Genomic DNA, 121,974 nt, shown 5'->3' with positions numbered 1-121,974 from the left:
GTGTGTTATGGTCAAAAAAATTTTGAAAACCACTGCACTAGACAATGGGATTATTTTAGGAGGCTTTGATTAGAAAGGTTTGAAAAGTCATCTAATTTATTCCTCTATACTTAGATGGTATTTTATTTAAAGAATAGGCCAGAATTAATTATCCTTCTTGCTTATCATCTTCCCATCTCAACATATGCTATTAATGGTTTGTGAGTAATTTGTTTCTTGAAAGCTATTATTTCAGTAAAGAAAGCTATAGCTTAAAATATGAAGGCATGGGGCCTCCCTGGTGGCGCAGTGGTTGAGAGTCCGCCTGCCGATGCAGGGGATACGGGTTCGTGCCCCGGTCTGGGAGGATCCCATATGCCGCGGAGCGGCTGGGCCCGTGAGCCATGGCCGCTGAGCCTGCGCATCCGGAGCCTGTGCTCCGCAACGGGAGAGGCCACAACAGTGAGAGGCCCGCGTACGGAAAAAAAAAAAAAAAAAAAAAAAAAAAAAAAAATGAAGGCAATTCTGCCAAGCTCCTCTTTTCTCTATGGCTCCTCTATTACCCTGTGACCCCAGGGCCATGGACACATTCCACATGTGTCTGAAAGCACTGTCTGCAGTGCAGTCCTGGAAGCTTGGGTTGCTGGAATATCATGTACTCAAGCACTCCTGTGGATCTATTTTACTTTTATTTATGTTTACTTTATAATAAACATTTTTCTCTTTTCTCTAATTGTTTATTAAAAATTTTTTATCATCCTATTTAGATCATATGAAAGCCTGAAGTGATTGAATTTGACTTTGTCCCTTCTCAGTAGGGTAAGCTCTCTTTTGTGCTAATCAGGGCTGTGGTCTGTGACTGAATTTTCTATCTTTGCCTGCATTACACACACTCACTTCATTCCTGCCATTTTCATTTGGATCAGAAGGCCCACGTGAATATGCAGGTGAAGGTGCTGATGGTAGGGAAACACTTTTCATTGTCAATAGTGGGCCACTGGCCCAGTAATAACAACAATAAAATAATAATAAAAATTATTATTAACACTTATATTTATCAACATTTATTTATCAACACTTTTCTGTGCTAAGCAAATTACATGCATTAGGTCAGTGAATTCTCCTAATAACCCTATCTCATAGTTGAAGAAACTGAGCTTAGACAAGGGTATGTAATGTGCTAGTTAGTGCCTGGCAGGACTCTTTACCCGCTGCCCCTCTCTCCTTTCATTTTGTTTCACTGACTCCCTGAATATTGGATCTGAGTGTTTTCCTCCAAAGACCTCTTGCCTAAAAGGCGATTGTGATATCAGTGAGATAGTTTATGTTCCTTGAAGTCATGCCTTGTTAACTGGCATCTGAAGTGCACCAGACACACTCCACAGATCTTGTTTACCAGGCAAGGGGGGGTCATTGCAAACGTGGATGGAGGAAGGGGAGCCCCTGGGTAAATTGTTTACAAAGCTGTGCACAGATATGCTTTGGGAGAGAAGAAGAACAAACACTGCTAACTTACTTAACTGGTTGTTATTTCCTCTACATCTTCATCATGGGTCAGGGTTGCTATTCAGCTAGTTGTTCAACATTCTGAGTATCAACCCTGGCAGTAAATCTTGGCGTTTGACCTGTTGGGGTCATGGGGCAGTTGTTGGAGCTCTATGAAGGAGAGGAACAGGGGATGGGAAGAATTTTAGTGCAATTAGAAAAGTAATCTTTTGAAAAATAGCATGCTTTCCTTTTTCCCTTTCTGAGAAAATGACTTTATCCTTAGTTGGTCCTTGGCATCCATCCTCCCCGGGGAAATAAGGATTTGTTACAGAAGGAATGGGGGAAAAAATACTGAGATATTTGGCTTCTGACATTCAACATAGGATTTTATAGCAAGACAAGAACTTTCTAAGCCAGGTTAGTGGCTTGAAAGAGGATTTCCTAAATTCCCTTTAAAAAAAAAAAATCCTGTACCTCCTTGAAGAGCCCAGATTGGGGAACTTAACCCAGGGAGTTCACCCAAAAGGTATGACTGCCAGGTCATGTTGCCTGTGCTCAGTGGTAGAAGGACATGAAGAAGAGGAAGGCAGGCAAGCCTGTATTTTGGGCCCTGGGGGGATACTGGGAAGAAGAAGGGGAATCGAGAAATAGGGGCAAGGGGAAAACTGTCAGATGTGTGTCCCAATTCCTCCTCTCCAGGCTTCTGTGTAGAGATGACAGAGGTGCATCATAGAATTGGAGGAAATAACAGGGACTGGTCCTATTTGGGCCCCTGTGAGGAGGCCCAGAACGCTCTATTCTCCTCTGTCACACCAGGTAAAGGTGTAGTCAGGCAGGAGGCCTTGAGGTGTAGCTTTCCTGGGAAAGCCACAGTGAGAGCCATAGTGGCTGAATGTCTGACTGAGGAGCTGGCTGGAGGGGTGACCTTAAGGGCCAAGGTGACGCTGCAGTGAAGACTGCAAAGGGAACACCCCCCTCTGCCACCCTGGGGCCACGGCCAGATGGGCCTCATAGACAAATGGGAGAAGGACCCGTAGAGTCAGAGAGCTGAGGGGGAGTAGAGGGAGAGCCACGAGGCCTGAGCACCCTAAGGGAGGCCAGGTCCCTTATATACACATGGTCTTGAACCACAAATTTCAGCTGCAAACACCAGCAGGGCAAGCAGTGGCCAGGTGGAGAGGGATATTGCCCCAAAGGCCAGAGGAGTCAAAGAACAGTTGGGGGATCTCTAGATTCTCTCCTTTGTCATGTGGTTGCATAAGCTATGCTGTCCCCTGATATACTTGGAGAAAAGCTGGGGAAGAGGGTGAAAGTCTGAGAATGCTGAGAAAACTGAGTGTTATCTTCATCAAGAGAATGAGTGTTACCTAAAGGAGTCGTTTAAATTATTTGATGAGGGCTTCCCTGGTGGCGCAGTGGTTGGGAGCCCGCCTGCTGATGCGGGGGATGCGGGTTCGTGCCCCTGTCTGGGGGGATCCCACGTGCCGCGGAGCGGCTGGGTCCGTGAGCTGTAGCCACTGAGCCTGCGCGTCCAGAGCCTGTGCTCCGCGATGGGAGAGGCCACAACAGTGAGAGGCCCGCGTACCGCAAAAAAAAAAAAATTAAAAAAAAAAATTATTTGATGAGGCTTTACTTTCTTTTTTGCTTTTCATTAAATTATTTTAATAATTGTGAAATACTTAAGAACCACAAGAAGTAAGAAGTCATATAAGGAACCTATGTACCTACCACTCAGGACAAAAAAGAAAACATTACAAATACAGTTAAAATTTCCAGTGTATCACTCCACAAATGCCACTTTTATTAGGTTGAACAATATGAAATTGCCAATATTTGATTGTTTTTTACCTACAAAAAAAACCCCAGTAATGTTATATGATTCAACCTGATATTTATCCTTTATGGGTTTGATCAGTACCTTGATCATTCTGTTGCCCACTTAGAATGTTTTTCTTCCTTTCTCTTACTTGTCCACATCCTACCTGTGCTTCAAAACAAGATCTGAGCCCTACTCCTTTCAAGAAGTTTTCACTGAAGACTTGAGCCTGCACAGAGCTTTCCTTTTTCTTTCCAGAAAGTACTGTCTCACACAGCATAATTTTATATGTCATATTCTTTCATTGTCTGGATCACATGAATTAGCACTTGGCGATATTATGTTACCTGTTATGCTGTTTTCTTAATTAATGTGTGGAAGAAATAAAAGGATTTGACTCAATGTTGGTGGATTAAAGACAATATACAGCTTATTTCTTGGAAGTTATTAGTTCCAGTAATTTTATAAAAGATGCTTGAGCCCAACACCCAAACTATTTAGGAGAGATACCTTAAGGGGAGAATCTGGAAAAGAATCAGAATAGGTAGGGATCCTATCATCCATGAGTGTAGTCCAGTTTTATCATGTCCCATAAAATACTTATAGTATACTATAGGATATCTTAAGAACTAATAATAGGGACGTCCTTGGTGGTCCAGTGGCTAAGACTTCACGTTCCCAATGCAGGGGGCCCGGGTTCAATCCCTGGTCAGGGAACTAGATCCCGCATGCTGCAACTAAGAGTTTGCATGCCACAACTGGGACCCGGCGCAGCCAAATAAACAAATAAAATAAATATTTTTTAAAAAGAACTAATAATAAAAGCCACTATTTATGGGGTAACTAATATAAGCCAGGTTCCATCCTAGGTATTTTATATACTATCATATCTATTATACAATAACCCTGCAATGTAGGTAATATCAAGCTCTCTCCAGTTAACCGTAATGATTCCCATTCTTAGCCATAAAAGTGTTCTGGGGGGGTCTTCCCTGTGGTGGCGCAGTGGTTGAGAGTCCGCCTGCTGATACAGGGGACATGGGTTCGTGCCCCGGTCCGGGAAGATCCCATATGCCACGGAGGGGCTGGGCCCGTGAGCCATGGCTGCCGAGCCTGCGCGTCCGGAGCCTGTGCTCCGCAACGGGAGAGGCCACAACAGTGAGAGGTTCACGTACCGGGAAAAAAAAAGTGTTCTGGGGTAATTTCTTTCTTTTTTTTAAATCCAATCTTTATACTAATGTATTTGTCAGTATAGTTAGACCATGCTGAATTAACAAATTAATCCTGGAATCTCAATGACTTAGCACAATAAAGGTTTTTTGTTGTTGTTCTGGTTAAGTCCAATGTATTTTGGGAAACTCACTAGTTCAGCTCTCCTCCCTGGGGTGACTCAGGGATCTAGGCTGTTTCCATCTTGTGGTCCTACCGTTTCTCTAAATGGGAAGAGAAGAGCCACACCAACCTTTAAGCGCTTTAAGTGGGCTGGGAGTCACCAATCACACTCATATTCCCATTTGTCAGGACTCAATCTTGAAGCCCTACCTCAAGGCTGGGAAATACAGAGAGTACATGAATATTCAATGAATCACAGCCAATGAATCAGGTAAATGGGGCCAGGCATCCCATGAGGGTCACTATATTTGCAGAGTTGGAGAATCAGAGATAACTTCCTCAATTCCAAAGGTATCAATTCAACTGGCTGAGGTAGCTAGACTATCTGATCATCTTTCAGGTCTTAGAGGTTAGAGGACTTTCACAGATATTGAATAACATTTTGGGCAAAGGTAAAGGAAGAAATAAGATTATAATAGTAACAATAGTAATTAATAATAATAAGCCACTTGTCAGAATGAGAAGAATCTTTAGTTCCTTAGGCACACATGTTCATATGATTATTGAGAGCCTATCATTTCTTTGGGAACACAGAGAGTGAAGCATCTTGTCCAATGAGCCCAGGCCTGAGGTTCCTTCCCTGGGGTTCATGCACAGGCACATGAATGGGCTGTAAGCCTGAAAGTGTTTGCAAAATTTTGTGTATATGCACAAATGTGCATCTTTCTGAGGCAGATTATCCATAGCTTTCATAGAGATTTTCAAGGGGTTCATAATGTGGAAAAGGTTAAAATTCACTTCTCTAGACTAGGAATAAGATCTCTGAATAGGAGAAGCAGAGATCCCAGGCTGCCAGGAAGCAGGTGCATAGGAAAGAGGAAACTCATATTCGCACTTGACGCATAGTACTTACACACCAATGCATTTACACACAAACCTAGAAGCGAGAATTATTTCCTGGATGAATGAAGGTTAAATCATTTTCCTCCTATAAAATGATTTTAAATTGGTTAATCTTGGCACTCTCACATTTTTCAGATTTTATTACCTTTATGTTTCAGGCAATAGAAACAGCATTACAAAATGAATCCTTGGCTATCACAGGAGATGGTCTCCTTGCTACCTCTAACTCTTACTGTACATACTCAACAATAAGAAGAGACCCAAAAGGATCTGACCACTTATCTACACCAGAAATTTTTTTAATTTAAGTCTGGAGGATACCTCAGTCTCCTCATCTGTAAAACAATGATATTAATCCTCACGTCCTTCAAAAGAATGACTCAAGTTGTTTAATGTCCACAGTTGTGTTCTGGAAATTATTTATGACTACAAACACCGCTAAATTAGAAAAGAATGTATCCTAGACAAAAAAAATTTTTAATTTTACTTTGCAATCTCTTATAATGAACAAGCCACATAAACAAGTGTGTCCATAAAGTAATCCAATTCATTTTTCCGTGAAGTTTTATGGAATCAGTTTAATTACTTGATAATCATACCTGCTCAACTCCAGAGCAACAACCTAGATGAAACAAGTATAGGTTTGCTTCTGAGTATCTCTTAAATAATATTAATTTAATTCAAAGTTTAACTAAATTATTATCTTCCATGAAATCATATAGCAACTCACTGAGAAGTCTTGATGACGGATGAGATTGCTGCTCATGCATTTCTTGAAAACTATATTTTGAAGACAGAGACCTTCAATTGCTTCTTGCTGAAAGCTAATGAGGAATTCTTCTTTGAGAAACCCAGGCTGAAAACTTCCTCCAGCTATTTCTCACCTCCTTAGAATTTTCTGAGCCCCTAGGAGAGTCCTCAGCTCCTCTAAACATAAGGAGTTAGCAAACAATATTCTTAAATACAATCTACAACAGCCTCCAAGTTCCCCATTTTTTATTTGACACTGGTCAAACATAGATCTTCACTTGTCCTTTATTTCACGATGATTTCCCTGCAAGCTAGGCATTTCCATGTCTCCTTCCCACTCCACATGTTGACTTCTTTAGACTCCTGGGCTCAGTGCAATCAGTTGTCAATCTTTTTGAGCTGGGAGATGCTCAGGTGGTGAAAATGTTTCCACTGTTTTTCTAGCTTTTCCAAAATGAGTAGCTCCCTTTGAGCTCTTGGTTTTGACGACCCTAAGTGTGTTCTGTAAGAGCGGGATGCTCATTTTTAAGGAAACCTGGCATTGGCCCCCAAGAAGCTGCTTTCTGCCTGGACTGACCTTACAATCCTCTTCAATCCCCACCCTGACACATACCGTTCAGCCTCACACTGAACCTGAGGAGTCAGGGATTGGGTCTGTACATTAACACAGTGACAGCAGAGGAGCACCCATGGCTCACTACTTCAGAAGACATGTTGAAATCATTTGTGTCTCTGCCTTGACACTCTCCAAGTTACAGGTGGTTCCAATTTTCAGCTCGTGGCAGAAACCATAAGCCAAGGAAGCAAATAAGTGTCTCTATAAACTGTTGAAAAGAAACACTCTCCTGCTACCTAACTGTGAAATGCCCAACTTGGGACTTCCATTAACTTTTGACCTTCTTTCTTAGAAACCCATATGGAGAGGATTCAGTTTTTCTAAGTTGGCTACCGAAGACTTGGGTAGCTTTTTAGCAGCAGTATTAGGGTCCCAATTTCTTCAATATACCAAACTGGATTGGCTTTCAGACCCCACCCCAATATGTTATAGAGGTACATGTGGATTGATTTCTAGGGATTTAATCCAGGTTATTTGTTCTGCTGCTTTGGTTCCCCCATCATCATCAAGATGGTTCAAATACAGGAGACCACAAGTATCAGTTCTATTATTTCACTCTAGAAACTTGTGTGTTAGCAGATGACAACAAAATGTTCCAAGACTGTCCAAATGAATACAGGCTCTCCCTCTTCAGCTAGGAGAATACGTTTCTGGAAATGGGAACGCTAACTATAAAGTCTTTTTTGAGATGTGGCTCTGGTGTTGCAAGGTGGTAGAGTTTTCTTCAAATACTCTGAACTTATAGACGTCTCTGCCCCCGATTTCTTCCAGCTATCAGTCATTCAACTGTTGATCAATCCTCCCAGGCTGTGGCATAGTTAGGATACCTTTTACAGTGTCAAAGAGCTTATTCCATTCCCTGATTATCTGTTGATCTTTACCCTTGTTTCCTGAATTCTTTCCTGAAAGATGCCTCCAATCCCTGCAAAACTCCCATTTTAACATTCAGCAGGATATCCTTCATTTTTTTTGTGGCAGGCATAGCACCATCACTCACACAAATTTTTTAGCCATTATGGGTCAAAACTGTCTCCCAGGGAACAAGCTAAACTACAGAAAAATAGTTCACAGAAAAGTAAACAACATACTGCAGAACTCACTCAGCAGCTCCACAGCTCCCACCGTGGTCCAGGCCACCATCATCTCTCACCTGAAAATTGCAATAGCTTGCTAACCTTGCCCCTACCAGTTATTCTCTCCAAGTGGCCAGAGTGTTCCTTTAAAGTTATTTCTCATGTCATGTCACTCCTTGGCTCAAAATCCTCCAGTGACTTCTAAGAGTAAAACCTGAACTTGGCTTCACCTTCTTCAGGTCTGTGCTCAAATATCACCTTAATGACAAAGCCTTCTCCAACCACCCTCTACCCCTTTGGGAGTACCACACTCCCAATTCCCTGTCCTGCCCTTTTCCCCACCATAGTACCTATCACCATATCACATATTATATATTCATTTATTTGTGTGGCAGATTGTATTCTCCAAGATGACCACAACAAGATTTCACATTCCACATACTTTTCTTACAATGTGATGTTTCTACTACTCCCTTTGAGAGATGTTTCCCATCCCTCTTGAATCGAAGTGGGCCTGTAACTGTGGTGGAAGTGATGCTATGTGACATCTGAGGCTAGGTCACAAAAAGCCAGACAACTTCTGCCTGGTCCTCTTGGGGCACTAAATCTTGGAACTCAGTCACTATAATATGAGGAAGCCTAGGCCACATGGAGAGGCCAACAGCTCATTGTTTTGACCTACAGCCCCAGCTTCAGTCCAAGCCAACAGTCATCAACTTCTAGACTTTTGAGGAAGCTTTTGAGATGACTTCAGCCTCAGCCACTGAATGAGACTCCAAGTGAGAACTGTTTAGCTTAGTCTAATCACCTCCCAGAACTGTGAGAGATAATAATAAAATTGTTGTGCCAACCCACCAAGTTTTGGGACCATTTGTTATTCTGTAATAGATATTGGAACAATTTATGTGTATATTGTATGTCTCTCCCCACTAGAGTATAAGTTTCATGAATTCAGGGACTTTGTTTTCTTTGTCGTTGCATTCCCAGCATCTAGAACAGTGCCTGGCATATAGAAAGTACTCAATAAATATTTGTTGAATAAATGAATACATGCATGATGCATTTTCAGTATGGTATGCTAATGGTGGTTGGTCAGTGGTAGATGGTACAATCTGCTGGGCTAGACCTCATTGGCAGAGAGCATAAGCTGGCACTTAGAGCATGGCAAAATATTTTTCACCAAGAATATTTCAGAGGCAAATGACATTATAATGAATTGAATTATTGCAGGAAAGCATAAAATAGGATTAGAACTTCATGCAGAATGTCTTTTGATGATTGATTCCATAATCCCAGCATGGGCTTTTCCAGATCAGGTCTGGAACGGTTTCAGAAGAATTTTCAGAAGGCTCAGTGATTCTTCCAATTCAAGTAATAAAGTTCTTCCTAAGAATGACTAGTTGAAATCCTTCACGTGTTTTTGAGATGTATGAAATGGGATGATGAAAATGGGTGGTGGTGCGTGCATGCCCATGGGTGCACAATTTGGAATGCTTACCTCCACTGCCTATTTTCATCGTCTGGTGGTTTGGAGTGTGTACCTAGAGAAGGAATAAATGTGGTTGTGCATCTCCCCAGTCTTGTGCCAAGTACTTTGATTTAGCATTTGGTTTGGAGCAAATATTTGCGTATTGCTTAAAGAGCAACAATATCCTCAAATATCCAAGGAAAATACTAAAATTTTATCATCACTTCAGGAGGTAATAAAGAAAAAAATTTCTTAGTTACTTGGAAAAGAGGTTAGTTTTTGTTTGAGGAAAAATAACAGGAGGATAGTCTTGAATGGACAAAGCAATTTCTTTGGGCCAGTCCATCTCAGCCTTGATTGGAGCAAAAAGCACAATTGTGAAGGCTACGGTTTCTTTGAATTGAAGATCTCTGCTGAATCTATTCATCTCAAAATAGTTTCCATACATGAACTACCTTAATAAGCAATCATGTGTGACTTCCTTCCAGAATCCAGAAGGGTTCAGGGTAAAAATGGCTTTTAAAAGTTCTTCACTTAAAGCTACCTGACCGAATGTCTCTTGAAGAAGAACGAGTGCCATTTTGATGCCTTTGTTCCAATATCAGTCGTTGGTGCCATTGGGCCTCACCATCTGGCCTGTGGCATGAGGTTCCCCTTTTGATTAGGTATAAGCCTTGAGTGGAAAGTGTGGAGATTCCCAAAATTTCCTTGGAAAGTCCAGGGAAGTATTTTCTTTGGAAATCCCATCTTTCTCACCAAAATTTAGATATTGCTTCTGGGCTAATTATTTTTAATTTCATTTTTTTAAAAATTTTATTTATTTATTTATTTATTTGCAGGCCCAGACAAACTTGACTAGAAAAGAAGCCCGGGCAGGGGTTAGGATGAGCACATGACGTGCCACGCGCTCCAACCAATTGAAAAACCACGAAAGGGGGAGGGCGGAAGTGACGAGCCGTATCCCTCCGCGGGGCGAGAGGGTCGGTGGGGGGAGTCGGCGTCTCTCTCCCCCGCGCCAGCTCCCGTACACGGAGCCGCATTCCTTGGCCCCCCCGCCCCCCTCCCTCGGGGCCCCCCCCGCCCCCCTCGGGAAAAAAATCCACCCCAAATCACTCGAACCCGAGGGAGGTTTCCTTTCACCCTCGGGGAGACGAGCTTTCAACGGTTCCCTCTTCTCCGTCTCCCCCCAAGCCCCCGTCCCCTCCCCTGCTCCCACCCCCTTCTCCCGGCGCCGGGTGCAAGGTCCCTTTAAGGCGACGGCGCCTTCCTCGGGTCAGACTACCGGCGGCGACGACCACGGGAGGTGAGTGAGCGAGCGAGCTTTCTCTCTCCCCACCCCCCTTCTCCCGGGGGTTCCGTTATCTTTTCGCTGGGCGAGGCGTTCCGAGGCGAGACAATGAGAGGGGGATGGGGCGGGAGCGCGAGGGGTGGGGGCGGGGGCCCGGTGGCGCGCGCCCCCGCCCCCCTCGAGTGGCGGCGCGGCCCGCGGCGGCGGCGGGCGTGGGGTGCGGCGCGCGAGCGCGTGTGTGAGTGCGTGCGCCCCGGGAGTCGCGCGGCGGGCCGGGCAGGCCCTTGTCTGCCTGCCGGCCGCCCCCGGCGCCTGCAGCGGCGCGCGCGCGCGCACTCGCGGTCCACGGCCCCGCACACACCCGACGTCCACACGCACACCCGGCGCGAGGCGTCTCGGAGGAGTGGGCGGGCGCGGGCGCGGGCGGCGGCCCGCTGGGGAAGAGGCGGGGGCGGGGGCGCAGGCGGTGGCGAGACGGCGGGGCGCGGCGGGAGGGGAGGGCGAGGCCGCGCTGGGGAGGCGGGCGGGAGGGGCGGTGGGCCGACGTCCCCCGGGGGTGGGGATGGTGCTCGGCCGTCCCCGCGCCACCCCCGCCGGGGAACGAGTGGGGCGCTCTTTTTGAGCGCGAGGAGGGAAATGAGTGATTGCTTAGTCTCTTCCTTGTGTTATGTAATCCCCGCTCGGTCGTATAGTACACCCGAAGCCTTAGTTCACCGCGGTTTACAAAGTCTCCTCCCCCGGCTCTAAAATTTTGGGGTGGCGCCGTGATTTATAAAATGGGATGTGGCGGAAAAAGCTTTATTTTCGTATGGTTATATCCTGCCGCGGTGGGCGCCATGTTTATCCCAGGGACTATTTTCTCTAGATTCTTAGCACTTTCTGAAAAGGAGTGATGTTGATCCACCTGCTTTCTCTCCATTCTGCGAGTTTTCCTGATTCCCTCTTCTGTCAGACACGGGATTCCCTCAAATTGTTAATAATACTGGACGTTTCTCTCAATGTCTTGGATATTTTCAGCTCAGAAAAAGGTAGAGCTGGAAAGAGTAAGTCGTTTAGCCCAGATCTCTTTTTCGAGATGGAAATTGAGATACAGGTGTCCTATCGGAACAGCCGTCGTTCTGTTGCAGACTGTGGCCCAGCCCTCTACACTCTTTTAGAGACCTCCCACCGCAGCTCAAAACCCCACAGAAGTACAATTTAACTTTCAAAGGAATTTTCCCATCTAGATGAAGGGAAACGGCGGGGCCGGGGTGGGGGGCTGCTTCTTGGCGAACGACGTTGAATTTTGAGACCCCTTGCTTTTGGAACTGGGAATTGGACTTTGAACTACTTAGCACAATCGTTCTTAACTTCGGGGTGCATAAAAAGTACCTTGCAGATCGCTAAAAGTGCGGTTTGGGGGGGCCTCATCCCCAAGCTTTTTTGGATGGGATGGGGAGAGGAGTATCATCTTTACATTTTTAATCTGCAGTCCTTCAGCTGAGACTGATTAGGGTAACCACCATATTGAGTTATTGATCCAGCATAAAGGTGCTCAGACTATAATCTTCGAACAATTAAGTGGCAATCTATGCCCTTGATTTCCTTCCCCTTTCGTATATTATGGTTATAACGTACCAGCTACACTGATGTATCTCAAACTAAAGGAACTAACAGAATGAAAACTCTTGGAATGAACAGGATTTTGTTAGTTTCCACCCCCACCTTGAACCAGTGGTATAATCTAGAAAAGCAGTTCCCAAAATGTGGTCTGCTGACCCCTGGGAATCCCCTCAGGCCCATTCAGGAGAGTTTCGAGGTCATAACTGTTTTCAAAATAATACTGAGATACTGTTTATCTTTTTCACTGACATTTGCACTTATGATCCAAAGGCAACACTTGATAAAACTACTGCAGGAAACTCTATACTTACTTGAGAATGTCCTTGATGAAGCAATAAAAATAATTTTATTAAATTTCAACCCTTTAGTACATGTCTTTTTAATTTATAAGAATCTATGACCAAATGGGAAGTGTGCCTGAAGCACTTAACACCGCCTGCTGAGGTAGATCTTTGTCATAAGGAAAGGCACTTGAGAGATTTAGTTGTGAGTTGCTTGTTTCCTGGAACAGCATTTTTACTTGAAAGAATGACTGATAAACTACAGTTTTTAACACTTGAGTGTTTGTGGATGTTTTCTTGAAAAAGTGTGAGCTTGTCACTTCAAGGAAAACGATAGTATTTGTTCCCAGTGATAAAAATTTGAGAGTGAAAATTAGAATTTTTAAAAAGTTGATACCTCAAGCTTAACAACTTCTTGGTACTTGACTTTTCTTATAACGTCAGTTTTAATGACTATGATTTTTTTCTATATTGTGTGATGAAATGTGTCAATAGTTGGAAGATAGGCATAATTCAGTAAATCTGTATTTTCCAAATGACCATTGCATGATGTTTGAAAGTCACCATGAGTAAGAAATCATTTCAAAATCTAAGGTACATCAATGGATTTTAAGATAACATTCATTGATAGGGTTTCAGATTCCAAGATGCAGTTATCCTTTAAGAAACTATCATTTGTCTAGCTTTAGTACTATATCAATATACAAACTATCTGAAAAGGTTTTTAGAATACTTTTCCCTTTTTCTATCTGTGTGACAGCAGATCCTTGTTATATACTTAACCAAAACAACATAGAACCACAGACTGAATGCAGAAGCAGTTATGAGAATCAAACCCTTCTATTAACCTAGACATGAAATATTTGCAAAAATGTAAAACAACGTTATTTCACTCTTTGGGGGAAAAGTAGTAATTTTTAATTGAAAATGTTATTTAGGTTAACATGTAATAGGTGTGTTTTTGAATATACTGATAAGTATTTACATTTTTTACGTTTTAATTTCTAATGTAAGTATCAAAAGGTAAAGTCCACATAAAAAAAGCTCTTTGGGATCCTTAATAATTTTAAGAATGTAAAGGGGTCCCGAGACCAAAAACTGGGTCTCTCCTATCCTTCTGCTCCTGAGATCATCCAAATCTGTCTCCGTATAGAAACTTCCGGAGAATTCAGAAATGTTGGAGTTAATAATGGAAGAGGCAATGACTTGGGGAAGAATTCCAGAGCAAAAAAAGCTTAGTAAATATCCCAGCCAGGATTCAAACCAACTGTAACCTAGGGCAAGTTACTTAAACTCTCTAAACCTCGTTTTGACCTTATCTGTAAAATGTATTACTTAGGGTATATAGTGAGAATTGTGATAATGAATGTAAAGTGCATAATAATGCCTGTTATTATATCATAGTAAAATAAAATGTATTCCAGATAATGTGTCAGTCTTTATTCTCCATATATGTCTTTTTGTTGAAAGTGGAGATTTCTTTTTTTTTTTTTTTTTTTTTTTTTTTGCGTTACGCGGGCCTCTCACTGTTGTGGCCTCTCTCCCTGCGGAGCACAGGCTCCGGACGCACAGGCTCAGTGGCCATGGCTCACGGGCCCAGCCGCTCCACGGCATGTGGGATCTTCCCGGACCGGGGCATGAACCCGTGTCCCCTGCATCGGCAGGCGGACTCTCAACCACTGCGCCACCAGGGAAGCCCGAGATTTCTGATTTAAATTACAAACCCTAGAGCTGGTGGTGTCTTTGTCATAATATCAGTATGGTAAGACTTTGGATAGATTCTTTGGCAATCTGGTTTGTGATGATAAGCCATATCCACAAAAACGTATTTTTACATGTAACTCCAGAGGAGAGGAGAAAGGACTAATGTTTTGCTAGTATTTGGCAGAGTTAAATGAAATTGAGTAGAAATGGAATTTAGACAACATACAACTGTCAGTGAAGAAGAACTTTTCTTGGGAGAAGAACTGAATATTGTACCCTTTAAAAATAGGAAACTTAACTGCTCACTTTAGTTGTCGTTTTAGTAAAGAGCCCATAATGAATATATTTGGGTTCTTCTTGATAGGAGATTTGCTGCCAGATAAGTGGAAAGTATTTTATGTTTGAGAATATTAGGCAGATTATTAAGACTATTTAAGGGCTTCCCTGGTGGCGCAGTGGTTGAGAGTCCGCCTGCCGATGCAGGGGACGCGGGTTCGTGCCCCGGTCTGGGAAGATCCCACATGCTGCGGAGCGGCTGGGCCCGTGAGCCATGGCCGCTGAGCCTGCACATCCGGAGCCTGTGCTCCGTAACGGGAGAGGCCACAGCAGTGAGAGGCCCACATACCGCAAAAAAAAATAAATAAATAAAGACTATTTAAGAACCCATTGTGAATATTATATGTGAGGTTCTACAGCAGTTACTGTGAGGGACAAAATGGGCCATACGGAAGACTGGGTAAATAAATGCTTCTTATTACAAGTTTAACAATAATTAGTTTTATAGCCATACTAAGTATTCAGCCCTGTAGGTTTTCTGGAATGAATCCCTTTTAAAGTCAAAAATTGAAGTAACTTGAATACAGATTGTTTTGAGGATTATTATTGTTTATTTCTCACTCAGGAGCAAGAGAGTGGTATTCTTAAATTTTTTGTTTAAGACATTTTTTCTGTTCCAGATGTTCTTTTTATCTTGATTTATGTATGGGTGGGTATGCACTAGCAGTGAATTGAAATTGTTAGATACTGAATTCTTCATTCCTGGAGTTTACTTGAGAGCTATAAAAGAACCAGACAAATTAAAGGAATTCAACGCTTCAAGAGCCAAATCTGTCTGGAGAGTTTTGGTAGAAAACATGTTTTCCTAATCTTATTTGAGGTGAAGATAGGTAGATATTTCTGCCCGTTAAATACTTCAGAGGTAGACTGACAGTTGTAACTGAGGGATTCTTTTTGCTGCTTTTAAATAAGATTGTATAAAGAGTCTCTTTGTATCTTGCTTTTCAGTTATGTAGGCTTTTACTGACTAGCTGATTTTATAGGACCTGAGTATAAGGTAGACTACCATATTTGCCAGCGTTTAAGATACAACTCAGTCCTCCCTAGAAAGGTATGTATCTGGTGCACCCATATTATGGATGGAAAGATGAATGCCAGACTTAAAGACTGTGGGAATCACTAATAGTCCCGTGTGAGTTGCAGTGTTGAGTAAAACCTACTGAGTGCACGAAAATCAGGCTAGCAGTGTAATTACTGCTACAGAATACAGAAACCAGATAGGTTACCAAGATGTCAGATAATCATGATGCGTTGATCAACGGAAGACGGCAGTGTTCATCTCATCTTACAGTACCTCCTTGGTAACCTGTATAACTCAACTTCGATTTATTTTTTCTAACATTTAATTATTGTGCAACATCTTTAGAAATGTGTATATATAATCTATGTGAAAATTGCTCCTAGAAATGAGAACAAGTTAACAGAAAATTCAACCCATGAGGCTACCAGTTTGATTTAGTAAATGGCAAAAAGAAAATGGCAGAATATAGTAGAACAAAATATCACAACCAAGATATGAGTAGGTAGTTATTCCCCGTTCCTTTTTTTCTTTTTTTTTTAAATTTCAGCTTTATTGAGGTGTAATTGACGTATAAAATTGTAGGATGTTAAACTGTACATCATGGTGATTTCATATACATAAATATTGTGAAAGGATTCCCCCCATTCAGTTAATTAACACATCCATCACCTCACATATTTATCTTGTGTGTATGTGAACATTCTACTCTTTTAGCAAATATCAATTATAGTGTTATCAACTATAGCCACCATATTTTATGTTAGATTCTCAGACCTTGCTCATCTGATCCCCCCAACTTTTAAGGCTCGAACCCACATCCCCTGGATTGGCAGGCGGATTCTTAACCACAGTGCCACCAGGGCAGTCCCGACACAACCATTTTTAATGTTGGCATATTTGATGTCTGTAAGAAAATGCCAAAATATATATTTGCTGAACCACCTGAAAGTCACAGTCATGATACTTGCACTGAACATTTCATGCATTTGCTAAGAATAAATACGTTCTCCTGCATAACTCTAATACCACTATTCTTTCTAAGAAAATTAAAAATAATTTCCAAATATCGTCTTGTATCTAGTCTATATTCAAATGTTCCAGTTCTCCCCAATATGTCGTTTATAGCTTTTTTATGAACCAGAATCCAGTAAAGGTTTACGTGTTGCATTTTGTTACATCGCTTTAGTTTCTTTCAGTCGTCTGGTTTAGTCTTCTCACTCTGTGTGTAGGCATGCATGTATACATGTGTGTGTGTGATTGACATTTTTAAACTGTGTTAGTAGTTTTATAAAATATTCCATATTCTGCACTTGTCTGATTATTTCTTTTTAAAATGTCCCACTTTTTGGATTTATCTCTATTTCCTTGAGGTGATACTTAACTTATTCCTCTACTGCTGTATTTCCTAAAAACTGGAAGTTAAATTTAAGTGCTTGGTTTGATTCAGGTTAAACATTATTGTCAATAGCTTTTGTTTGTTTGTTTACAAAAGAACAAGCCACAGACCAAACAGCTGATGACAGGTAGAGTTTGTATTATTGGCTAACATTTTTCTATTTAAACTTATTACTGTCATAACTTTTGGCTTTGAGACATAGAGCTACTTCCGTAATTTTAAGTTTAAGCATAACAATAGGACTTTGAGAAGGACCACAGAACTAAGTTTGCATCGTGTCATTTTGGTTCACTGCCCTCTGAGAAAATGATTGGAAAGTTGAAGAGGCAATAAGAGCTGATATATTTAGCAAAAGCAACCCACAGAGGAATAGTAAAGGGGTGAAAACCAGAAATTTTAGAAATTGAGATTTTGGGACTTTGGGAAATTATTTTCACCAAGATTATTTACCAGTTAATACTGATAGTAACCATAAATTTACAGAACTAACATCATAATGCTAAAGTTTTATAAGGAGAAATTACGTACTTAGGCAGGAACAAGTTTCACAGGTAGATCATTATAGGGTGAAACAAACTAGATGTATATGAGTTTTATAAAAATGTTTTTACTGTGTTAAGATGTAACCATTTGAACAATTCATAGGGATCTTGTTCTCATCTTTTCTGTTGCAGAGAGGATAAATTATTTTAAAAAGAAATGAGAAAATTAACATAACATTGTAAGTCAACTATACTTCAATTTAAAAAAAAAAGAAATGAGAGTTCTTTATGCATAGAACATGGGATGATTTTTTAAAAAAATTTTCCCCTTCAGAACATGGATTCAGTTTGATCAGGGTTTCTCAATCTCGGCACTATTAACATTTTGTGCCACATAAGTCCCCGTCTGTCTCGTGCATTGTAGGATGTTTAGTAGCACCCCTGGCCGCTTGCCACTAGATAGATGCCAGTAGCACCCTTCCCCAACCCCACCCCTAGTTATGACTACCAGAAATGTCTCCAGACATTGCCGTATGTCTTCTGGGGGCAGATTATCCCTGTTTGAGTATTACTGAGTTGGATAAAAGCCACTGGCATACGTGGATTCCTTAATGATCTAGGTTTCCCTTTATATAACCTATGTACAGACGTTGAACACAGTTCCCTTCTGCAGGTATGCTGCACGGCTTGGACTGTGCTTAGTGTATGTTGGAGAACACTGGAATATGATGACATCTTTTAGCTCTATTAGAAATTTTATTGAAACTAGAAATGGGCTCTTCATTTGTAAGGTGTAGGTCTTTTGCTTTATCTCATCCCCCTCCCACCTCCCAGTTTGCTTGGAAAATAACCTTATTAGCTATGTGTTATGGGTAAAGTTTTTGTTAGGAGTAGTTGAGAAATTTGATATCTTTGAGGTGATCTGTTTATATCTTGGCATTCAAGAAAAGACAGTCTTTAAAAAAATAGTTACTGGGGACTATATTCAATATTTTGTAATAACCAGTAAGGGAAAAGAATCTGAAAAAGAATATATATATATTATACATATGTATATTACATACATATATATTTAATACATATGTTTGTACAACTGAATCACTTTACTGACCCAACATTGTAAATCAATTGTACTTCAATTTAATAAATAAATAAGAAAGACATGGTTCCTGCCCTCTCAAATATTACAGTCCAGTAGTTAAGGGAAGAATGTTAAATTGAGTATCTTATATGTTAGTTAAATATGAATGTTCCTGTTGTTTCAGAGTATCAGCTGAGGGCCCCAAACTAAGAGTCATAGGAGCTAAGCAACCCCACATTATAAAGTACGTTACGGGGACTTCCCTGGCAGTCCAGTGGTTAAGACTCCATGCTTCCAATGCAGGGGGCGTGGGTTCGATCCCTGGTCAGGGAACTAAGATCTTGCATGCCCTGTGGCGTGGCAATAAATAGATAGATAGTAAGTTACAAGACCATCTCTGCAGGACTTGTAAATTGGGTAATTCAGAAGCTACTTAGGCTAGTGTTTGGAAAATTCACCATTTCTTTGGAAGTTAAATATACACTTACCCTATGGCCCAGAAATTCCTCTCCTAGTTATTTATCCAAAATAATGAAAATATGCACATACAAAGACTTGTGCCCAAATGTTCATAGCAGGTTTATTCATAATAGCCTGAAAAATTGAAAAGAACTGTCTGTCAACATGTGGATGGATAGTTTATCCATAAATGGAACGCTACTCAGTAATAAAAAATGAACAGACTACTGAAAAATGCAACAAAACATAGATGATTATGTTAAGGTAATGAAGGCAGCCTCAAAAAAAGTTACTTGCTAAAGGACTTGGTTAAACTGCATGCTGTGTCCACTTTATTAATCTTTGATTGTTCTTAAAAAAATTTTTTTTAACTATATGTAAATTCTGCCAGTGAGGAAAATGATGTGGGCAACTTGTTAGGGAAAGGGAAAGGTTGGAAAAAGAGTGGAAGTAATGAGAATTAGTTAATAAAGTTTAAAAGATTGAAACATCTCAAGTAAGAATCTCAGGAGAAAATAGAAGTTTGTTTTAAGTTTCTAAGACAAGTCTTATTTGTAGATTTGGAATTTTTCTGCCGAATGACATAGAAGCGAAATTGAAGGTAGCTGACTAATAGTTGGGGGTTGATATGGAGATAATTTTATGTTTAAAATGAGCAGAGGGGTATCCCTGGTGGTCCAGTGGTTAAGAGTCCGCCTTCCAATGCATGGGACGTGGGTTCAATCCCTGGTCCGGGAACTAAGATCCCACATGCTGCAGAGCAGCTAAGCCTGTGCACTCTAGAGCCTGCACGCATCACAGCTAGAGAGCCCGTGTGCCGCAACTACTGAGCCCACACACTCTAGAGCCCACGCGCCACAACTAGAGAGGAGCCCACGCGCCGCAACGAAAGATCCCGCATGCTGCAACTAAGACCCGATGCAGCCAAATAAATTTTTTTTTTTTTTTTTTTTTAATGAGCAGAGAAGTCACTAGCATCTAGACTGCGATCTTGGAACATCATTCCACACCAAAAGGAATCAGGGCTCCTTAGAGAAATGGCTGATTCTAGGTCTGGGGCAAGAATGTATGAGATGAGCCTGAAACTTACAACCAGGATTTTATCAAACACAAGAGTTGTGTCAGAAGGACTCAGGAGCTAACTGAGAAGTTCCCAGTAGCCAAAATAGGACACTTTGAGTATCAATAAGGATAACTGCAGTGGATCAAAACATATCAAATATATTTAAATTGATGTGTCATATGATGTGATATAATGATGGTTTAAGAACAAGCTTGGGCTTCCCTGGTGGCGCGGTGTTTGGGAGTCCGCCTGCTGATGCAGGGGACACGGGTTCGTGCCCCGATCCGGGAAGATCCCACATGCCGTGGAGTGTCTGGGCCCGTGAGCCGTGGCCGCTGGGCCTGCGCACCCGGAGCCTGTGCTCCACAGCGGGAGAGAGGCCACAGCAGTGAGAGGCCCGCGTACTGCCAAAAAAAAAAAAAAAAAAGAACAAGCTTATTGGACTTCCCTGGTGGTGCAGTGGTTAAGAATCCACCTGCCAGGGCCTCCCTGGTGGCGCAGTGGTTGAGAGTCCGCCTGCCGATGCAGGGGATACGGGTTCGTGCCCCGGTCTGGGAGGATCCCATATGCCGCGGAGCGGCTGGGCCCGTGAGCCATGGCCGCTGGGCCTGCGCGTCCGGAGCCTGTGCTCCGCAACGGGGGAGGCCACAGCAGTGAGAGGCCCGCATACCGCAAAAAGAAAAAAAAAAAAAAAAAAAGAAAAAAAAAGAATCCACCTGCCAATGCAGGGGACATGGGTTCGAGCCCTGGTCCGGGAGGATCCCACATGGCACGGAGCAACTAAGCCCATCTGCCACAACTGCTGAGCCTGCGTGCCACAGCTACTGAAGCCTGTGTGCCTAGAGCCCGTGCTCTGCAACAAGAGAAGCCACCGCAAAAAGTCCGTGCACCGCAACGAAGAGTAGCCCCGGCTCACCGCAACTAGAGAAAACCTGCGTGCAGCAACGAAGACCCAACATAGCCAAAAATAAATTTAATTAATTAATTTTTTAAAAAAAGAATAAGCTCATTGGTCACTTTGAGGAAATGCTAGTGAAACATCATTATTTTGAAAACTGGTAAATAAAGAGAAAGAAGCAAGATGGAAAGAGTCGAGACTTTTACTATATGAACTGCACCACTGGGTAACCAAATAGTAGATATGGTTTTTTTTTTTTTTTTTTTTTTTTTTTTTTAATTTAATTTTATTTTATTTTTTTGCTTTATAACAAATTTAATCAGTTATACATATACATATGTTTCCATATCCCCTCCCTTTTGCGTCTCCCTCCCACCCTCCCTATCCCACCCCTCCAGGCAGTCACAAAGTATCGAGCTGATCTCCCTGTGCTATGCGGCTGCTTCCCACTAGCTATCTACCTCACGTTTGGTAGTGTATATATGTCCATGCCGCTCTTTCACTTTGTCACAGCTTACCCTTCCCCCTCCCCATATCCTCAAGTCCATTCTCTAGTAGGTCTGTGTCTTTATTCCTGTCTTACCCCTATGTTCTTCATGACATTTTTTTTTCTTAAATTCCATATATATGTGTTAGCATACAGTATTTGTCTTTCTCTTTCTGACTTACTTCACTCTGTATGACAGACTCTAGGTCTATCCACCTCATTACAAATAGCTCAATTTCATTTCTTTTTATGGCTGAGTAATATTCCATTGTATATATGTGCCACATCTTCTTTATCCATTCATCCGATGATGGACACTTAGGTTGTTTCCATCTCCGGGCTATTGTAAATAGGGCTGCTATGAACATTTTGGTACATGTCTCTTTTTGAATTATGGTTTCCTCAGGGTATATGCCCAGTAGTGGGATTGCTGGGTCATATGGTAGTTCTATTTGTAGTTTTTTAAGGAACCTCCATACCGTTCTCCATAGCGGCTGTACCAATTCACATTCCCACCAGCAGTGCAAGAGTGTTCCGTTTTTTCCACACCCTCTCCAGCATTTATTGTTTCTAGATTTTTTGATGATGGCCATTCTGACTGGTGTGAGATGATATCTCATGGTAGTTTTGATTTGCATTTCTCTAATGAGTAAAGATGTTGAGCATCCTTTCATGTGTTTGTTGGCAGTCTGTATAGATATGTTTTTTTGTTTGTTTGTTTTTTTGTGGTACGCGGGCCTCTCACTGTTGTGGCCTCTCCTGTTGCGGAGCACAGGCTCCGGACGCACAGGCTCAGCGGCCATGGCTCACGGGCCCAGCCACTCTGTGGCATGTGGGATCTTCCCGGACCGGGGCACGAACCCGTGTCCCCTGCATCGGCAGGCGGATTCTCAACCACTGCACCACCAGGGAAGCCCGTTTTGTTTTTTTTTTAAATCAAGGTGTTTCAGTTAATAAATGAAAAGGGAATGATAGATTCAGAATGACTAGATCTAGGCATTGAGCCTGGATGGAAGGATTCCTGATGGAAGAAAATCCTGCCCTTGTGAGTAGTCTTGGGGGAAAAAAATGTTAAACCTGTATCTAATCATGTCTCTAGATCCAGCTATCAATTTCAGGATATACAGAGGCCAGAGACATATATTAAATGCCATGTGTATGTAATCAACAATATCCAGACTGTAGAAACTGCAAGAGGTGACTTGGTTCTTCAACAAATAAATTACATGGTGTGGGGGGGAAGATGAAGGAAGATCTATAAATTAAAAGAGACTTGGGCTTCCCTGGTGGCGCAGTGGTTGAGAGTCCACATGCCAATGCAGGGGACACAGGTTCGTGCCCCAGTCCGGGAAGATCCCACATGCCACGGAGCGGCTAGGCCCGTGAGCCATGGCCACTGAGCCTGCGCATCCAGAGCCTGTGTTCCGCAATGGGAGAGGCCACAACAATGAGAGGCCTGCGTACTGGAAAAAAAAAAAAGGGAGAGACCTAAGAAACTTATCAAATAATCATAATATGTGGTGGACCTTATTTGAACCTGAACCAAACAAACTTTAAGAAATATGGTATTTAGTTAAGACATCGAAGCAACCTAAATGTCTATCAACAGAGGAATGGGTAAAGAAGATGTGGTGCATACATACAATGGAATATTACTCAGCCATAAAAAAAGAATGAAATAATGCCATTTGCAGCAACATGCATGGACCTAGAGATTATCATACTAAGTGAAGTAAGTCAGACAGAGAAAGACAAATATGTGATATCACTTATTTGTGGAATCTAAAAAATGATACAAATGAACTTACTTACAAAACAGAAGCAGACTTACAGGCTTCAAGAACAAATTTATGGTTACCAAAGGGGAAAGATGGGGGGAGGGATAAATTAGGAGTTTGGGATTAACATATACACACTACTATATATAAAACAGATAATCAGCAAAGACCTACTATATAGCACAGGAAATTCTACTCAGTATTCTGTAATAACATATATGGGAAAAGAATCTGAAAAAAAAGGGATATATGAATATGTATAACTGAACCACTGCTGTACACCTGAAACTAACACAGTATTGTAAATTAGCTATATTCCATATAAAATAAATTTAAAAAGAAATATGACATTTGAGAGAATTTGAGATTTCAGTGTTGACTAGATATTTGATATTAAGAGACTATAAATCTTTTAGGCATATTAATGGTACTATGATTTATTTATTTATTTATTTTAAAATTTGGCCATGCAGTTTGTGGGATCTCAGTTCCCCAACCAGGGATCAGACCCGGCCCCAGCAGTGAAAGCACCGTGTCCTAACCACTGGATGACCAAGGAATTCTCTATGACTTTTTTTTTTTTTTTTTGGTACATGATCTTTTCAAGTCCTTATCTTTTAGAGCTACATAATAAAATATTTATAAATATGGTATTAGAGATTAGTTTCAAAATAATATGAAGGAGAGAGGGCATAGATGAAACAAGATTGGTTGATGATTTTTGAAGCTGGGTGATGGATACATGTCTATTTTTTTTTTTTTTTGCGGTACGCGGGCCTCTCACTGTTGTGGCCTCTCCCGTTGCGGAGCACAGGCTCCGGACGCGCAGGCTCAGCGGCCATGGCTCACGGGCCCAGCCGCTCCGCGGCATGCGGGATCTTCCCGGACTGGGGCACGAACCCGTGTCCCCTGCATCGGCAAGCGGACTCTCAACCACTGCGCCACCAGGGAAGCCCCATGTCTACTCTTGTATATAATTTTTTTTTTGGCCCTAATCAAGGCTCAAACCCAGGCCCCCTGAAGTGGAAGCATGGAGTCCTAACCACTGGACTGCCAGGGAATTCCCTACTCTTGTATATAATTAAAATTGATATCTCATTTTAGGAATAGCAGAAAAAGAATCACTACAGTCTTGATTCAGAGATTCATAGTTGTAATATGATGAAAGTTTGCCCCTTTACTTGGTTATAGTATATGATTCTCAAATTTACTACCTGTGCAAGTTTTCCTCTTGATGTAGCATGGTGTTCCCTATGTGCTGGCTTTTAATTTCTGAAATTCAGGTTTTTACCTGGCACTTTTTCAGAAGAAATGAAAATGTCCTAAAATTGAGTAAGGATTGAAGCTCAATGTAAGTTTTTTGGTTTTGTTATTAATTTGACTGCGTCTGGTCTTAGTTGTGGTACGTGGGATCTTTCCTTGTGGCCTGTAAGTTTCTCTCTAGTTGTGGTGCGTGGGCTCTAGAGTGTGCAGCCTCAGTAGTCGTGGCGCACGGGCTCTAGAGCATGCGGGCTTAGTAGTTGTAGCTGCGGGCTTAGTTGCCTTGTGGCATGTGGGATCTTAGTACCCTGACCAGGAATTGAACCCGCGTCCCCTGCATTGGAACACGGATTTTTTTTTATATAAATTTATTTTATTCATTTTATTTTTGGCTGTGTTGGGTCTTCGTTGCCGCGTGCAGGCTTCCTCTAGTTGCTGTGAGCAGGGGCTACTCTTTGTTGCGGTGCATGGGCTTCTCATTGTGGTGGCTTCTCTTGTTGCAGAGTACGGGCTTTAGGTATGCGGGCTTCAGTAGTTGTGGCACGCGGGCTCAGTAGTTGTGGCTCATGGGTTCTAGAGCGCAGGCTCAGTAGTTGAGGCGCACAGGCTTAGTTGCTCTGCGGCATGTGGGATCTTCCTGGACCAGGGCTCGAACCCATGTCCCCTGCATTGCCAGGCGGACTCTTAACCTCTGGACCACCAGGGAAGTCACTGTTTGTTTTTGCATGTGAGATGTATTCCAAGCCTATGAGTACATTTATCTTTTATAGCAAAATAATAGGGAAGAGAAGGGAAAATTCCAGATTTTTCTTGTGAGAAATTAAGTTGAAGGTTTGGTGTAGAAAGAAGTTAAACACGAGTAGACTGATAGTTTGGGAAGATATTATATATTTTAGTTCTACATATTTAGTAATTCCTGTCTTCTTTGATCAAAAATAGTTGAAAGGTGGTTATAGGCCATGCATCACTTGGAATACTGCAGAGAAAGATGGTGTTCCTTGAGCATCTTGGTAGAGATATTAAGTATAGCATTTCATTATATTAATGAAGATTCCTTTTTGATAGCTGGAAAACTACTGAAGGGTGCTAAATTTGCAGTTTTCTTTCTTTTTTTTTTTTTGCATTTTTCATTTTTAAAGTTTACAAGGAATTTAATTCAGGTTGATACCTCTATTGTGGCATGGCCCATCTTTTCAACAGAGTTAATTTTTTGACCCTGAGCTATAGGTGGTGAAATGAAAGGAATGATCACATTCTGAGATAGAAGAGTCTAGATCAGAAATAAGGACTGTTTGGAAAACTTGGTTTCAGTGTCTTTCAGAGATGTTTTGGTGTGGGTCATAAAATATGCTCAGTCAGCAGATTTATTATTTTCTGAGTTGTCAGACCTTGTTGGTTAACTGTCTTCTCCATTGTAAAAACCTTGAAAAATATTTTCTAAGTGTAATTTTCTTTCCATTTTGAATCTTTTAATTTACATTGGTTGTCTTGGCAGAGCTTATATCTGAGGAGTTATTTGTCTTTCTCACTTGGTAAAAAGTAGTTAGGACATAAACATTCTTCTTTGCCATTGTTTCACATCTGCCTTTTCCACTCTGTTTCTTAGAATATCTTGTTCATGGTAGGAATAACATAATTTGACTCCCGTCAGATGGAAGAATCTTTCATTATTTTTATTAATCTTCATTGTTTGACAGGATAAAACATGAACTCAGTCTTTTATGATACTATAAATAGTTGAGGTAAAAGACCAGCCTTTGGATGTGCTATTAAAATATCCAGAAGCATGACATTGAAAACCACAATTTGCATTCAGATAGCTCTGCTTATTCCCAAGGAAAGTTTTCTACAAATTGCTCAGCGTATGTATAGAGAGTTTGCTTGTAGCTGGTCACAGCTGAAAGAAGGTCCTTGAAAACCATTTGTAGAAGTTATCCACAGTTTATATTCATTCTGCTGCATGTTTGATAGTATGCATTAATTGTCTGGTGGCTGTGGGCTCTAAGAAAGTTACACAGCAAAGAACAATAGTATAAAATTAAGCAGTTAGAAAAGAGTTGTTTAGAATGTTACCTCTTTCAGTGGAAGTAGACTGGAAAATACAAAAGTGTGTTGTATATTCTTGACTCAGAATGCCTTTGATATGGATTTGGCTTCTTTTAAATTCGGTTTCTGGCTAGCATTGTCTTTTGTATATGTACATTAAATACGAAACTAAGAAAATTTTAAGTTGACACTTTAGAGCTTTTTCTTACCCTGCTCATACCTTCTTTCCTATGTGGTTTTGGTTTGGGAGCACAGAAATAATTAAAATAGAATATTAGAGACCAGTTAGAATCAAATGAAGCACTTTACCCATTAAAACTGTGGGCACTTGACTAGCCAACTTACTGCGGCATTGCTGGAATATTTTAAATTTTCAAGGGGACAATGCCATCTGTTGGGCATCTTGCAAGCTAATACTATCAAATTGTAGGGACCTAACTATTTAAACACAAAGGTTAGGTTGGTTGTTTTGTTTTGGTTTTGCTTTCGGGGTGTGGTGAAAAAATTTCTGAGATGCTAAGGGCACCGAGAGTCCTTGCCTTAAAAGTTTTGTTTGAACATTGAGCAGTAATGCTACTCCCCATTCCAAGACAAAGAAATTGACTTTTAGTCAACTAATACTGGAGAGCAGCATAGTAATAATAACTCTTTGTTTGCATTGCAAATATGAATGTAATTTAAGCAGTGTTTAAGCAGTCAAATTAAAGGCTGACTCCCAAAATCATGGTGGAGTTTAAGGTAGTAGTAGGGTTGGAATTAGATTGTGACAAGTGAGGTTCTCACTTAAGTGCAAAAAGGCTCAGTAATCAAGATAAAATACTATTTTAATGTATCATTTTGATGCTATTATTTTCATTTTATTTACATTTAAATTTCACCAAACAGAGCTCAAGTATATCCTGGCCCATTGTTCAGATTTTTGAAATAAAGATAAATGGACAGACAGCTTTAAGGATGCAGTGTATTTAACATTGCACAATATATTAAATGATTGGAGAAAATTTAGAGGATGGTATAACTATATACCTTTATACATTTAGTAGCACAAATATAGGGACAAGCCACGCAATTGAGGGAAAACCCGTTAAGGACTGAACAGAGAGGTCTTGGTTGCTGACAGAATCTCCCCTTGACTTCAGACTTGAGACAAACCAAGGAGTCTATCAGTATACAAAAACCACTGAGTTCAGAACAGTAACAACAGGATAGATATTAAGGAACTGGCTCTTGCCAATTAGGATTGTGGGGGCCAGTCTGAAGCAAGCAGGGTTGGCTGGAGGCTGGAAATGTTGCAGCTCAAGTCCAGAATCAGTAGAAGAGCAGTCTAGAGACAGAATGGTTAGCGCTTTCTTCAGAAATTCCCAGTTTTCCAAACAAGTTTCTAGAGTGCTTTCCTCAAACAGCAAATATATCATTTTTTAAAGCTCAATATTAATGCAAAAAATTTCATAATGAGCAAAATATCAATTTTGAATAAAGCAGGATCTGACCTTCCACTTGTATGATTCGCCTCATCCGAATCCCAGCCCTGGATATTATAGATTAAATTTTCATAACCCTAATTATTAAATAATTTGCTGTGGACTTTTCCACATTAATTTTTTTTTTTCAAGAATAAAAGTTATACTTCTGGAACCTTGGAAGTGGGGGGAGGTTAGGGGAAATGGTAGAGGGAGCACAAGGGAATAGGTTACCAATAGATTCAGGAATCTGATTCCATATTTTGTATAAAACTTTCTCCCATTCTGAGGTCAATATCTTATTCAATCTTTTTTTTCTTGTAGCATGGCGGACACCGACCTCTTTATGGAATGTGAGGAGGAGGAGTTGGAGCCATGGCAGAAAATCAGTGATGTCATTGAGGATTCTGTAGTTGAGGATTATAATTCAGTGGATAAAACTACTACAGGTAACAAAAATTCTTTTGCTCTTAGATCATTGTTATATTGACTGAATTGAATGACATTTTTGTTAAGAAAGTGTGAGGTGGAAGAAGACTTCAAGAACCCAGGTTTGCTTCACTGTGGCACTGGTGCTACCTTTTCCCCCCATGCTGTGGTCTGTAAGTGCTTTGGTTTCCTTGTACATAAAGCGAGAAACACTGTATTTAATAAATTGAAAACATTGAGAATTGGATTAACCAATGTTTATCAAACACATAAGCAATCCTCTTACCAAATGATGTATGAACAAGAATGCAAAGATGTGTGTCAGTGCTCATTTATATACCCAGTCAAAAACAGGTTCCCATAGTCTTGGGGGATTTTTTGTTTGTTTTACTTGAACTTGGTTTCCTTTGTGAGCTGAGCCGAATTTCCTTCGTGTCTGCCTCCATGGACAGTTTACAAACTTAGGCTTGTTAGCTTCTCTTTCAAAAAGGTGATGTTGCAGGGTCAAATTCTAGATTGCCCTGAATTCAGAAATTGAGTGGTAGTTCTTTTCCCCTCTAAATTGTATCTGTTGCTCTTTTAATTTTTTTATCTTTCCTGCCTTGAGAACTGAAGATGGCATTGGTTTGGGCTGAAACAGGACAGTTCAGGGTCTTGTGGACGGCTTACTAATGCATGGTTATGAATACCAGTAGTGGAGATAATAAGCCTTTGAGTTCTAGAGGTTTGCTTGTGCTATATAAGCAAAACAGTAAAATCCGGGTTCAGTGAGCTCGTAATCTAACTTAATTTACCAGGAAATGTGAGGCAAAGAAGAAGGCATTGTGTCTAATTTGTGGTGTGAGGGACACATAGGAGAAATCAGATGAACAGTTGGATATATGAATAAAGCAGGAAAGTTTTTGGCTATAGAGACCCACAGTAAAGTGAAAAGGGAAGATTAGAACAGTATCCTTTAGTGTCATCTGTCCCTGTCTCCAAGTGACTGTGCCTCCCCTTCCCCACAGTTTCTGTGAGCCAGCAGCCTGTCTCGGCTCCAGTGCCCATCGCTGCCCATGCTTCTGTTGCTGGGCACCTCTCTACATCCACCACCGTTAGTAGCAGCGGGGCACAGAACAGCGACAGTACAAAGAAGACTCTTGTCACACTAATTGCCAACAACAATGGTAAGTGGGATTATTGGGAAATTCTTCCTGGGCTAGAGGGGTGAGAGACTAAAAAAGGTCTTAGGAACAGCTGTACCTGTTCAGTTTTAGGTACTGATGTGGTTCTGCTGGTGTTGGAGTGAGTTTAGTACTGATTCTCTGTTACGGAAGTAAGTGGTGCTGTTCCTTCTGAGTTAGTGCTGAATCGATGCTAGTGTTTCAAGTCAGAGGGCAGCTGAGTCTTTTTGCTGATAATTTCTAGGAAAGAAAATGTAAACCCCAAATTCCTAACTATTAAAGAGATGTGTGGGGGGGTTGTTTGATTGTTTATGTTTTTTAATTAGAAGAGCCCACTGGTCTGCTAAGAATTCTCCGAGGGCAGCTTTGTTCCATATTTTCTTTGGCAGATTCATTTGGTTATTGGTTCCTGGGTATGAAAAATAGGATAGGGTTGTTGTCCGCCTGAAGGAATGGTGAAAGAGAAGTGTTTTTTAGTGAGTGTATTGACTAGAGAAGTTATATAGTATTGGTTGTTTCTGTTTCATTTCTGATGACTGTTTCTACATTCTGAAAGTGAGTTACTGGCAAGTTATGTCTCAAGATTCATGTGTAGAATAAGCACCTTCATAGAATCGTTGCATTGCTATAAAGGACTTATTTTTACTTATTTTATTTCCTTTAGCTTTATTAATACAAGAATAATATGTGCATTGTAGAAAAAGTGGACAGTAAAAAAAAAAAAAGAACAATTTTTAACTGTAATCCCACTACCTGGAGATAACTATTTGTAACTTACTCTGTACATATATGTACTTTTATGTACATTTATATGCTATGTGCAGTGATTCACTTTTTATAAAAATAGATCCATACAGATTGTACTTGCTTTTTTTCCTCAATATGTAGTGAATATCTTCTCATTTTAATAAATCTTTTTGTAACATTTTGATGACTGTTTCCCGTTGTTTGGTTAACTGTTATTAGCAATAGGTTGTAAAGGGGTGTACTACTACTTTAAAGGGCTATTGTGAACATCTCTGTCTCTCTTGTCTCTCTTGTCTTTTCTCACATCCATAGTTCTGAGAATACATTTCTAAATGTCAAATTGTTGGATCAAAGGTTATCACAATTTTTAAGGATTTTGATCAATATTTTTCCTGGATTGGCCATCTAGAAATGTTGTATCCATTTACATTTCCATTAGAGGTGCACCTGGTGTTCTTAGTGTTGGATATAACCATTTACCTCCCTTATTGTTGGACATTTACTACAATCCCATTTTTTTGTGATTACAAACAGTGCTGCAGTGAACATTCTCAGGCATTGTATCTGTGTATCTGTGTAAGCATATCTGTAATATAAAGTGAGATTGCTGGGTCAGGCATTTAAAATTTGTTAGCGTCAAATTGCCATGATAGATTGCTCTACATAAGTGGATACTGAAAAAATAAAAATTTTTAAATTTATTTATTTATTTATTTTGGCTGTGCTGCGTCTTTGTTGCGGCTCACGGGCTCTTCGGTGCAGCGTTTGGGCTTTGTTGCGGTATGTGGGAAGTTGTGGTGCTCGGGCTCCCTAGTTGCAACATGCAGGCTCTAGAGCACGTGGGCTCAATAGTTGCATTGTGCAGGCCTAGTTGCAGTATGTGGGATCTTAGTTCCCCAACCAGGGACTGAACCCAGGCCCCCTGCATTGGGAGCTCAGAGTCTTAACCACTGGACTACCAGGGAAGTCCCTGAAAAAATAATTTTTATCACATGGAAAATCCTTAGAATTTTTTTAAACTTATAGTGACCCTCATATATATAAAGATGAGGAACCTCTATCTAGAAATTTTCTCATTTTTACAGATGCAGAAACCAAGGCGTGGAGAGTCTAAATAATGTACTTAAGGTCAAATAGTAAGCAACTAAACTGGATTTGAATTATTTAGACTGCAAAACTTGTGCCTTTCCCACTGTATTATACTACTTTCCTATGTTTCTCTTAAAATAAGCTGTCAAAGTGCTATTAGCCACCAGTTTAGCTGAATTTTTCTTTGATCCCAGCATTCCAAGGCGCATGATGAGCATCTCATGACACAATGTGACCTACTCTCGTTGAATGGACCTTGATTCCTGTGGCCTGTGTACAAAAATTTTCTGAAATATGAAAATGGATTTTATTTACTTTAGAGAGCTCTATATTCAAATTAAAATGTTAACCCGTGTTCATGGTTTAAAAGGGGGGAGGGGCTTCGCTGGTGGCGCAGTGGTTGAGAGTCCGCCTGCTGATGCGGGGGACACGAGTTCATGCCCTGGTCCAGGAAGATTCCACATGCCGCGGAGCGGCTAGGCCTGTGAGCCGTGGCCACTGAGCCTGCGCGTCCAGAGCCTGTGCTCCGCAATGGGAGAGGCCACAACAGTGAGAGGCCCGCACACCGCAAAAAAAAAAAAAAAAAAAAGGATATAGACTGGTAACCACAGTTACATATGTCTTGTGTGTTCATCCAAAAATTCTTTCATGCTGGGAGTTCCCCGGTGGTCCAGTGGTTAGGACTCTGCTTTCACTGCCGAGGGCCCAGGTTCAATCCCTGGTTGGGGAACTAAGATCCTATAGGCCATGCAGTGCTGCCAAAAAAAGGGGGGGGGGCTCAAAACTTCTTTTATGCGTCGATAAGCACACAATTGTGTGACTTTCTAAAATCAGATACTCTTGAAGTGCCAGCGTTATTCATTATAGCCTAGAATTGGAAACAACCTAAGATGTTGAATGAATAAGCAAAATGTGGGACTTCCCTGGTGACGCAGTAGTTAAGAATCTGCCTGCCAATGCAGGGGACATGGGTTCGATCCCTGGTCCAGGAAGATCCCACATGCCGTGGAGCAACTAAGCCCGTTCGCCACAACTAGTGAGCCTGCGCTTTAGAGCCCAAGAACCACAACTACTGAGCCCGAGTACCAGAACTACTGAAGCCCGCGCACCCAGAGCCCGTGCTCCGCAACAAGAGAAGCCACCGCAATGAGAAACCTGCGCACTGCAACGAAGAGTAACCCCCACTCGCCGCAACTAAAGAAAGCCCGCGCGCAGCAACAAAGACCCAACGCAGCCAAAAATAGATAGATAGGTAGATAGATAGATATCAAAAAGGCTACATATATGACCCCATTTTTATGAAATGCCCATAATAGACATATCTGTAGAGACAGAAAGTTCTATTGTTGGTTGCCAGGGCGGTGGGGAGGGGATTGGGGAATAACTGCTAATGGGTGTAAGGTTTCTTTTTGAGGTGATGAAAATGTTCTGGAATTAAATAGTGGTGATGATTGCACAAACCTTGTGAATATACTAAAAGCCTCTAAATTGTACACTTTAGATGGGTGATAAAATATGTATGGTATGTGAATTATATCTCAATAAGGCTTTTTTCTTTAACAAAGTGTTAGGAATAAAATTTTAGAACATTTTTACTATTATTTTCGCTATTCTTCAGAATCCACCACTCAGCATTTAGAAATTATTCCTATAGTTCTGACTGATCATATGTTTGCATTGGAAAGGAACATTATGCAATGAAATGAGCCACTGCTTAATTCTGAGCTGTGAATGATATGAATTTAATGTTATAAATTTTTTACTGTAATTATGATTTTCAATTCCTGTTTGACCCATTTCAACTCCATTTAGCCCTCTTACCTCTGGGGTTTAAGGCTGTGTAAGTGAACTTAAAAGAATGAAGAAAAAAAAAATCAAGAGCTTCAGATTTGTAAAACAAACAGAACATGTTTTGAGAGAAGCTGCTGAATCTCCTATTATTTAATCAGTTTATGGCTGTGGTACCTAGTTTATTTGAGAGCAAACTTACAGGTAGGGGATTGGTCAGATAATTCTTTTAAAGGCTTTTTTTTTTTTTTTTTTTTTTTTTGCGGTAGGCGGGCCTCTCACTGTTGTGGCCTCTCCCGTTGCGGAGCGCAGGCTCAGCGGCCGTGGCTCACGGGCCCAGCCGTACGGCCCCAGCCGTTCCGCGGCATGTGGGATCTTCCCGGACCGGGACACGAACCCGTGTCCCCTGCATCGGCAGGCGGACTCTCAACCGCTGCGCCACCAGGGAAGCCCGTTTTTAAAGGCTGTTTTAAGTCTCAGGGTTCTAACTGCCTCTTTCATTCTCTGGAAATAGAACTTCATAAGACCTTTGAATTGTCAGAATTTCTTTCAGGAAAGACTTAATAAGAATGCAGAAATCATTAAAAACAACTCATTTTTTAGAATTGGAATTATTACAATTCATTAGAATTATTAGAATGAATTTATAGAATACATTAAATAAATATTTACGTAGTGTGACTTTAATTTACCCAGTGTGACTTGCCATATGCTGGTTTTTGCTTTCAATTGAATTGTAAACCTAGTCTAGACTTAGAAACCTACTTTTTTTTTTTTTTTTTTTGGCTGTGTTGGGTCTTCATATCTGTGCGAGGGCTTTGTCTAGTTGTGGCGAGCGGCAGCCACTCTTCATCGCAGTGCGCGGGCCTCTCACTGTCGCGGCCTCTCTTGTTGCGGAGCACAAGCTCCAGACGCGCAGGCTCAGTAGTTGTGGCGCACGGGCCCAGTTGCTCTGCGGCATGTGGGATCTTCCCAGACCAGGGCTCGAACCCGTGTCCCCTGCATTGGCAGGCAGATTCTCAACCACTGTGCCACCAGGGAAGCCAGAAACCTACTTTTTTGTTTGTACTTTATTTTTAGAAAGGTCCTAACAATCCACCAAAATTCAAACATGACCCTGATGTCAGAGAGAATATTTGCAGAAAATGCTTGTGTTAACATTCTTTAGAGTAGTAGAGTATGTGTAGATTTCATGGGAACAAGGCCTTTCTTTTGAGACTTGCTAATGCTGGTTGATGTCACATAAATGCAAAAAATTTTCCATCCTTCCCTTCCTGTATTTAGTTGAGATGTTGAGTCAGTGATTATCTTAAGAATTCTTAGGCTTAGATAAATAACATAATTTATTTTTCTTTTACCCTAGTAGTTAAAATAGTGAATAGAAAATACATGTTTTTGCTTAGTCAATATTTTCAACGGTAAATTGCAAAGGAGTAAAAAAGAGATGGATGGGGAACCTATAGATTAAAAGAGATTGAAGAGGTATGTCATCAGTTATACTTCATGAACCCTTTTGTTACATAATTCAAACAAAAAAATGTAATTGTCAATTTGAATTCTAACTGGGTATTTGATATTAAAGAATTGTTCATTCATTCATTCATTCATTTATTGCCACACAGTGCAGCGTGTGGGATCTTAGTTCCCCCACCAGGGATGGAACCCGTGCCCCCTGCAGTGAAAGTGCAAAGTCCTAACCACTGGACTTGCCAAGGAAGCTCCCAAGAATTGTTGTATATATTTAACTTTATTGAGGTATAATTGACAAAATTGTAAGATATTTAATGTGACATTGTGGTGATTTGGTATATGTATGCATTGTGCAAGGATTCCCACTATCTAGTTAATTAACACATGCATCACCTCACATATTTATCCTCTTTTGGGGGTAGGGATAGGGGATAGTGAGAACATTTAAGTTCTGTTCTCAGCAAACTTATACAGTATTATCCACTATAGTTACAGAATTATTAAAATATTTTTTAAGAGTGATAATGGTGTTGATTTTTCCTTTTTTAAAGTCCTTGTCTTTTAGAGATATATGCTGAAATATTTATAGATGAAATGATATGATCTGAAGCTTGTATCAACATAATATGGGAGCTGGTAAGAGAATGGGAAGTATAGATGAAACAAGATTGACCTTAAGTTGATAATTATTGAAGCTGGTATAGGTACATAGAGATTTATTATAGTGTTCTATTTTTATATGTATTTGAACATCTCCATAATAAAATATTTAAGTTAAAAATGTATATATATAGAGAGAGTCAATAAATTGCCAGTATAATTAGCATAGCTAGAATTTGGAATTTTTTATCTGTCAACATCTATAATTAGTAGTCTGCTGGCCCAGTAACTATGAGGGTCTAGTCCACTGATGGACTCTCAGTTTCTGGGAGAACATGGGACAATCCAAGGTTGGCCCATTAATAGCCACCTGTATACCCACTTTGGTGGTCTAGCTCTGTAGCTAACTGTAGTGACACCGTGTGTCAAGTGGAACTTAAATCTTCAGGGAGTCCATCCATTCTGGTGATTTGAGGTAAAAAGTTGCAGTATTTTGCTTGAATCTTTGATTTAGGTATTGGGTTGGCCAAAAAGTTCCTTTGGTTTTAAAATAAAAATAAAAGACACATTTTTCATTTTCACCAAGAACTTTATTGAAAAACGTATTCACCGTTTTGTTCCACTACCTTCTGCCATTTTTCAGGCAACTTCATAATTCCATCTTCCCAAAACTTTTTATCTTTTTGAGCAAAGAACTGTTCCAGGTGCCTTTTACAGTCTTCCAGGGAATTGAAATTTTTTCCATTAAAAGAATTTTGTAAGGACTGAAATAAATGGAAATCCGAAGGTGCAATGTCTGGTGAATACAGTGGATGAATCACAACTCCCCAGCCAAGCTGTAACAGTTTTTGCCTGGTCATCAAAGAAACATGCCGTCTTGTGTTATCCTGATGGAAGATTATGCATTTTCTGTTGACTAATTCCGGACACTTTTTGTCAAGTGCTGCTTTCATTTGGTCTAATTGGGAGCAGTACTTGTTGGAATTAATCGTTTGGATTTCCAGAAGGAGCTCATAACAGAAGACTCCCTTCCAATCCCACCATATACACAACATCACCTTCTTGGGATGAAGACCGGCCTTTGCTGTGGTTGGTGCTGGTTCATTTTGCTTGCCCCACGATCTCTTCTGTTCCACATTATTGTACAATATCGACTTTTCATCGCCCATCACAATTTTTCCGTTTTAAAAACGGAATATTTTTGTTGCATTTAAGTAGAGAATCGCATGCAGAAATAAGGTCAAGAATGTTTTTTTCGCCTAACTTATGTGGAACCCAAACATCAAAGCGATTAACATAACCAAGCTGGTGCAAGTGATTTTCAATGCTTGATTTAGATATTTTGAGTATGTCGGCTATCTCCTGCATGGTATAACAGTGATTGTTCTCAGCTAATGTCTGGATTTGATCGCCATCAACTTCAACTGGGCTACCCAGCCATGGAGCATTGTCCAGCGAGAAATCTCCAGCATGAAACTTCGCGAACCACTTTTGACACGTTTGATCAGTCACGACACCTCCATACACTGCACAGATCTTTTTTTGCATATCAGCGTTTTTACCTTTCTTGAAATAATAAAGCATAATATTGCCAGAAATGTAAATTTTTTTCTTCCATCTTCAGTATTAAAATGGCTACACAAAAAGTCAACAATCTTGATAAGTTTTTTTTAAATGCACGCTATGACAGCGGTCACAATACAATCTAACAAAATTGTTTTGAATGAAGTTAAAGACAACTGAGTGCTACTAGAGCCATCTTACAGAAAAAAAGAACATGCTTTTTGGCAAACCCAATGTTTTGGCTCTCTGAAATAGAATTTCTGTTTTGGAGTATTCTTTGTAAATCAGGAAACTTAGTATAAATGATTTTTTAGCCAATTGTAGCAAATACAGGACTTAAAAACTAGAAAATTACTTTTAACACACATGAAAAAGAATTTAAAATATTTCAAAAAAAGTAGCCAATTTTTTAATATTTATGGTATTTGTTACTATTTATTAATGAATGAATCTTCTTAAGTCATAACAGTTTTACTTGGTGTTGATTAGTTTTGGCCAGGTCTTTTTTTTATCAGTTCTGATGACATAAAGAAGGTAGCTTGTCAGTCTCTGTGTTCCCATACCTATAAAAGACAATGGATGTTTAGAGAATCTGTTGCATTTCTGAGATTTGACGTGCTAGGAAGAGATCCCAATTTTTAGATTCTGTGTACTTGCTGAATTAATGTTTGTAGATGAATATTCCTCTTTTTAAAAGATAAGGTGGATTAGCTAACAACAAATTACATTCTGATAAAATAGGTTTTTACCTAGTTAAAATGTGGAGAAGGAACTTATATGTTACTTTGTTTTGCTGATTTGGTATGGGGAGATTATTTATGGTCACTTAAATCATCAGAGTCAAAGTGATAGCCATGTAGAAGTCTTACTGTGTGTGTTAAGACATCCCTAGTTAAGATATATGGGGGAGATTTTAGTGAACTTTCCCTTCCTGTGTATTTTTCTGTTAGTTGTAGCTTTGGGTGAAGCTTAATTATTTGGTGAGTTTGGTGACATTAAACCTGAGGTGAGTGACAGTCTTGGATATCTTGATATATGGGGACACCATTTCTTATCTAAGACCATTGTGTTGCTTATAATGGTGGGTTTGTTTTCTCTTACATTGTTTTTTTTTTTTTTTTTCCTCTTCCCTTTAGCTGGCAATTCTTTGGTCCAACAAGGTGGACAGCCGCTCATCCTAACCCAGAATCCAACCCCGGGTTTGGGTACAATGGTTACTCAACCAGTGTTGAGGCCTGTCCAGGTCATGCAGAATGCCAATCACGTGACTAGTTCCCCTGTGGCCTCACAACCAATATTCATCACTACACAGGTAAGTAGGACTCTGAATTCTACTGAATTCAGACATGGTAGAGGAGAGAAAGACTATGGGAACCTTTGAAGGCTCTGACTTAAGAGTCTTCAGCATCATTAGAAATGGTTCTAAGCCCTAAGTCCTGTCTTTTGATTTGGCTTTCTCATTTGCTAGTTTTTAATTTGATGCTGACTTTAGTAGAAAGCCCAACGTAGTGTACAGCTGGGTAATCTCCTCTTTATACCCCTGGAGGGCTATTAAGTAATTTGATTGAGGTCTAGGCAGGAAAGAGTGGGAAGCTTGCATTAGGAAGCCTTAACACTTGGTCATTAAGGGTTCTCACCCTTTGCTTGGGCTGTTTTTCTTAAAATGGGGTGAGTTAGTTGACTTACGGAAATATACATGCAAGATTGGTGAAGTGCCAGGACATCTTTGGAAGAGAATGAAGATGACTTATTTGATATAAATGTGAATTGGAGTTGAAAGCCTAATGCTGGTATGGAATGTAAAGGCAAATGCTTTTTTCTGCCTTGTCTAACAAATTTCCCAGAGGTGTATGGCCTTTGAAGTGGACTTTGGAAACAGTTTCTTACAATTGTTTGTATGTTGAATCACTCCAGTGAATACTGTTAGTGTCATTTTTTTGCATTCTATGCCTTTAGCAATTGAGGGGCCAGTTTGTGGATGAGTCTTTTTTCTTTTTTTGGCGGTACCCGGGCCTCTCACTGTTGTGGCCTCTCCCGTTGGGGAGCACAGGCTCCGGACGCACAGGCTCATTGGCCATGGCTCACGGGCCCAGCCGCTCCGCGGCATGTGGGATCTTCCCAGACCGGGGCACGAACCCGTGTCCCCTGCATTGGCAGGTGGACTCTCAACCACTGCGCTACCAGGGAAGCCCCTGTGGATGAGTTTTTTTAAGCTGAGGTTCTCTTAAGACAAGAAGTAGGTTTTCATTTTTGTTCATATGTACCAAAGCTCATTCTCCAGTTTTAATATTTGCCACTCAAAAGTTTGCCAGAAGTCCAAAATTTCTCCATCTCAGTCATTTAAAAGCTCTCGTTCTAGAGAGAGAATCATTAGGTAAGGGTGTGGGCATTTTTTTGGATATAGGTCTTAATGCAGTCTCTGCTAGTGTTAGCTGATCTCCATGTTAAAGATCATTTTGCTTTTTAATGCAGGGATTTCCTGTAAGAAATGTCCGGCCTGTACAAAATGCAATGAATCAGGTTGGGATTGTGCTGAACGTACAGCAAGGCCAAACAGTTAGACCAATTACACTAGTCCCAGGTAAGGAAAAATGTCTACCCATTTGGAATAAACCAGCATCCAGAAGACTTGTTTTTGTTGTCTCAAAATACTCAAGGTCATTTAAAAAGTGTATTTAAGGGAAATATAAAACTACAGAAATCATATTGATTTAAGCCCCATTTTTAAAAAACTCTCTAACCTTTGGCCAGCGTGGTGGTTTTATTTTTCTTTTTAACTTTTTACCACCCTTCACAAGGCAGTAAAACAGGGTTTATATAGTTATTTTTCTGTTTTTGCTGTTTTATTCAGCTATTAAGTTTGTTATCCTGAAAAACTATTACTAATGCAAACTCCCAAATTCTGTATTCCTTATAAGTCTACTCACTTACATGGTGGGATTATAAACTTATTTTGCTTTACTTTTATAGATTTGGAATATAAATTAAACAAATGGCATATCCTTTGAGGATAAATATTGCCAATGACTAGTTTTTTTTTTTAAGAAACCAAATTGAAAGATAATTTTTAAAAATCTTGTAATTTTCCCCCAGTTCTATATTTAGTGTCTATAAGTTTACTACAATTCAGGCAAAAAAGAGTATCTTAATTTAGTTGTAGTAAAGTAGCTTGTCTTCCTAAGTTTTTGTTGTTGTTCTCAGAGCCCATAGGGGTTTTTGGCCTTCAGTCTCATGAGCTTATCCTATCTAGTTCTGATATTTCTTAAATGTTTGTCAGTGAAATTGTCTATAGTTGAGCCAGGAGACTCACCTTTAGGACATCCTAGTAAAATGGCATAGTCTGTCTTCTATTTGAGTTTGTATAAGAGAATGAAAGACTCCTTTAGTATTCTGAGAAAGATCACTTTTTTCAGAACCAGCTCTGCCCTTTGGCCTATATATACCCATACTGCTTCCCACTCTGTACCTATTATTCTCTTCCAATAACAAAGGTCAAGCTACTCATGATTGTATTCTTGGAATAGAAAAGGCAGTGTGGTAAGGTGTTTTGGGAGGAGTTGATGGGACTCTTCTTTCACTTTAATATTTTCAGGGCTGATTACTGAGGCTAACTTGTTTTATCAGTTTGTGATACCTGTTGTCTTAGACATTAGAATCTATGCTACCCTTGGGAACCTGACAGTCACCAATCAATTTGGGGAGATACTCTTTTCCTATTCCAGTATTGCCAGTAAAGACACGGGGAATGTATTATAGGTGAGCTCGCTGACGAAGATTTGGTATTTTTGTCTCTCTTTTGAAGCCCCAGGTACCCAGTTTGTTAAGCCGACAGTTGGAGTCCCACAAGTGTTCTCTCAGATGACCCCTGTGAGGCCAGGCTCCACAATGCCTGTGCGGCCCACCACCAACACCTTCACCACCGTCATCCCAGCCACTCTCACCATTCGAAGCACTGTCCCACAGTCCCAGTCCCAGCAGACCAAGTCCACTCCCAGCACTTCTACAGCTCCCACCGCCACACAGCCGACCTCATTGGGGCACCTTGCTGTTCAGCCTCCAGGCCAATCCAACCAGACTCAGAATCCCAAACTAGGTGAGGCTTGGGAAGAGGAGATGGCAGAGCTGGGATGGGTGGTGTGTGGAGAACAGATGATTATCACTTGGCCAACAAAGCTCCCTCCTTCCCCTCTCCACCTGCAGTGAGCATTGCCAGCTTTGTCACTGTGAAGCGACCTGGGGTTACAGGTGAAAATAGCAATGAAGTGGCCAAACTGGTGAATACCCTTAACACCATCCCTTCCCTGGGCCAGAGTCCTGGGCCAATGGTGGTATCCAACAACAGCTCTGCGCATGGCTCTCAGAGAACCAGCGGGCCTGAGTCTTCAATGAAAGGTACGATAACCAGAAAGACTCTGGGCAGCCAGTCATTCAAAACCATTAATAAAGTATTTGTTGTATCAGAACTCTATACTATGAAATAGAGAAATAAAACACGGTATAGTTGCTGTAGTCTGTTCTCACAGAAACTTTAGTGTAGTAAAGAGGATTGCCACTTGTGAAAAGTGTAACTGAATCAGCCAGAAAGAGTTTTGTGTTAATTGTTCTTTGGAGATTAGTAAAATGGATTGGTTGATCAGTGGGATAATCAAAAGATAGTTCATGGAGGAGGTGGATTTCTGAACAAGATTTTATTTTTATTTATTTAGTTTTTAATTAATTTAATTTATTTATTTTTGGCCACATTGGGTCTTCATTGCTGCATGCGGGCTTTCACTAGCTGCGGCAAGTGGGGGCTACTCTTCATTGCGGTGCACAGGCTTCTCATTGCAGTGGTTTCTCTTGTTGCGGAGCACAGGCTCTAGGCTCATGGGCTTCGGTAGTTGTGGCTTGCGGGCTCTAGAGCTCAGGCTCAGTAGTTGTGGCGCACAGGCTTAGTTGCTCTGCGGCATGTGGGATATTCCCAGACCAGGGATCAAACCCGTGTCCCCTGCATTGGCAGGCAGATTCTTAACCACTGCGCCACCAGGGAAGTCCCTGAACAAGATTTTAAAGTTGATATTTGGTAGAGAGATTTTCAGATGTAGAAGGATATGAGCATAAGGATTTTCAATGGTCTGGAGTAGGGCTTGACAGAAATTTTCTGTAAAGGACCAGATAGTAAATATTTTAGGTTTTATGTACAATATAGTCTCTGTCACAGCTACTTAACTCTGCCATTGTGGTACAAAAGCAGCCACAGACAATATGTAAATAATTGAGCTTGACTCTCCTCCACTAAAACTATTTATGGATTCTGAATTTTGAATTTAATTTTCATGTGTCAGAAGATAATTTCTTTTGCTTTTATTTCAACCCTTTAAAAATGTGAAAACCTTTAATAAATGGTGTTGAGAAAACTGGATATCCCCACGCAAAAAAAATGAAGTTGGACCATTTACCATACACCATATTACAAAAACTAACTCAATGAGTTAAAGACCTAAGCAAAAGAACTAAAACCATAAAACTCTTAGAAGAAAGCATAGGGGAAAAGCTTTATGACACTGGGTTTGGCAGTGCTTTCTTGCATATGATACCAAAAGCATAAGCAACAAAAGAAAAAATAAATAAATGGGACTACATCAAAATTTAAAACTTTAGGGCATCAAAGGGTTAGCGTTAGGGAAAGTGAAAAGGCAACCCACTAAATGGGAGAAAATATCTTTAAGTTATATATCTGATAAGGGCTTAATATCCAGAATATATAAAGAACTTCTACAGCTCAACCAACAACAAAAGAACAAACAATCCAATTAAAAAATGGGCCAAGGAGCTGAATAGAGATTTCTCAAGATACACAGATGGCCATTAAACACCCAAAAAGATGCTAAACATCACTCACTAATCATTACGGAAATGCACATCAAAATTACAATAAGATACCGCTTCACACCCATTAGGATAGCTCTTATCCAAAAAACAGAAAAAAATAAGTGTTGGTGAGGATGCAGAGAAATTGGAACCCTCATACGTTGCTGGTGGGAATGTAAAATGGGGTGATGGTCCCTCAAAAAATGAGACATGAGATTACCATATGTTCCAGCATTCCACTTTGGATATATACCCAGAAGAATTGAAAACAGGGACCCAAACAGGTATTTGTACCCCTATATTCACAGCAACATTTCACAATAACCTAAAGGTGGAAGCATCCCAGATGTCAATCAGCTGATGAATGGATAAACAAAATATGGTATATACATACCATGGTATATTGTTCAGCCTTAAAAAGGAAAGAAATTCTGACACATGCTACAACACTGATTAACCTTGAGGACATTATGCTAAATGAAATAAGCCAGATACAAGAGGACAAATACTCCACGAATCCACTTATACGAGGTACCTAGAGACAAGAGAGAATGGCGATTGCTAGGGTCTAGGAGGAGGGGACAATGGGGAATTATTTAATGGGTGTAGAGTTTCAAGTTTTGCAAGATGAAAAGAGTTTGCTTGCACAAAAATGTGAATGTTCTTAACTGAACACTTAAAAATGGTTAAGAGGAAACTTTATGTTAAGTATCTGTTACCACAATTAAAGAAAAATCTAATATAACCACCACCACAACAAAAAATGTAAAAGCCGTTCTTAGTTCATGAGCCAAACAGAAACTAGCAGCTGGCTGGATTTGGTCTACTAGCTGTGATTTGCTGACCCCTGGCCTACAGTTAGAAGAGTGGTAGAAGGAATGTGCCTCATAGCAGTTTCTCATGCTTGCTTACCAACCTTAATATACCCCTCAGGAAGTGTTTAACCTTTTTCCAAAAGGCCAGTAGTCTTTTTCCAGTATCATCTTACTAATCTTATTGATGTTCTCACTTCCAGTGACCTCTTCCATCCCAGTGTTTGACCTCCAGGATGGTGGACGGAAGATATGTCCACGGTGTAATGCTCAATTCCGTGTTACTGAAGCTTTGAGAGGTCACATGTGTGTAAGTGATCACCTGTGATGGAGATTCAGCTTAAATGGCTACCACTCACTGTATACCTCCTGTAGTGTAGTGTTGGGAGCTTGTGAAGCAAGGGCTCTGAAATGACTTGAAAGCTTTTTAGAGGGTTACTCTCTTTTGGCCTGTTTTAGAATGAACTCAGAAATGTGAAAGAATATATTTAAAGACCCTCAAATAGATCAGAACATATGTGACCTTAATTCCTTAGTTCCTAGATTTTGAACTGCACAGGAGGACAGGCCAAGTTGGCCTCAGTCCATTTTCTATTTATTGTGTCATTGGATGAATCAGGAGCTATTAACCAATTTCTAATTCTAGTCTTTTCATTTTTTGGTATTAGTCCAGATGCAAAGGTTGGGACTTCTTCCTACCAGGGAGCTCAGAGCCAGGTTATGCTAGTGAGTGGTTAAAGGATCTAAGACAGGAAGAAGTACAAAGTATGGTGTTTGGAGTGGCATATAGCTGTAAATACACACACACACACACACACACGAAAAAGAGTGAAACCTGGAAGCATTTTAGAAAACTGCAGGGTGAAAGCTGGATGAGAATACCTAGAACCAAACACTTACCGAGGAATGTTAGTGAAGTTGAGGAGTTAGCACATCTCAGCCCCCAGGAGAACCAGGATGAACAGATGTCTTCTTTCTTTATAGTACTGTTGCCCAGAAATGGTTGAATACCAGAAGAAAGGAAAGTCTCTGGATTCAGAACCCAGTGTCCCATCAGCAGCAAAGCCCCCATCCCCTGAGAAAACAACTCCTGTTGCTTCCACTCCCTCTTCTACACCTATTCCTGCTCTGTCACCACCTACCAAAGTACCAGAGCCAAATGAGAATGTGGGTGATGCCGTCCAGACCAAGCTCATTATGCTAGTAGATGACTTCTACTATGGACGGGATGGTGGCAAAGTAGCCCAGCTCACAAACTTTCCTAAGGTCGCCACATCTTTCCGATGCCCACATTGTACCAAAAGGCTAAAAAACAACATTCGGTGAGTGTTGAAGAGCCTTGGAGCTCACCTTGGACAAGTGAAGTCTAAAAGCTTCTTACATCTTTAAGTCTTTCTGTTTGGAGAATGGCCCTAATTATTATCCTTTCTTGCTAAGGATTATCATTAAATCAATAACTAGTACTATAGAAGGAGATATTGTGGTAATAAATAAAAGATAACTTTGGGTAGAGTGAGACTAGTGCATCTCCTTCCCCAGAAAAGTTTCGAGAACTCTTAATTTCTGGGCTCAGAAGATGTCCCAAAAAGAGGAAGTTGGGTGGGAGGGTGGAGGGGGAAACGTGTAATGTCTGTTCTGTGATTCCGCTGGTACATTTCTCCAAGGCTTCTGATTTTTTATGTTGTCTGTACTTTTCCTTTGTGCCGTGCTACAGATTTATGAACCATATGAAACATCACGTAGAACTTGATCAGCAGAACGGTGAGGTGGATGGTCATACTATCTGCCAGCACTGTTATCGTCAGTTTTCCACTCCCTTCCAGCTCCAGTGCCACTTGGAAAATGTTCATAGTCCCTATGAATCAACTAGTAAGTTTGGAAATTCTTAAACTCTAGGGGTATACTTCACTTTTCATTCAGTGAATGGCACTGGGGGGAGCCCATTATGTTTATTTATATGTGGGTAACAGTGTTGAGGAAGTTCTTTGCATATTCGTAGTCAGTTTCTTACTTCACTTACCCTATTATCTAACAAGCCTGACTTCTATTCTGTTCAAGCATGAGTCGAGTTCAGTGCTTGATTCTAAATTAAGGGGCTTTGGTTCAGGACCACTGTAGAGAGGTATATGTAAAGAGTTTATTACCTAGATCCTTTTATAGAAGAAGCAGGCATCTGTATTTGGGTCTCCATTTTAGTTAGTACCCTCTTAGGTTTTATGAAGGATAATAGATAATGTTATAGAGTATTTTACCATTAAGACAGTGCTTTCATGAAATATAAGATGAGTTGGAGTGTTAGCTACACTGTACATCTTACAGATGAGAAATACAGGCTGAATACAAGCCCAGAAACATTTAGTCATTTGCTTAAGAGCGTACACTTCTAATAAGGTGAAATTGTGAGGATTTGAGTCCAGTCTTCTAGAATATTTCCTTTGTCCTTTAAGGGATTTCTAGTTGTGTTGAAGAGACAAAAATATTTAACTATAGGAAAATGTGAGAACAAGACAATATATTTTCTGTAAACATATGCATTGTGTATGATACCAGTGATAGGTGAAATAGTTCAGAGAAGGGAAAAGATCCTTGTGGATTTCACAGAAAGTAAAGTGTAAACTTTTAGGGTCTTTAAATACAAGAAGGATTTAGATGGATGGAAAGTAGTAAGAAAAAATTTTACGTGATGGGAAACAGCATGAGGAAACACATAAAGACAGAAATTTTTGCTGCAAATTAAAAATCTTGACTAAAGATGGGTTAAATGTTAAGGACATCTATTATTATATGATTTAACTGAAAAAATTCAAGGTGGAGTAAGCTTCAAGCCCAGAATGTGAGTCTTCTACTTTTCAACAGTTCTCTTGTCTCTGGCTTATAGCAGGATGGCTGTGTTAGTCTCAGGAATATAGTTGGATGTAAAATTGTGCAGATGAAGAAGAGACCATATCTTCCTGTGTCTTTTCTAAGTCTGTTTCTTACAAGACAATTGTTTTCCCTTTATATCTCCTTAGCCTTGGTCATATTGTCAAGCAAAATGGGATTGCCATGAGTGGCTCAGACTAGTGCTGGTCCACAGAAATGTAATGAGTTACATACGTAATTTTAAATTTTTAGTAATTTGAAATAAAAATTTTTTAAAGGTGAAATTAATTTTAATAGTGTCTTTTATTTAACTCAAAATAGCCAAAATAAAATCATCTCAGCATGTAATCAGAATTTTAAAATTAATGAAATATTTACCATTCTTTTTTTTTTTTCCTTTTCTTTTGTTTTTAAATCTGGTGTGTATTATTATACCACAGCAAATCTCAGTTTGGGCTCACCACATTTCATGTCTTCACTAGCCACGTGTTACTACTGGTGGTTACCGTATTAGACCGTGGAACTTTGGGCTAATCATTTGTGAGTAGAGTAGATACTGGAATCAAACATCATAACACTACAGTGTAGTGGCAGAGTAGCCAACTTGGTCTTAGGACCCAAAATTCTTCACCGTCAGTCATGGGAAGCCCAAATAACTCATCTGAATCCCGAGTGAAAACATCTACTTTTATACAGAATCTGGTGGGGTGTGTTTTTGTTATTCCACTTATATATGTACTGTACATAAAAAGATAAGTTTTTCCTAATGCGAAACAGTGCAGCACCTCATCAATCTTTTTCTCTTGGCTTACCACTCTTTTATCCTTGACTGTTAATTTTTGAGTATCTTATGACTTAAAATTTACACTGATGAAAAACCTGAGAAATTGTTGATCCAAACAGGTAAATACCGTTTCTGTACTTCAGTATATATCAGTCTTATTCTTGGATTCTTTTATAATTCCCCTATTTTTTTTAATAACTCCCTTTTTTTTGCATCCATGGCAGATCCTTCATGAAAGTAGCTTATTTTTTTGTGTTAATATTTTGAGACCAATTGTTTTCTTTTTAGTTTTGAAAATTTCTTTTCCTTTTATTTTCTGAAGTGTTTTTAAACTAAATTATAGACATAATGATATTTCACTCCTAAATACTTAATTATGTATCTCTGAAAAGTAAAGACATTTTAAAATACATAGCCATAGTATGTTTGTCAAGACATAACAGAATTCATCATAAATGTTTAATATTATGTATCTTCATTTTCAAGTTTCCTGAATTGTCTCTAAAACATCAATGGATTATTATATTTAATTACGGTAACAGTATGATTTTTAATAGCATTATGTTTTTCTTCACACTTGTTTAAGGACAATAGACTAAGGAAGAGGTAGGGTTGAGGGAAGGATGCTTCAGGGTGATTAATCGTGTTCAGGTGTCAGGAGGGTCCTATGTGGAAAAAGACTGAAGAAAGGGAGAACTACTTGCTTGATAAAGTCATGGGATACGTGGAATGCTGAGATCAGATGAGCCTTAGAAAGGCATAAGGAATCTGTCCTTCCAAATTTGGAAAACAGGAAGCAGAAGCTGTAATAGTTCATGCCTGTTTTCTCAAAGCAGGAGACTGTGGTAGGTGTTAGGGAGATGAGAGTGATAGTGCTGGGAGGGACAGTGTTAGGATAGCCACTTTGTAAAATCAGTTAGTTCTTCCTCTTAAATCTTTTTTGACATCAACTCTAATAGGTGTGAAAGGTTACTTAGAGATCTCTTAAATCCACTGATGCCTTTGGTTCCTTTCTCACTGATTTTCTTTGTATGAGATAATACATATAAATCTTAGCATGGTGCTTATGCATTAAAAATTCCTTAATGTTGTTTTAATTGATGTGTGACACCTATAAGAATAGAGCGGATGTATAGGTTGTAGGAAGAGCCTTTGAGGGTAAATGAGATCGCCCAGGGAAAACAGAGAGAATAAGAAAAGCCTGGACAGAAGGTTGGGAAACACCAATGCTTAAAAGTGTTCTAGAAAAGAAAAAAAGATGAACAGATTGAATTGAGAGGTAAGGGGGAAGAAAACAGGAGAAAATATTGTCATGCCACTAGTTACTGTTTCCTAAACATGCCATGCAATACTATCCCTTTGCTCATGTTCTTCTCTTGTCTCCTGTCTGGCAAACCACTCTACTTTCAAGGTTCAGCTCATATATCAGCTTTTCCTCATTCTAGGCAGAATTTTTTATTTCTTTATCTTGTTCTTGTACCTAATGTACCTCTAGGAAGTGGTCCTAAATGGGTTGCAGACACCTTTGAGAATAAACACAAAACTTCCCAGAAAAATACACATTTTACTCTTTTGCAGATAATTTCAGGGGATACCTGGGTTCCCTGAGACCTCTTCCCTGGACCCCAGATTCAGATCCCTGGTTTTTGTTGTTTATTTCAGCTTCACTCATTTGGGGGTGCGGGGCAGGGGTTGGACATTGTCCAATAAATAAGCGCTTAGAGCTTCAAATTTACAATTTTCATGTTTGCAAAAACTTGAAAATAATTTCAGTAATGGTAAGAAAAATGCAAATAACTATATTTTGCCTGTATAATTCAAAATATGTAGCAATTAAAACTTTTGCCAAAAATTTAGAACTGCAGCCTTATAAAAGCTTGATAAAATGGCTAATTTTAAAGTTTAATTATCTCAAATTAGTTAACACTGAAATAACACAATAACTCATAAGAAGGCAAGAAGTTCTGTTCATATCGTCAGTCTTTTGAGGACAAATCCTTATTTGTCTTCATTTAGTAAACGTTCAATAAATGTTGAATTATTCATAGGAGATAATCATTGTCTATCCTTGAGCAGAGGGATGAAGTATTGTAGTATTTTAAAAGAATTCATTTGGCAATGGTATATAAAGCATAGATACTGTATTTATTGGAGAGATAGGAGGTATTAGAAGCCAGCTGATTAGCAGTAGGAAATCATATGGGCTTCTACCAAGTTTCTGCCTGTGAGAATGCAGAAGTGACAATTCCTTGATGCATTTTGAAATAATGGTGACAGAACATGGGTTTGGAGTCAGATAATGCCTAAGTTTTGAGCTCAGGAGGAGGTGGGATGTGAGAAGGGAAATGATGGGAAGCAGGAGGATGCTGAATTAAGTTAGAGTAGATGGTAGAATATTATGTTTCGTAGAGAGTTCAAAATCTAGAATGGAACTTTGGTAAAGAAGTCTGAGCTAGAGACAGAAGGATAGTTTTAATCAGCAGCACAAATATTGAGACAGAACCATTTTAAAGAAAGACTAGAAGAGACTTCTTCATAATTTACTGACTATTGAAAATGAAGATTTATGAGTCAGCAGGACTTTGGTCTTATTTTCAGGTGGATTTATTGATTATTTTTCTTCTTACAGCCAAGTGCAAGATCTGTGAGTGGGCGTTTGAGAGTGAGCCACTGTTTCTCCAGCATATGAAGGATACTCATAAGCCTGGAGAGATGCCTTATGTTTGCCAGGTATTGTTGCCTTTTTCTCCAGGGAGCTTTAGCCATTTTGCTCTCAGGCTAAATAGAAAGAATCCACTAATGAACATTGCCCAGTACCTACTGCACACATTCAGTTTTAGGAACACTGAGGAGATACAGAAGAAATAGTGAACACGGGTTCTATTTTCAGGGTTTCCCATGCAGGAGAAAAACATAAAGGAATATCTGCATGTACCCAGCTGAGGAACCCAGTCTGGGAACATATACCTGTACTAAGGGGGTGTCTGTCTCCTGAATGTGCCCTTTGGAGACAGAAAAAAAACTCTACTCCTCTTTATCAGAATATGGACTGTTCTCAGACTTTCCTGTCTTTCCCATTTTTATCTTATTTCACGGCTGAGTTTATCACCAACATAGCCCTGCAATAAACGTCACAAAATTATCTGATTTCTATACATTTAAGAAAAATTTTTTTTCGTATCTTAACATTTTTGTTGCTGCCTCTTTTTTAAGGCCTCCGTTGTCCACTTCACTCTTAACTTATTTTCCTTCTTGTGTGACTCAGGTGTGTCAGTATCGCTCCTCACTCTACTCTGAGGTAGATGTCCATTTTCGGATGATCCATGAGGATACTCGGCACCTGCTGTGCCCTTATTGCCTGAAGGTCTTCAAAAATGGCAATGCATTCCAACAGCATTACATGAGGCACCAGGTACCAGGCACCAAGCAATTTCCGTGTTCTTGTTTTTTAATTATGGATACAGGGGCCAGGACTGAGCTAAGCAAATAATTTTGGTAGAGAAGATAATATACATGTGTTTGAAAAATTTATTGAATTCCAGTGATGTGTGCCAGGCACTGGGCTAGATGCTAGAGATTTAGTGGTTAAACAGGACAATTAAACAGTACAATAAAGCAAGAAGAATGTTGTGTTAGGGGAAATACAAGATGTAAAAAAGAATGTACCTATTCTGGGAGCCTAGTAAGGCTTCTAGGAAAAGGGGTGTTCAAGACCTGAAGGATGAGTAAGGATGAGCCAGATGAAGTGGGATAGAAGGACAGAATGCTCTCAAAGACAGGGAAATTCGAGGAATTGAAGTTCAGTGTGGTTAGCGTGTGTAGGGTACAGGGGGAGGTTGGAAGTTAGGGAACAGATCATAGAGAATCTTGTAAGCCATAAAAAAGGAATTTCAACTTTTATTATAATAAGTTGTTGGGAAGCCATTAAAGAGATTTTTAGTCCTGGAGTGATGTGTTCAAATTTGCTTTTAGTTATGATTGCACTGGCTGCTCTAAGGAGAATGAATTGAAGGAGGTTGAGACTAGAGTTAGGGAGACAAGCCAGAGGCTTTTTCAGTAGTTGAGATGAGAGATGATAGTGGCTATTGGCTTTTGAAATGAGGACGAAGAGGATAAGGTTGAGAGATACTGAGAAGATAAGTGATATCTATGATTTAGAAATGGATTTAGGTGAAGGTAGTGAGAGAGTAGTTAAGAATAGTGCCCAGGATTCTGTCTTCGGTAATTGGATGAATGGTGGGACTGTTTATTGAGATAGGAACACTGGAGAAAATAATTTTTGAGGGGAGGATTATAAGTTTGGATATTCTTTTTTATTACTATCATTTTTAAAATTTTTTGGCCATGCCATGTGGCACACGGGATCTTATTCGTTCCTGACCAGGGATCGAACCCACGCCCCCTGCAATGGAAGCATGGAGTCTTAACCACCGGACCACCAGGGAAGTCCCAAGTTTGGATATTCTTGAGTTAGCAGTATCTATGGACATTAAGTATAACTGACTATTAAATAAGTAGTTGGATATACAGGTCTGAGGCCTGGGAGAAAAGCCTGGATTGTGAAAGGTACTTAGGAATCATCATTATATAAATCCACTTAAACTTGTAAGTGCTATGCTGCACTCCAATCCCCCGCCCCCCAAATTGAGAATAAGGTGAAGGCTTAGGACCATTGAAGTCTCTATCCACAAAGCCAGGACCATAGTCCTGGAAGGAAAACAAGAAGAGTCTTGGTGTCGAGGAAGCTGAGGGGACAAAAGTATTTTGAAGAAAAGAGTGTGGTCAAGTGTTGCAGGAAGGTATCAGCAAGGTAGAAACTTTAGAGGCCAACATTTAATTTAGCCGTTTTGTTGGTTAGCAGGGTGGAAGTCAAATTTCAGCAGGACAAATGATGAGAGGTAAGGAAATGGAGACAACTTATTTAAAGAAATTTGTTTATGAAAAAAATAATTAAAAAATAAATTTGTTAGGGCTTCCCTGGTGGCGCAGTGGTTGAGAATCCGCCTGCCAATGCAGGGGACATGGGTTTGAGCCCTGGTCCGGGAAGATCCCACATGCCACGGAGCAACTAAGCCCATGGGCCACAACTACTGAGCTCGAGTGCTGCAACTACTGAAGCCGCCCGCATGCCTAGAGCCCGTGCTCCACAATAAGAGAAGCCACCACAATGAGAAGCCCACGCACCACAACGAAGAGTAGCCCCCACTCGCCACAATTAGAGAAAGCCCGTGCACAGCAATGAAGACCCAACACAGCCAAAAAAATAAATAAATAAAATAAAAAATAAAAATAAATAAATTTGTTTATGAAGGGGAGGACCAAGGGTGGTAGATCCAGGAAAAGAGGTAGCAAGGGAGAATTTGTTGTTGCTTTTGTGTTTTGTTTTTAAGATGGAATAGGTATGCCTTTGTTTTAAAATACTGCAGGAAAGGAGCCACTGGAGGAGAAGAGTGAAGGTACATAGGGAACAGAAGAGAGAACAAGATGGGTGTACCTGTGCATAACATCCACGTGTGTGCACACGTGCCCTCACTCTTACTTGTAAGCAGGCACTTTCTTAGGCTCACACATAGTGGTGACTGCTGATAATCCACCACTAATGCCTTTCTGTATAGTAGCATGGAAAGTATCACCTGTAACTCAGCTGAGGTTACAGAGCCTTGCTATCCTAGGGAAGAAAATCATAGACGTGTCGTATTTCAATACTGGGCAGACTGAATCCTCAAAATAGCCTTGGAGGGAGGCATATCTCTATGCATTGATGTGTTAAGAGGAAAAAAGCAGCACTGTGTAGAAAGGACTATCATTTTTGTTAAAGAAAGAGAAAGGAAAACAGGTGGTAATTGGAGATGTATGTGTTTGCTATATGGTTATATGCATAGACTATCTGTGAAAGAATACCCAAGAAACTTGGTAACAAGTTGTTTCTGTGGAGAGGGACTGAGGATTGGAGTTGAAGGCAAGCTTACCACATGAAGGAGTACAGAATAAAAGTATGATTTTTTTTTTTTACCACGTACATATTGTATTTTAAAAACAATAAGAATATCCAGAAGTAGTAGCACTGTCCGTCCACACTGTAAAGATGAAGTAGTGTAGGGGCAGGTAAAGCTTAAGCCACTCAGCCAGATTGTCAAAGCAAGTCAGCAGGAGATGGTTTGAGGACCTAGTTATCCTGACTTTGAGTCTGCCTTTCTCTGGGAGCATGGGAGGTGATGATTCTCACCACCCAGTAATAGGTTTGTAACTTTACTTCAAAATAAATAAAGTTATATAAAAAGATAAAAAAATACTAGGTTTGCTGTTATGTTGTGTATTTCTCTTTTTTCCTCTGTTAAATATCAACAGAAGGGTGGGAAGAATACGATTGGCAATGATGTACCTTCTCCTGAGGGAAGAAAATTCATTGGGAACCTTTAAAGGATTCTGTCTCTTTTTATTCCCCCTTCAGAAGAGGAATGTTTATCATTGCAACAAATGCCGGCTGCAGTTTCTCTTTGCCAAGGACAAAATTGAACACAAGCTTCAGCACCATAAAACCTTCCGTAAACCCAAGCAGCTGGAAGGTTTGAAACCAGGCACCAAGGTAAAGGGTTTGTTGACATTCCCTTTACAGATGCAAGAAGGGGAGGAGTAGAGATTTTCCATATTCTGAGGTTTAACGTGGGTAGTGTCTAATTATCCCTTCCCTTGACTCACAGGTGACAATCCGGGCTTCCCGAGGGCAGCCACGCACTGTTCCTGTACCCTCCAGTGATGTCCCTCCCAGCACCTTGCAGGAGGCAGCACCACTGGCCTCCTCAGCGGACCCTCTGCCTGTCTTCCTTTATCCCCCTGTCCAGCGCAACGTCCAGAAGCGAGCAGTTAGGAAAATGTCAGTGCCTTCTGCAGGCTGGGGGCCGGGTGGGCACAGTTATTCCTGATAGCTAGTGTAATCTGGTAGCCTTTTAGGCAGTATCTGTTGTCTAAATCGCCTACAATTTAGGAACCCCTGAGGCAGTAATAAGAATTTTCCTTGTTTCTTGACAGGAGTGTCATGGGCCGGCAGACATGTCTGGAGTGCAGCTTTGAGATCCCAGATTTCCCTAATCATTTCCCTACTTATGTTCACTGCTCTCTATGTCGCTATAGTACCTGCTGTTCTCGAGCTTATGCCAACCACATGATCAAGTAAGTCAGGATTAAACCAATGTTCCTATCTGGGATTTCAGGTTCTCCAGAACTCAGTGCATTCCCTCCCCTGCTTCTGGGGTTTCCTCCTTCAACTTTTAGAGCTGTTTGTCCACCTGTCCTAGCAGGTAAGAGGCCAGACCCAGCTTCATTTGGCTTTGATGGTCTGTGCTCTGATTTTGTAGGACCTTGCTACCCAAAATGTGGTCCAAGGACCAGCAGCACTCGTTGGGAGCTTCTTAGAAATGTAGCGACTGACCCTGGTAACCACCACGCCACCCCCAACCAGAATGTGCCTTTTAATAGATTTCCCCCCACCCCCATGACTCGTTTGCATATTAATAGGAAATATTAATGTGATAGGAAAACAGGCCTGGGTTGAGGTTAGGATTGAGTGAAGAGGCATTTCTTTTGTTGGGGCATTGTCAATCGCTGGTGATCTCTAGTTTAGCAAGCAGAACCATGTAACTCATACCACTTTTTGTTTGTCTTTCTCAGCAATCATGTTCCACGGAAGAGCCCCAAGTATTTGGCTTTGTTTAAAAATTCTGTGAGGTAACACAAACTTATTGATGGTCTGTTAATTTTTCAAGTTTTTACATTAAATCCCTTTTATTATTTTGGGGGGTGGATATATGAATTAATTTGAGAGAGAGGAGAAAGGAGGGACACTCCTTTTCTTTATTAAGCCTCAAAGCTTAACTCTCTCTAGTGTCACTGCTACATTTGTCTTATATACTCGTGACTCTCTCTCTTAGTGGAATCAAGCTGGCCTGCACTTCATGTACCTTTGTTACTTCTGTTGGAGATGCCATGGCTAAGCATTTGGTATTCAACCCCTCTCACAGATCCAGTAGCATCCTGCCACGGGGTAAGTAGGAGAGCTGGGGGTTAGGGGAAAAACCTAAGGATACAGGTCATACCATGAGTCTGGTGCGTCTCTACCTGGCCTGACGCATTCACTGTTTAGATACACTTCACCAAATTGGAAGCATTCTAACCTGAAGTTTATATAAGACTGGGAAGGCAGTAGGTTTGCTTTTTGGTTGAAATCTAGAGAACTGTCTTTGGAGGATTTGTTTCTTCACTGAGCTAACATTTTTTTATTATCTTATTTCCCATAGGACTCACTTGGATATCTCACTCAAGGTAACAGAAACTCGCTTGATGGTTTAATTTCTATTTTATAGTATGTTTGGTCTTTATTACTACTACTACTACTATTATTATTTCATTTTTCTAGTTTAACTGAGCTTTTTCCTCCTCTCGTTGCTAACCCTTTAGGCATGGCCAGACTCGTGACCGAGTGCACGACCGGAACTTGAAGAACTTGTACCCTCCTCCTTCCTTCCCCTCTATTAAAGCTGCCACTGTGAAATCTGCGGGGGCCACCCCAGCTGAGCCTGAAGAGCTACCAGCTCCCGTGGCCCAGGCACTCCCGTCACCAGCCTCAACTGCAACCCCACCACCAACCCCCACTCATCCCCAGCCTTTAGCCCTTCCACCCTTGGCTACGGAGGGGGCCGAATGTCTGAATGTCGATGACCAGGATGAAGGGAGCCCAGTCACCCAGGAGCCTGAGCCAGCATCAGGGGGTGGTAGTAGCAGTGTGATCGGCAAGAAGGAGCAGCTTTCTGTGAAGAAGCTTCGAGTGGTACTGTTTGCCCTGTGCTGCAATACGGAACAGGCAGCTGAACACTTCCGAAACCCCCAACGACGCATCCGGCGTTGGCTTCGGCGCTTCCAGGCCTCACAGGGGGAGAATCTGGAGGGCAAATATCTGAGCTTAGAGGCAGAAGAGAAACTGGCTGAGTGGGTGCTGACCCAACGAGAGCAACAGCTACCTGTAAATGAGGAGACCTTGTTCCAGAAGGCCACCAAAATAGGACGTTCTTTGGAGGGGGGGTTTAAGATCTCTTACGAGTGGGCTGTGCGTTTCATGCTACGGCATCACCTGACTCCCCACGCTCGGCGAGCTGTGGCCCACACTCTACCTAAGGATGTGGCAGAGAATGCAGGACTCTTCATTGAGTTTGTACAACGGCAGATTCACAACCAGGACTTACCCTTGTCTATGATTGTGGCTATTGATGAGATCTCCTTGTTCCTGGATACGGAGGTACTGAGCAGTGACGACCGAAAGGAGAATGCCCTGCAGACAGTGGGCACAGGGGAGCCTTGGTGTGATGTGGTGCTGGCCATTCTGGCAGATGGCACTATCCTCCCTACCCTGGTTTTCTACCGAGGACAGATGGATCAGCCTGCTAATGTGCCAGACTCTATCTTGCTAGAGGCGAAGGAGAGTGGCTACAGTGACGATGAGATCATGGAGCTGTGGTCAACCCGAGTGTGGCAGAAGCACACAGCTTGCCAGCGCAGCAAAGGCATGCTTGTGATGGACTGTCATCGCACTCACCTGTCAGAAGAGGTGCTGGCCATGCTTAGTGCCTCTAGCACTTTGCCTGCAGTTGTCCCAGCAGGCTGTAGCTCCAAAATCCAGCCATTAGATGTATGCATCAAACGAACTGTCAAGAACTTCCTACACAAAAAGTGGAAGGAGCAGGCTCGGGAAATGGCAGATAGTGCATGTGATTCTGATGTCCTGCTTCAACTGGTTCTGGTCTGGCTGGCTGAGGTGCTTGGTGTCATTGGGGACTGTCCAGAGCTAGTTCAGCGGTCCTTCCTTGTGGCCAGTGTTCTGCCTGGCCCTGATGGCAACATTAACTCACCTACAAGAAATGCTGACATGCAGGAGGAGCTAATTGCCTCCCTAGAGGAGCAACTGAAGCTGAGTGGGGAACAGTCTGAGGAGGCCTCAGCTTCCACTCCCCGACCCAGGTCATCTCCTGAAGAGACAGTTGAGCCTGAAAGCCTTCACCAGCTCTTTGAGGGTGAAAGCGAGACCGAGTCCTTCTATGGCTTTGAAGAAGCTGACCTAGATCTGATGGAGATTTAAGTGTTGGGGTCATGAGGGGGTGTGGAGTGGGGGTGGGAAAGCGTTAGGGAGGGTAGAGGTAAAGGGAGGTATACCAGGTGGGGGTATTTGGGTTATATTTTTTAATTTTATGCCACCACTCCCCCCTGATGTTGACTTATACATCCTTGTGGATTTGTGGATTATTAGGAAAACCGATAGTGATCACGTCTGAGCCGATGAGCTGGCCCTGGCCCCGTTGGTCATTCACTTCTGCTAAAAACAGGTTTTTGTGACTTTTTTTAAAATTTAAATCACTGTGCTTGGTATTTTTCTGACAAAATCGAGAAAAAGGAAAAAAAATCTTTCGTGGGCGAATGTTAAATCTTTTGTTTCCCCTTTTACCTCAACTGTATCATAGTTCATCTGGGTTTTGTTTGTTTTACTGTGTGGCCAGTGTCTTTGGGCATGATGCTATCCAACCATTGTCAATGTGAGAACATTTCTGAAGATGGGAAAGACAAAAATTGTAGCTCACAAACTGGTTTATTATATATATATATGGATAAAATTTTTTCATTGTGGTCTTAACACTTTTATATAAAAATGAAAATGGAAAAAAAATCCCACTGAACTCTCTTCCTTCTCCTTTCTTTCCTTCCCTCTCCAGAGATGTTGGTCTCTACAGCAACTCTAAATATAAAATTGTGGCTTTAAAAATGCATGAAACCACCTTTAATCGTCCAGAATGATGAGTAGATTTTTTTCCTCACCACCCTCCCTCCAACAAAAACACAACAAAACCAATATTCTTTGCACCTGTGATCCTTGGCCCCCTTCCCCATTCTCACACCGTCACTCTGGACAAAGGATCATACATGGGTCATTAGCAAGCAAGAGGTACTGAGGTGATCACACAGAACCTTAGGGTGGAAGCCATTCCCAGTGTATGGGTCTTCATCCTGCAATCCATGGGGGCAGTCCCTGCTTTGTTGAACTTCCTCCTGTTAAGTGGACAGCATACCTGTTGAAGGGATCACATGTCCGCCAGCCAGCAGCTAATTGTGCAAGACGTTGTACTGAACTTTAAAAAGACCACTTGTTGAAATTCTGCTTACCCTGTGGCTTTCCCCTGTTTCTCTTAATGCTTAGAGAAGAATCTGACATGAAGAAGAAACACATAGGGGTGTGCACAAAGAAAAAGACATGAATCTTTATTTTTCACTGCCAGCTTCAAGGAAAGAAAATTTTTTCTACAATTTGCATGAGGGAATTTTTTTTTAATTGTATGTACTCAATGGCTATAAACTGAAACGTAACACACAGAGAAAAGGAGCAAAAATCCAGGCCCACCTTTTCCACAACTATACTATACTTCTGTCCATCCTGAGGCTTTCTGCAACGTTTCCCTCCTGTGAGCCAAGGAGGCAACCTGCACAGGCTTGTAAATGGTTCATCTTTAAAATGTACATAAGTGGAACATTTTAAAAAATGAGGGGAAATGGATTTATAAACAATGTGGTTTTTTTCTAGGTGACCCTATTTGAGCAGGCTTTCACAGACTGGGAGATGCTCAAGATGTGATGGGCCTGGTGGTACAGGTGTGACATTTGTTACCACCTGTTTCTCCTCATCCGTTTTTTTTGTGTTTTTTAACTCCCAGCACACTATAATATAGTGAACTGGAGTATTCCCCTCCATAAACAGCTTGGCCAGCTTTGTGAACCCATGGCATCTGAAAACTGAACTGAGGATCCACCTGGGCTTCTCTTCCCCAGCTTTTTGCCTGATGCCATTTTGACAGAATATGGACTTTTGAGTCAAAACTTTGCCTTTCAGAAAGTTCAAGAACTATGGTCAACTCTATCTGCAGTGACTTAATCCTTCTCTTTGGTAGTCTCCGCAGCAGCCCCAGATTTAGCAGAGCTGGGTTCCTGGCCTCTGCACACTGTATAACTTTCTCAATGGGTAATTTTTTTAAGGCCATAATACCAACAGTGGATCAGCTGGGTTTTGGCCAGGAAGTTACCTTTGTGGATTCTGCCCGCATGGCTTCGTAGTATAGGAAGTTTTTTTTGTTTTGTTTTTTATAATTCAGTTTAATCAATAAACAAGTATTTATTGACTACTTTGTGTTGAGACTGAATGTGTGGAAGATTCAAATTGAAAGCTGACAGTTTTCTTTTGCTTGAATTTACTAGTTGTAGTCATGGGTAATACAAATGGAGGGGTTTTGATTTCTCTCTCAGCCCTCACCTCACTGAATTTCTATACAGGCATACCTTGGAGATACTGTGGGTTGGGGTCCAGACCACTGCAGTGAAGCAACTATCAGCAAAGCGAGTCACAGTCTTTTTGGTTTTCCAGTGCATGTAAGTTTACACTATAGTATATTAAATGTGCAATAACACTGTGTCTAAAAAATTATATACCTTAATTTTAAAATACTTTATTGCCAAAAATGCTGACCACCCTGAGCCTTCAGCAAGTTGTCATCTTTTTTGCAGTAGTAACATCAAAGATCACTGATCACCATATCAAATAAAATAATGAAAAAGTTTGAAATATTCCAAGAATTACCAAATGTGCCATAGACACAAAGTAAGCAAATGCTACTGGAAAAATGGCACCAAGACTTTCTCAATGCAGGGTAGCCACAGACCTTCAATTTGTAAAACAACACTGCAGTATCTGCAAAGCATAAAAAACAAGATATGCCTGTAATAGTTTTGGGGTTTACTGCCTATACTAGTCTCTCAAAAAGAGGTTTAGAGAGGATATGCATCAGAATCACCCAGGGTGTTTTTTAAAATTCGGGTTTAACGCCATCCTGGTGATGGAACTGGCTAATAACCCCAATTGATTTGACTCACCACTACACCTAGGACTTAGTGAACACAATACTTGTAAGAGGTCTTCTGACAGTGCTAGAAATTAGTAGAAGACTTAGCTTAAATGTTGAAATTACTTAGTATTCCCCATGAAGGCTGAGGAGGTTGGACGGGTGTGGGATCAAGGCTGTTAGTTCCAGTTTGGGAGTAACCTTATACAGCTCTACTAGATGTTACATTTCCATCTTTGAAGTGATGTTTTAACTAATATCACATATAGAGCTAACATTAACCAGAAAGTCTGTATTTTACACTAGTGCATGGGTGAAAACATTGAAGAAAAATGTTAAACACAAAAGCTAATTATGTTACCATACAAAGATTAAGTCTGACTTCTATACAAAGCAGCCTTCCGTACAGACCCAAATGAAGACAGTAATGGGTCTTTGGTATTATCACGCAGACCATTCTATATATATGCTACCAGAACCAAGAACCAAAGGGTTCTCTGACCAGGGAGGGAGATGGCACACAGCAGTACTTAGCAGTTTCACTCTTGGTGTGACCTAGTCAAACAGTACAACCACTCAGCAAGTGTTTCAAAGGATTTATTTTACAAAGAATAGTACCTTTGAACCAGCCAAGTTCAAAGTTAGAGGAAGGGCACAACTTCAGTTCTGGATAATGCCTCTGTATTTCATTCAAAGCCACTAAAAAGGAAGAGATCATAATAAAATGGTGAAGCCATAGAGTGAGGAATCAATTCGTAAAAGCAGCTCTATCCTCAGCCCAAACCCTTGCCACCCAGAGAATTTTTTGGTTGAGACCTCCAGAAAAACCAGGCTTACTGCAACCAAGGGATCTCCCAACTATCTTTTCTACTGTAATTTTAATTTCAATCACCTGATCATGTGGGCAATATCCCAGCTGGTCTCTGCAGACAGGGGTCCCTCTATTTCAACACCTTTTTCAGTTACAGTGGCGATTTGAAACTGAAAGAAAGCAGAGCTCTCAATGAAAATGCCAACCCTTATGTGAAAGAAGTCCCTGGTCAAAGGTCAAGTGGAGGGTCTTTCCTAAATGTGAAAATAGGAGACACAGAAATGGGGCACTCTGTTCTTCAAAGTTCAGAGACTCGGGGATTGCAAAGCCTGCCAATTAGATCCGCATCACTTATTATTCACACTTCTCACCCGGTTATAAGAACGGGCATCTCGATAGTACAGCACTCGCATGCAGCGTTCCACTAGCTCTTGGGCCTCAGTCTGGCTCAGCACTGGCTTCTTCTCCAGAACTTCTCGCAGCAGAGGCTAGGGATATCGGTGGGGGGGGGGGGGGGGAACATGGGAGATATCACGAGCTGAATACCAGGCAATTTGTCGCAAATCCACGGTGTGAAAAGAATCATAAGTGAGTGAAGAGGCGACATTCCACCTATTGCCTCAGCAAAATGAACTGTTTACTTGTGCTAAGACCCACTTGAAAGGGAAATTCCAGGGTGTCCTCTCTTAGCACATGTATACTGACTCCCTCCAGGACATACCCCACCTTGTCATTATGGCCTCTGGACCAAAAAGAAAACCATTCGCCCAGCAGTACAGATCCTAGCCTGTTCCTCATGTCAGAATTTCAAGGGTAGAACAAGCAGACAACCACTAAACCCCACTGCCTTCTGTCTTCTCCTATCCCTCATCCCTCAGTTGGCTACTTACCTGAGCCAAGTATGCACCATAACCAGTGGCCACCGAAGGGGCTTCATAGGCTACACCAAGCATGTCCACGTAACCCAGGAAGCTAACAGGACACAATAGGTCATCTTAAGTTTCTGTATCTTAGCTGTAGGAAGGGATCATGGGGTCTGAGGTAGAAGTGGGAGTCACTCAGGGGGAAGAGACACACTACACAGGCACTAGAGATTGGGTAGTCAAGGAAATGAGTTATTTGTATTCAAGTCAACCTCTCTCCATCAGCATAGCCTCCAATGACCATGGTGTTCCACAGGGGGTTCATCTTGGAGCGCCGGCTGTACGTAGCCCTGGTCAGCCATGAATGAATAGCTTTAGGGCTATAGCTGTGTCCATCTCCCAACAGCTCCTCATCGATCCTTAAAAAGAATTGGTTGTGAAAAAAGGGAGAGAACAGAAGTCGGGGTTTCCATCCACCCCCAAAAGATGTTACCACAATCTTCCCCATTTAAACCCACTAAAATAAACTACTTATTTACAAACATTCTCACATCTTCCAAGCCAAGTCACCCTGTCCTCTGCTGCAGCTTCAAGTTTCTCCACCCTATAACTTCTTGAGGGGATAAAAAAGTGGATTCCCCTCCCCACTTGGAAACTACTCCTATTCTCGAGATGACTTACACCATTTGGCCGAGAACTTGCTTCAAATATTGGAAATCAGCGTAGTCTCCGGAAGCACCCAGCATGGTGCTGTTGTTGACTCGCATAATGCGAGAGATGTTGCGGAAACGAGCCAAGGAGCCGTAGGAGCCCAGCATGTCTGCTGCAATCACCACTCCGCCCTCAAACTTGACGCCCAGTACCGAGGTCCCGGTCACCATGGGGTTCCTGGAGAGAGAGGGTGGTCTGGAGAGGGGCAGCGCATGGGGAGAGCCTGAGCCGGCTTCCCGCATTGTGGGTTCCGCCTCTGACTTTCCACGGCTCCTTTCATTCTCCGGGACCCTCCTCCCCGAGCTCCCCCGCCGTTAGCGCGCCCCGGGGTGCCCCCCTCGCCTTCTCCGGTTCCCAGAACCTGCCGGCCGCACCAGGCCCCACGGTCCCTCCCCCTGCGCAGGCTAAGGCGCCGAGAGCTTACTGGGTGCGCGTAATCGGACCCCCGTAGAGCGCGGACGCCGGGTCCACAGAGGAACCGGGAGTGGGCGGGATGCGGTAAAACTGCCCAGGGGCCGAAACGCCGGCCCAAAGTCCGCACCGGGACTCCAAAAGCGCTTCCATCTTAGTCACGGTAGCACGAGAAACGAAAGCGTTGGCGCCGACGGAAGCGGAAGTGATCCTTAAGTGCCACATCTTTCTTCTTCCTGCAAGCCACTTCCAGCTGCCATGTTGATAGGGTCAGAATCGACCGTACCAGTGTCCTGGTGGCGACCGAAACCCAGAGATGTGGAGTTGCCAGACGTCGTATCACATCGCGGTAGAGTCTGGACTAGAACAGTATTCTGACGCACAAAAAAATTCAAGGAAGGGGTGGGTGGTGTGGGAGATGGGTATGGGTCGGGGGTGGATGGGAGGGCGGGGCACTTCAAGACGCTGACGCTGAGCGGGGAAGCAGAAATTCACCTTTCCTTTTTGGATCCTTATGAAAAACAAAAACAAAAAAACCCACACGAGGGCTTCCCTGGTGGCGCAGTGGTTGAGAGTCCGCCTGCCGATGCAGGGGACACGGGTTCGTGCCCCGGTCCGGGAGGATCCCACATGCCGCGGAGCGGCTGGGCCCGTGAGCCATGGCCGCTGAGCCCTGCGCTCCGCAACGGGAGAGGTCACAACAGTGAGAGACCCGCGTACCGCAAAAAAAAAAAAAAAAACCCACACGAAACTAACAGCGAACTCAGGGTCATGTGGCATATTCGACCCATTTTATAGATAAGAAACCGAGACTTGTGTAGTGAATTACCCGATCACACAGCAAGTAGTAGAAGATCTGAGTCTTCAAACTCAGAATTAAAAAAGGAACCATACACTTGCGCGTACCTTGGGGTGTATGGTATCTCAGATATATCACTCACTCTGTAGGACCTTGGACAAATCTCTGAAAGTTTCCTAATTGTCAAAGGCTCTTGCCTATCAAACATTAGGAAAATTCCATTGACTGTGGGAGTGTAACTAAATTACAGGCGTTCCCTTCTCAATGTGGTTCTGTAGCAAGGGCTGGAAGCAGTGTCTAGAATCAAACACTAAACCTAAAACCACTACTTTGCCACAACTCCCTTCACAACTAGATTTAAAATTTTTCACTCAGCAGGAAACCAAATCAGTTTTGTTTTTTAAAATTCCCTGAGTTAATTGGAACCAAATCAATGCAAAAAAAAATTAGCCTGATTGAAATAAAATATCTTATTAGGTCATGAAACCCTGGAAAGGGAAGGGTCAAGATCTTGTGTTAGAGGCACCCAAATGATGCTCTTTGTATCACCTTTGGGACTTGAAAACTAGGTAGTAGATTTCTTCTTCAAAGTAATAGCCACCTTCTCACAAACCCCATATTCCAGGTGGCTCTTGGACCTCTCTGAGGCTTACCTAGACAAATAGCAGGTGTCGTTTGTGATGACAAAATGCTTACTGGGATTCCTCCAAAACTGCTTGAATACTTCACTTTCAAAGCTACCAGAGTCCTCTTCATATGAACTTTAAAGCAATTAGCCATCAATTAATTGGCTATATCCTTGTTTAGAAGTGGCCTGAGGTAGCTTGCTGGTTTCTGGTCTCACTCCTTTCAAGGTCCCTAGATTAAGCCTCTGGCAGGGCCAGTACCAGTTCCAGAGATCAGGCAGGTGGTCAAATTCCACAGAGTCTAAAAGAAGAAAAGTGAAAGGATCTAGAATCATTCAGCCTGAGAGTAGGATGACAGGGAAAGCAAACCAGTAACATTTGATGATGCAATATTCAGAGGACGGTGACCAGCATGTCTTTTGTGCTAAGATGAAAACAACAAGACGTAAGTTAAACTGAAACAAGGGAAACTTATAAGAAGTTTCTTCTCTTTTTAGAGCAGGTCTGGTATTATCTGGAAAGTCATTTTTAAGTTTGCCCAGTTTTCTATGGTTGGCTATTACTCCGAGTTTAATTAGTATTTAGCTCTCACCAGTGTTCAAGCTTTTAAGTCAATAATCACCAGACTGGTTTTGTAACATGTCAGGGTATCTCTGATTATGGGGAATGTCTTGAAATTCTCAGAAGAGAATAACACTAGACCAAATTGGAATTAATAATCACCATCACCACCACCTCACAAACATTTTCACTGCTCCATATTTTAGGAGAAGTGGTATTTGAAACTTCAACTCCAAAAGAGTTAAGGATCATTTCTTGACCTGCTCAGGGCCTGGCTCCAGGGGGCTGTAACAGAAAGATGAGAAAGAAAATGTGTCTAGCTTGTCCACGGCTGCACTACCCTGTGGGTATGCCCTGAGGATTTTTGTAATTTTACATCCTCTATAATTCAGTTCTGCAATATCTCTCTTGCAGGATGTGTCACACTTGTCTAAAGACTGCCTTGCTAAAGCAAAAGTTCCACAAAAGCAGAAACAGATTGTCTTTCAACAGTGTCCTTTGATGCACAGAAGATTCCGATTTAGATGTGGTCCTGTTTATCTTTTTTTGTTGCCCATACTTTTGATATCATATCCATACTTTTGATGTCATATCCAAGAAATCATTACCAAATGCAATGTTAAGAAGCGTTTCCACTATGTTTTCCTCTAAGAGTTTTGTACTTTTAGTCCTTATGTTTAGATCCCTTATCCATTTTGAGTTAAATTTTGTCAGTGGTGTAAGGTAAGGGTCTAACTTCATTCTTATACATGTAGGTATCCAGTTTTCTCAACATCATTTGTTGAAAAGACTGTCTTTTCCTCATTGAATGGTCTTGGCAACCTTGTTGAAATCATTGATCATATGTGAGGGTTTATTTCTGGGTTCTCTATTTTATTCCATTAGTCTATATGTCTGTCTTTATGACAGCACCACACTGTTTTGATTACTGTAGCTTTGTAGTAAGTTTTGAAATCAGACTGTACAAGACATTATTCTTCTTTTCCAAGATGGTTTTGGTAAAGATATCTTTAAAATTTATACTTTATGGCATTTTTTTCCTTTTGGTATAGAATTCTAGGTTAACAGTTATTTTCTTTTGGAACTTTAAATATGTTATTTCATTTTCTTCTGGCTTCCATTGTTTTTGTTGAGAAGTCATCTGTTAGTCATACTGTTGTTTCTTTGAAGATAATGGGGCTTTTTTCTTCTGACTTCTTTTAAGATACCCAACAGTGTCTCTGATGTTCAACAGTGTTACTAGGATATGCCTAGCCATGGTTTTATTTGTATCTATCCTGCTTGGGTTTGCTGAGCTTCTTGAATTTGTAGTTTGATATTTTTCATCAGTTTTGGAAAATTCTCAGCCATTATCTCTTTAAATATTGCTTTTTCCCAATATTCTCTCTTCCCTTTTTTAAGATTCCAGTTAAACGTGTGCTAGATATTTGAGCATGTCTCCTATGCTTCTTACTTTCTTTTTGTTTTCCATTCTTTTTTATCTCTGTGTTTCAGTTTGGATGTTTTCTACTGACCTATCTTCCAGTTCACTAATTCTGTGCCCAATCTGCTGTTAAACCCTTACATTTCAGATTTTGGCTTTTTGTTCGTTTGTTTTTCAGTTCTAGAATGTCCATTTGAGTTTTTTATAGATTCCAATTTTCTGTTTAAATTCATTTTCATTTATATGTCCATAATTTTTGCTATTTTCTTTAACATGTTAATCATTGTTATTTTTACATTCTTGTATGCTAATTCTAGTATCTGGATCATCTATGAGTCTTTTTACATTTTTTTCTTTTCATTTTGGTCATTTTTTTTTCTCTTTACAAGTCTCATGCTTTTTTATTGTTTGCCAGAAATTATGAATAACTACAGAAGGCTCCATATCATGTTCTCTTCCACCAGAGAGGGTTCTCACTTTTTCCTATTAGGCAGATAGGGTGAGGGACTGATTCACCTCAATCCAGTCAAGGATTAGGCTGTCTCAGGGTTGGGTTGCTGTTTCAGTCTGGTTCATCCATATTCTTCAGGCATGTTCCTCACAATCTTTTGACTGAAAGCTGGGCAGGTATTCATCTCCTTAGCTCTGAAGTACTGAAGAAGATTGAGCCAACTCTGCAGTCTCCTGTTCCAGGGAGTCTCAAAATCTGGCAAATATCTTGAGGAGGAGACCAGTTGAGTAGTTGAGGCTCTTCTCCTTTCTCTGCCTCAGCAGGTCTTCACTTCCTCATCAATAATGCCAGACTGTGGGAAGTTCATTGTGCCTTTTAGAAGCGTTTAACCCAACTCTCCAGCCTCATGAACATTCCAGGAGTTCCACAGATTTTCCATAGATAAAACTAGCCATCATTAGAGGCCCTTTAAAATTTTAACTTGTCACTCCAGCATTGCATGACCACCAAAATCTTTGGTGATTTCTTTTCCCCAAGCAGAGGCATTCTGTCTAGGTTAGGCCTTATCTTCAGCCTGTGCTCAGCTCACTTTAGAAACATTCTCCTGTCTCTGGAATTTTACTTGATCTAGTCCTCATTCCTTTGACATCCCCTTGTTGCCTTTAAAAAACATGTTTTTTGTAGTTTTTCTAGCTTCTTATTGCAGGAGGAAGACTGACCTGCCATGACCTACAGCTTACCTGTATTGGTTTATTGGTGTATTGGTTTCCTGTGGATGCTATAGCAAATAACCACAATCTTAGTGGCTTAAAACAACAGAAATTTATTCTCTCACAATTCTAGAGGCCAGAATCTGAAAGCAAGGCAACATCAGGGCCACACTCCCTCTGGAGGGTCTGGAGGGGGATTCATTCCTTGCCTCTTCTAGCTTCTGGCATTATTTGGTGTTCTTTGGCATGTGTGTACATCACTCCAATCTCTCTCCATCTTCTTCTCACCTTCTCCTCTTGGTCAAATCCCCCTCTGCTTTTCTCTTATAAGGACACTTGTGGTTACATTTAGGGCCCACCCAGGTAATCCATTATAGTCTCTTCATTTAAAGATCCTTAGTTTAATCACATCTGGAGGAGAAAAAAAAAAAAAAAAAAACCTTTTTCCAAATAAATATCCTTTTTTCTTATTTTTCTGAAAAGGTAACATTCACAGGTTCCAGGGATTAGGCTGTGGATATATCTTGAGAAGCCATTATCAGCCTACCACATCTGGAATCAGAAGTCCATGATTTGGTTTTTTTACCTTTATAACTGAAAAATAAAACACACATATAGAAAATCACACAAAACAAATACATGACTTGAATTATTTTAAGGCCACCACCCTTGAAACTACCATCTAAATCAAGAAATGGAACTTCTCCAGCTAGCCCAGTTCCGATCACAATTGTTTCCCTCTCCTAGAAAATAGCCACTATCCTGACTTTTATGATAATTATCCCCTTGGATTTCCTTATAGTTTCATCATCCAAGTGTGCTTCCCTGGACACTATACTTCAGATTTCCCATTTATTTGATTTTATATGTATTTTGAGTTTTTTAATCTACAGATTTCCTCCTCTAGCCCTTTCTTTTCATAACAGTGTATCTGTTAAAGACCCCAGGATGTTTGATTTGTATACCCTACTTTCTGCCCACAGTCTGGGTTTTGCTGATTGCATACTAATAGTTTAGTTCAACATGTTCCTCAGTCCTCTGCCGTTCCTGCATGCGGACAGCTCAATCCAGAGGTCTGTTCAGACTCAGGTTTGATGCCTTTGGCAAGACGGTAAGTGGTGGTGTGTTTTTTCACCAGGAGGCCCATTGTGTCTGGTTGTCTCTTTTTCTTGTGATGTTAGCAATTGCTTCTGTTCAGTTAATTCATTTGGTATTGCACAATAATGATATTCTAATTCTATACTTCGTTTTCATTCATTAACTTGAATATTTCCGTAAGGGGACACTTTTCTCATCTACTTTTTTGGTTACCCAGTGTTAAGCTCACATAAGAAAGGTCAGATAAATGCTTTATTCTTTCTCTTTAAAGACTTTTAAAATGATTTTGCCCCAATCATTATCTAAATGTGACCAGTTAGCATTTTTTGTATTTTTATGAGCTCATAGATTTAAACATTTATTCTGATGCTCAAATTATTCCAGATTTGGCCAGTGAGAGCCTTTTCAAACTGGCTTCTAACAACATTGTAAATCAACTATACTCCAATAAAAATCAATTTTAAAGAAAACTGGCTTCTGGGTCCTTTTAACATGTCCCCATCATTATTTGAGCACATCGTTACTTTTTGGCAAAACAGGATGTTCCAGGCTCATACTTTCTCTGCACCAGCCCTGGAATCAGTCATTTCTCCAAAGGGCCTTGATTCCTTTTAGTGGAAACTGGTATTTATTCCTTTTTTTGTTTTTTTTTTTTGTTGTTGTTTGTTTGTTTGTTTTTGGCTGAGCAGCTTGTGGGATTTTAGTTCCCCAACCAGGAATCGAACTCGGGCCCTTGGCAGTGAGAACACAGAGTTCTAACTGCTGGACTGCCAGGGAATTCCTGAGACTGGTATTTAGAAACCAAGATTTAGTCCCTAGGTGAGCTCATTACTGAGATATTGCTGTCCCCAAGACTTCTCAGTGGAGAGAGCTATGCACATACATTTACATCAATATTTATTTCTATATTTATCTATCTATCTACTTGTTAGTAGATAGTAGATAACTTATTAGTTATCTATCTATCCACTGAAAACTACAAGTTTACACCAGTATCTCCAGTTTCAATCCAACACTACTGGACATAACATATTCTAACTTTCTCCCTTTCCATATTTGTTATTCCCTTTTCTGAAAGTGAAAGTGAGAAACCTGGCTCCCATTATCCTCTCTATATATGTAAATCAATTCTCTTATGCATAACCAATCTCCCATCTCTGCCACCAACTCCATCCCTTCGCCAATGCCCTCCTCACTCTGCTCCAGCTCCAATATCCTACTGCACCATCCCCTCATGAAGATTTTCTCTGTACCCTACTCAGGCTCCCATACCTTACTATGGGCCATCTCTCCAAGTACACATCCCCTTTACCCTACTGTGGCTCCAACAACCTACATCAGGTCACTGTCACTGCCACCTCCCTGCTTAGATGTCTTCCTCACATCTCATGCTGGGCTACTGTGGCTCTGCACCATTTTCTGCTTCACACCTTTGCCTCCCTTGCTTGGTCCCACCTAATGGCTTTGGACTAAATTTTTCACAAAAGGAAGGGTTAGAGGAAAAGAAAAACATACAGATATATTTATTCTTAGTTCTACAAGTTATACATATATTTATATTTATATCTATATCTATCTACCTATCTATATATCTATCTATGGCTTACCACCAGTCCTTATGTTGATGTTGCTCTAATCATTTTGTTTGTAAAGTTTTTTTCTAGATCCTTCAGGGAGGACTCATGGAATGTACATCCTCTTAGTTATTGAATACTGGTAACAGTTGTGTGTGCCCTTCAAACTTCCAAGTCAATTTTTTAAAATTTTATTTTATTATTATTTTTTTATACAGCAGGTTCTTATTAGTTATCTGTTTTATACATATTAGTGTATACATGTCAATCCCAATCTCCCAATTCATCCCACCCCAACACCCCCACCACCCCCCGCTTTACCCCCTTGGTGTCCATACGTTTGGTCTCTACATCTGTGTCTCTATTTCTGCCTTGCAAACCGGTTCATCGGTACCATTTTTTCTAGATTCCACATATATGCGTTAATATACAATATTTGTTTTTCTCTTTCTGACTTAACTTCAGTCTGTATGACAGTCTCTAAGTCCATCCATGTCTCTACAAATGACCCAATTTCGTTCCGTTTTATGGCTGAGTAATATTCCATTGTATATATGTACCACATCTCCTTTATCCATTCGTCTGTCGATGGGCATTTAGGTTGCTTCCATGATCTGGCTATTGTAAATAGTGCTGCAATGAACATTGGGGTGCATGTGTCTTTTTGAATTATGGTTTTCTCTGGGTACATACTCAGTAGTGGGATTGCTGGGTCATATGGTAATTCTATTTTTAGTTTTTTAAGGAACCTCCATAGTGGCTGTATCAATTTACATTCCCACCAACAGTGCAAGAGGATTCCCTTTCCTCCACACCCCCAAGTCAATTTTGCTGGGTATAAAACCCTTAGCCTTGGGACTTCCTGGCGGTCCAGTGGTTAAGACTCCACGCTTCCACTGCAGGGGGCACAGGTTCAATCCATGGTCAGGAGGTCCCTCATGCCTCATGGTGTGGCCAAAAAACAAACAAACAAAAAACCCTTAGCTTACATTTTTTTTGCCTTAAGTATATCTTAGTTATGTTACCCTAATTTCTCTGACATAAATCGTTCCTGTCAAACAGTCTAATGACAATATAATTTTCCCCCTTTTCTAGATCACTTGCTCTTTTTGCCTACATGATGAAATAATAATTTTTTCCTTAAAGTTCAATAATTTTACTAGAACATGACTATGTTGGTCATTCTGAGTTGATAATCTTATATATGCAGTGTGTTATTTCAATATGTAGTGGTTTAAGTTTTTTTCCCTTGATTTTAGCTTTTAGTATGTATTCTCTATATCCCTTCATTTATTTTCAACTTAAAAAAAATTTACCTTCTATTTCTCTTAAGGCATTATCTATTATATTTACTTAGTCTTATATTCCTTCTAATTTAGTCTTCATTTCTGAAGAGATTTTTTTCCTTTCTTAAAAATATTTATTTATTTATTTTGGGCTGCGTCGTGTCTTAGTTGCGGTGTGCAGGCTCTTCATACGGCACACGGGCTTCTTGGGCTTCTATCTAGTTGTGGTGCGCAGGCTCAGTAGTTGCAGTGTGCAGGCTTAGTTGCTCCACGGCATGTGGGATCTTAGTTCCCCAACCAGAGATTGAACCCGCATCCCCTGCATTGGAAGGGGGATTCTAAACTACTGGACCACCAGGGAAGTCCCAGATTTTTTTTTTATTTCCAGTTCTTTCCCGAGTTTAGTCACCTAATAGCTGCATTTTCAAATTCTGACTTCTGTTGTTCTTTTATTTCTTACATTAGTTTCACAATATCTTTCAGCTCATTTTGAAATAGTGGATTATGGTTTGTTCTGCTTGTGGACATGACTGTCTGGCGTGCTTTCATTGTAAGTAGAGATGTTATTCTGCTTCTTATTCTCTTTATTTTTGTAATAACTGTGTGGGATTTGCCCTCGATCCTTTGACCCTCTTTTCTTTTGGAAACATTTGTTTTCCTGAACTTTTAGGAGGCATGGTTCAGGATAGCTTTTCTAACTTCACAGAGCTCCCTCTGCTGTTCTTTTTGTGTAATTTTCAAAAACATGACTAGTTGCTCTCTCAAGATTTCCTAGCTTTGTTCTTCTTCTCCACTTTCATCCAGAGCTTCCTTCTCTTCGTGTGGCTCTGTTGTCCTGTTTTAATTAATTTTTATTCTACTTCCATCAGTTTCTCCTCAGTGTGGAACCCTGTTCTAGCAGGAGCCTTGCTGGTCAGTTGGAGAGTTCCTGGGACTTAGACTACTCCAGCCCCTTCAGACCTTACCATGGACTCCTTGCATGTGTCAGCTATTGGACTGGGCAAAGCCCTGCTCTGTTTGAACTGCTGTTTTCAAATTACCCTGTTGTCCTTTCCTGTGAATATCTGTTGGCTCCTTTGGGGTCTGCTGTTCTCAGGTGTGTCAGAGGCCCCAGTGTTTCACTCTGCTCTCTCCCACACAGTGCTGACACCACACTGGTCTTTTAACTGTTGGTGATTTGTCCCTACTCACTTGTTTTTCGATTCATGGGGATACCTTGTCATGTCATTTTGTAATTGTTGGAAATGCCGTTGATGGGATTTTGGCTTTGATGTCTAGTTGTTCTGTTTTTATGAGAGAATTGGGTGAGATTCAAAAACTATGTAATCATCGTTTTTCCAGAATCCTGTGCTTTGTTTTTATGATGTACAAATACAGAAAAGTGTACGGTAGAAAACAAACTCACCCATTAGTGAATTTTAGTGTATGTAAATTATACATCAATAAAGTTGATTTTAGATGTTAAAAACAAAATTTAAGGGCTTCCCTGGTGGCGCAGTGGTTGAGAGTCCGCCTGCCGATGCAGGGGACATGGGTTCATGCCCCGGTCCGGGAAGATCCCACATGCCGCGGAGCAGCTGGGCCCGTGAGCCATGGCCGCTGAGCCTGCGCGTCCAGAGTCTGTGCTCCTCAACAGGAGAGGACACAACAGTGAGAGGCCCGCGTACCAAAAAAAAAAAAAAAAAAAAAAAAATTTAACTGTTAGCTCCACTATCCAGAGATAACCATTCTTAACATATTGACATAGTTCCTTCCAAGATATCTACAATGATTGTGTATTTTACCTTACCAATACTGTTAATTTGTTTATCTTAGGGAAATATTTTTTCTTCAAAGGTAAAGTAAATGTCAAGCAATACAAATATGTCTTTCCAAAATTAATAATCTCCTTCTCCTCTCCAATCCCACTGGCCCCAGGTAAACAATGTTAGCAATTTGGTAGATGTATTTCCATTTTTTTCTCCATGCTCATAGGAATATAGAAATCACAAACAGTGATTTGATATTTCTATACATTTCAAAATGATCACCATAAGTCTAGTTGTCATCTGTCACCATACAAAGATATTACATAATCATTGACTATATTCCCCTCACTGTACATTTCATACCTGTGACTCATTTATTTTGTAACTGAAACTTTGTACCTCTTAATCTTCCTTACCTATTTCTCTCCTTTCCTGGCCCTTATCCCCTCTGGCAACTACCTGTTTATTCTCTGTATCTGTAACTCTGTTTCTGTTCAGTTATGTCTGTTCCTTTGTTTTGTTTTTTAGATTCCACGTATAAGTGAAATCATATAGTGTTTGTCTTTGTCTGATTTATTTCACTTAGCATAATACCCTCTAGGTCCTTCCATGTTGTCACAAATGGCAAGATTTTCATTTTTTTATGGCTGAAAATATTCCACTGTATATATTATACACCACATCTTCTTTATCCATTCACCTATTGCTGGACACTGAAGTTGCTTTCATATCTTGGCTAATGTGAATAATGCTGCTATGAACATGAGGGTGCATACATCTTTTTGAGTTAGTACTTTCATTTTCTTTGGATAGATACCCAGAAGTAGAATTGCTGGATCGTATGGTAGTTCTATTTTTAATTTTTTGAGGAATCTCCAGACTGTTTTCTACAGTGGCTGCACCAATTTACATTCACCAGCAGTGCACGAGGATTTCCTATTCTCCACATCCTCACCAACACTTGTTATTCATTGTCTTTTTGATAATAATGATTCTGACAGGTGTGAGGTGATATCTCATTATGGTTTTGATTTTTACTGATAATTACTGATGTTGAGCCTCCTTTTATGTACCTATTGGCCATCTGTGTATCTTCTTCAGGAAAAATGTCTATTCAGGTCCTCTGCCCATTTTTTAATCAGGTTGGTTGTTTTTTTGATGTAGACTTTATGAGTTCTTTATATATTTTGGATATTAACCCTTGTCAGATATATTTGCAAATATCTTCTCCCATTCAGTAGGCAGCCTCTTTGTTTTGTTGATCGTTTCCTTCACTGTGCAAAAGCTTTTTAGTTTGATGTAGTCCCATTTGTTTATTTTTGCCTTTGTTTCCCTTGCCTGAGGAGAGATATCCAAAAAAAATATTACTAGGACCGATGTCAAAGAGGGTACTGCCTGTGTTTTTTTCTAGAAGTTTTATGGTTTTAGTTCTTACATTTAAGTCTTTAATCCATTTTGAGTTCATTTTTGTATGTGGTGTGAGAAAGTAGTCCAGTTCGATTCTTTTGCATGTAGTTGTCCAGTTTTCACATTACCATTTATTGAAGAGGCTGTCTTTTCCCCATCGTATATTCTTGATTCCTTCATTGCAGTTTAATTGCTCACATAAGTTTGGGTTGATGGGCTCTCTATTCTGTTCCATTGATCTGGTTTTGTGTCGATACCATACTGTTTTGGTTACTGTAGGTTTGTAATACAGTTTGAAACCAGGGAGTATGATACCTCTTGTTTTGTTTTTCCTTGGATTGTTTTGGCTATTTGGGGACTTTTGTGTTTCCATACAAATTTTAGAATTGTTTGATCTAGTTCTGTGAAAAATGCCATTGGTATTTTGAAAGGGATTACATTGAATCTGTAGATTGGCTTGAGTAGTATGGTCATTTTAACAATATTAATTCTTTCAATTCATGAGCACAGTATATCTCTCCATCTCTCTGTAACATCTTTAACTTCTTTCATCAGTACCTTTATATTTTTCTATAGTTCTAAAACTATAGTTTTATAGTTTTCTGAGTACAGGTCTTTTACTTCCTTAGTTAGATTTATTCCCAGGTATTTTATTCTATTTGATGTGTTTGTGAATGGGATTGTTTTCTTAATTTCTCTTTCTGATAATTCATGTTAGTGTATAGGAATGCAACAGATTTCTGTATATTAATTTTGTATCTTGTAACTACCCTTTAACATTTTTTGTAAAGCTGGTTTCATGGTGCCAAACTCTTTTAGCTTTTGCTTATCTGTAAAACTTGAGCTCGCCTTCAAATCTGAATGACAGCCTTTGGATAGTGTATTCCTGGTTGTAGGTTTTTTCCTTTTCATCACTTTAATTATATCATGCCCCTCCCTTCTGGCCTGCAGAGTTTCTGCTGAAAAGTCAGCTGATAGCCTTATGGGATTTCCCTTGTATATAACTTGTTGTTTTTCCCTTGCTGTTTTTTAAAATTAATTAATTTATTATTTTTATTTTTTAAATATATTTATTTATTGATTTATTTGGGAGCTGCGTTGGGTCTTCGTTGCTATGCATGGGCTTTCTCTAGCTGTGGCAAGCAGGGGCTACTCTTCATTGCAGTGTGCAGGCTTCTTATTGCTGTGGCTTCTCTGTTGCAGAGCATGGGCTATAGGCGTGCGGGCTTCAGTAGTTGTGGTTCACAGGCTCTAGAGCACAAGCTTAGTAGTTGTGGCACACAGGCTTAGTTGCTCCACGGCATGTGGGATCTTCCCGGACCAGGGCTCGAACCCATGTTCCCTGCATTGGCAGGCGGATTCTTAACCACTGCACCACCAGGGAAGTCCTCCCTTGCTGTTTTTAATATTCCTTCTTTATCTTTAATTTTGGCTATTTTAATTACAGTGTGTCTTGGTATGGTCCTCTTTGGGTTGATCTTATTTGGGATTCTCTGTGCTTCCTGGACCTGGATGTCTGTTTTCTTTCCCAAGTTAGGGAAGTTTTCAGCTATTATGTCTTCAGATATGTTCTCTGTACGTTTCTCTCTTTCTTCTCCTTCTGGGACCTTTATAATGTGAATGTTAGTATGCTTGATGTTTTCCCAGAGGTCTCTTAAACTGTCTTCATTTTTGAAAATTCTTTTTTCTTTTTTTCTGATCAGCTTGAGTGATTTCCACTACTCTATCTTCCAGTTTGCTGATCTGTTCCTCTGTATCATTTAATCTACCATTGATTCCTTCTAGTGTTATTTTTTATTTCAGTTATTGTATTCTTCAGCTCTGTTTGGTTCTTCTTTATATTTTCTAACTCTTTGTTAAAAACTTCTAACTTCTCACTCTGTTCATCCATTCTTCTCCTGAGTTCTTTGAGAATCTTTATGAGTATTGCCTTAAACTCTTTATTGGTAGATTGCTTATCTCCACTTAACTTAGTTTTCCTTCTGGCATTTCATCTTATTCCTTCATTTGGAACATATTCCAATGTTGCCTCATTTTGCCTAACTTGCTGTTTTTATTTCTATGTGTTTGGTAGGTTGTTTATGTTTCCCAATCTTGAAGAAGTGACCTTATGTAGGAAATGTCCTTTGGGGCCCAGAAGCACACTCCACTCTGGTCACCAGAGCTATATGCTTTAGGGTTGCTCTCTACATGTGCTGCGTGGGTTCTTCTGTTGTGTCTGGCTGACTACTTTGGGTACATTGGTAGACATGGCTGGTCCCTGGTCTGGTTGGTTGCCAGGCCCTGCCTTGTGTGGAGGCTGCCAACTGCTGGTGGTTGGGGCCAGGTCCTGGCTGCAGCTGGCTACATGGCCAGGGGAATCCCAGTCCTGGTGCCAGCCCACAGGTGGGTGGAGCCAGGTCCTGGTGTGACTGACTACAGGCCTGGGGGGCTCAGAGCTAGTGTCAGACTGCTGATGGGCAGGACTGTAGCCTGGAGGGAGGTTCAGGGACTGTTGTCGGCCTGCTGGTGGGAAGGGCCAATTCCTGACATGGCTGGCTGCAGGGTCTGGAGTGACCTGGAGCTGGTGATGGCCTTCTGGTGGGTGAGGCCAGGTCCCAGGGCTAGTGCCAGCCTGCTGGTGGGCAGGGCTGGGTCTGATGGCTCACTGCAAGGGGCCCAGGGCTAATACTGGTACACTAGTGGGAAGGTCTGGGTCCTGGGCCCCCTGGTATGTGGGGCCAGGTCCCCAGGCAGCTGGGGACTTAGGGGGTCCTAGCGCAACTAGCCTGCTGGTGAGTGGGACTGCGTTCTCATTCAGTAACTTGGCCTGGGACATCCCAGGATGAGTGCCAACTGGCTGGTGGGCAGGGCCAGGGCCGTCACTGATAAGCTGGAGGGAAGATTCCAAAATGGTCCTTACCACCACCAGTGTCCTTGTGGTGGGATGCACTCCCAAAAACAGCTGCTGCCAGCATCTATGTCCCCAGGGTGAATTTCAGTTGCCTCCTGCCTCTCTGGGAGGCTCTCTGAGATCAGCAAGTGGGTCTGACCCTCTCAAATCACTGCTTCTGCCCTGGGTCTCGGAGTATGTGAGATTTTGTGTGTGCCCTTTAAGAGTGGGGTCTATTTCCTACATCCCTCTGGCTCTCCCAAAAGCAAGCCCTGCTGGTCTTCAAAGCCAAATGTTCTGGGGACTTGTCTTCCTGATGCAGGACCCCCTGGCCTGGGGAGTCCAACGTGGGGCTTGGACCCCTTGCTTCTTGGGGAAAACCTCTGCAATTATAATTATCCTCCTGTTTTTGGTTGCCCACCCAAGGGTATGGGTCTTGACTATACCCCCATCTCCACCTCTCTACCCCTCCTGTCTCTTTGTGGTTCCTTCCTTATATTTTTAGCTGTAGAAGATCTTTTCTGCTAGTCCTGAGGTCACTTTCATGGATAGTTGCTCTGTAAATGTTGCAGTTTTGATGTGCTTGTGGGAGGAGGTGAGCTCAGGGTCTTCGTACTCTGCCATCCTGGCCACATCTCCCTTTGGGGTTCTTAATGGAAAATAATCAGTTGAGAAGGATTGACATTTTTATATTAAATTTTCCCTTCTAGAAATACAGTTTACCTTTCCATAGTCATTTCTTGATCTTTAAGGTAAGATTTCATCTTTTTCCTTATATAGACCGTGGATTTTAAGTTTAATACTTTTTACTAATTTTGTCAACATTAATTCACTATATCAATAAAATAAGGGAGAGAACTGATAAGATTGTATCAATAGATACCCCCAAAGTAGCACTGTGTGAAAATCAGCCGCCATTCCTAATAAAACTCTATGCAAAATAGGAATAGAAATAGAAATCGTAAACATAACAGTGTCTATTTGCCAAAAACCAGCAACAAACACATTAACTGCTGAAGTATTCAAATTAAGAACTAGACCAGGGGACTTCCCAGGCAGTCCAGTGGTTAAGATTCCACACTTCTACTGCAGGGGGCGCTGGTTCAATCCCTGGTCTGGGCACTAAGATCCCGAATGCTGCAGGGCGTGGCCAAAAAAAAAAAAGAACTAGAGAGGGAAGTCTACTGTTAGCATAAATATTCAACGTTATTTTGAAGATTTTACTTGATTTATTTATTCATTCAACAAATGTTTATTGAGTGTTTGCTATGAACTGTTTTAGGCAAACAGTCTATAGAGTAGTGAATAAAATTCTTGCCTTTGTGGAGCTTATAGCTGAAGCAATGAGACAATAAAGTGGAAAGAGTGGCATAAATATTTGAAAAGAGATAAAATTATACTTTCAAATATGATTGTACTTCTAGAAATCCTAATCAATTAAAAACTATAAAAATTTATGAGAGAATTTAATAAAGTGACTGATAAAAAATAAAGGTACACAAGCTTTTGAGAGTAGCAAGGACCAGTGAAATAGATGTGATTAAAATATCCCACTTATTGAAGTATTTTTTATTCATACTCACAGATTCACTGTATTTAAGAGTCCTAAATTTAAAAGAGCAAGCAGATGTTCACAACACATGCTCTCCCCAAATCACAGGGCCTGACCCATCACATTCAGAGCACCCCTCATTGCTGTGAAAGCTCATCTCCTGGAGTGCCCAGAAGAAAAGCCAACTATTTGCACATCCAGTTCTATTGCCTTTGTTCTTTGTGTTGGGGGGCCCATAGCTTGTGTATTAAATTAAGACTATGCAGACTATGACCTGCTGAATGAAGAGGCACAAGCCACCCACATAGGTTAACAGGTAGCTCCTTCAGCATCTGTGCTCACAATTTGGGGAAGTAAAACCCTGGGGTCGTTTTGATTGAAGGCACGGTCTCAGTCCACTCACACAAAGGGAGTTTCAAGACATTACTTACAGTTCCCAGAAACGGTGGTGGGGGAGGGGGAACAGGGGCATGCACAATGAACCAGGGAAAGGTCAGTTCTCTGTCCCACATCACAAACAAGCAAGACATAGAGAGCAAGGTAGCAAGCAAGGGGCAGAGGTCACCAACTTTGTGGGCCTCAACTCTAAGTGGTTATTTTAAAAGATTCCCACCAACTAGAGTAATGAAAATAAAAACAAAAATAAACAAATAGGTCCTAATTAAACTTAAAAGCTTTTGCACAGCAAAGGAAACGATAAGCAAAATGAAAAGACAACCCACAGAATGGGAGAAAATATTTGCAAATGAAGCAACCAACAAGAGATTAATCTCCAAAATATACAAACAGCTCATGCACCTCAACATCAAAAAAACAAACAACCCAATCAAAAAATGGGCGGAAGATCTAAATAAACATTTCTCCATAGAAGACACAGATGGCCAAGAGGCACATGAAAAGATGCTCAACATCACTAATTATCAGAGAAATGCAAGTCAAAACTGACTGGTATCACCTCACACCAGTCAGAATGGCCATTGCCAAAAAATCTGCAAACAATGAATGCTGGAGAGTGTGTGGAGAAAAGGGAACCCTCCTACACTGTAGGTTGGAAGGTAAATTGGTACAGCCACTATGGAGAACAGTGTGGAGGTTCCTTAAAAAACTAAAAATAGAGCTACCACATGATCCAGCAATCCCACTCCTGGGCATATATCTGGAGAAAAACATAATTCAAAAAGATATATGTGCCCCAATGTTCATTGCAGCATTATTTACAATAGCCAGAACATGGAAGCAACTTAAATGTCCATCGATGGAGGAATGGATAAAGAAGATGTGGTATTATATATATACAGTGGAATATTACTCAGCCATAAAAAGGAACGAAATAATGCCATTTTCAGCGACATGGATGGACCTAGAGATTGTCATACAGAGTGAAGTAAGTCTGACAGAGAAGGACAAATATCATATATCACTTAGATGTGGAGTCTAAAAAAATGGTACAAATGAACCTATTTATAAAATATAGTAACAGATGTAGAAAATAAACTACGGTTACCAAGGGGGTAAGGGGTGGGGGAGGGATAAATTGGGAGATTGGGATTGACATATACACACTACTATATATAAAATAGATAACTACAGCAATAAGAACATACTGTTTAGCACAGGGAACTCTACTCAATACTCTGAAATGACCTATATGGGAATAGAATCTAAAGAGTGGATATATGTATATGTATAACTGATTCAGTTTGCTGTACAGCAGAAACTAACACAGCATTGTAAATCAACTATACCCCAATAAAAATTAAAAGAATAAAAAACTGAAAAATAAAAATAAAAGGTTTAGGACTTCCCTGGTGGCACAGTTATTAGGAATCCGCCTGCCAATGCAGGGGACATGGATTTGAGCCCTGGTCCAGGAAGATCCCACATGCCATGGAGCAGCTAAGCCCATGCGCCACAACTACCGAGCCTGCACTCTAAAGCCCGTGAGCCACAATTACTGAGCCCGTGTGCCACAACTACTGAAGCCCGCCCACCCAGAGCCTGTGCTCCACAACAAGAGAAGCCACCGCAATGAGAAGCCCGTGCACCTCAACGAAGAGTAGCATCATAAATAAAACAGAGGGAGAGAGGAAGGGAGGAAGGAAAAAGAAAAGACAAAGAAATGAGACATAGGAATTGAGAAAGAAGAAAAAATTGTGGCGAGGGAAAATGATTGCCTATATAGAAAATCAAAGAGACTAAATGGACATGCTATTAAAATGTAATGAAATATAGAATGCCATTCAGAAGAGCATAAAAATATTGAGAAATAGAATTATCATGAGAAATAAATGAAAATTAAAGTAAAACATAAATCCAGACAAGATGGTGTAATGAGAGGCCTGTAAGGAAATATTTATAGACAAAAGATTTTTTCAGTATATAAATCTCTGAGTTTGTTACCTTTTGTCAAAAGTTAAAGATGAAAATATCCTTTCTCCAAATCCCAGCCAGCAATAGCTATAATAGCTCTTTTACATTTTTTGCCTGTCTGACAAGGTGGAGTGTGATATCTCATTGTTACTTTAAATTGCATTTCCTGGACTAACGGTGAATTTAAGCATCTTTTCATTATTTCTTGGCAGAAAATTTTCTCCTCTCTGCATTGTTTATTCATATTGCTTGTTCATTCTTATATTGAATTAATTTATAAGAGCTTTTGATATATTATGGATGTTAATCCATTGTCTGCTTGGAGTATTCTTTCTTTCTTTCTGGCCACACCATGTGGCTTGCAGGATCTTAGTTCCCAACCATGGATTGAACCTGGCCCTGACAGTGAAGCCACTGAGTCCTAACCACTGGACTGCCAGGGAATTCCCTGTTTATTCTTTCTTTAGGATCATTTTATCCAATTTAAAAAAAAAAAAAACACACACACACCAGGACTTCCCTGGTGGTGCAGTGGTTAAGAATCCGCCTGCCAATGCAGGGGACCCAGGTTCAAGCCCTGGTCTGGGAAGATCCCACATGCTGCGGAACAACTAAGCCTGTGTGCCACAACTACTGAAGCGCATGCGCCTAGAGCCCGTGCTCCGCAACGAGAAGCCACAGCAATGAGAACCCTGCACACCACACAAAGAGTAGCCCCCGCTCGCTGCAACTAGAGAAAGCCCACACTCAGCAATGAAGACCCAACGCAGCCAAAAGTAAATAAATAAATGATTAAAAAAAAAACTTTTAAAAAGCCCACCAGGGCTTCCCTGGTGGCGCAGTGGTTGAGAGTCCGCCTGCCGATGCAGGGGGACACGGGTTCGTGCCCCGGTCCAGGAAGATCCCACATGCCGCGGAGCCGCTGGGCCCGTGAGCCATGGCCACTGAGCCTGCGCGTCCAGAGCCTGTGCTCCGCAACGGGAGAGGCCACAACAGTGAGAGGCCCGCACGCCACACACACAAAAAAAAGCCCACCAAATCATATTGGGATTCTAATTGAATCTAATTGAAATTGAAATTACATTAAATATATACATTAATTTTGGGAGAATTAAATTTTATGATAGTAAATAAATTCCTAAAACATGATTCAAACCGGTAAAGGAAATGATTAATAAATTTGATATCAAAATTAAAAAAATTTTTATGACCCAAGATACTATTACAAAGTAAAATATAAGTGACAGGGAAACAAATGCACTATAATTCAGAACACTTTTACATATCAATAGGAAAAACATAACCAATCCTAAGAAAATGAGGAAATAATATAAATAACAATGTATAGGAAAGACATCCAAATGATAAATTAAAATATAAAAGATCCTCACTTAACAAAACACAAGTTAAAATATTGAGATGCTATTTTTTCACCAATAAGATTATCAGAAATGAATTATTTGGCAATATCAACTATTGGAGAAGGTATGGGGAAAAGTACTTTTATAGACTGCTGATGGGAGTGTTGAAGCAGGCACTTTGAAAACAACTTGATAGCATCTAATAAAATTGAAACATATACATGCTAACTGACTGTATGACCTATAGACAATCACACATATGCACAAAGAAACAGGTTCAAGGATGTTTATTGAAGCATTATTTGTAATAGCAAAGAATTGGAAACCATCTAAATGCCCATCAAAGGGGAAATGAATAAATTAAATACAATGTGTTTATTACAAATAAACACTACAAGGAGGCTAAAGAGAAAGAACCTAACATATAACACATGGTTGTGTGAAAAGGGCAAACCACAGAATGATATGAATGATGTGATACCATTTGTGTTAATTTAAACACGAAATACACTAGGCATGTATATATAATGGGCTAATGGGCTCATGACGGCGGTTGAAAGTGACTGTTACATAATCTTATTTATAATGACGCTCCAGGGCAAAATTCAAGGAATCTCTGAAAAATGTCCAAGCAATAAAAGATTTGGAAATTCCCTGGTGGTCCAATGGTTAGGACTCCACGCTTCCACTGCAGGGGGCAAGGGTTCAATCCCTGGTGGGGAATTAAGATTGCACAAGCCACGTGGCACAGTCAAAAACAAAAACAAACAAACAAAAAAGATCAAGAAAATCTGCCAATCAAAATGGAATTAAAGCAGAAAGTATGCTTTACTGGAGTGAGGGGAATAACTTGGTCCCTGGAGAGGAAAATAGAGTTGGAAGAAGTTATAATGGGATTTTTGCTTTACCGTAATTTTTTTTTTTTTGCGGTACGCGGGCCTCTCACCTCTGTGGCCTCTCCCATCGCGGAGCACAGGCTCTGGATGCGCAGGCTCAGCAGCCATGGCTCACAGGCCCAGCCGCTCCGCAGCATGAGGGATCCTCCCGGACCGGGGCACAAACCCGTGTCCCCTGCATCGGCAGGTGGACTCTCAACCACTGTGCCACCAGGGAAGCCCTACTGTAATTTTTTTAAAGAATATGTATAATTATTGCTTCTGTAATTAATTTTTAAGGTGTACATAAGACTTTTGGTTTTAAGATGGTAAAGAAAGAATGTCTTATCCTAAAAATCCTAGAATTTGGAGGCAATGGCTACCTTGAAAGGCTGGGCTGAGATGGATGTGCTGAAAATTCTGATTTAAATATAAACAGGATCACCAGGGATCACTAGATATTCGAGGAAAGACTCCAACATGAAAGAGAAAGAAATCCCCCTCCTCAATCAAACAGAAAAATATATCTCACCATGCCTACGTATATATACTCAAGAGAAATGAAAACATATATCCACAGGAAAATTAGTTCACAAATGTTCACAGTAGCATTATTCATAATCACTAAAAAGTGGAAACAACCCATATGTCAATCAACTGATGAATGGATAAACAAAATGTGGTATAGCCAAACAATGGAATATTATTTGGCCATGAAATATAATGAAGTACTAATGCATACTACAACGTGGGTGGACCTTGAAATCATCATGCAAAGTGAAATAAGCCAGACACAGAAGGCCACGTATTATATGGTTCCATATATAAAATGTCCAGAAAAAACAAATCTATAGATGAGTGGTTGCCTAGGGCTGGGGGTGGAGAATGGAAAGTGGCTGCTAATGGATATTATTTTCTTTTTGAGATTATGAAAATATTCTAAAATTAAATTGTGTTGATGATTACATCGCCTGTGAATATACTAAAAACCACTGAACTGTACACTTTATTTATTTATTTATTTCAGATTTAAGACTTTTATTTTTTCACACCCAAGCAAGCCTGGGCAGTTGACTCATCCTGCCCCCAAGCCCCCTACCCTTCATAACGAGAAGAAATATTTACTTTCACTCCACGGCTCAGGGAGTACCTAAGCTTTGGCAGCGGCCTTGTAACGGGTCAGAGTGTGGGCGGAAGGGTCAGTGGCGCTAGTGCACCTGGGCATCCAGTAATGAGGCAGCCAGTCGGCGCAGCCCGGGTAGTGGCGTTCAAAGATCTGACGGTAGTAATAGCCTTCTTTCGTTTTGGGAGTACTGACGGGAAATTTGGGGCTGCGCTTGCCATCGCTGCATCATCAACCTGATGGTCAATGTATTCCTGTAAAATCCTAAACCAGGAATTCTTAACTGAGGTTATTCCATTACTGAAGGCTTCTTTTGGTCGCCAGAGAATCTCTTTAGGTATCAGATTGGAGTCCTCAAACGTCTCTCTCAGGAGATGTTTTTCTATCCCGTTCTTGGGGATTCTCGTATCTGGTGGCAGAGACAAGTAATAGGAAGAAAATCAATGATCCAGGAAGGGGACTCTCAGTTCAAGGCCATGGGCAGCAGTAGTTCGATCTGCTCAGAGAACATCAAACAAATAGAGCTCCTATTTGTTAAATAGATGATATTTAACCATTTCCACTGATGCTACTTTGCCATTTGGCTTTAAATCCAAAACTTCATAGTGTCCTGGGAGAAAAGGCTCCACTTTTTAAAAAGGAGTCATAGAGTGCTTCAAGGTAATGAGACCTTTAGCTTCTGAACACACGGCCAAAAATCCATCTTCTGTCCCGGCTTTAAACAAAGGTCTGACTCCATAGGTATCTCTGCCCAAAAACACTTTCTTATTGACAGTATCCAGTAAAATAAATGCAAATACCCCATCCAACATACAAACTGTTTGCTCAATTCCTCGTTTGTCATAAAGATGAAAGATTATCTCACCATCCACTTTGGTCTGGTATTCAAATTCAAAACGGTGTTGCAGCTTCTTGTGGTTGTAGATTTCACCATTGTAACAGAGCCACAAGTAAGGCTATTTCCTCACTCGAATTGGCTGCATTCCAAACAGCTGGTCAACCACTGCCAACTGGTGAAATCCAAAGCAGCAGTTGGTGTATCCACTGACATTCTCAAAAAGAAATGCATCTGGACCTCTGTGTGCAATCTTCATAGCACTCAGACATTGAACAGAAAGGCAGTCGTCACTGCCAAAGAGGGCCCAAATGCCACACATGGTGCAATGGAGCTAAGGGCTCTCTCCAAGTGACTTATTCAAGTACGATCAAAGAAATTCTGGTCTCCAGCGGGGTGGGCGGGCGGGTGGGCGTGAGGTGAGCAGGCTGCAATTTGTGGGCTCTGTACACTTTAAATGGATTAATTTTATGGTATGTGAATTATATCTCAATAAAGCTGTTTTATAAAGTCATCTAAAAGGAAGCAAAGATTTTGGAGAGCAAAGGGGAAAACTTCAGCCCTCCTCCTTTCATGTTTGGAACAAGCCCTTCAAAAATCCTACTTCAGAGAACTTATCTCTGCAGCCACATTAGTTGCTTCTGATGCCTTACTATTTTCATTCTCACTAAGATAATTTATGATCTAATTACTAGGCTTTATCTTAGTGACTGTCCTTCTCTTCTGAGTCACTCTGCTTTTTAGGGTCCCTGGCCTTGAGACAGTTCTCTCTATGAACCTAATGAAATGTTCCCCTTTCAGGCCTGCTTGGGCCCAAAATTAGTCTTAGAAAATATAAACCATACCTGTTTATTGTAAAAAAAATAAAGTTAAATTAAAAATACAGAAATATACAAAGTAAAGGGAATTCCCTGGGAGTCCAGTGGTTAGGATTCCGTGTTTCCACTGCAGGGCTCACAGGTTCGATCCCTGTTCGGGGAATTAAGATGCCCGTAAGACACACGGCATGGCCAAAAAAACCCAACCAAACAAATAAACAAACATAAATATACAAAGTAAAAACTATTCGTAGTGAGGTGGATGGACCTAGAGTCTGTCATACAGAGTGAAGTAAGTCAGAAAGAGAAAAACAAATAGCATATGCTAACACATATATATGGAATCTAAAAAAAAAAAATGGTCATGAAAAACCTAGGGGCAAGATGAGAATAAAGATGCAGACCTACTAGAGAATGGACTTGAGGATACGGGGAGGAGGAATGGTAAGCTGGGACAAAGTGAGAGAGTTGCATGGACATATATACGCTACCAAACGTAAAATAGGTAGCTAGTGGGAAGCAGCCGATCATCTCGGTGCTCTGTGACCACCTAGAGGGGTGGAATAAGGAGGGTGGGAGGGAGGGAGACGCAAGAGGGAAGAGATATGGGAACATATGTATATGTATAACTGATTCACTTTGTTATAAAGCAGAAACTAACACACCATTGTAAAGCAATTATACTCCAATAAAGATGTTAAAAAAAAAAAACTATTCAGTTTCACTCTTCCCAAGAAGTAACCTTCACTTGCATTTTGTTGTGCCTTTCTAGACTGCTTTTGTCCACATGCAAACAAAGAGTTGTTTACTAAAAAGAAAAAAAAAAGGAAAGAAAAAGAAAAATAGAATCATATTGCACAGACAGTATGGCAGCCTGCATTTGCACTCAAATATCTTGACTCTCCTTCCATGCCAGCATGTATATTCTACTTTCTTTGTTGTGATTACTTCACAGTATTCCACAACACAGATATATCATGAATTGGTTTTCTTTTGTTTTTTTTTATTTCTTTTTATTTTTGACTGCGCTGGGTCTTTTTTTTTTTTTTTGTCATCAATTTTATACACATCACTGTATACATGTCAATCCCAATTGCCCAATTAATCACACCACCACCACCCCCACCCTGCCGCTTTTCCTGCTTGGTGTCCATATGTTTGTTCTCTACATCTGTGTCTCAATTTCTGCCCTGCAAACCAGTTCATCTGTACCATTTTTCTAGGTTCCACATATATGCGTTAATATACGATATTTGTTTTTCTCTTTCTGACTTACTTCACTCTGTATGACAGTCTCTAGATCCATCCACGTCTCAACAAATGACCCAATTTCATTCCTTTTTATAGCTGAGTAATATTCCATTGTATATATGTACCACATCTTCTTTATCCATTCACCTCTCAAAAGGCATTTAGGTTGCTTCCATGACCTGGCTATTGTAAATAGTGCTGCAATTAACATTGGGGTGCATGTGTCTTTTTGAATTATGGTTTTCTCTGGGTATATGCCCAGTAGTGGGATTCCTGGGTCATATGGTAATTCTATTTTTAGTTTTTTTAAGGAATCTCCATACTGTTCTCCATAGTGGCTGTATCAATTTACATTCCCACCAACAGTGCAAGAGGGTTCCCTTTTCTCCACACCCTCTCCAGCATTTGTTGTTTGTAGATTTTCTGATGATGCCCATTCTAACTTGTATGAGGTGAGACCTCACTGTGGTTTTGATTTGCATTTCTCTCATAATTAGAGATGTTGAGCAGCTTTTCATGTGCTTCTTGGCCATCTGTATGTCTTCTTTGGAGAAATGTCTATTTAGGTCTTCTGCCCATTTTTGGATTGGGTTGTTTGTTTCTTTAATATTGAGCTGCATGAGCTGTTTATATATTTTGGAGATTAATCCTTTGTCGGTTGATTCATTTGCAAATATTTTCTCCCATTCTGAGGGTTGTCTTTTTGTCTTGTTTATGGTTTCCTTTGCTGTGCAAAAGCTTTGAAGTTTCATTAGGTCCCATTTGTTTATTTTTGTTTTTATTCCCATTATTCTAGGAGGTGGATCAAAAAAGATCTTGCTGTGACTTATGTCAAAGAATGTTCTTCCTATGTTTCCCTCTAAGAGTTTTATAGTGTCCGGTCTTACATGTAGGTCTCAAATCCATTCCGAGTTTAGTTTGTGTAGGGTGTTAGGGAGTGTGCTAATTTCATTCTTTTACATGTAGCTGTCCAGTTTTTCCAGCACCACTTATTGAAGGGACTGTCTTTTCTCCATTGTATATCTTTGCCTCCTTTGTCATAGATTAGTTGACCATAGGTGTGTGGGTTTATCTCTGGGCTTTCTATCCTGTTCCATTGATCTATGTTTCTGGTTTTGTGTCAGTACCATATTGTCTTGATTACTGTAGCTTTGTAGTATAGTCTGAAGTCAGGGAGTCTGATTCCTCCAGCTCCGTGTTTTTCCCTCAAGACTGCTTTGACTATTCGGGGTCTTTTGTGTCTCCATACAAAATTTAAGATGATTTGTTCTAGTTCCATAAAAAATGCCATTGGTAATTTGATAGGGATTGCATTGAATCTGCAGATTGCCTTGGGTAGTATAGCCATTTTCACAATATTGATTCTTCCAATCCAGGCACATGGTATATCTCTCCATCTGTTAGTATCATCTTTAATTTCTTTCATCAGTGTCTTATAGTTTTCTGCATACAGGTCTTTTGTCTCCCTAGGTAGGTTTATTCCTAGGTATTTTATTTATTTTTATTTTTTATTTTATTTTATTTTTTTTTACGGTATGCGGGCCTCTCACTGTTGTGGCCTCTCCCATTGCGGAGCACAGGCTCCAGACGCGCAGGCTCAGCAGCCATGGCTCATGGGCCTAGCCACTCCGCAGCATGTGGGATCTTCCTGGACTGGGGCATGAACTCGTGTCCCCTGCATCAGCAGGCAGACTCTCAACCACTGCGCCACCAGAGAAGCCCTATTTTATTCTTTTTGTTGCAATGGTAAATGGGAGTGTTTCCATAATTTCTCTTTCAGATTTTTCATCATTAGTGTATAGGAATGCAAGAGATTTCTGTGCATTAATTTTGTATCCTGCAACTTTTTCATTGATTAGCTCTAGTGGTTTTCTGGTGGCATTTTTAGGATTCTCTATGTTTAGTATCATGTTGTCTGCAAACAGTGACAGTTTTACTTCTTCTTTTCCAATTTGTATTCATTTTATTTCTTTTTCTTCTCTGATTGCTGTGGCGAGGACTTCCAAAACTATGTTGAATAATAGTGGTGAGAGTGGACATCCTTGTCTCGTTCCTGATCTTAGAGGCAATGCTTTCAGTTTTTCACCATTGAGAATGATGTTTGCTGTGGGTTTGTCATATATGGCGTTTATTATGTTGAGGTAGGTTCCCTCTATGCCCACTTTCTGTAGAGTTTTTATCATAAATTGGTGTTGAATTTTGTCAAAAGCTTTTTCTGCATCTATTGAGATGATCATATGGCTTTTATTCTTCAATTTGTTAATATGGTGTATCACATTGATTGATTTGCGTATATTGAAGAATCCTTGCATCCCTGGGATAAATCCCACTTGATCGTGGTGTATGATCCTTTTAATGTGTTGTTGGATTCTGTTTGCTAGTATTTTGTTGAGGATTTCTGCATCTATATTCATCAGTGATATTGGTCTGTAATTTTCTTTTCTTGTAGTATCTTTGTCTGGTTTTGGTAACAGGGTGATGGTGGCCTCATAGAATGAGTTTGGGAGTGTTCCTTCCTCTGCAAGTTTTTGGAAGAGTTTGAGCAGGATGGGTGTTAGCTCTCCTCTAAATGTTTGATAGAATTCACCTGTGAAGCCATCTGGTCCTGGACTTTTGTTTGTTGGAAGATTTTTAATCACAGTTTCAATTTCATTACTTGTGATTGGTCTGTTCATATTTTCTGTTTCTTCCTGGTTCAGTCTTGGAAGGTTATACCTTTCTAAGAGTTTGTCCATTTCTTCCAGGTTGTCCATTTTATTGGCATAGAGTTGCTTGTAGTAGTTTCTTAGGATGCTTTGTATTTCTGTGGAGTCTGTTGTAACTTCTTTTTCATTTCTAATTTTATTGATTTGAGTCCTCTCCCTCTTTTTTTGATGAGTTTGGCTAATGGTTTATCAATTTTGTTTATCTTCTCAAAGAACCAGCTTTTAGTTTTATTGATCTTTGCTATTGTTTTCTTTGTTTCTATTTCATTTATTTCTGCTCTGATCTTTATGATTTCTTTCCTTCTGCTAACTTTGGGTTTTGTTTGTTCTTCTTTCTCTAGTTCCTTTAGGTGTAAGGTTAGATTGTTTACCTGAGATTTTTCTTGTTCCTTGAGGTAGGCTTGTATAGCTATAAACTTCCCTCTTAGAACTGCTTTTGCTGCATCCCATAGGTTTTGGATCGTTGTGTTTTCATTGTCATTTTTCTCTAGGTATATTTTGATTTCCTTTTTGATTTCTTCAGTGATCTCTTGGTTGTTTAGTAACGTATTGTTTAGCCTCCATGTGTTTGTGTTTTTTATGTTTTTTCCCCTGTAATTCATTTATAATCTCATAGCATTGTGGTCAGAAAAGCTGCTTTATATGATTTCAGTTTTCTTAAATTTACTGAGGCTTGATTTGTGACCCAAGATGGATCTATCCTGGAGAATGTTCCGTGCACACTTGAGAAGAAAGTGTAATCTGCTGTTTCTGGATGGAATATCCTATAAATATCAATTAAATCTATCTGGTCTATTGTGTCATTTAAAGCTTCTGTTTCCTTATTTATTTTCATTTTGGATGATCTGTCCATTGGTGTAAGTGAGGTGTTAAAGTCCCCCACTATTATTGTGTTACTGTCGATTTCCTCTTTTATAGTTGTTAGCAGTTGCCCTATGTATTGAGGTGCTCCTATGTTGGGTGCATATATATTTATAATTGTTATATCTTCTTCTTGGATTGATCCCTCGATCATTATGTAGTGTCCTTCCTTGTCTCTTGTAACAGTCTTTATTTTAAAGTCTATTTTATCTGATATGAGTATAGCTACTCCAGCTTTCTTTTGATTTCCATTTGCATGGAATATCTTTTTCCATCCCCTCACTTTCAGTCTGTATGTGTGCCTAAGTCTGAAGTGGGTCTCTTGTAGACAGCATATATATGGGTCTTGTTTTTGTATCCATTCAGCAAGCCTGTGTCTTTTTGTTAGAGCATTTTCTTGTCTTGTGTTTCCCACTTCGAGAAGTTCCTTTAGCATTTGTTGTAGAACTGGTTTGGTGGTGCTGAATTCTCTTAGCTTTTGCTTGTCTGTAAAGCTTTTGATTTCTCCATCAAATCTAAATGAGATCCTTGCCGGGTAGAGTAATCTTGGTTGTAGGTTCTTCGCCTTCATCACTTTAAGTATATCATGCCACTCCCTTCTGGCTTGTAGAGTTTCTGCTGAGAAATCAGCTGTTAACCTTATGGGAGTTCCCTTGTATGTTATTTTTCATTTTTCCCATGCTGCTTTCAATAATTTTTCTTTGTCTTTAATTTTTGCCAATTTGATTACATGCCAATGTGTCTTGGCGTGTTTCTCCTTGGGTTTATTCTGTATGGGACTCACTGTGCTTCCTGGACTTGGGTGGCTATTTCCTTTCCCATGTTAGGGAAGTTTTCAACTATAATCTCTTCAAATATTCTCGGGTCCTTTCTTCCTCTGTTCTCCTTCTGGGACCCCTATAATGCGAATGTTGTTGCATTTAATGTTGTCCCAGAGGTCTCTTAGGCTGTCTTCGTTTCTTTTCATTCTTTTTTCTTTATTCTGTTCCGTAGCAGTGAATTCCACCATTCTGTCTTCCACGTCACTTATCCGTTCTTCTGCCTCAGTTATTCTGCTATTGATTCCTTCTAGTATAGTTTTCATTTCAGTTATTGTATTGTTCATCTCTGTTTATTTGTTCTTTAATTCTTCTAGGTCTTTGTTAAACATTTCTTGCATCTTCTCGATCTTTGCCTCCATTCTTTTTCCGAGGTCCTGGATCATCTTCACGATCATTATTCTGAATTCTTTCTCTGGAAGGTTGCCTATCTCCACTTCATTTAGTTGTTTTTCTGGGGTTTTATCTTGTTCCTTCATCTGGTACATAGCCCTCTGCGTTTTCATCTTGTCTATCTTTCTGTGAATGTGGTTTTTGTTCCACAGGCTGCAGGACTGTAGTTCTTCTTGCTTCTGCTGTCTGCCCTCTGGTGGATGAGGCTATCTAAGAGGCTTGTGTAAGTTTCCTGATGGGAGGGACTGGTGGTGGGTAGAGCTGACTGTTGCTCTAGTGGGCAGAGCTCGGTAAAACTTTAAGCTGCTTGACTGTTGATGGGTGGGGCTGGGTTCCCTCCCTGTTGGTTGTTTTGCCTGAGGCAACCCAACACTGGAGCCTACCTGGGCTCTTTGGTGGGGCTAATGACAGACTCTGGGAAGGCTCACGCCAAGGAGTACTTCCCAGGACTTCTGCTGCCAGTGTCCTTGGCCCCACGGTGTCAGCTCTGTATTTCTTTTTTTTTTTTTTTTTTTTTTTTTTTTGCAGTGCGCGGGCCTCTCACTGTTGTGGCCTCTCCCTTTGTGGAGCACAGGCTCCGGATGCACAGGCTCAGCGGCCATGGCTCACGGGCCCAGCCGCTCTGCGGCATGTGGGATCTTCTGGGACTGGGGCACGAACCCGTGTCCCCTGCATCGGCAGGCGGACTCTCAACCACTGCGCCACCAGGGAAGCCCAGCTCTGTATTTCTTAAAAGTCTCTTCTTTGCGTCCCTTAGAGCATCCTGTCACTTTCAAGATCACAGTCCCACTTAACTTTCTCTGCCTTTCCGGATCTCCCAGAGAATACCTGCAGGTCCCTGAGTTGCAGCTAGTAGTGTTTCAGATCCTCAGGGAATACAGCCTTTCCCTGGGGGCCGCTGAAGAGCCCCTCTGCTGAGAGTACCACAGGTCTTCCTGGGACACCTCCATCCTCTCTACACAGCCATCTGTAAGCTTGGCCCAGGAGAGTGCGTAGGGGACCTGTGGGTCTCAGCCGGCAGTGCAGGGCAAGGCCACATCCTCCAGACAGGCCACCTTCACCTCCTGGGCAGGGTGCGCCATGCTGTAGGCACAGCTCAGGAGCAGGAGCTGGAGGCCGCGTGCCATCACTGAGGGCTGTCCGCCTGGGACCGTGGTGTGTGCCTCCACTTGTAGCTGTGCCCCACCAGTGCTTTGTGCTTTTGATTTGCATTTCCCTGATGATGAGTGATGCTGAGCACCTTTTCATGTGCCTGTTGGCCATCTGTATGTCTTCTTTGGAAAAATGTCTATTCAGATTCTTTGCCCATTTATTAATCAGATTGTTTGGGTTTTTGCAGTCAAGTTGTATGAGCTCTTTGTAAACTTTGGACATTAACCTCTTATCAGATAGATGATTTACAAGCATTTTCTCCCATTCTGTAGGTTACCTTTTCATTTTGATGGTTTCTTTCTCTGTGCAATAGTTCATTTCTTCTTACTGCTGCAATCTACCATGGTGTGGATGTACCACAGTTTATTTAATCACATACTGCCGAACATCTGGATTGTTTCAGACTAGTTTTTGGCTATTACAAGTAAAACTGGTATAAACATTCCTGTACTGTTCTCATTTTCGCAACTGAGCCCGAGGCTGTCACTGGTATTTATGACTTTCCTCTGTTGCTTCTCATTCCTTTGTCTTAATAATAGCTAACATTTATAAAGTGTTTACTACATGCCAGACCCTGTTCTATGTGTTTTATAAGTATTACTCAATTCTCAAAATAACCGTTTGAGATATGAACTATTATTATCCCCATTTTACAGGTGTGGAAACTAAAGTAGACACAGGTACACAGCCAGCATGTGTTAGCACTCAGATTTAAATCCAGGTAGTCTGGTACCAGAGCTCAGGCTCTAAACCACTATGTTATACAGGCAGGACTTAAGATGGTTGGGTTCTTTTCTTATGGAGTGACTTAAACCTTCACTCCTGGAGGATAACTAGCTGTTATCTTGCTTCTGCTGGTTTAGTCTTCTGTTAACTTTAACCATTGGACATGATGGTGATATGAGATATCCCTGGGGTGCCGCTGGGTTGCACACATCCTCCTCTCTGACCCTGCTGTGTAACAGTAACCTTATTTTCTCTAAATCATCAGGATCAATCATCCCCGCTAACATCTTATTCCCCTTCTTTGCCTGTTTACTCAATGGCTTAAAAAGCCCCAAATGGCCAGGTGTCTGTCTCAGGTTCCAGTGCAATGGGCCTATTGGTGTCTCCTCTTTGTGGAAGCAAACCTCCTTGGGATACCAAACCTCTAAACCAGCAGAGCCCAGAGTCATGGGACTACACACAAAAATGTTGTGAATGGGTTATTAGGTGTAGTAGTGAGAGGCCCCACTCCCACCTCTATCTCTGTCTTCCTGGGGCCACCATGTATCCTGGCTGAGAGAGAAATGGTGCCATAGAATTGCTGCTGGTTCAGAGCATACACTGCACTCCACTCTGTGGTCAGCACTCCATTCTCAGAAGGTTTTGTCATAACTCAGTCTCTACAAAGCCAACTGCTTCTGAGGGATGGAGTACCTAAGATTCATGACTCCCATGGGCCTTCCAGGGTAAAGAACATGGACTCTGGAGCCAAACTGTTTGGATTCATATATTGGCCTCACCACTCACTTACCTACTGTGACTTTGAGCCATTTACAAAACTTCTCTATAACTCAGTTTCCTTATCTGTAAAATGGAGATAATAATGGTACTTAGCTTAATATGGTTTCTGTGAAAATTAGATGAGCTAATGAAATGGAGGAGGACCCTATGGTCCTTCCCCACCATGTCCTCCGCCTGCCTCTTGTCTGTGGAAAATCTTTAGCCAAAGAATAAGTTTAATCAGAGAAGTGAGAAAATGCAGAAGCAAAGAAAAGCAGTCAAACAGGACAAAATAATAATAGTTTAGTCCGTAAACAAAGTCAAGGACCTTTAGTTCCTTCTCAAAGGCTATAGATAACATTCAGAGCCATTTCCTGTGAGCTGTCTTGTAGATACTGAAACCCCCACCAGGTGGAAGAAGTTAACTACATGATGACCAGACTGTAGCCATGACATAAGATGCCACAGTTCCAAGAATTGGCCTCAAGGAAATGGGAACAAACCAACCCTGGAACTGAAGATTAACTGTACTTAAGACAATCTAGGGACTTCCCTGATGGTCCAGTGGGTAAAGACTCCACTCTCCCAATGCAGGGAGCCCGGGTTCGATCCGTGGTCCAGGAACTAGATCCTGCATGCATGCCGCAACGAAGATCCCACATGCTGTAACTAAGACCAGGCACAGCCACAACAATAAATAAATAATAAATATATTTTTTTAAATCAAGAGGACGCTGGTCAGACCAGCGCATGACCAATTTCAAGATTACTGTCAGAGCTGACTGTGCTGTTTCTGCATGTAGCCCCTCCCTACATCTATAAAAGCTCTTGCCCACTGATTGTCAGTGGGGGTAGGGGGAGGGGAGGGGGAGAGGGGGGAGGGGAGGGGAGAGGGGGGAGGGGGGAGGGGAGGGGGAGGGGAATCCGCCCTCCCCCGCCCCCCCCCTTGCCAGCTTCCAAAATAAAGCAAACTTTCCTTTCCACCAACTTGCCTCTTTACGGGCTTTTGAGCACTGAGCAGCTGGACCCCACTTTTGGTTACACTAATACTTGCAGAGCACTTCACGTGCTGGACACTGTCAACACTCTTTCACTGTACAGTGAGATCTTGGTCAGAAGCCATGCGTGTGGGGAGCCATGATAGCGTATGAGGCATCTGAAATGTCCACAGATGGTGGGGGCGGGCAGATGTATGGGAGTAGGGAAAATAAATTCAAGGCTAAAAATGCGTAATTGCCTTCTAGAGAGAACAAATTTCTGCCCCTTCCTTGTTGGAAGAGAGCTAACATAAGCACCCTTCATCAAGTAGGTGGGCTGAATTGATAGCTTTTGTGGGCCAAGCTGACCTTCAGCAGTAGCCCCCACTAGGTCTGACTTGGTAAGGGGCGGTCCATCCTGTGAAGGCCACATACAGCCTGTGTCCTTGCCACCACAGCTGTTTGGTTCATAGAATGTCTCCGGGAGAAACCGAATGACACCCATAAAGCAGGTTCACCTTACCCATCTGACCACCAGGAGTAGCCTCTAGGGAGACGGCCTTATGGTGGTGAGTGGCTCTACTAGACACAAATATTCTCGTGTTCTGGGGTCCTCCTAAGAGGTCCATTCACAAGACTTCTTCCCAAACCTCTTTTCCCCAACCCTCTGATTTTGTTCCATCTAAGTTTGTCCACCCAGCCAAATCACTGACCTTGCACATGAATCAGTATAGATCCTCTGTGTCTTCCCCCAAAAGAGCCAATGATGTATTCTACTTGAAACTTTACCCATTGGAGGATTTTCTTTCTCCATTAACTTCCAGGACCATCTCTCAGAAGGGCTTTATTATTTTTTTTCGGTGAAGAGGCATTTGTTAATTATGTACAATTTAAGAAAAAGACCACTGAGTCTCTAGATTTGAAAGTAAATATCTTATAAAATTCCAGGGAATTCCTTGGCGGTCGGTGGTTAAGTCTCCACACTTCCACTGCAGGGGGTCTGGGTCCCATCCCTAGTTGGGGAAATAAGATCCCACAAGCCACGTGGCTCAGCCAAAATAAATAAATGAATAAATAAATAAATAAAACTCCATCAAAAAAAAATTCCATGTTAAAAACTTCTGTTTTCCTAAGGGTTAAAACATTTTTTAATTGTGGTAAAAAACCTATAACATTAAATTTACTGTCTTAACCATTTTTAAATGTACAGTTCAATAGTGTTAAGTCTATTCACGTTGTTGTGCAATAGATCTCTAGAACTTTTTCTCAGAAGGGCTTTATTACCGCAATAATAACAGGAACATTTAGTGCATGTACTATTCGAAGAGTTTTACATACATTAAGTTATTTAATTTTTAAACCAACCTATGAGGTTAGGTATTTTTATTATCTCTCTTTTAGAGATAAGGAAACAGAGGTTCAGAGGGATTAAAACACTTGCCCAGGGCTTCCCTGGTGGCACAGTGGTTGAGAGTCCGCCTGCCAATGCAGGGGACACGGGTTCGTGCCCCGGTCCGGGAAGATCCCACATGGCGCGGAGCGGCTGGGCCCGTGAGCCATGGCCGCTGGGCCTGCGCGTCCAGAGCCTGTGCTCCGCAACGGGAGAGGCCACAGCAGTGAGAGGCCCACATACCACAACAACAACAACAAAAAAAAGTAGGAGAATTACCAGAGGAAGGAAAGCAAGTAACAGGCAATAAGTAGCTGTAGATTGTATATCAGATTGCTGGTTGAAGGCGTATGTATTTGGAGGACGTGATGGGGAGGACTCAGGGAGGAGAAGGAAGGGAGAGGAAGAAAACAAGCTCAGCCCATCATGATCATTATCTGTGACATCTCTCAGTGGAGGTGGAGGCCCTGTCTAGATGAGGAGTCATTGAGCCTAGCAGGAGGAGCTGATCTCATTGCACCCTAATCCAGTCCTTTTCTTCTGCCCACTTTGGGAGCAATCTGGGTGACCAGATTTGTGCCTCTTTGAGATGCTTACCCACTGCTGACAAACTCACGATGCATTATAACATGACTGAGGCCCACACTTTCAAAAGTGTGATTATGGGGCTTCCCTGGAGGCGCAGTGGTTGAGAGTCCGCCTGCCGATGCAGGGGACACGGGTTCGTGCCCCGGTCCGGGAAGATCCCACATGCCGCGGAGTGGCTGGGCCCGTGAGCCATGGCCGCTGAGCCTGCGCGTCCGGAACCTGTGCTCCGCAACAGGAGAGGCCACAACAGTGAGAGGCCCGCGTACCGCAAAAACAAAACAAAACAAAACAAAATAAAAAAAAAAACACTTGCCCAAATTCATATAGCTAGGAACTAATGGAACCAGAATTCAAATACAGGCAGTCTGGTTCTAGAATTCTTGCTATTAATCTTTTTTTTTTTAAACTGTGGTGGGTTTTTTTAACCATTTTTAAAAATTGAAGTATAGCTAATTTACAATGTTGTGTTAGTTTCAGGTATACAACAAAGTGATTCAGTTTTACATATAAATAAATAAATAAATATATATATATATATTCTTTTTCAGATTCTTTTCCATTATAGGTTATTACAAGATATTGAATACAGTTCCCTGTGCTATGCAGTAGTACCTTGTTTATCTATTTAGAATTCTTGCTGTTAATCTCTTAATAATAAGCCACTTCTGGCTGGTGACGGTGTGTGGTGCAGAGCCAGTCTCCTGCAATCCAAGCTGGAATTTTTTTTTGTAATATTTATTTATTTGGCTGCGTCGGGTCATAGTTGTGGCACACAGCATCTTGGTTGTGGCACACGGGATCCTTCATTGCGGTGTGCGGGCTTCTCTCTAGTTGTGGCACTCGGGCTCTAGAGCCACGGGCTCAGTACTTGCGGCGCATGGGCTTAGTTGCCCCGCAGCATGTGGGATCTTAGTTCCCCAACCAGGGACTGGACCCTTGTCCCCTGCATCGGAAGGCAGATTCTTAACCACTGGACCACCAGGGAAGTCCCCTGGAATTTTTTTTTTGTTTTCAGTGTCTTCATGCCTAACTTCTCCTGAAGCCACTGGAGTGGACTGAGGGAGGAGAGGTTATTTAGCAAGATATGGCAAGCTAGAAGGCACACTGGGGCATTCTGTGGCTCCTTTCTGCCTTCAGGATACTATCAGGCTCCAGCCAGCTCTATTTGAAGATGGGGAGCACCGGGGCTTGTGAGACCCTGGGCTGGCTAGGTGGATCAGATAATCCTCAGTTCATAAGGGGCTTGGCCTTATGTTTGGCTTCTACTGAGATCCAGAAACTCACAAGAAGCTATTTATCAAGAGAAGAACTGTTACTTGCTGAAGTTGGCTGGGCCTCACCACCACTTTGGGCCACGCTTGCCACAGTCTCTAAGATCACCCCAGTATGTCAAGCACCACTGGATCCCTTGAGTCATAAGGCCCCAGTGACAGATGTGCCTGAACTGCAGCCAGGAGCAGCCGGAGAGCCTTTCCTTGTCTGAGACCCCATTCTCAGAACGCTGCTTCTGCCTCTCAGCTTTCAGGCGCAGCCCTGTCACCACCAGCATCATGGGGCCCTGGGAGCTTCTGTAGCATGCCACCTACCCAAACACCTGCGTGCCCCCGGCATCAACCAAAGCCCAGTCCCCACTGTCCCTATTTCTCTGTGTCATGGTCCTCCTTAGGCACAGCTGGCTGTCCAAGACCAAGTCACATGCTTGCTCCCAGCTGCAAGGGGACCTGGGACGGTGAGTATCTGACCTTTTGGTTCTTGAAGTGGTTGGTGGGTTCTGTCCCCCACCAAACTTTAAAAGAGATGTATGTGCTGGCCAGACGCAAACAATAGAACACAAAAACAACCTATCCCAAGGAGCTGTGAAGACTATATGATTTATTACATTATTATAGTGTAGGAGTCACAGGCACAGAGTCTAACGCCAACTGCCTGGGTTCACTTCCTGGGCTCTGCCGCTCACTAGCTGTATGACTTTGTCAAGTTACTTCCCTTTGGTATGTGTAACTCCCTTATCTGTCAAGTGGACACGAGAGTGCTCATTTCACAGGGTTGTTGTGAGGATTAAACACACAGAGCAGGGCTTCCCTGGTGGCACAGTGCTTAAGAATCCACCTGCCAATGCAGGGGACACGGGTTCAAGCCCTGGTCTGGGAAGATCCCACATGCCATGGAGCAACTGAGTCCCTGAGCCACAACTACTGAAGCCCGTGCACCTAGAGCCGGTGTTCTGCACCAAAGAGAAGCTACCTCAGTGAGAAGCCCGCACACAGCAACGAAGACCCAATGCAGCACCCCCCCCAAAAAAAACACACACACAGAGCATGTAAAGAGCTTAGAGAAGTACCTGGCACAGGTAAGCTTTTATACGAGGCATGTGGTTCATGTCTCTTTCTTTGTCTTTAAGTCCTTAAAAGAGCACCAAGGGCTTATTAAGCATTTAATAAGTGATGGCTCTTGTTGTTATTATCATTATTTCCTGTGTCTTGCCTACTTGTCCAGATATGTCTCTAGACTACATCCTAAACGTGGAATTCCTAGGTAAAATGGTACACACTGTTTAACTTTTGATAGGTAGTGACAAATTGCATTTTGTTAATAAGGCACCAACTGGTACTCTCACCAATCCTGAATGAGCATGCCGTTTTCCTCCTGTCTCACCAATACTGGATTTTAACCTTTAAAAGTTTTGCTCTTCTAATAAGAAGCTGTGTTATTGTATTCTTTCATTATTTCAATTTTTAAATTATGTATGTATTTCAAGCTTACTATAAAAATTTTAAAACTCCATAACTGGGGAATTCCCTGGCAGTCCAGTGGTTAGGACTTGGCACTTTCACTGCCAAGGGTGTAGGTTCAATCCCTGGTCGGGAAACTAAGGTCCCACAAGCTGTGTGACACAGCCAAATAAAAAAATTTTTAATTAAAAAAATAAAAATAGGGACTTCCTTGGTGGCACAGTGGTTGAGAATCCGCCTGCCAGTGCGGGGACTGGAGTTCAAGCCCTGGTTCGGGAAGATCCCACATGCTGCGGAGCAACTAAGCCCACGAGCCACAACTACTGAGCCCATGTGCCACAACTACTGAAGCCTGCGCGCCTAGAGCCCGTGCTCCGCAACAAGAAAAGCCACCGCAATGAGAAGCCCGCGCACCACAACGAAGAGTGGCCCCTGCTCGCCACAACTAGAGAAAGCCTGCACATAGCAACAAAGACCCAAAGCAGCCAAAAATAAATAAATAAATACATAAATTTATTTTAAAAAATTTTAAAACGTAATTGATATATAATGTGAAAAATAAAAATTGCTCCCTATAATCCAAGTCCTCAGAGGTAACCACTGTCAGTTACATTTGGTATGTTTGGTATAATAAAGGATGATTTATCTCTACAAATCCTTTTTTATGAACATATAAATATACATAGATATAATTTAAACATATATAATTTAAACTAGTTTAATATAAATTAAATTAATTTAAACAGTTAATTAAATGGTTTAATTTAATGTATAGTTTTAATTAAATGAGATTATACTATTTTTTGTTTTTTACCCCTTGACCATATTCCTTGGATATCCTTCCATATCAGTATATACAAAACTGTACATTATGACTGCTTGGTGTACCATATTATTGATGTTACATAACATATTTAACCATTTCCCCTACTGATTGTTTCCAACTTCTTGCTATTACAAGCAATATTGCAATGAACATTCTATTCACATATTTGTGTGCTTGTCTATATTGCATACTTGTCTTTCCACAGAACAGATCATTAAAATGGATTTCCCTTTAAAATGTTGCTAGGTATTGCTAAATTGCCTTCTTAAAATGTTCACCGGGCCTCCCTGGTGGCGCAGTGGTTGGGAGTCCGCCTGCCGATGCAGGGGATGCGGGTTCGTGCCCCGGTCTGGGAGGATCCCATGTGCCGCGGAGCGGCTGGGCCCGTGAGCCGTGGCCGCTGGGCCTGCGCGTCCGGAGCCTGTGCTCCGCAGCGGGGGAGGCCACGGCGGTGGGAGGCCCGCATACCGCAAAAAGAAAAAAAAAAAAAAAAAAAAAAAATGTTCACCATTTTATACTCTTGCCAATAAAATACAAGCATGACATTTTCCCCACACTCCTTCCAACCCTGAATATTATCAGTCTTTTTATTTTTGAAAATCATGTCATACTGTTGTTTTAACAAGCATTTCTCGATTACTAATGAGATTGGGTACTCTTTTTATGTTTATAAAGCCATTTATCTTTCATTTTCATATTCTTGGCACATTTTTCTGTTGCACTGTCTTTTTCCAATTGATTTGTTGGAGATTTTGGATCTTGAGAGCAATCATTGTTTTTCAGTTTAAACTTTGCCTTTTAAACTTTGGTTGACTTTTGACAAGCTGAGACAGGAACTCTCACAGTATTCATTTCCCAAATAGCAATTATTAGTATTTCTACACATGGCTGTGACCCTGGGGAGATGCTAGTGGAAACAGCAGGTTAGATATGGTGTATGGAAGACAGAGAATCCAGGATATGCATGGAGACTTTTTCCCAGGCCTCCCTCTGATTCCAAGTAGAACTGAGGACATCTCCCCAAACCTTGGGACTCCTGTCTTTCTGGGGCACTGGGAGAAGTATCCCCTACCTTCTTCCCAGTCAGCATCTTGGTGCCGAGGTGAGAAAGCAGAGGCCCTGGGCTCCCAAGGGAAGGAGAGGATTTGTTCCTGCCTGCCCTGAGTCTTAGTAGAGAAACTGTGACTCAGGAATATGATTCCAGGGACCAAAGGTCCTTCCAGCCTCAAATGGAAGGGCTTTTATTTTCCTTTGGATATTTTATTTACAGTATTGTAATGTGTCCAAAATGAAGGCTTGATTAGGGGGATTGATGGCTTAATTTGGGCCATTAACCAAGAATGATGCAATTCTTTCTTCCCAGGCTCTTAACTGAAAGGGTGCAAGCCAAGTGGGCCTCTGTAAAGGTGGAGATGACGACATTAAAGCCATTTTATGGCTCTTGTCTCAGCTCTTCTGGAGCCAGTCCTGGCACGGGAGGAAGGCAGTAGGGGAGGGGGGAGTGTGATGGCAAACTTTCACCTGTGTCCCTATAACCGACGTTACTTTTTCTAGACTACGTAACTGGTTTTCAAACCCACTTCACCTTTTCTTCTTGTAGATTAGATGTATTACAAGACACATAATATCTGTTCTAGTCAGACTCTTCATTTAAACAGAAAATCAAGTCTTCAGTAGGCAGAGGTTAAAGAGATTAGGTTATAGGGATTTAAGAGATTTATTTTTTTAAGCATTTAAAAAATTTTTTTAATTTATTTTTGGCTTCATTGGGTCTTCATTGCTGCGTGGGGGTTTTCTCTAGTTGCGGCGAGCGGGGGCTACTCTTTGTTGTGGTGCACAGGCTTCTCATTGCGGTGGCTTCTCTTGTTGCAGAGCACAGGCTCTAGGCTCACGGGCTTCAGTAGTTGTGGCACGTGGGCTCAGTAGTTGTGGTGCACGGGCTTAGTTGCTCTGCAGCATGTGGGATCTTCCCGGACCAGGCTCGAACCTGTGTCCCCTGCATTGGCAGGCGGATTCTCAACCACTGCGCCACCCAGGAAACCCCTAAGAGATTTATTGAGAAAGTCAATGGACAGTTATGGACCATCTAGATCTTGATGCAAGTAAACTGTAAAACGAAAACTTACAAGACAATGGGGGAAATTTGAACACTGATTTAATATTTGATAATAGTAAAGATGTATTAATTTGTTTAGCTGTGATTATGGTATTGTGGTTTTTTAAAAATAATTCTTATCTTAAAGGGATGTATACTGAAATATTAATTCAAGAAATAATATAATGTCTAGAGTTTGCTGCAAAAAAAATCCAAGGTAGAGGGAGGCTGGGAGGTATAGTTGAAACAAGATGGGCTATGAGCTGATTTTTTTTTTTTTTTTTTTTTTTTTTTTTTTTTGCGGTATGCGGGCCTCTCACTGTTGTGGCCTCTCCCGTTGCGGAGCATAGGCTCCGGATGCGCAGGCTCAGCGGCCATGGCTCACGGGCCCAGCCGCTCCGCGGCATATGGGATCCTCCCAGACCGGGGCACGAACCCGTATCCCCTGCATCGGCAGGCGGACTCTCAACCACTGCGCCACCAGGGAGGCCCTATGAGCTGATTTTTATTGAGGGTTTATGGTGTACCTGTGGGTTCGTTATACTATTCACTCTACTTTTGTATTTATTGAAATTTTCCAGAATGAGAGAGAGAGAGGAGATCTCTCTATCTCACTTTCTATTCTTGTCTTCTCTCTCAAGAGATAGGGGTAAATTAGTTAAGGTAACAGTTGCTTTTAAAGCAATTTCTTTCCCCTCTTTAGTGTCTCCCTTGCTCTTGCCGTTAGACCAGTAGCCACTCCTCAGCACTGCCCACTGGGAGGCATGCATCTGACCACACTGCTAAAATCCTAGCGGCTTAACACCCCAGGGGTAATCTCTGCAGCTCAGAGGTGAGAAGAGGCCATCACATAACAGAAAGACATAAACTGCTGGTGGTGAAATTTCAGGCATCAGCGGCAGGCCAGAAGGGAGGATATTTCTGAGTGGATTAGAGGTGGGGAGGAAGCCCTCTCAAATTATGCCCTTTGTGGGAAGCCCTGGCAGAGGGCACTGTTGATTTTTCTTTATTTCTCTTCTCTGAGCTTCGTTGTTGCTCTGAGCAACAGACTCTGAATTCAGCGTTGTTCAGAGATGGGGAGGTGCTGTGAGATGAGCGTGGGCAGCTGGATGAATTAGTAAAACTTTGTTTCCTTAAGGTGAGATGAAGAAAAAAGCTACTTGCCTCTCCAGGTGTGCTGTGGGCCGTGCCTGAGCCATTTGCTAGAGTGCAGTGCCCAGCCTGGCACCAGTCACGCCTGGTAACTTGTAAACACTACTCTCTTCCTCTGAGAGCATGGAGTTGGTCTATTAAAACAAGGAGAAATGAGCAGGCCAGGGCTCAGAAATCCTAAGCAGGCCAAAACTTCAACTTGTCCAGCCAGTTCTGCTTCAGGTCTCAGCAGTCTGCTACCTTATGCGCTACAGGCATTTTTGTGTACGTTTGTGTGTTCCTGGGTTCTTAGTTTGTTTATGCTGTTTGTTTGCACACAAACCTGTACCTGTATATACCAGACAACCCTTTCGAATGTTGTACTCTCAGTCACCCTTACATTATCTTCCTTCCTTCCTAGCACTTATATGAAATGATCTTATTTATTTATACATTTACTTGATTATTGGCTGTCTCCCTTAGAATGTCATCTCTTTGATGGCAGAAACTTTGTCTTGTTCACCATTTTGTCTACCAAAACAGGGCTCCAGAAATGTTTGTGGAGATTGAATGAATGAAGGACCATGCACATGTGTGTCTTCAAAGGAGAGGGCAGAGAGGTTGGTGGGACAGCTGCTGGCTGAAGGGCCCAGGGCCTGTCCTTCTCCCTAGCATGGGCTCCCACTGTGGCCCTGACTGCACTGCACTGATATTCCATCCTGCTTTTCTTTTCTTCCTCTCTTCCTTCCTCCCTTCCTTCCTTCCTTCTTTCCTTCCTTCCTTTCTTTCTTTCTTTCTTCCCCCCCCCAATATATATATGTTTTGTTTTGTTTTAATACCTTTATTTGGGGTTTGGTTACAGAGTAATATATGCTTTTTTTTTTTTTTTTTTTTGGCCGTGCCACACAACTTGTGGGATCTTAGTTCCCTGACCAGGGCTTGAACCCGGGCCACTGCAGTGAAAGTGCAGAGTCCTAACCACTGGACCACCAGGGAATTAATTCTCCATGCTTTTTACCTTTTAAAATCCAGAAGTATATAAAGAAATAATGGAAAATTATCACCTTCCTTCCATTGCGTCTCTCCAGAGGTAACCACGGCTGGTACTTAGATGTATATGCTCCCAGTCTTTCCCAGAGCACAGGGGGGTCTCCACCACTCCCCCTACCAAGACCGCACAGCTCCAAGCTGTAGACATGTGCTTCCTCACTCCTCTCCCCCTTTCAGAGAAAAAGTCTTTCTGTTCTGAGGTTTCCAAGAAACAAAGCATCACAGCTTTCCACAGTCCTTCTGGGTCTTCTGCTCCCCACCCTCCTCCTCCTGAAACCAAACAAAGCAAAACAAAACACAAAAACGCCAAGGACTGATTAGAAAAACTGAGCTCCAGAGTCAGGCGGATCTGGGTGGAAATCCTGCTCTGCCTTCTGTCAGAAGCGTTGGCCCTCTCTGAGCCTCAGTTTCTTCGTGAGTGAAAGGAGGGTGCTTTACTTACAAGACTGGGTGGTGTCAAGGGTTAAACTGGGTGCTGCAGGCAAGGCCTAGTGCACAGGAGATGGTTTCACAAGTTAATTTTCCTTTCTCCCCATTACCACTCTGGGGCGGACTTTGACTGCTTCCTTGTCATTTTTGTTTTGCTAGAGATGAAGAGCACCAAGTTTTTTTTTTCTTTCCCTCTCTTTTTTTTTTTTTAACACATCATGTTATTCTTAGAGACTCTGACTTCATCATCTCCTCTACTTTCCCTTCGCTGGGTTTAGTCCTTCTTCCCTCACTTCCCCATTTCCCCATCAGTGATCTCAGGGCCTGTTTAAAGAGGCTGAGGGTGGAAGAAATGGGGGGGAACCATAAGCGCCCTGCGCCCTCCCTGTGCAGCTGAGGCTCCAGGACCCACCGTGGCCATGAGAACCCACTTCCTGTTTGTGGAGGCCCAGCCAAAGTTCAGGCAGTGGTTACATAATCGCCTGGCTGTCCAACTGTCAACCCGATAACCTATGACCTATCGCCTCTAATACTGTACTTCTCTAGGGCTTGAAAGGAACAGAAGGAACGTTGGCCACACCCACCCCGCCAGCCTTCCCAAGCACCTTGCTTCAGGCTGGGGGGTGCCCGGCGTCGGGGCGCTGTGCCGGGCCTCCCTGGTTAGCAGATCTGAGCTGAAGTCCAACTCGCCCAACTCTAGTTGGCCTCTGGCTAGGAAAGGGCAGCCCTGAAATTCCTGAGAAGCAGCATTAGGGATGCTCGGGAGACCCATGCTGATGGGGGTGCCATTCACGGTGGAAGCCCAAGCCCTGTTCATGTCAAAAGAAGCAAGTATACCATGGGCGCTTCTCAGTTATCAGCCTGAACACTGACCCTGGATTCCCTCCACCTGCAGCCTGGATTGGGACGGCTTTCCCCAAGCACCCTGCAGGCTCTGGAGTAAGAATTCTGGAAGAAAGCCACAGCAGGAGGTTAGGGGTGCCAAAGAGGAGCCGCAGAGACCTGCCAGATCAGAGCCACAGGGCATGAAAGAACTTGCAGTCAGTGACAGAGTCTGGAACAGCTCTGAAATAACAACTTCTTTGGACTTAAGAACTTTTGAGAAGAGGGTGGGGATGGGGTTTCTTTCTTTCAGATCTTGCATGTTGGGCTACCTGAAGCCAAAAAGCAGAAGAGTAGAGAGGAGGTAGGTGATGGAGACCTCAGGAGGAGGGCCAGAGGGATTAGGTAGGGTGATTGGAGACAGCTAGGAGGCAGGAAGCTGGCAAAGGCAAAGAAGCAGCCCTCAGGGGCCACCCCTGTGGGGCAGCTGCACCCATGAGGCTCACTTTGATAGCTGCCTGGTTGACAGTACAATGGCGAGGGTATAGAAGTAGGAAAGAGCCAAGAGGGGTTGAGTGACACGGGGGATGAGGGGATAAGGGAGGACCCCTACCCTGAGCAGCCACAGGGCATCTACGTTTGTGGGCAAATGATCCCTCATCCATGGGAACCAGGAGGACAGAAACCCATCACACTGAAGCCCAGGTTTGCTCTCCTTCCCTCCACTCTGGTTTGGAAACCTTGTGGCTCTTTTCTACTGGCAATCTCAAGCCCAAAGTTTGTTCCTTTCACTATCCAATAAAAACTTCACCCCAGAGCTTTCATCCAAGGAGATGAAAGTGGCTTCTGTGGACCAGAGCCAGCAGGCTCCTAGAAGAGTGGGGCAGGGGTTACCCTGGTCAAGTGGCCAACTTTGAGGAAAGAGGGGACCCTCGGCTTCAAGATGGAGAGCAATTTGTGTGGGTCCCCTTGTCCAGCTCTCTAAACCCTCGCTCCCTGGATGAGGGCAGCCCCAGAGAAAGTTAAAGGGATCAGGCCTCAACCCTGCCTCAGCTCTTCAGCAAGTAGTTGTCATTTGCCTGAGGGGCTGGAACACTATATGAGCAGGCTCAGCAGTCATGGAATCCTCCAGGTGGAGGACTCTTTCCTGGATAGATGGAGAACCTGAGTTTTATGGCTTGTCAGGGTCAGCTAGGGACAGTGGCATCAGGCTGGGCTACCCTTGGGCCCTGCTATGCTGCCCTGGGGAGCTATTGAGGCACCAGGCTGGGAGAAGAGGGGGAGGCACTCCACTTTCACCTGCTGAGGTTTATAAGGGTAGTAGAGGGTAATAATGGCACTGCCAACTTTCCTTCCTCTTCAAAGCTCAAGAGGATGGGTCTGGAGAAAGTGGAACCTGGACACACGACCCTGCCCTGGCTCCTGTCAGGGAAGCTGTGGCAGGAAGACATGGGTGAGTAGTCCTTGGGGAACATGGTTGTCTGGAATAAGAAGGCAGTCTTAGGAGAGGGCTGACCCTGGCTGCGGATGCAGGAGCAAATGGGCCTCCAGTCCTCGGTGCCCCTAAATGCCAAGAGACAGGTCCAAGTACAGAGATGAGCATCTAGAGACCCAGGAACTTGGCACATACACACTCACGCAAACACACACACACACACACACAGGCATGCATGCACATGCCCTCACAGGCATAAATATTCTGGCAGGCAAGCACCGACGTGCACAGGCACACATACATACACAAGCACAGGTTTTTACACACAAGCACCCTCACACAGGCACACAGACACAGATACACACTCATGCAGGCACATGCATAAAAGTACACACATAGGAAACACCCAGGTACACAGGAGCAAGCACACACAAACGCACATGCCCAGGCACCCACTCCACTAAAGAGAAACGTGTGCAGGCACAGCATATATCTGCACATGCACAGGCTCCTGCGCGCACACACTTGTACACACATACAAGCACTCAGCCAGTAACTCAAACACAGCCGCCCAGGCCGTTTGAGAGCGCCCTGCCCAGGAGCTATCCGTCATCCACTCTGGGCGGCGGCCGGGCCCTCCCACTGTCCCGCCCACCCCCAGTTGGTGGTATAAATTCCGTCTCTTTGCCCCTTCCCCGCACAGCCTGCCTCGGACACCAGCACGGCCCTCCGTCTCTGCCCACTCCTGGCAGACCCGTCGGGAGCAAAGCGCACCACCAAGCAGCATGGGTAAGGAGAGGGGCTTCTGACAACCGTCCGCTGACCACCAATGGCCCGCCCCGCAGTAAGTGACAGAAAACCTGGAGGGAGTGCTGGTTAGGGGAGGGAGCGCCAGGCTCCGCTCCACAGGCCCCGCCCCACCTCCACCCCCGCATTTCCCAGCTTAGCCGAAGTACTGGAGGCGTCTGGGAAGGAAGGCAGAGGGACTGCTGGGAAGGGTGACTTTGGGCTCCCCGCCACCTCCGCTCTCCAGCTGCAGCTTGCGGCCAGGGAGCCTTTCTGCAGCTGAGAAAATAAGGGTAGGGGTACTTAGGAGGAGCTCTATGTCTCTGTCTGTTACCATAGGAGACAGACAACCCTGATTTCAGCCCTAAGCCAACTTCTTATTGCAGGGAGTAGGGAACCCAGGCCTTTGTGGCCAGGTTGCTCTTTAGCTACCCTGCCCCACCAATCACTTTGGGAGGGAAATCAGGGAGACCCCTCTCTCGGGGTGGGAGAGGGGCTGTTTCAGTGCCTCCCACCCTCTCAGTCTGCCAAGTCCTCCTACTCCCCCATCCATGGACTCCTGGATGTCAGGCTGAGGAAGAGTCTGCGTCTGGCTGGGAGTACTGAGGTCCTTGCCCCCTGTGGATCTGGCTCTTTTCTGGCAGAATGCCCAACAAACCAGCCTGGCCTTGGGAAAACCCAATGAGCTTTCCCTGGGTTCATCTCAAACCCAAAGGTGTTCAGAGATCTTGCTTGAGATGCTTAAGACAGGAGGAATGTTCCCCCAGAAAGAGGACTGATGCTCAGTGGGGCCTGAGTGGCATGCAGGGCCTGACCCTGACTCTCAGAAATGCTGTGCGGGATGTGGCAGTTAGGGTCTGGGATGGGGAGATGGTGCTGAGAGGCAGTACCTCCTTCACACACCTCTTTCATACCTTTACTTCTCTCTCAGTCTCTGGTTTTGCAGATTTTGCATCTCTGTCTTGATGTCCTGGAGTTTTGAATCTCCTTCCCCTCCGCCTCACCTCCTGTGCCAAAACCTGACACAGCTTGGTTGTATAGCAGAACAAGTCTCCTTAATTCCCTCGGACTGGACCTCACCGTGTCCCATCCCAGCCCCAGCCCTCTCTCTGGGCACCAGGCACTGCCTGGGATTTCTGGCACAGCGCTACCCATATTTATACAACATCTCTCACTTAATAAAAGTACTTCGGAATACTTTGTCTTATTTGGCCTTCATAGCCACTTAGAGAAGAAGGTAAGATATTACCCCTTTTAGGTGAACAAAGGGGAGAAAGTGGAGAGAGTAGATGTCACACCTGGACCTTGACACCACGCTTCTGGACTCTAAAATGCTGTTGCTTCCTCTCAGCCTCCTAAGTCACTTGGCTGCTGCAAGTAGGGGGACCTGGCTCCCTGGCTGAGGGTCTGAGCCCAGACACCAGTGGAGGCTCGATTCTGGGGCAGTAGCCGGACTGGCCATGGGACCAGGCAGGGAGGCAGTGTCAAGTCCTGTGAACTCCACTCCAGGATTTCTTTCGGCCTACAGCTCCTTCTGTTTATTCCTCAGCCTTTCCTCCTGGTTAGGCCCCAAATCCTGATGCTTAATGCCTGGTGGCAGCCCTCCTTCTCAGCGACTGACTTTGGTCCCGTATATCCACATGGCTTCTCTTGCCAGACTTCAGGGGACAAGGAGGGCCACTTCCTACAGCTCTGGTGGGTGGGCCTCTGAGCTTTCCAGGGTTGGGCCAAACAACTTGCTTTACAGATAATGGAAGTGGATGGGGCCCACCCAGGGGTAGAAACTGGTCTAAGGACATTCAGTTAGTATCAGTCCTGCAGCCTTGAACTTCAGCCTCCTATTCCTTACCAGACCCTTGGTTATATAACCCAGGCTCTGGCAGCAGCCTGGGGTCAGGACCCAGAGGGGAGGGAAGCAGGAAGTGTTCCAGCTCCTGGTTTAGATACCTTTCAGTGAAAGGAGCTGAACAGGCACCACCGTCACTCCCTGATGGCTGTTCCTCAAGAACAGCCAGCGTTTACGGGCTCCTACCAGGCAAGTACAAAGCTGCACACTTGACTGCAGCTTCTTGTTTATTTCTCATAAAAGCCCATTGTGGTATTCTTACTACCCTCTTTTCACAGATGATGTGGAAACTGAGGCCAGGGAGGTTAAGTGATTTGCCTAAGCTCCCATGGCTAGTCAGTGACCAGCTGGGATTGGGGCCCAAGTCAATGTCATAACCACTGCACCATACCGCCTCCCCTGCACTCACCCTTCTCCTGCCTCCCCTGGGTCCTGCTCAAGGGCCTGTGCACCTTTAGGTCATAGCTCCGCAGCTCTTCCTGCCATACCCACATACTCATCAGGGTTTTGAGGGTCTGGAGGAGACCTGAGACAGTGCCTCTGCCTTGGCCAGTGGTGGGCCGGGGGTTTGGGGGGCTCGGGTTGCAGCCTGTGAAGAAGGCTCTCATCCTCCAGAGCGTGGTGCAGCCAGCATGCCCCATTGTTTCCACAGCTACGAAATGTGGGAAGTGTGGACCTGGCTACCCTTCACCTCTGGAGGCCATGAAAGGTAAGTGTGAGAAGACTGAGAGCTAACACCCCCAGGAGTAGGCAAGCCAGTGCCTGCTACCGATTCCACTGCTGACACACACCCTGCCTTGCCCCGGCCCTCGTCCCCACCCTGCCCACCCTACCACCTGCTTTCTACCCTCTAGGACCCAGGGAGGAGATTGTCTACCTGCCCTGTATCTACCGAAACACGAACACTGAGGCCCCGGATTATCTGGCCACTGTGGACGTTGACCCCAAGTCTCCCCAGTATTGCCAGGTGAGGTGGGGCTTGGGCACCAGAGGACCCTCAGACCCCTCCTCTAGCCCTGGCCCTGGCAGTGCCCTTTCCCTACTCCATCTTTCTTCACCCTCCCTGGGTATGGTTGTTCAGGCTGTTCACTGCACAAGGGCACCCCCCACCCATGGGCGAGGGCAGTGCTGAAAATGAAGTCTGTGCTGTGCTGCCAGGATGAAATGGGTCCAGAGGGCCCCTTCTCCGAAAGCGCACAGAGGCGTGGTCTGGGTGAGCACCACCCCTGCCCAGTCTCCTATCCTAGGTCATCCACCGGCTGCCCATGCCCCACCTGAAGGACGAGCTGCATCACTCAGGATGGAACACCTGCAGCAGCTGCTTCGGGGACAGCACCAAGTCGCGCACCAAGCTGCTGCTGCCCAGTCTCATCTCCTCCCGAATTTACGTGGTGGATGTGGGCACCGAGCCCCGTGCTCCGAAGCTGCACAAGGCACGTCTTCTGCCCTAGCCAGCTCTGGGCCCCTAATGTGCCTACCACCCAGGGCAGCCTGTGGGCAAGGAAGCCGCCCCTAAAGCAGCTCCCTGCAGCTCTTGTGCAGGGTCGGGGCTCAACAGCAGTGAGTGGGGCTAGACTTTGGAGGAGAGTTACCAGGTGTGCTGGGTCATCATCACCCAGGGGCACCACAGGGGAGGAAGGAGGCTCTCGTTTTTCACTCCGAGCTGGAGAAGGAGCCATTTCTGCCCCAGCCAGTTAGGAGCCCAGGGCTTCCCTTACGCGGGAGCCTCTGATCCTTCCTTTCAGCACTTTGTTGAGTGCCTTCTTTGTGCCAGGCACTCACTGCTGGGCGCTGGTGATACAAAGTTGACACTGGCATCCCTCCCAGCCTGAGAGGAGCTTATGGTCTCAAAGGGCTGTGAGTGCCCTCAAGACAGGCAGGGTGAGAGAAGTCCATGTTTTCTGCTGGGGAGTTATCATTCTCTGTGACGCCCCTGCTGCTCTGCAGACTCAGTCTTTGCCATATTCCTGCAGGGAAAATTATGTCTATTTTTCAGAGGAAAAGAGGGCAGGGTCAGTAGATATAAGTGTGGGAGGGGAGGAGTGCGGAGTGGGGACTCCTGGCCCTGTAAGATTCTGATGCCATTCCTTACCCTCTCCAGGTTGTTGAGCCCGAGGACATCCATGCCAAGTGTGACCTGGGCTACCTCCACACCACCCACTGCCTGCCCAGTGGGGAGGTGATGATCAGTTCCTTGGGAGACCCCAAGGGCAATGGCAAAGGTACCTGCCAGCATAGTAGGCACATCTGTGAGGGAAGCAGATCCCAAACTGAGGGAGGGATGGAATGACCTTCCAGGGAGAACCAGAGGGCAGGGTCTCATCCAATATTTAAACTACAGTCAAGTAACTTCAGTTGTTTCAATTCTTTTTATGAAGGTGAGCCTTGAATGATGAATTCACTTACAAGTTATAGTCAGAACTGTCTGCCGTGGGAAATGTGAGCAAGTACAGACATGGCCCCAGAAAACATGTGCATTTAGTATCGGCCTTTGTGAATTCATGAGCAATTCTCACAGTCCTTGAGATCCTTAATTGTTACAGCTACTTTCTCATTTATGGTACGATTAGAGCTTTCACATAAAATGTCTACTATGTGCCAGACACAACCTATGAGATAGATGCTACTGTGATCCCTGTGTTACAGATTAGGAAGCTGGGGCACAGACTGGCTAAGTAATTTACCCAAAGTCAGCCAGCTGTTAAGTCGCAGAGCTGGAACTCAAACCCAGCAACATGGCTCCAGAATCTATGTCCTAATTACCATGCTGTGCTGCTTCTCTCCCAGCCTTACGTATTTCACCAGAACACCCCATCCAAGGCTTGGAGTGAAATATCAGTTAAGGTCATCCAGTTAAGTTTACTGCATTAGACTCTATTTAACTGCTTTTTCCAGGAGATGGGATGCATGACATTCCTAGATTTAAGAACACTTAGGAGTAGACATCTATTTACATTTGCAAAGAAGTGGCAAGGTGTCATGACATATTCAGCTGGGGAAAAACATAGTGGGCATTCATGTGGAGTTATAAATAAATATAATTTTCTCTCTAAAAAAAAATGGAGTGAGTGAGCAGAATGGAGTCTAGACTCTGGCAGGAACCCTACCCTGAAAGTAGGAGGCTAGGCAAAGGAAGCACAGGGTACAGAGTCCCAGAAGATCTTGGCTCAAGGGAGGAAAAATTTACCCTGTGGTCTGGGAGAGGGATGAACTTGATGGGAGGTAGCGGCACCAGAGTAAGTCCCCACCTCTCACCCGGCCCTCTGGGTGGGACCCTTTGGACAGGTGTACAAATTCAGCTCCTGAATTTAAGGATCTGGCAAACTCAGTGGGAGGAGGGGCACCAGGCAATGGGCTTGGAGCCTCTTGGACAGGCCTGAGGGTGAGGGCTGGGTGTGGGTCGCACCTCCACCAACTCTACCTACCACCCTACTTCCTTCCCTGCTCAGGGGGTTTTGTGCTGCTGGATGGAGAGACGTTTGAGGTGAAGGGCACGTGGGAGCGGCCTGGAGGTGCTGCGCCTATGGGCTATGACTTCTGGTACCAGCCTCGACACAATGTCATGGTCAGCACTGAATGGGCAGCTCCCAAGGTCTTACAAGATGGCTTCAACCCCGCTGATGTTGAGGCGGGTGAGAATCCCCCACTACCTGTGGGCTGGCAGGAGCCTGGTCACACAAACCCCTGCTCTCTATTCCAAACCCCTACTCTCCAGCCCTCTTACTTCCCTCTCGTGGACCCCAGACTCTTGGGGTGATGATGTAGGATGTGCTGAGTGCTCTGACTTGCTCAAGTGTCCTTCTGATCCCTCGAACCCATTTTTCAACCTTCTCCCCTGTGCTGTGCCCCAGCCTTGGCCCATGCCCTCCCGCCCTGATCCTGATTCCATCTTCCGGCTGCATCCCCACCCCAGGGCTGTATGGGAACCAATTACATGTGTGGGACTGGCAGCGCCATGAGATGGTGCAGACCCTGACTCTACAGGACGGCCTCATCCCCCTGGAGATCCGCTTCCTTCACAACCCGGCCGCTGATCAGGGCTTCGTGGGCTGTGCCCTCAGCTCCAGCATCCAGCGCTTCTATAAGAATGAGGTGACGTGCACTCTGGCCCTCCCCTCCTGGCAGTCCTGTCAGCACTCTGCCCAGCTTCCATAGCCATGATGCTCCCTTCTCCCTAGGAGTGAGCCTGCCTGGCTCCACCAACCCAGATTTCCCAGGAATAAAAAACAAGGCCACCTGCCCTGCCTGTCTCCTCTCAGTCCTAGGCTAATTTCTCCTAAGCCCTAACTGGCTATATTTATTTATTCATTCATTCAAAAAATATTTAGTGAGTCAGGCACTGTGTTAGGTGCTGGGAATACAGTGGTGAAGCAGACATGATCCCTGCCTTAAGGGATTTGCATGTTAGACCCTAGTGGCAAGAAGGCCCTGCATCTACTCTCTCCCTGTAGACAGTATGCCCTGGGGAGACCCAGATCTGACACTCATCGCCCAGCTCCAACAGGCTCACCTCTCTGCCTCTTGACCCCAATGCAGGGAGGTACTTGGTCAGTGGAGAAGGTGATCCAGGTGCCCCCCAAGAAAGTGAAGGGCTGGATGCTGCCTGAAATGCCAGGTGAGTGCTCAGGGGAGCGTGGGAATCGGAAGGTTGATTCTCAGGCTGGGGAACAAGAGTCTTAAGGTGTCTCTGAACTGCAACCCCCCCACCCAGGCCTGATCACTGACATTCTGCTGTCCCTGGACGACCGCTTCCTCTACTTCAGCAACTGGCTGCATGGGGATCTGCGGCAGTATGACATCTCTGACCCAAAGAGGCCCCGCCTCACGGGACAGGTGGGTCCTAGCAGGATGGAGAGGAAGGAGGGGGGAAGTAGACATCTGGGCATGAAGTGGAGGGAGGGTATGAATTGGCTGGGGCATGATAAGGGAGGTGCAGGAAAAGCAAAGATGGGGGCTGAGGGATGGTTCAGGCCAGGACCATGGGGAATCGTGGCTAGATGCGGGGAACGTGAGGGAGTGAGGTTCTCTTCCTGCAATGTCCTAACCTCCCACCACTGTCCCCCTTTATGCTGTGCACTTCCCTGCCCAGGTCTTCCTCGGGGGCAGCATTGTTAAGGGAGGCCCTGTGCAGGTGCTGGAGGACCAGGAGCTAAAATCCCAGCCAGAGCCCCTGGTGGTCAAGGTGAGGACCTCTTCGCCTGCTCATGGGCCCCTCAGATCCGCGCTGGAGAAGTATGGGGGAGGGGACTGGGCAGCGGCTGAGCACGTCCTTAGGGTTTGGGTGGTGCCACTGATTCCCGCCTAGGATCTGTATGTAACTCTGGGGTCTGACCCCTGGTTTTCCCAAGGGGAAACAAGTGGCCGGAGGCCCTCAGATGATCCAGCTTAGCCTGGATGGGAAGCGTCTGTACCTCACCACGTCGCTGTACAGTGCCTGGGACAAGCAGTTTTACCCTGATCTCATCAGGTAAGAAGTGGACAGCCTGGGCTCCCCTCCCAGCCCTCCTCTCCCAGAGGGGTTTGGCTTTTTGAAGACTCCTTGGCTCCACTTCCAGACTCTGCGCCCTCCTCAGGAACCCCTCTCCCTGCCCTCACACTTACCTAATTCTTGGGGGAAGGGGACGGGCCCCCTCTGACCTCTTTCTTCTCCCTCCTATTTCTACCAGGGAAGGCTCTGTGATGCTGCAGATCGATGTAGACACAGTAAAGGGAGGGCTGAAGTTGAACCCCAACTTCCTGGTAGACTTTGGGAAGGAGCCCCTCGGCCCAGTCCTGGCCCATGAGCTCCGCTACCCTGGGGGCGACTGCAGCTCTGACATCTGGCTCTGAAGTCCACTCCTTCTAGCCCCACTCCACATCCCGCGCCCTCACTTCTGCAGGGACCCGGCTTCGCTCTTCTCTCTCAGTCCCTGACCCTTGGCAGCTTGTCCTCCCAAAGCCAAACTCAGGCTGTTGAAACGAATTGAGCCGTGTCTCTATCTACCCACCACTGCTGCGAGCTGCTCACTGAGCTCTTGGAAATCATTTCACTAAGAAATAAACTGGTGAACCTTTTCCTGAGATCCCCTTGTCTTTGGGGGCACCGGGCCTATGACTCCTCCTCTGCCGACCCTCTGTATCTTGCACGGGAAAGTCCTGAAGAGGACCAGGGGGTGGGATGGTTATGATGACTAGTTCATACCAGTGATCACAGCATGATGCTAAGGGTGCCAGAATCTCACATTTATGGCCAGACAGAACCTGAAGATTTTGGAGGTGGTCGTCACAAGGAGAGCTGACAGGAAGGAAGCTGTCAATCAGTGTTCCTAAACTTTTTTTTTTTTTTAATTCGTGCTTTCTTTTAATGAACCTAAAACCTCACCCACCACCCCCAGGAGAATGTAATGTGCCCCCTCACACACAGGAGATACCCTAGACCCCTGATGTAGATGGTGCCATCAGTTGAACACCCTGTTCTGAGGAGGTTAGGTGTGTCACCTCCTACCTGGAAGACAGGAACACGACGGGGCAGGAGGGCTGGGAACATCAAGGTAACCAACCCAGCACACTAGGCCCTGGCATTCTTGTTTCCTCACCTGGACAGTGTTTTAGAACCTTGCCCAAATCAGAGATGCCTCCTTTCTCTGCACTAAGACTTTAGTTGTTTATAAGAGCAATGGGATGGAAGTTTCAGGAACCTAAGAGACAGCAGCCAAGCAGTAATTCTAAGGTAATGAAAATTTATTTATTTATTTATTTATTTTTGGCTGCGTTGGGTCTTCGTTGCTGCACACGGGCTTTCTATAGTTGCGGTGAGCAGGGGCTACTCTTTGCTGCCATGCGCAGGCTTCTCATTGCAGTGGCTTCTCTTGTTTCGGAGCATGGGCTCTAGGCGTGCGGGCTCCAGTAGTTGTGGCACGTGGGCTCAGTAGTTGTGGCTCACGGGCTTTAGAGCACAGGCTCTGTAGTTGTGGAGCACAGGCTTAGTTGCTCCGTGGCATGTGGGATCTTCCCAGACCAGGGCTCGAACCCGTGTCCCCTGCATTGGCAGGCAGATTCTTAACCACTGCACCACCAGGGAAGCCCCCAAGCAGCAATTCTATTGACTTCTTTACTCTCTACCCAAGACAGTACCAAGCAACATTCAGGTATTAATCTACATTCTTTTCAGTCTTCTGCAAATGTGTCTTTGTTTTAAACACTAGAGTAGCCTAAGATGCCCAAGATGGCCAGGGCCCCCCCAAGAATGTATTACACTTTCTTTCCCTTTGAGGTCTTTAAACATGCTCCCTGAAACATTTACCTCAACTCGAGTCCTGATTCCCTCCCGCTGCCTTACCTGCCATCTGGGCCAGGTTGCCATATCCCTGGGAAAGCCGTTCTTCCCTGACAGCTCTGGGTTAGGGGCCTCCTGCACTTTACCTCAGCATGAACATATGTCACATTATATTGAAAATCCCTGCTTCCTCCCAATACCCAGCTTGGATAGCAGCACATAGTGTGCATTAATGAATAAGTGACTCTAAAAGATAATTAAATTACAGGGAGCCTTGGGATTTACTGGGTCTTAACAGAAGTCTATCCTAGGTTTCTACCCTGTCCTTTTCAATAACCAAACTTCTTCAGAAAGAATTTGCTTTGGGATAAGCAAATAGTTGATGAGGAAACGTCCTTTACAAAATTTCAGCTAGTAGACAGGAATGCATGGTCCTGGTGAGTCACCACCACAGCACCCTAGGTGGTTAGGCCCCGGGGTCTGGCCCTGTGCGGAGGGGTAGGCATTAGCTCCGCCAATGTGTGAGAGCCTGTGGGAGCTGGATTCCACGTCCTCTCATTTCCCGGGACATCAACCACTGCCCCTAAATTGATGCCCCCAACCGCAAATCCCCCCAACCTGACGCAAACATAAAACGAACAAAACAACCAACCAACCAAATAACAACAACAAAGAATTTCAGCTAGTAAATTCAGAAGGAGTGACAGAATTTGGATAGTACCAATTTGTAACCTCTAATGACAATTGGATCCAGGCAATGCTCATCAGTGGCTGCTAAAACCATTCAATGAAAGACTGAGATGGGGCTTCATAATGGATAGATCAGGCGACAAAACCTGAATACACTATTCAATCTTTACGTCACAAAAAGAGTACCTCCTGTGATGCAATAGGAAGTACACAGCACCACCTATGAAGTATTCTTGCCAAAAAGCCAAAATTAATCTGATGAAGCCTGCAGAGCTCACAGCCTGTATTTCCTGTATTTATAGGAAATACAGGAGACAGAAGAACAAGTTTTAAAAACCTAAAAACACTATAAAGGTGAAATCATAAAAATGCAGAATGTGGGAAATTCTATAGAGCAAATGACAGTTTCCTCAACAAATAAATTGAGAGAGAGAGCGTATAGATTAGAAAGATTTAAGAAACATCAACCAAAACCAAATGCAATGCAATGTGTGGACCTTGCTGATACTGATTTGAACATATCAACAGAAGAGTAGCCCCCACTCGCTGCAACTAGAGAAAGCCCATGCACAGCAACAAAGACCCAACACAGTCAAAAACAAATAAATAAATTAAATAAATAAATTTTAAAAATATATATTAGTAGGCAATGTATAATAGCGCCTAAGAACAAATTCTGAATCTAGGCAGCCCAGTTCAGATCCTAACTCTATCATTTACTGTGTAAACTTGGGCAAATTATTAATCTCTCAATGACTCAGTCTCCTTATCTGTAAGAAGGGGATAATCTATCAGATGACTATCCTATCTGATAGAGTTGCCTCAAGATAAAAAGGTAACATATATGAGGCCCTTAGGACAATCCTCAGCACATGTTAAGCTCTATATAAATATTTGCTGTTATGATGATGCTTATCAGACAATTTTTATTGTTACTTCTCAGGGCAAGGATCATTGTATGTTATTCAGCTTTGTATCCCCAGCTCTTAGCATAACACCTGGCATAAATGAATAGTCAGTTGCCTGTTTTTCCCATCTCTAACCTCCCCCAGCCTCCCCACTCAACCTCACCTTTCTACAGTGCTGTCAAAATAATCTCCCTTACATAGCTATGATACTTTTTCTCCCTTTGCTAAAGCTTCCACTTATTCTCTGCCACCTGCAAATTCCTAAGCTAGCATAATTTACCCCAAATTCTTTTTCCAGTTAAAGTGTTCTATATTCCCCTTCATACCAAACAGTGGTGTTTGGGGTATCTTTCCATCAGTCTATACCCATATTTGTAGCTGAGCACCTGCCAATCTATGCAGTCTAGGGCAGTGTTCAAGAGGATGGGCTCTGGGACTTCCCTGGTGGTGCAGTAGTTAAGAATCCACCTGCCAATGCAGGGGACACGGGTTCGAGCCCTGGTCCAGGAAGATCCCACGTGCCACGGAACAACTAAGCCCATGTGCCACAACTATGGAGCCTGCGCTCTAGAGCCCACGAGCCACAACTGCTGAGCCCACGTGCTGCAACTACTGAAGCCCGTGCCCCTAAAGCCTGTGCTCTGCAACAAAAGAAGCCACTGCAATGAGAAGCCTGCACACCACAACAAAGAGTAGCCCCCACTCAATGCAACTAGAGAAAGCCCGCACGCAGCAACTCACAGCAATGAAGACCCAACGCAGCCAAAAATAAATAAATAAAATAAATAAATTTATTTTAAAAAAAGAGAGAGAGAATGGGTTCCGCGGGCAGACTTTCTGACTTTGGATCCTGATTCCAGCACTAATTAACAATGTAACTGTGGACAAGTCCCTTCACCTCTCCAAATCTGTTTCCTTGTCTGTAAAATGGAGGCAATAATAGTTCCTACTTCAAACCGAGGTGTTTAACATTTGGTCTGGTATCTGGCACACAGTTACCAAATAAATTTTAGCTGTTATTAGAAAACCTTCCTGCCAGTATATCCTTATTTCCCCAGCTCTGTGATCCTCTGGGTTCCCCTGCTACCCACAGAAGCTGGTAGTAGGGAAATGGAAGCTGCAAAGGGCTATGGTCATGAAATCAGGCAACACTGCTGTCCTCTTTACAAAAGCACAATGACGATGAGACTGGAGAACTATAAGTCAGGACTATAAATATATTGATAGTTTTGGGTGTAACATATCTGCTGTGCAAAACAAAATACTGTACTCCATTCAAAGGGTGGTTACCCTTGAGTCTGTGACCTCTGAAATTAGATGCACCGCTTGGTCTGTTCCTGCATTTTTCATGGCAGAGGGTTCATTGCTTTCATCTGATTCATGACCTTAAAAAGCCTTAACTAAGAGAGTGAAGAACCCTTGACCTTTCAGTACAATGTTCTCCGAGGAGAAAAAATTCATGTGGGCATCCAGCACCCCCTGGGGAAGTCAGTCAAAATTCCAGTGTTCACTGACTGCAGAACTTTGGGGATGCAAAGGCATTAGCCACTCTGGAAGGAGATAAAGTACACTCGGTAAACCTAGGAACACTACGGGCACTTTAGCTTAACGTGGTACAGCTACTGAGGTTTGGCGGCCTCCATCAATGAGGAATGTAAGCCCGTGTTTGCAGGTTTCTTGTGAGTGTCTTCATGAGTGTTGGCTGGTGAGGGCTGGGGGGAATGGTTCAACTTGTTTTTCATCAAAAGGGGATAATGTGAGCTTACAGCGAACTTCCATCACTACTACCTATAATTTTCTAGTTATTTTATCATCTATTGAATCTTTTCTTCCAATAGCTCTGACGACTGAAGGCAAAACTGAAACACGGAAGGAGAAAGCAAAAGCAAAGAAAGCTCCAAAAGGAGGCGAGCA

At 42.5% G+C, this 121,974-nt stretch overlaps 3 protein-coding genes and 2 pseudogenes across 9 annotated transcripts; 2 read left to right on the top strand and 3 right to left on the bottom strand.

Annotated features, from left to right (window-relative positions):
* Window positions 1-10,040: 10,040 nt before the first annotated feature.
* On the top strand, window positions 10,041-59,436 carry POGZ (pogo transposable element derived with ZNF domain). 4 transcript variants are annotated; one of them, XM_082613160.1, is made up of 19 exons: window positions 10,041-10,728; window positions 28,392-28,516; window positions 29,504-29,662; window positions 38,053-38,228; window positions 39,389-39,497; window positions 40,719-41,009; window positions 41,117-41,308; window positions 43,782-43,888; window positions 44,563-44,900; window positions 45,293-45,447; window positions 49,854-49,954; window positions 50,490-50,636; window positions 53,676-53,810; window positions 53,926-54,098; window positions 54,254-54,394; window positions 54,893-54,949; window positions 55,153-55,265; window positions 55,519-55,543; window positions 55,679-59,436. In XM_082613160.1, the coding sequence occupies exons 2-19, from the start codon at window positions 28,393-28,395 to the stop codon at window positions 57,348-57,350; spliced, it is 4,215 nt and encodes a 1,404-aa protein (XP_082469286.1). In that variant the 5' UTR covers window positions 10,041-10,728; window position 28,392; the 3' UTR covers window positions 57,351-59,436. The 4 variants fall into 4 exon arrangements, with proteins under 4 accessions (XP_082469286.1, XP_082469285.1, XP_082469288.1 ...); XM_082613159.1 differs by having other exon boundaries at window positions 41,090-41,308; XM_082613162.1 differs by lacking the exon at window positions 29,504-29,662.
* Window positions 59,437-60,731: 1,295 nt separating this feature from the next.
* PSMB4 (proteasome 20S subunit beta 4) lies at window positions 60,732-63,138 on the bottom strand. The gene is made up of 7 exons (XM_082614371.1): window positions 62,960-63,138; window positions 62,506-62,712; window positions 62,097-62,243; window positions 61,852-61,933; window positions 61,333-61,449; window positions 61,043-61,131; window positions 60,732-60,849 (listed from the first exon to the last, which is right to left on the bottom strand). Exons 1-7 carry the CDS (start codon window positions 63,097-63,099, stop codon window positions 60,837-60,839), a joined length of 795 nt encoding a protein of 264 aa, XP_082470497.1. The 5' UTR covers window positions 63,100-63,138; the 3' UTR covers window positions 60,732-60,836.
* A 2-nt stretch (window positions 63,139-63,140) lies between these two features.
* Window positions 63,141-117,267, top strand: SELENBP1 (selenium binding protein 1). Of its 2 annotated transcripts, none has more exons than XM_082614369.1 (14): window positions 63,141-63,295; window positions 108,506-108,593; window positions 109,279-109,364; window positions 111,860-111,916; window positions 112,062-112,174; window positions 112,455-112,640; window positions 113,309-113,429; window positions 114,657-114,839; window positions 115,121-115,299; window positions 115,744-115,822; window positions 115,919-116,040; window positions 116,297-116,389; window positions 116,556-116,674; window positions 116,874-117,267. In XM_082614369.1, the coding sequence occupies exons 1-14, from the start codon at window positions 63,205-63,207 to the stop codon at window positions 117,034-117,036; spliced, it is 1,680 nt and encodes a 559-aa protein (XP_082470495.1). In that variant the 5' UTR covers window positions 63,141-63,204; the 3' UTR covers window positions 117,037-117,267. The 2 variants fall into 2 exon arrangements, with proteins under 2 accessions (XP_082470495.1, XP_082470496.1); XM_082614370.1 differs by having other exon boundaries at window positions 63,181-63,295; window positions 109,279-109,419.
* On the bottom strand, window positions 84,810-85,306 carry LOC309800841 (asparagine synthetase [glutamine-hydrolyzing]-like; annotated as a pseudogene). Its single transcript has one exon. The product of its transcript is annotated as an asparagine synthetase [glutamine-hydrolyzing]-like (transcript).
* LOC309800605 (asparagine synthetase [glutamine-hydrolyzing]-like) lies at window positions 85,221-86,003 on the bottom strand (annotated as a pseudogene). Its single transcript has one exon. The product of its transcript is annotated as an asparagine synthetase [glutamine-hydrolyzing]-like (transcript).
* Window positions 117,268-121,974: the final 4,707 nt, after the last annotated feature.

This window comes from Mesoplodon mirus, assembly GCF_964341445.2.
Source record: "Mesoplodon mirus genome assembly, chromosome: 3".
Taxonomy (NCBI): domain Eukaryota; kingdom Metazoa; phylum Chordata; class Mammalia; order Artiodactyla; family Ziphiidae; genus Mesoplodon; species Mesoplodon mirus.
Note: the sequence above shows the minus strand (reverse complement) of the source record. Positions and strands in the feature narration are given on the sequence as shown.

Excerpts from the sequence above, each read along its gene's own strand:
- PSMB4 (XM_082614371.1), bottom strand. The coding sequence starts at position 63,099 with ATGGAAGCGCTTTTGGAGTCCCGGTGCGGACTTTGGGCCGGCGTTTCG. Across the intron at positions 61,934-62,096 it reads GGCTATGCTGATGGAGAGAG|CTTCCTGGGTTACGTGGACA; the intron begins GTTGACTTGAAT and ends GTGTCCTGTTAG. Across the intron at positions 61,450-61,851 it reads ATGGTGCATACTTGGCTCAG|CCTCTGCTGCGAGAAGTTCT; the intron begins GTAAGTAGCCAA and ends CGATATCCCTAG.
- SELENBP1 (XM_082614369.1), top strand. The coding sequence starts at position 63,205 with ATGTTGATAGGGTCAGAATCGACCGTACCAGTGTCCTGGTGGCGACCG. Across the intron at positions 108,594-109,278 it reads GCTGTGGCAGGAAGACATGG|CCTGCCTCGGACACCAGCAC; the intron begins GTGAGTAGTCCT and ends TTCCCCGCACAG. Across the intron at positions 116,041-116,296 it reads GGCCCCGCCTCACGGGACAG|GTCTTCCTCGGGGGCAGCAT; the intron begins GTGGGTCCTAGC and ends TTCCCTGCCCAG.
- POGZ (XM_082613159.1), top strand. The coding sequence starts at position 28,393 with ATGGCGGACACCGACCTCTTTATGGAATGTGAGGAGGAGGAGTTGGAG. Across the intron at positions 54,099-54,253 it reads AAGCGAGCAGTTAGGAAAAT|GAGTGTCATGGGCCGGCAGA; the intron begins GTCAGTGCCTTC and ends GTTTCTTGACAG. Across the intron at positions 55,544-55,678 it reads ACTTGGATATCTCACTCAAG|GCATGGCCAGACTCGTGACC; the intron begins GTAACAGAAACT and ends CTAACCCTTTAG.